This window comes from Rhinolophus ferrumequinum, chromosome 8 (assembly GCF_004115265.2).
Source record: "Rhinolophus ferrumequinum isolate MPI-CBG mRhiFer1 chromosome 8, mRhiFer1_v1.p, whole genome shotgun sequence".
Lineage (NCBI taxonomy): Eukaryota > Metazoa > Chordata > Mammalia > Chiroptera > Rhinolophidae > Rhinolophus > Rhinolophus ferrumequinum.
In genome coordinates this window covers 58,285,320-58,407,215 of record NC_046291.1, presented here as the reverse complement: position 1 = coordinate 58,407,215, position 121,896 = coordinate 58,285,320, and the positions used below count along the sequence as shown (strand labels likewise).

At 35.8% G+C, this 121,896-nt stretch overlaps 1 protein-coding gene across 1 annotated transcript; it reads right to left on the bottom strand.

The window, feature by feature from the left end:
* Nucleotides 1-18,095: 18,095 nt before the first annotated feature.
* Nucleotides 18,096-77,944, bottom strand: COBLL1 (cordon-bleu WH2 repeat protein like 1). Its single transcript, XM_033111468.1, has 16 exons — nucleotides 77,688-77,944; nucleotides 74,466-74,654; nucleotides 64,121-64,322; nucleotides 63,661-63,889; nucleotides 62,797-62,835; nucleotides 58,313-58,410; nucleotides 57,981-58,217; nucleotides 57,870-57,881; nucleotides 40,630-40,783; nucleotides 40,085-40,159; nucleotides 38,792-38,902; nucleotides 34,352-34,586; nucleotides 32,709-32,803; nucleotides 27,767-29,331; nucleotides 25,521-25,697; nucleotides 18,096-19,398 (listed from the first exon to the last, which is right to left on the bottom strand). Exons 1-16 carry the CDS (start codon nucleotides 77,942-77,944, stop codon nucleotides 19,312-19,314), a joined length of 3,762 nt encoding a protein of 1,253 aa, XP_032967359.1. The 3' UTR covers nucleotides 18,096-19,311.
* Between the last annotated feature and the right edge of the window lie 43,952 nt (nucleotides 77,945-121,896).

Genomic DNA, 121,896 nt, shown 5'->3' with positions numbered 1-121,896 from the left:
TTATAGAAGGAATAATAAAAGGCCTTAGTGAGAGGTGAGAAATTGGTGAGAAGCCATCATACTTTACAGAGTGGGCACTTAATGAACATTTTTAAAACTGCTAAATGAATCATTTATAGGACTTTCTAAATTTGTAAGCCACATTTACAAGTACTATGAAAGAGTTCTATGCTTTCTAATATACTCGTGTGCATTTATGGTAGACTATGTTTAAATGGAATTCAAGACAACTTTGAGCAAATTTAATGTAAATGACCAAAATTTCCTTGATGTCTCTTTAGAAAGTGAGAAAATTCTGCAATCGTCATGTCAAGATCGAAGCTTGGCCATTGTCATATTATTATGTTATCAATAATATTATACTATCGACTGCCACTATTATCTTACAATATCTGTAGGGAGTTGGATTGATATTTCTAATGAGAGAGTTGAAGAAAAATTTAAATGATCTATTTCTCTCTTAGCCAAGCTAAAAAAAAGTAATGTATTGAATTGCTCATTCATTCTTTCAACAAATAATTTATATTGCATGCCTAATATGACAGGCAATATGGAAAATGAAGACTCTGAAGTCAGAGTACCCAGCTTTATGTTCTGATTTTCTATTTATAATTTACTAGATATTTCTATTTACTAGAGATGTGTCTTGGGAAATTTGTTTCTCAGTTTCCTCATTTGTAAGATAGAGGTAATAATAATAATGCCTATTGTTATAGATCAAGTGATAAATACCAATGAAGCATTTAGAAGAGCATATGGTAAGGGCAAAATAAATGTTAGCTGCTGTTACTATTATGTGTTATGGACTACGGATGGAGGCTAAACAAGATAGCTACGTTTCTGTCCTCATAGAGAATAAAGGTTATTAGGAGGAAAATAGTCATTAAATAAACAACTGGATAAATAACTGTGAAACTACAATGATATTAAATGCTAAGGGAAGAATAAGTGAATAATATAACATGGATGTAACATCTCTTTGAATATTCATGTGTCATTTTCATGTGCTCTTGCAACCAAGTGAAACCACTCTTTACTTTGCTCTTCCACACACATCCTGCTGACTGAGTCTCAGAATCTTTGCTAAATCATACCTTTTCAAGTGAGTAGCAAGTGGAAGTTCACATTGTGTTAGGGAGACATTGTTGGAATAATTTATGTTTCCATTTTTCTTCTTATTTCTTTATGACCACTTGAAGTTTCAAGAAAGCAATCCTGATTTCCTCTTGCTACATTCCTTGAGGCAAAAATCTCTGTGATGCTCCAGAGACCTTTGTTCTGATAAAGACAAGTACACTGGGAAGAAATGAAAAGACCAACTGGCAGTGTTTGTTGAAGAGGAACTCAGTTGTTCCTCACATTATGCAACAGATGGCATCGACAGCCTGATGGCTAAGGAGGAGGAAACACACACCCCATTTACCCAGCCTCTGTTATCTTATCCCCCAATATCACGTCATAAATACATATTCATTTCTTTTTGTCTTCTGATCCTACTTCGCAGCCTTCTAGAAGTGAGCAGATTTGGATAATCTTCAAAAATATTAACTAGGTATCCATAATCACACTTGGCCTTTTGGCCCCCACTTGGATATCAAAGATGTTTGAGGCAGATTTTAAAGTCATTTAAATGAATGTCAGCTTGTTCCACAGCTCATCTAGACAAGGATTAAAAAAAAAAAAAAAGACTGTCAAAGAATCTTCAAGAAGTCAAATTTACTTCTCTGATTTTTTTTTTCTTACAAAATAAAACAAAAGGATTTTCACACCAGGATTCCTGAAATCAAGACTAGACAGAGTGAACTAAAAGTCCCTGGGTTACTAAAAATGATTTACTTTATCTTTGGCACTTGCATTAGCTGTCTTATCTTATTTTTAGACAAGGTTTTTGAGGTCTCTTCTAAAATCCAGAGGTAATCAAATATTGTATTGCTTTTCTTCTTCTTGCAATAACATGGATATTCTTTATGACAGGTGAATCATAGGAAACTTGGGACTCACTTTAAGTTGGAATACACAGACAACATAAGTCTGAGCTGCCCGCTGTGAGGAAGGTGCAGTGCAGGATTGCCATGGTAGTTATATGGTGAAGTGTTAAAGCATTTCCTCTGTGTGGTACTTTAGTGTGCTAAAAATAGGCAACCCTGAACTATACTGCAGTTGAAGGACAAGATAAAAATAGGAAATAAACTTGAAAAAATAATTGTATAAATAGAGTACTGGGACTAACAACTCAAGCCACAGGATTAAATGCACTAATAAGATTTGTTATTTTTATTAAATGCAGGAAATAGGGTACCATTTAACTATCTCATAGAAATGTTGGTTATAGAAGTATATATTCTAAATTTAAAAATGATTGACATGCAAGCCATGACAATTTACACTGCAATTTGGAATTGGGCTTCTTTAACCTTTTTAGCTGGGATGTCCCTTTATATCTTTTAATAGTACTCTTTCCACTGTAAAAACAAATAAAAATACAAAAAGAACCAACACCAAGCTTGGATAAATTTTGTCAGCTACATATATATAACTGATCTAGCAGATGTAGCTAAAACCCTAACCATCATTTGGAATGTCACAGCTTTGCTCTTGTATTTAATTCCCAGTAAACGGTAAGGACTTGGAAGAGCCCAAGAAATGGAGACATTTAGTATCATTTAGCATAAATTTAGCCACTGTACAGATAGCATCAAATAGTTCAAATTTCATATCTCCTTAAAAGACTATTTAAAAGGATAGTTTCAAAAATTTTGTTATGGAAAATCTGTCTCAGATTATAACTTTGGCTTCATATTTCAGTTCTCTCGTTTTGCCTTTTGTATTCTACCGAGAATACTATCAATGCTCATCCCTGCTTCCCTTTCTTTCCAGTTCTCTTCCAATGCTACTGCCTTCACTCTAGGATCAGAACTCCATCAGTTCACACTTGGAATTGAGATAGGATTTTCTGCCTTTGTCCACTTCTGGCAGATTAATTTAAATTTACAATTATGTATGTCACTTTTTTGCTTAGAAAGTTCAGATTACTTGGAGTTTAAATTCTTAGCCTGGAATTCCAGACCTTCTAAACCTACTTTTTATTTTAACAGTAATCAATTATACATTTGCTTTTATTTAATCGATTTATGAATAGATTTTAACCCCTGAATCCACCATCCATCTAATTCATAACAGATAATAATTAAATATTACCAAGAATTACCCCATGTGCTCCTTGCCTGCTTTAATCCTATGCTTCTTCCTTACTCTCAGAGGTAACCACTGCCTAAATCTGGTGTTTTATTATGCTTCATGTTTTAAAAGTTTTAGCACCTATATGCATATATAAATAATAGATCTCTAATTTTATAAAAAGTTTATTATGCTATATTTTGCCTTCTGTGGCTTGCATCAATTTCTCCCCCTTAATATTTGGTTACTAAGATTCATCTATATTGCTGCATGTAGTTATAATTAGTTTTCATTTTTGTTTAATATTATGTTGGATGAATATATCGCAATTGGCTTTTGGATTGTTTCTCTTTCCTTTTTTTTTTCTTCTGTTACTAAGTGTGCAAAGTATATTGCAAACATTCTTGAACATGTCTCTTGGAAAGCATTCCTGCTTTGGTTTCTCTTGGGTATGTGCCTAAGAGTGAAATTGTTGAGTTTTAGGTTGTACCAATAAGGGTCCTGGCAGGCACAAGATCAAATTGTGTAACTGAGGAAAGTTTAATAAAGGAACAATTATGGGATAATGAAGCATGCTAAGACTAGAAAGGGCAAGGAGCCATAACCATCCCTATCCCTGAAGAGAAGGGTGCGATTACTGAAACCTGAAGAAGGCAAGCTGCAGTTGTCGGAGAGGATTACCCAGTAGAGCTCTAGCTTTCACTAGAACTCAAACAATCAACAGCCTGACAGAGAGCTAGCTGATCTCACAAAAAACCCTGACCTCAATTTCCACCATTCTCTCCAGTGTTTTGCCAAGGTCCCTCATTGGCTGAGCCCAAAGAGAAGCCAGTATACAAGGGAGACCATTGATGAAGTCTATAAAGCTAAGATTCCAATAACACAGAGCAGGGTGGAAAAGGTTGGAGATGTAAAAAGATATATGCAAATGTTAAATAGTATATAAATCCATCCTATTTTCCAAAATGTTTGTACCAATTTACACTCCCATCAGCAGTGCATATTCTTTGATTCATATTCTTTCCAAAACTTAATTTTTGTCAGTAGGTTCAAATAGTATCTCCTTGTGGTCTTGATTTGCATTCCCTTGATTACTGATGAAGCTGAGCTATTTTTATTAGCTGAGCTTGTTTATTAGCCAAAAACAATAACTTGTATATAAAATTGTCATTCATGTGTTGTGGAACTTAACAAGTTTATTCTAAAATTTATGTAAAAGGGTATAGAGCCCAGAATAGCCAAGGCATTTCTGAAGGAGAACAAAAAAGGAATTACTTGGCTTCAATGTATAAAGGCTTATTATAAAGTCATAGTAATGAAGACAGTATGATATTGGTGCAGGACTACACATCTTAACTAATGGAACAGAAAAAAAGAAAAAGAAAAAAAAACCCAAACAGACATTAATTTAGGGAACCTCAAAAATGGTGGAGATGTGTCACGTCACTGGGGAAAGGCATGACTTATATTGTAAACTTCTTGAGTGCAGGGGCCATACTCTTCTACAGTATCTAGAACAGTTTTGTGAGATACTCAATTAATACTTACTGGGGATGTGTCACAACACCTAGTAGAAATTAACATCTATCCTTCATGTTTCACAATGGCAGAATAAATGGTGTCAGAGAAATATTGGTCACTACATTTTTTGTTCTTCCCAGGTTTGGGCAATTGAGATCAGGTTACAAAAACTAGAGATGTGCTCTATAAGAGTTACTCATTGCACACAAACAAACAACAAAACAACACAAAAACAAAAACAAAAAACTTTTTGAAGATTGATTGCTGAAGTACAAATTTAAGACTGGAAAATGGCCGCCGAATATAGTGGAAAAAATGAGAGCCATGGAATTTAGTATTTGTCTTCAATCTCAGCACCAACCTAGGTGAGTTTCTTAGTTGGTTTGAGCCTCATGTGTAAAATGGGATAATAAAACCTACCTCAAATGTTACCCTGCAGAGTAAATGGTGCATGAGTTGTATTTAACAAATTTTATTTTCCTTACTTCTCTCATCCCTCTTACAAATAAGGCTGTGTTCAATCAGATCTTGGAGTATATTATTTTTAGTTAAGACTGAACAATAAAACTCTTCTATAAACTTTTCCAACACAAGTTGTTTTTGCAAATTAATACTTGTATCATATCATCTACCCTGAACTGCCTAAAATACTTAATTGGTGGAAGGGAAAAAAATGACCACAAATTAAGTCTCTCCCTCTCCACGTGTGTACAGTACAGCTGGTTGCTATAACTGGAGTGTCTCAGTAATTTATTTCCCACTTTATTATGGATAATTTTAAAAATGCAGAAAAGTTAAAAACCATGTATAATTATAACTCACATACTTCTCATTAAATTTAACAATTGTTAAATAATTAACATAATAATTATGCTGAGGTTAATAAGGCCATTAGTAGAATTCCTTAAGTACATTATTTCCCAATAACTTGTATGTATCTAAAACCTACCAGCAGAAGTCACCCAAAGGGTTTTTTCACTGTACACTCTTCAATGAACCTTTCCCCATTCATTACATGAGTTTTTTGATGACGAAACTATCAAAGAGACCAAAGATCGAACTCTCTTTCAATAATTCCACTTCTTGGTTTCTTATCTGTCTCTGAAAAATTCCACTTCTTGGTTTCTTAGCTGAGCCTGAGTTGCTCTCTTTTTTTCCACACATGATGGAAGCTTCTTCTTGCTTCCATTTACTCCTTCCAGATTTTCAATGAAGTAGTACAGTTGTCACATTGAGCAAAGAAAAAATATAGGACATCCAATTAAAAATGACTAATATTTTTAGTGAAGTATGTCCAAATAGTGCATGGGACACACTTACACTAAAAAGTAATTTGTTGTTTACCTGAAATCCACATTTAAGTGGGTATCCTCTCTTTTATCTGGTGACTCTATAAAATAGACAAATCCAAAGAGCTTCTAAGGGGGCTGTGCAGCTTTTTAATATCTGAGCTCTCTTGCTCCCAGGACTGAAAATAATATGAGACAGAAGGATAGAGAAAAGGAAAAATACTATTTCTGCACCAAAAATAATAAAGGAATTATTAAGTTAGAATTGTTTTGAGCTGGGTTGGGAGCTAAACAGACTGTCTGAGGTGTATTTGTTTGAATTTAACAAATAGTCTGTGGGACTCTAGGGAACATAGGGTATACGAATCTGAATATATTGGATTAATTTGTGATTAGGGTGGAGTCACCTGTGAATAAGTTTAAGAGGGTGTATCACATCTATTGACACACTAACGGTGTATAAAAATCAACCATGAAGTCTCCGTGGCATAGCTGGGGGTAAGCATTTATTACTCACTCACATTTATTGCTCACACTTCAGATTCAGCTACGGGGTGGCTATGTGGGCCTGCTGATCTTGGCTGAATTTGCTCAAGTTTGAGGGTCTGACTGTTGAATGCTCTAGGCTGGCCTTAGTTGGGAGCTCTGCTCCATGCATCTCTCATCTTCTTCTAAGGACCATTCATTCAGCTAGCCTGGAAGTGTCTTCTCTCACATCAACATTTCGGGCACAGGGAGAACAAGCAAACATATGCAAACCTTTGAGGCCTAGTCTAAGAATTGGCATGGTGTCATTTTCACCTCATTCTATTAGTCACAATAGCTGCTTCTATGTGGGGGGAAATGGGTTCCGTCTCTTTAGTGAAAGAGTATAAAGTCATTTGTCACAAGGTGTGAATGCAGGTGAGGAAAAGAATCAGGACCATCACTATAATATAGCAATAAGGATGGGTAGAAATTAAACAATAAATTGGGAAGTAAAAAAGTTGCTTATTTTGAAAACTATAAATTTGTTTGGAATTGTAGTATGTTTTCTTCTCTTAGATGAGTAATTTGCAAGAGTTCCGAATGAATTTCTCCTGTTTGTGAAGCCGAAATGCCAACAGTTCTACACAAATTACCAGAATGTTTCACAATTCCTCTTGAAATACCTGTCAGAAAAGTTCTTTTGAGGGAGCACATGGTGGCATTTTTTCTTGCCATAAACAAAATATATCTACCCATATGAAGAGTTTGAGGTGTTAAGGATGAAAATTTGCAGGAAAGTGGTAACATTTAAAAGAAAAGGAAGACCAACTGAAGATCCAGAAAAAATAGGTTACTATTATGCTGTCCCTTGAAATCTAGCACCATTTTCTCATCATTTGCAAAGTTTGGCCATTGGAAGAGCATACTGAAAATCACATTGAGCTTCTGCCATTTATCTGGTTTTGTGACCTTTGAAAAGTAGCAATCTCTTTGTGTACTTTTTTGTTCTATATGTGGATCAAATAGCAAAAATTCTGTGTAAACTCTAAAGCACCAATATGAGCTATGTGTACATCAAAAATAATATCTGAAAAAATATCTCTTCGTCCATGGAAATCTTCAATGTGACCTCTAATTGCAAGTCACATTTTCTTTCAAGTCATTTATGAAAGGCAATAGAGTATAAAAATGATGAGTTTGATTCTTAGCTCTTTTTGTATTTGTACTGGTAGTGGGTAGAAAATGAACCAGCACTAGATAAATAACAATCAATTTGGACTCTCAGTTTCAAGTCCAGTTGACCCGTGAACAACATGGGTTTGAACTGCATAGTCTACTTATACGCAGATTTTTTTTCAATAAATATACAGTACTATAAATGTATTTTCCTTATGGTTTCCATAATAACATTTTCTCTAACTTACTTTTTGTGAGAATATAGTATCTAATACATACAACATGCAACCATCAACTGTTTATGTTATCAGTAACATAGATTTTCTGGTCAACAGTAGTCTATTAGTAGTTCAGTTTTGGAGAGTCAAAAGATATAGGAGATTTTTGACTATGATGGGCACCAGTGCCCCTGACACTGTGTTGTTCAAAGATTAATGGTACAAGCAACTTATGTTTCAGGAAAATTACTGGTCTCATTCAAGGACTTGGATCTGGTAGCAGAGTATGGACTCTGTTGTCATCCCTGGTGGCCAAGACCAGATCTGGCCTTAAAATGGAAGGAGAGTCACTTTTCAGAAGGATGGGGAGTATATTAGATAAATAATACCTCTTCAGTAATAGTAGTATAATAATAGATAGCATTTGATTTTCCAATCAAGATTGGCAGAGTAGATAAACACTGTGCTTGCATGCTTTCACAGCCACTATAACTAAAGAGCAACCATCAACTATAACTAAACAGCCATCATTGATAATTGAATGAACACTAGCTGACTGAACAGAAGTCCTATAACTAAGGATATACAGAAGAAGCCAACTAAGACTGGTAGGAGAGGTGGAGATTCAGAATGGGATAGCCCCACAGCCTCATGTGGCAGTTACAAATGGGAGAGATATGTTGGCTATGGTGGTCTCCCCTGAGGAAAAAGGGGTCCCAGATCTACACCAGGCTTCCCAGACCAGGGTTCCAGTGCTGGGAAGAGAAGTCCCCATATTTCTAGCTGTGAAAAACAGCAGAGGTTGTGGATGAATGAGCCAGAGTGTGGCTGGAGTCCCAAGTGTTCCTCTTTAAGGGTCCATGTGTGGATTTACTGCTGGACATGCTCTGAGCTCCAGCACTGGGGCAGCAGATTGAAAGATGCCAGGGACATACGGGGAGTAACTGAATTGTCTGGCTTCAGAGGAATGGCTGGAGGAGAGATTTTCCCAGACAGAAATGCTGGCAGAAGCCATTGTTTCTTCTTTGTTGAGACCTCCCCTACAACCCAGTGTGTAGAAATAGGTGAGCACCATATCTGAGTCTCCATCAACCTAACACTGTGGCCCTGCCCTTAGAGCCTGCCCCACCCAACTTGCAGGCATACCCAAGCCTCTTCCAGTGGCTTTTCTGTATGAGCGGCATGTCTTGGCTCAATCTTCAGACTTTCCTAAAATCTCCCAAAGGTTTACAAACCCCAAACAAGCAGCATCTGGCCTTAATATTCAACATATCTCTTGGTGAGCTCCTCCAAGTCCACCATTAGCAGCAGCTGGCCTTGGTTAGAGGCTTGGTTTCTCCCAGGCATCTCTAAACGCAGTGCAAGTGGAGGCCATCTGTGGCTCATTTCAGGTTGCCCCGGCAGAATACAGGCTGCCGCTGAATTGGGCCTGTGGCTGGGACCTTCCCAGGAGGCCCCAGCCCTAGCACATCCAGTGACCAGCTTCGGACCAAGCTGGTTGCCTCCACGGATGATACACAGGGCAGACTGAATATGGACCAGAACCCTGCTAAAGTAAATCCTTCTCCATAGAGGCAGCCCCTGTACACCAGCTCCTCCACTGTAGTAATGGCCAGTCTTCACAATAACCAATCAGACCAAGATTAATCCCTCCCACTAATGTGCAAACAGCAAGCAAGGCTCACCTGCAAAAGGAGGGTACACACAACCCACATAAGGGACACACCTGGAGCACCTGGCTCAGGTGAACTGGAAGACTGAGCCATTGGGCCCCATAAGACATCTATATAAGGCCACTATTAAGACCAGGAAACATAGCATCTCTACTTAATACATAGAAACAAACACAGGGAGGCAGCCGAAATGGGGACACAAAGAAACATGTGCCAAATAAAAGAACAGAAGAAAGCTCCAGAAAAAAGAACTAAACAAAATGGAGACCAGTAATCTACCAGCTACAGCGTTCAAAACACTGGTTATAATGATGCTCAATGATCTCAGTGAAAATTTCAACATAAAGTTAGAAAACATAAAAATGGACATAGAAAACTTAAAAAAAAACAGTTTGAAATGAAAAATATAATAACTGAAAGGAAGAATACATTAAATGGAATCAACGATTAGATGAAGCAGAGGATTGAACCAGTAATTTAGAAGATAAGGTAGAAAATACCCAATCAGAACAGCAAAACAAAAAATAAATCCAAAATAATGAGGACAGTTTAGGGAGCCTCTGGGACAACATCAAGCATACCAACATTTGCATTATAGGGTACCAGAAAGCGAACAGAATGAGCAAAGAATTGAAAACACATTTGAAGAAATAATGATGAAAACTTCCTTAAAATGGAGAAGGAAATGGATATTCAAGTTCAGGAAGCGCAGAGTCCCAAACAAGATGAACCCAAATAGGCCTATATGGAGACACATCATAATTAAAATGTCAAGGCTAAAGAAAAAGAGAGAATCTTAAAAGCAACAAGAGAAAAGCAGTTTGTTACCTACAAGGGAGCTCCCAGAAGACTAGCAGCTGATTTCTCAACAGAAACTTTGCAGGCCAGAAAGAATTGGCAGGAAATATTCAAAGTGATAAAAAGTAAGGATCTACAACTGAAATTACTCTACTCAGCAAAGCTATCATTTAGAATTGAAGGACAGATAAAGAGTTTCCCAGTCAAGAAAATGCTAAAGGATTTTCATCATCACCAAACCAGTATTGCAAGGAATTTTAGAGGGACTTCTTTAAGATGGAAAAAAAAAATAAGAGTGAGATAAAAAATATGAATTATAAAATGCTAATAACTACATATCTATCAATAATTACTTTCAAGGTAAATGCATTAAATGCTCCAATCAAAAGATAGGGTGGCCAAAAAAAAAAAAAAAAAAAAAGATAGGGTGGCTGAATGGATAAGAAAACAAGACACTACAAGAGACTCACTTCAGATTGAGACATACACACAGACTGAAAGTAAAGGAATGGAAAAAGATATTCATAAAAATGGAAATAAACAAACAAAACTGGGTAGTAATACTTATACCACACAAAATAGACTTTAAAACAAAGACTAGCAAGAAACATAGAAGGACCTAGTAATCCCACTTCTGAATATTTATCTGCAGAAATCCAAAACACTACCTCAAAGGGACATTTGCATCCGTATGTCATCACAGCATTATTTACAATAGCCAAGATATGGAGGCAACCTGAGTGTCCATCAATGGATGAATGGATAAAGAGGAGGTGGCGTATATACACAATGGAATATTACTCAGCCATAAAAAAAATAAAATCTTACCATCTGCAACAACATGAATGGACCTGGAGGGTATTTTGCTGAGTGGAGTAAGTCAGAGAAAGATAAATGCCATATGACTTCTCTTACATGTGGATTCTAAAGAACAAAATAAAGGAATAAACAAACAGAAACAAACATAGATACAGAGAACATTTTGATAGATGGCAGATGGGAGAGATGCTGGGGGATGAGTAAAAAAGGGGAAGTAATTAAGAAATACAAATTGGTAGTTGCAAAGTAGTCAAGGGGTCGTAGGGTATGGCATAAGGAATATAGTCAATAACTATGTATGGTGTCTGACGGATACTAGATTTATTGGGGTGATCACCTCATAAGTTATATACATGTCTAATTACTACGTTGTACACCTGAAACTAATATAATTTTGTATGCCAACTTCTAATTGAAAAAAAAGTAATTGAAAATAAACTGAAGACTCCAAATTAAATACTTGGAACACTAAATAGCTAAACAAATTAAAATTAATAATAAAAATAAAAAAGTAACTCTAAAATTAACTAAATAAAAATAATATTAATATATATAGAATATATATTATATGATGGCACTACAATTATTAAAATCCAACAATACAACTCTTGTTAGTATCCCTAACATGTTTGATTTAAAGAAACCTAAATTTTAATAAATTTATTCCTTTTCTAAAAAATAGCTAGCTTTTAAAAATGAATTGTTTGCCAAACTCTTTTAAAATTCATTTACTCCTTACAACCACCCCTATGAAAAGGTATATTATATATTAATTCAGTATTTCAGAAATGAACTGGGGCACAGAGAAAATAAGTAATTTGCCCAAGATTGCATGATTTGTAAGTGGCAGACCTAGGATTTGAACCCAAGTATCTTGACTCTGCCTAAAACTGTGTACCACATCCAGAAACAAATGGGAAACTGAAACATGACAGGGCAAATCTGCATGTGCAAAAGAAAGGCTTTTCTAGAACACCAATGTTGTGAAAGCAACTTGCAAAACAATATTAGAGTATGACTTTTTTAATGTTACAAACAACAGTTAACAACAACAAAAATCTACAAACAAAAAAGACCAAAACAAACCTATAGATGTGTATTGGCTATAAATACATCTATATAGGGATATATATCAAAACACTATCCGTGGTTACCTCTGAAGAGGGGGATGGCATGCTGGAGACGGAAAAGAGCATATTACATTTCATACGCTATAATTTATATAGAGTCTGGATAATTTTAAATTATTTATAAAAATAACCTGATGGAAGAAAAATGGAAAAGCAAACTGCCTAGATATCAAATATTAAGTATGAGGTGGGAGATCCAAGACGGCTGAGTAGATAAACACTGTGACTGCTTCCTTCCATGAACACATTAAAATTATAACTAAATTATAGAACAATCAACCTGTAGAACCATCTGAAGTGTAGCTGAACAGAAGTTTTATAACTAAGGATATAAAAAAGAAACCACATTGAGACTGTTAGTAGGGGCAAAGACGTGAAATGGGCTGGCTCCTAACTCTGTGTGGCAGTTGAGAATCAGGAAGGATATCTCGGCCACAGAGGTTCCCCTGAGAGGAGCAAAAGGCCCTAGCTCCGCACCAGGCTCCCCAGCCTGGAGGACTGGTGCCAGGAAGAGAAGCCCCCCACAACATCTGATGATGAAAAACAGTGAAAATTTCAACCATCCAGGTGAGACAGAAAGCTGAGGAAAACTCATACATCCACTTAAGGGGACTGCGCACAGACCCACTCATTCTCAGGTACTCACTCTGGGCTCCGGTGGAGGGACAGTGATTCAGGGGGTGTTGGAGGCCTACAGGCGGACTGATATGCGTTGCGTTGGAGAGACAGCTGGAGGATAGTCCCCATTTTCCCTGTGTGGCGCCCTCCTTCCATGTAGCTGGCAGGCGGGAGCCATCTTTCCTCTGTTGAGCCCGCCCCCAACACAGCCAAATCTGAATCTGATTGGTGGTGAGCTCCACCGCTCCACCCTGCTGACTCACTGGGACCCAATCCCACTCAACTTATCCAATGCCTAAGGCACTTTCCAGGTGAAAAGCCAGCAATGCCCACATTGCACTTTTTCTTGGAAAACTACAAGAGTATGCAGTCTCCAGGTGGGCAGATAGATATTGGCCTGGTGTGCTATAAGACTTGCTGATTAGCTTCAGGCTCAGCACTGGCACCAAACCACAACCCATATCAACTTGATGCCCACAATGCTTCCCACTCCAGTGACTCCGAGACCCTGCCTCACCCAACTTGCATACCACATGAGGTTTTATCAGGGGCTGAGCCTCACAGGAGCTGGAAGGTGTCTCAGGGTGTCCTGGCTTTTTTGTGGTGGCAGACATCCTTCGTGTGCAATGTGGCCTCTCCACGTGCCTTCAGTTTAGCACAGGCAATGAACAACTGCAGATCGCTTTGTAGCTGCTACCAGGTAGCTCCCAGCTGGTCACAGGCAGTGGTGATCTGGGCCTGCACCAGAGCCCTTCCCAAGAGGCCCCAGAACCAACATACATGGAGGTTGGCTTCAGACCACAGCAGAGCACCACACAATTAGCCTCACAAGTAGACACCCAAAGAGCGGTCTCAACCAGCTCTAGAGCCTGCTGGGGGGAGGAGGAATCCTACACAGTGGGGTAAGCTCCCCCCCCCACACACACACACAGCAATCATAAGCTGTGAGCTGGCCAAACCCAACAGTCAATCAGGCTGAGGGTCAATCCCACCCACTGACATGCCAATAGCAATCAAGGCCAAACTGTAACGGGAGGGCACAGCAACCCACACAAGGGACACTCCTGGAGCACCTGGTGCAGTTGATCAGGAACACTGTGCTACTGGACCCCACAGGGCACCTACTATATAAGGCCGCCCGGCCAAGACTGAAAGATATAGCAGATCTACCTAATATATAGAAACAAACAGAGAGGAAGCCCAAATGAGGAAGCAAAGAAATACGTTCCAAATAAAAGAACAGGAGAAAACTCCAGAAAAAAGAACTAAACAAAATGGAGGCAAGCAACCTACCAGGTACAGAGTTCAAAACAATGGCTATAAGTATGCTCAAGGAACATAGTTAGAGCTTCAACAAAGAGATAGCAAGCACAAAAAGGACAGAAAAACCATAAAAAAGAACCAGTCAGAAATGATGAATACAATAATGAAGAATGCACTAGAAGGAATCACCAGCAGACTAGGTGAAGCAGAGGATCAAATCAGTGATTTAGAAGTCAATGTAGCAGAAAATACCCAATCACAAAAACAAAAACAAATTAGGATAGATTAAGAGACCTCTGGGACAACATCAAGCATAACAACATTCACATCATAGAGGTACCAGAAGGAGAAGAAAGAAATCAAGGGATTGAGAACCTATTTGAAGAAACAGTGACTGAAAACTTTCCTAACCTGGTGAAGGAAATAGACAATCCCAGGAAGCACAAGAGTTTCAAACAAGATGAACACAAACAGGCCCACACCGAGACACATTATAGTTAAAATGGCAAAGGTTCAAGACAAAGAGAGAATCCTAAAGGCAGCAAGAGAAAGGCAACTAGTAACTTATAAGGGGGCTCTCATAAGATTGTCAGCTGATTTCTCAATCAAAACTTTGCAGGCCAGAAGGGATTGGCACAAAATATTAAACGTGATGAAAAGCTAGGATCTACAACCAACGGTAGTCTTACCAACAAGGCTATCATTTAAAATTGAAGGAGAGATAAAGAGCTTCCAAAACAAGAAAAAGCTAAAGCAGTTCATCACCACCAAACCAGTTTCAGAAGGAATATTAGAGGGACTTCTTTAAGTTGAAAAAAAAATCAAAATTATAAATAATAAAATGGCAATAGATACATATCTATCAACACTTACTTTCAATGTAAATGGATTAAATCTCCAATCAAAAGACATAGAGTGGCTGAACAGATAAGAAAACAAAACCCTTACATATGCTGCCTGCAAGAGACTCACTTCAGATTGAAAGATGCACACAGATGGAAAGTAACAGGATAGAAAAAGATATGTCAAAAAAAAAAAGATATGTCATGAAAATGGAAATGAGGAAATCAAAAAAAGCTGGAGTAACAATACTTATACTAAATAGACTTTTAAACAAAGGCTATAAAAGAGACAAAGAAGGACACAGTAATCCCACTTCTGAGTATTTATCTGAAGAAACCCAAAATGCTACTTTGAGCGGTCATGTGCATCCATACAACATCAAAGCATTGCTTACAATGGCCAAGATGTGGAGACAGCCTGGGTCTCTGTCGATGGAAGGATGGATAAAGAGGAGGTGGTACATATATACAACTGGACATTGCTCAGCCACGGAAGGAAGTGGGTTCTTGCCATCTGCAGCAGCATGGATGGACCTGGAGGGTATTGTGCTGAGTGGAGTGTCAGACAGAGTAAGACAGATGCAAAGTGAATTCACTTACATGTGGAATCTAAAGAACTAAATAATCAAAACAGAAACAAACTCATACAGAAAACATTTTGTTGGTTGCCAGATGGGAGGGGTTTGGGCTGTGTGTGAAAAAAGGGTAAAGAATTAAGAAATACAAATTGGTTGTTACAAAACAGTCATGAGTATGTAGGATATAGCATAAGCAATAGTCAATAATATTGTAATAATTATGTATGGTGTCAGATGGGTCCTAGATTTGTTGGGGTGATAAAGATAAACGGGAGGGGGTTGGAGAACAGGGTAAAATAAGTGAAGGGATTAAGAAGTACAAATTGGTAGTTACAAAATAATCATAGGAATGTAAATACAACATAGGGAATATAATCAATGATATGACAATAACTACGTGTAGTGCCAGGGGGGTGCTAGTCAGGGGGATCACTTCTTAAATTATATAAATATCTAATTACTATGCTGTATCCCTGAAATTAATATAAAATAATGTTGAATGTCAACTGTAATTGAAAAATTTAAAAAGGGAGGGAAATGTGAAGGGGAATGAGGTCCAAATTTCTAGGTATAAAACAAGTTAGTCATGGGGATGTAACGCACAGCAGGGGGAATATAGCTAATGATATTGTGATAGCATAGTACTCTGTCAGATGGTTGCTGGACTTATCATGGTGATCACTTCTTTAGGTATATAAATGTTGAATAACTTTGGTGCACCCCTGAAACATATAATATTGTATGTTAGCTGCATTTTAATAAATATCTTAAAATTAATTAGGAAAATGAAAAATTGGTTCTAGATCATTCCTGTATCTTAATTTTGCTGTTACTTGAGGATATGACTGGTGAAAACTACTGTCTCAAATTTCTTTCCCAGTTGAGAAGAGAGGGTAGCACATCTTTTTCTCTTGAAATGGTGTAGACAAGGCAACTTTTTCAGAATCTGTGTGTTTTAATGGTTCATGTATATATCTCCGTAAGTCCCATGAAATCTTTTAAAAATAATTGAATCACAACCTATTTCCAATATGCTAAAATCTGGAGTAAAACAATAGTACTTGTTTTCAAACAGCAGTTTATAAAATACTACAAACAGAATTGATGCTTCCTGTTTATCTCCCCAATCCAATCTTCATTTCTTGGGTCCCACCAGCAAACCTGTGTATTTTATTTTATATATGTGAAATGAAGCTATATAATGGTAGTGTATATATATATATACATATATATATGTATATATATACACTACCATTGTGTATATATATATATACACTACCATTATATAGCTTCATTTCACATATTTTATACTTTATATAACTGCTATCATAAAACATGCATTACTTTACAATTTCCTTTCTTATTATTTTTAAGATGTATTTATATTGACACTCATAACTCTAGTTGATTTTTAACTTGTCATTTTAACAGAATTTTATCACATGAAAATACTACCAATGTTGAGTGCCGCTGAGGACTTCTGCTATTATACACAAGGCTACTGTGAACATTTTTGTATGTCTCCTTATGTATATGCATAATACTTCTTTAATGTAACATGATAAGAGATCTTTAATTTCACTAGATACTCCAAGTTTGATGGTTGTGCCAGTGTATTTTCCCACCATCACTAAAAGAGTTCTCACTGCTTCGTTGTCTTTGACAACACTTGATATTTTGAAAGTTACATTTTCTGCTAATTTGATGGGTGTGATGTGTTTTTGATTTGTGTTTCCTTCACTATTAGCGAAGAATATTTTTTTCATAAGTGTGTTGGCCTTTAAGATTTTCTCTTTTAAGAAATACTTTTGTTTTTTCAGTGTGTGCATATTTCTATTGGGCAGTGTTTTCATGAGTTGTAGGAATCTCTACATTTTTATAAATTATCCCTTATACATTAAAAACATCTTCTTGTGGCTTATTTTTCGTTTATAGTACTTAATGTACATATAAGTTTTACATTTTCATATATTTTAATTCATTGCTTCTTTCATGACTGTGCCTTTGTATTTTATTTAAATGATTTTTCTCATGGTGAGGTCTAAAAATGTTGAATAAATTCATCTAAGTTTTAAAATATTACTTTTAAAAGTTGTCTTTACTCCAACTCAAATTTATTTGTTTATGGTTTGAGGTAGGGATCCAAATTTATTTTCTTCCAAGTGGAAAATCAATTATATAAACACAATTTTCAAAAAGCCACTCCTTTCCCTACTGGCTTATAATGACATAACAAGTTTCCATATACGAGGGTCTCTCCAAGTCTGATTTAAAGAAATACAGGCAACATTTAACACTTAGCATGCACTTGCCATGTGTCAGGAACTATGCTAAGCATTTTACATGCTTAGATCATGCATTTTGGAGTTATAATGTCTGGGCTTCCATTTACACTAGGGAACCCTGATAAATGGTAGGTATTACTATTACTTGTTTGTTTACTGGCTAATAGAGATGTATTCATCAGATGAAGTATACAATAGGCTGGTTGACATAAACTGCATTAAAAAAAACAGCATTCCAAATATATAACTTGCTTTTATTAAACAGGGAGAAAAAATCAACACATTTTCCAAAGAGGCAGATTTCTCAGTAGCTTTAGTGAAAACCAACTTAATATTAATATCAGCATGTTTGACAAAGCTTTTAGAATAAGTGAACAATTAAATTCTTAAAGGAGGAATAAAACATCAACAAACTCTAGACCCCAAAACAGTTATTAGCCAACAAATTAGGCATTGTTTTACTTAACAGTTTTAGCTTTAATGTAAATATATATTATTATTTAGAATATTAGCAACTGAACTACATAATGACTATTTTATCATTTTACTTTAATTAAAACCAGATTTCTGGAATCTCCAACTAATCTTTAAAGTTTTCCAATGTGGACATAAACTAACCCCTATTCCTCTCTACATGTCAAATATGAAATAATTGTCACAATATATCAACATTTTCACAGAGATTTTTTAAGGCTTCGGCACATAAAATGTGTATTATCTGTGTAACAATAATGTCATAATTACATACAGAAAATATTTAAAATTCTCCTTGTGCAATTTAAGTTCTAAAGATTTAAAAAAAAGTGTTCCATGTTAATAAAATATTAAAATACTATGTGCTTCCCATAAATTTCACACTGAGTTTCTAATTACACAAAGAATGCACAAGGTAAGACTTGCACTCTAAATGATTCATCATTGAAATTAACAGTTGAACTGAATACACTTATTTGATATCATTAGTTTTCTAGCCCATACTTTCAGCACAAAACAGACTTTAATATAACTTATAAACATTTTCAATTAAACTGTGATACTGAGGCAGCCAATGTCAAATCTAGGTTCGCCTAGTTATTCATGTATCATACAAATATAAGTCTATGATTATTAACTTATCCTTTTGTCTAAGTCACCATCGCAGAGAATGTGTCAATAAGTAAATAGAATCAGAAAAGGTGACTATTTCTCATCTGGAAAAAAACAAAAATCACGAACACCTTGTCTGAAAGTTCTAAAGCAGCATATTCAGCTCTTAAGGCAAAAAAAGTTCAAAAATATTATAAATTATAAATTCTGGTAATTCTTCTTTTAGCATTAAAAGCTTTAGCACAAATTCTTACACTTTAATAGATAATATATTAGTGTACATCTGAATATACATTTGCCAACATTCTCCATAAGTATAAAGTTGTTCTGTGAAGTGAAAGAGGTGAAGCGCAGTATGGTAGGGCAACGTTTAATGGCTGTCCTGGGCATCAAGGGACATGGAATGGCTGAGTCTTGACCTTCCATTCACAGATATTGTATTTGATGGAATAGTAACCTAAGAGAAAGAAACACACCCTGAATCTCTCAATTGAAAATGGGACAGCTGTCGAATTTTCAATTTTCACAATTAACACATTTTAACTTCTGCTTAATTGTAAATGCTAACATTTAGTATTTATTATGCAATAAATTACAAATAATCGAGAATAAATGTTCCCTCTACCATGAAATTAGAACAAGAGTTGGTATTTCCACAACAAACAAGTTAAATAATCCATTAACACATCTTAGTCTTTACAAAATTGCCAAATCAACTCAAAGGACAAGAGCACAAACAGACTGCAGGCCAAGCTGTTAAAGAGCATTTTTGACTAGACTAATTCTGGCTCCCCTAAAGTGCCTTGGAGAATGCAGACAAATAAAGTAAATTCCACAAAGCAATGAATTTTACAATTTTTGTACTGATGGTGCATGTTACCTTGAAGTTCCCCTCACAGGTACCCCTTATTTATAAGAAAAAAAAAACAGCTTTGGTTTTTAAAATGCTTTCATATACGAAGGGCTAAAAAATTCAAATGTATGACTGTTATGCCAAAACAATTACAGAATGAAAAGGAGGTTTTTTTGTTGTGTGTGTGTGTTTTTTTTTTAGTAAATAAACTCCTAAGTTCCAAAATTTTATGGCAAAAGTCTCCTATTTATAAAGTCTAAGTGAATGAAAAACACTGTAACAAAAATTTCCTAAATAGCTTGAAATTCTAACATTACTTAGAAAAATGTAAAAAAAAAATCACCTGGGTTTTAAATAGTGAATAAGTGTAATACTTTGAAATACATAAAATATGACAATATTTTCAGAAAAATAGTTTCTCTCTAGATTATAATTTGACTACTGTAGGTTAATAACCAAACATTATCATCTCCTCACTAGAACTCAAGTACAAAAGGTGACAGATTCTACCTAGCAACAGAGTAAGTTAGTGAAAAGGAAAACAAAATTTAAAAGCAAATTTAGTTTGGATTTGGTTTCCTTGTGCTTTGCTTCCTGCCTTTTACTAAACGAAGATTGGTCATCTAAACTAGTCAATTTTCTTGACTGTCTTATGAGTCCAGGATGGAGTAGAGTGGTTGACAGTATCCACCTGAAACAAAACAGCTAAGAAAAAAAGTTGCCACTAGAGGAGGAAAAACTCATCTGAACCCTGTTTAGTATTCATGTGGGATTTCTTTCCAAGTATAGTCAACAAACAACAGGTAATGACTTTCATTATGTAACCTTGGTCCAAAAAGCCTCTGTATGTAGGAGAACTGCCAAATTGCAGTTCTCACAATTCTGTGTAAAGAGGGAAAACTTGTTTTAAACATTTAAAAAATATACTGATGGCTCCAAATATCTACAAGTAAAAGATGTTCACTGTTGCCCCATTTATAGTGGGAAACTAGAATCCAGTTAAGTGTGCACCAATAAGGAGCAAATCAGCTATGGTATATTCGTATCATAAATACTATGTAGTCTTAAATGAACACACACACACACGTATATATACCAGGGGTGCAAAAAAATGTATACACATTTTGAGAGATGTTATCTACCTATCGTGTTTCCCCGAAAATAAGACCTACCCCGAAAATCAGCCCCAGTTAAGATCGGCAGCCAGACAGACGCATTTAGTACGTCATGACTATGTTCCAGAAGAAGATGACATGACTGTATTTGAAAATGTAGATTGTTGTACATGAAAAAATAAGACATCCCCCGAAAATACGCCCTGATGTGTCTTTTGCAGCAAAAATTAATATAAGACCTGGTCCTATTTTCGGGGAAACACGGGATGCCCAAGCAGTAGTTCACCATAATCAGAAGTGTCTGGACGCTGATGGTAATCACTTTGAGCACCTCCTGTAATTGCAGAAGTCAAACGTGACTTGTGTTCATCTTTTGTTATCTGTTTATATTGAGTATTACAATTAATACAGTTTTTTCCTTTCTTACAACGTGTATACAATTTTTTGGCACCCTCTCTATACATAAAAAGATGGAGAGCACCAGAAAGATACATGTTTTATGAATGTTTTATAGCGGATTCTATTTTTATAAAAAGGTAACATTAAGTATGTTTACATACTACACAAGTGGTCTGGAAGATTACACTGTAATCTATCAAGAGCAGTTACTTTGGGGGGAACGGTATTTTGTTCAGTAAACATTTGTTTGCTAAATTATCGAACATGAGAAAACACCATTAGAATACTACTCTATAAATTCTGTGAGATCAGAGACCTTGTCTGTTTTAATGCCAGTTTATACTCATGTTTGTTTTAGTGCCTGGCACAGTGTAGAACAAAGAACATTTTTTAAACAGAATATGGTTAATTTTCTACAAACATTTATAAAGTTAAAAAGTATTGCTTAATTTTTTGAGTAACAAACATATGACATTTATAATCAAGGTAGTTTTAAAATAGAACATTTAATAATTTCTGATGTAAGCATGTACTAATTGATTATCTACACTTGAAGTAAAGAATTTTCAGGAATATTCACATAGCTTTCTTATTTGTATAAGAAGCGATAACTATAAAACTATCATTATTTTACTTTAAAAATATACGGAAAGAGTTGCCAATCTGAAACCCCTGTATTGCTTAAATTCAAATCAAGGAAATATGAATAAAAAGCAGACCAATTAAACAAAACAAGACAGCACGATTCTCGGTGACTTATCCAGTTATTTTCTTCCTTCCAGATTTGTATCTAGCCAAAGATAAGTGTTACATTCTGAGGAAATACTTAATATCAAGTACTAAATATCATTTGTCAGTTTCTTTTCAGACTTTAGTTGTACACACCTATATTCTACTTCTAATAGTACAATAACCTTTAGTAATTCAAACACCATCCAAAACTGAAAGCAGCACAAGAAGTTCTCGGTGTCAACACATGTCAACAATAATGAATTACTTAATCTGTCTTATTCTCTGAAAACAATTTGCTGACTCATATAAATATGCTAACATCAAACACATTTTATAAAATACTGAGCTAAGTTTATTAATGCTTCATGTGCATACAAATTCCTGTGACTGCATGGGGGTCAAGTGGGAGTAAGGTATGAAAAAAACCTTAAGAGACCTGAAAAAACAATAGTATGTTCATGACTACATTTACACTAGAGCAATCAACTAGATAATTGTTCTAATGTGAACTAACTATTATAATGAAGGTTAATTGTTCGGGTATGAACTAGAGCCATAAGGCAGGTTGGTACCTGAAGTTAAATCGAACATTTGGGTGCCAAAATACAGGCAAACACTGAGCCAACTTTCTGATGAACAAACTAAAACTACTGTCAAAATCACTGGAGATTTTATTTGGCACTATAACTGTTGTTCTATTAAAAAAAATTTAGAATTTAAAACAACCAGGAGAAATGTTCAGTAAAGAACAGAAATATGGAATGTAAGCAAATATCACAAGAAATTAGAGCCTTCTTGTGTCCATTTTTACGACCTTTTGCAATTTTTTGATATACAATACTTTTACAAAAAAGTGCACTGATCTTAAATAAATAGCCCCATGAGAACAAATTCAAACATGTATATAAACTACCACCGAGATAAAGCTCCCTGATGACCTTGTCTTTACTTAACACTTTGACATTTTATTCATTATGGACTTTACATTAATTTGGACATTTAAAAAATAATTCATTAAGATATTTACCTTGATTACTTAATTGTTTGGTTCCCTCTTAAATTGTGTGCCTGTCCTACTCCAATAAGCCCCTAACAACCTCTCCCCTCTGGAAGTAACACTATCAGGATTTTTATAATTATTTCCTTGCTTTTAAAAATAATTGACACCTACGTATGTATCATCACTAAAGAATATAATTTAGTATATTTCACATGCTGTCAAACTTTACACATATATATTTTTATGTCTCTATCTACATACACTGTTGCATTTAGCTGTATTTTGTACAATTTATTGCCAGATGATAGTCCATTATTTCAATATACTACTATTTATTCTACTATATTTGGATATTAAGGTCATATTTCTTTGGAGCTTTTACAAACAATATTCTATGAATATTCTTATTTGTGAGTCCTGGTACACAAGCACACATATTTTTTAGGGTATATGACTAGAAGTGAGCATGGAGTGGAAGCTGATTGTGAAGTGTAGATACTGTGAATTTTACTAAACCCAGTGTCCATTTCTAGTAGGATAAAATGGATTATGTACCGAATTTTCATTTTAGGAGCTGGCACTATATAGTCTCAGAGCTATCAATAACCTCCTACTGAAAGAGATAAAATTTTAGACTCAATGAAACCTAAAGTAATGAGTTATAAACAGGATCATCATTTAGGGCCTGCTTTCTGTGTTGATTCACATCCAGCTCATTCTGGAAGCAATGAGAGTTTTATATGAAGAGACTGCCAAATCAGGGCCCATCAAACACCAAGCACACAGCTGCTTGCCTGTACAATTCTGTTGGTCTAAAAGGCATTTTCAACTTAATGCACTGTTTTCTACAGTTAGTGCATTGAAATTGATTAATATGTCTCCTGGCTTAGTACAAAGACACTGCAATTATTTTCTGATTAGGTACTTGGTTCTTCGGTGGGCTGTACGTATCACTGTTTGTTAGTCCCAGGCAGTGAACACCCTGAAGACAGAGGCTTCATTATACTCATTTTTGTCTTCCTGATATCTAGTAAAATGTTTGGTACTTATGTGTTTAAAAATGCTTGCCAAAATTTATTGCATGGAGAAAGCTTTACATTGGAAGTGACTTATTTGAAATTCACCCTTAATTTACACGATTAGAAATAAAAATATTTTCATAAAGGAGAATGTGCAACTTAATAGGGGCATATTTGCCGCACAAAAATAAAAATGTCATGACCAGTGAAGTACCGATTTTAATATTCAAAGCTACACTGAATCTTTTGCTGCCTGCTACCTAAATGTAGACTACAAAATTCAACCCTAATCCCCTGAATGATTCCTTCACTTTTCTCCACTCTTGACAGCATGCAACACTTCGCTGTGCCTCCATTTGTGACCAGATGGGAGTGCCAAGCCCTCCATGAGAACGGCTGCCACTCAGTTCCGCTGAGACACAGGGAGCAAAACAGGGCAGCACTGGTGAGGCCGGCCAAGTGATGTGCCTCAAATGCCTTCCGTTTTCTATCTTTGCAGCATTCCTGTTCCTTCACACATTTCATTTCTGTGGAGCTCAGCGTTTTGCTCAACAAGTCTTTTTACTCTTCTCTACGTAGCTTCTAAAATGATTAGAGAAGGAATTCACAAAATGAAATGCCTAGGGAGTCAGTAGAATAATGAATACTTTTCTTGTTTTGGGTGTTGAAGAACTTGCAACCAAGAGGACAAAAGGGAGAACAAGAAAGACATTTATGGAGATACAGCGTCTGGGAAGTCCAAGTGATAATGGCAGGCTTGGGGCTTGCCCACGTCCTCCTTCAGTGGATGAAGGTGACAGAGGGAGGACATGTACCTACACATAATTGCCTGTGACACCTAGTTAGTGTCTGCCAGGATAATCACACCCCCTGTCCTGAAGCTCTCCTACACCTCAGCAAGGAGAAGCTAAACAACTCTGGCAGGGCATTTTTTAAACTTGAATTTCTCCATTAGGTCTTATCTAAATTCTTCCGATTGTCTCTACATTTTTAGTTTAAGCTATAAAACTCCCTCTCTTCCCTACCCACCCCTGGCCAATCCCATGTATGACAGTAACTTAATCACCTTAGGAGCCATGACTAAAACCATGCAGATTCCTGTGTCTAGTGTAGGTTTTCTGCGATAGGGAGGGATTTTCTTTCCAAAAGAATCTTTCTTGCTGGGCTAACATAATTTCTTAAGAGCCCAGGCATTTGCTCGATATAGTTACATAACAGTGAGCAAAAGCCACGTTCTGTACCTGGCCCATGTTGTGGAAAACAGACCTGACGTGTTTTTAAGGATGTGTAAGACTCTGGACTCTCTCAGCTTATACTTCAACAATGACCCCTGACATAAAAGTGTAACTTCTGGCATCTGCCCTATTCAGGTTTAAATGCCAGAAAACAATTTCCCCTAAGTATTAGTTTGACAATGTTGAAAATAAACCCACTGTCACCCATCTGATAAAGAAAACTTACGCTTTTCAATTTGGCAGCAGCCTCTCCGGAACGGATTGCAGTCAGCAAACTCTGTCGGATCTCTTCTGGATCAGCGCTTTGGAATGTTAAAGAACTTTGTCTCTTAAGGGTGAATGATGGGCAGTCCGTTGAAGATGGTCTTTGGGAATGCTGTTCATTATGTGCAGAGTTGTTTTCCTAAAAAGATACAATAAATGCAAAATATTTATATGAACACCAAGTGAAGAATGGGCCATTTTTCAAGAAATTTTCTTTACCAACAGTTCTTTAAGAATTACCATTTGCCTCACTGGTGTTCCAGACACAGCTCTATTTCCTTACCACTGCATTATCTCTGCTGCCAGAGCTCAGCTGGAAAAGGAGGGCATTAATTTCCCTTCTCTTGTCCAGGGGGTGCTGAGGAAGAAAAGTTGTACCTGTCTCTGTTTCATGAACGCAGAGTAATTTTACAGTCTTTGAGTCAAATAATGCTGATTTCTCCAATGGAGTAGGCTAAAAGAGCCAAATGAATAATAAAAATATTCCACAGACAAAAAAATAACACATTTTCACAGTTCCAACATATTAGGTTGTGAAATTATTTTTGAAACAGTACAAAATGGACAAATATTGGCAATTTCATATTGGTTGAACCTAATGGATCTTCTAATAATGGAATATTAATGACAATACTACACGTAACCGTTTGTCTTGGGTGTCTGGAAATCACAGGGACTAAGTGATGGCCATGTTTTCTTTATTTTTCCCATGAGACTAAACGTAAATATTAGGAGTTTCCAAATTTAAAAATCAAAAATTTAATTAAACTTCTTAGGAAGGAAAATCTAGTAACTAATTTAACAGGCAACTATTATCAAATAATCTTAAAAATGTCTTTTTTAAACTGTCAAATAAATATCTACAAATGATGAGCTACACAGAGCTCAGGCAATGGCTCAAAAACTGTATTATCTGAATCAAGCTTCCGTTGTTCAGGAATGGTATTCCATTCTAAGGAAAAACACAGGTTTTGTTCCCAAGTAAAGAATTAATCTCTGTATCATACATCTCTTCCTGACATTATATCAAAGTAATAAACAAAAATGTGAAAATAAGGGGGGTGAGGGGTGGGAGATGAGGGTAAGGGGGATCAAACATATGGTGATGGAAGGAGAACTGACTCCGGGTGGTGAACACACAATGGGATTTATAGATGATGTAATACAGAATTGTACACCTGAAATCTATGTAATTTTACTAACAATTGTCACCCCAATAAATTTTTAAAAATGTGAACTATATGAAGAAATGTTCTGCAAGATAAATATTGCTTTAAAATTATGGAAAAATCTTGACTTGGCAATACGGTTCATGTTCTGTTACTCTAGGAATGTTTGAAAAGTCAGTAGAAAATACTTCTGAAACTGTCACACAAATGTGAAAACATTCTTTAAACACTAACAGAGTAGAAGTATACAAAGTATTTTTTTTAATTGCATGGGGATTATCATTAATTCATACTATGAATTTCATCCTCTCCTTTGACTATTTGGAGCTAGCAAATTATAACAGCTGAGCAAAATACTAAGTCAAAAAATCCACCCATTTTGGTAAATTATTAAGGTTTGCTAGTAGTTAAATGATTATTTTGGTCAACATACACATAACTGGAAAAGTTGACACGGAAATAAGAAAATAGGAAATTAAGACAATTACGTATTTAAACTGGTTTCAATTTAAATTATTTATATGTAAAAAAATGTTTGAGAAGCTGAGGTTGAGTGTATATGACAGAAAATACATTGCTGAGAGACATTTGGTTATTTTATCTAATCTTTGCTATTACTTATGTTTCCATATAATTAAAAGTATTTATTTTGCAATTATGTTAAATTGGAGAGAAAAATAAACCAGAACAGCTATAAACACATTGAGATAAGAAAAACACAGGAAAATATAGTCAGAACTATAAACTAGTACATTATACAAATGTCTGAGCAAAGAAACTAAGTTAAAATATTTGCTAATGACATAATTATTTAATGATGACGCTCCAGTAATACCTGACCAGGTTATATGAATTACAATAATTCTGAGAATAAATAATCAGATTCTATATACTTTTTTTCTACAGTAGGTAGCTTGACATTAATGAGATTAATACGAATCCAGAGTTAAATAACACACAAACCTGTCAACGTTCTAGTTATCCCCCATTTAAGCCTTGCGGTATAAGAACCCCTTGGTTTTAAAAAGGTGACATTTACCTTATCACTCACACTTTGTTGTGGGATGTCCACACATTTATTTACGGAAAGACTCTTCCCCTCCTCTGTGTCCGCTGGAGGCCCGGCACAGACATCGTCCCTACTTGACTCTGTACGCACTTTGCTGAAAGACTGTGACCTTTTCACTACGGCTAGGGCAAAGGGCGAAGGAGCCGAGCTCGAGTAAGGTCGTGGAGCACCAAAAGTTTTCAAAGTCTTCAGATTTAGTGCTGCGACGTGACTTGCGGGAAGAACAGGTTTCGGAGCTATGGGAGGAGGAGAGGTTTCAGTAGGCTTCGGACTGCTGAGGCCAGCATCAGTGCTTTTAATGTGGGGCTGTGGAGGCGAGTGAGTTGTTTCACTTAAGAGACAAGGAGTTTGCTCCGGAGGAGGGATTGGATCCCTTTCCACCTCTTTCTTTATTAGTTCCTTTGGAGTAGGGTTAGGGGCAGTGTGGACATTCTTGGCAGCTGCCGATGTCACATAGTGACCTGAAACTCTTTTTTGCATCTGTAAGAAAAAAGAACTTGGTTTCGCCTGGGGATTTGAAACCCGAGATTTAAGTTTGGACTCCAAAATATTGTTTATATCTTCCAAATTCGGCACAAAAGGAGCTATGCCAGTGTCTCTCATCATCCTGGGAGGAGGTTTCACAGGATTTGCCATGATGCTCCGGGGGGCGCTCTCCACATCGTGCACCGGATGCTCTGTGCTCGGGCTCCGCTTGGGTTTCAGATCTATCTGCGGCTCCTCGGGGCTTTCAGAAATAACACGATCTTCTGTTTGGATTGCCGTTTCTTTCACATTCTCTTGAAGGTGCTTTTTTCCTGAAGTATGTATCTCCTGATCTTCTTGATACCGTGTGGTTTCTGATTCCCAATCTTTCAATATTTCCAGGGACTTGGGAGGCACTATTTTATAAGTAGTCATTCCAATTTTGGGTATATAGTCTCTTGTAATTTCATTTGAAGGTTTTGGCTTGGGATTATAGTCTTGTCTGTAAAATGGATAATTCTTTACATAAGAAGTTGAAGTGTTGTTAATCCCGTCTACAGGAGGCAAAAGGTCATCCTTACCATGTGCACAAATTGGATCTTTTATGGTGAGCCGATCTTCTGAATGTACCATGATGGAGCCCTGACTCGTGGATTCTCCTGAGGTATCTACAGCATCTCGGGGACTTACAGGCGAATGGTGAGTTGGCTTGTTGTTATTTGCAGTTTGAACACTTTCATCAACTTTAAAGTCAGACAAATGATGATGTTGGTGATTCCCATCAAAACTGTTACAGGAAGGAGTTGTCTGAATTGCTGCATCTTGCATTTTTGTCTTTTCTGCACTGGGCTGATGCAGTTTTTCGTCTGGTACTGATGAAGCAGCTAGACGATTTTCCTTGTAACTTCTAGCAGGTTCAGTTTTATGTGCCTGATAGTTTGATAGTCTGTTAACTTTCATGTCCACATTGTCATTTCTGGCAACACCTCCTACACTGATTTCTGTTCTCCTCACTCCATTTTTCATATTATCTTCTGTGCTCATTGAAATGGCAATTATTTCACTTTGATCTACTGAGAGAAAAAAATAATTATCATCAAGATCAGTAGAGAAAAAAAAGTAGAAAAACCTCAGTTTGTAATGCTTTCCTGCCTCAAAGTGAGATAGGCTGGTTTGACTTCTGCAGAACTTTTTCAGCTCACTAATTATACAAAAGCAGGTAATGGCATTTAGAGAAAACAGCATGGGCTTTGACATCATAGAGATGTGAGTCTGGAACCCAGCTTGACTAATTACAATCTCTGTGGCTACAACGTGGTACTTCACCCTTTGAGCCTCCATTTGCTCAGATGTAAAAACGTGAAAGTACGTATTACAGTTGACCCTTGAAGGACATGGGGAGTAGGGGCGCCAACCCCTCTGCACGATTGAAAATTCATATATAACTTTTGACTCCGCCAAAACTTATCTACTAATAGCCTACTGTTGACTGGAAGCCTTACCGATACCATAAACACTCAATTAACACATATTTTGTATGTTACATGTATTGTACACTGTATTCTTACAATGAAGTAAGCTAGAGAAAACAAAAGTTAAGAAAATCATAAGGAAAATACTTTCACAGTATTTATTGGGAAAAAAACCTGTAAATAAGTGAACCCGTGGAGTTCAAACCCATGTTGTTCAAGGACCAACTATGTATTTTATATATTATTTACATAACATGATTATTAGGATAGGCTATTGCCCAGAAAAAGCACTCCATAGAAGATAGCTTTGTTTCTTCTTATAAGTAAAGATTTCATATTTCAGTCATTGTTAAGAATGACAAAAGAAATTGACAAATTCAAAAAAAATATTTATTCTTTTATTTTTTTTTCATTTCGATTCTCTTTGTCTTTTCTATAACTCTTAGTGCATTTATATTTTATACATAACATTAAAATGAAAGAAATCCCAGCAATGCTATCAGTTTTAATTAAGGCAGATAGTAGAAACATTACCTTTAAGAGTTGAAGTAAAAAACAGAATCTAAATTGATTGTCTTGTTCGTTGTCCTCAGTGAAGACTTTTAGAGGACTTTGTTTTTAGATGTGTCTAGTACTGAGCAAAGTGATTTACATTCTGTGCTCCACTAGTCATATGCCCAGAACAATAATTTCTACTGAAAGACCAACAAACCCTCATCTTCAAAATCCTAGTAGCCTCCTCTTTCAAATATGGTAATTTGCACAGCAAGTGAGATGTGGGTCTCGGGAGTCAAATTGTGAAAGGATGTCAAAGATTGCTCTATAGTTTTATCATCGCTCACTTTACCTATAAAACAAAGACCAATTTCACTGCCTAAAATGTCATGGGATATTTAAAATAGTTCCTCTGTTAAAAAAAGAAAAAAGACAAGAAAAAAGGAAGATATGCATGCATGCATGCATGCAAAAAAAAAATCATGTTGCCTGGTAAATTTGTATACAAACAATTTTTAAAAACATCTTATTTTTAAAGTATGCCTAATTGTACAATTATTTGGTCATGGTATATTTTGTATTATGTTACAAGGTTCTTATATTAAATATATAATTTTAAAATACAATTCATTCTTATTCTTCCCAAATAAAATGCAACTGATTATCAGGATATCTACTCTCTATATGAGTCACTTTTGTCAATGACAAATAATTACTAACTTTGTGATTTATAAAATTAAGGACAGGTGATTAGGTAGCATGGAAGAGGTACATTTATGCCTATGCTCATATTTACTTGTTTCATAAGTATTTTTAGTATCTGTATGAAAAGTACCAATTTCAACACTGCTGTGAGCACAAAACAATGTGAGAAATGGTCCCTGGCACTGGGAAACGAGACTAATGTATTTCCTTCTTTCTTATTTCTCATTTTCCACGGAATATAGATATATCCCAGTTATACAACAGAAACATTTTCCAAAAGAAAGTATATCAATGTAAAAATATATTTTAAATTAAATCCCCTATATCAAACTTTAATTTATTGGCTTAGTAATCCAAATTTCTATTTCTCACATTTTTGGTGGTTATACTTATTTTACCATTGTCTAACTCTGAATTTCTCATCAAAATTTCAAAATTATTACCAATGATTGTCAGGCCTGGACAGCTAGAAACACTAGTGAATTTATTAGTTAATCCACCCTTAAATATACCTGGTAACAATGCTACCCAAGTGTCAGTGAATGGTGAGGCCATTTTCCAAGAAGAGCCAGTAGACTGAGAAGGTATATTTTGTACTATCCTGTCCTTCTCTACTCAAAACTGACAAGAACATCTACACCCTGGAGAAACGATGATTTAGATACGTAGGCAGGGTAGGTAAATAGGGAAGACAACACAATCTGTCACAGTAGTACATGTCATGAAAAATTGAATCAAGAGGAAAAGAATGGGGGGAAATTGAATGTTTTTAGACCTTCTCAGTATTTCATCTCTGGGTGGTATAGACCATGGGGGAAATGAATTGGAGACATACATATTCAAATTAACCAACACATAGCACATCACATATGTAAAATGACACACATCTCTATCTATATCTGTTTGTCTATCTACCTGTTTGTGACAGTAGGATGAGCCAAGTTTTATTCAAACAGGAATATGTTTGTTTTCTAAGAATCTTAACCTAGTTCCATGTTAACATAATAGATAGGAAAATTCATAAGCCACTTCCTGCATATGCCTTTAAAATACCATTATGCATTCCTTGCATCTTCTATTTGTGTAGTATCATTTCTCCAAAATTCAATCTGAAGTATATATTTTATCAGAGTTCTGCTATGTGCTATGAGGAATTCAAACAAAGTATCAAATATAATTGCTATGCAATCCTGGCAATGAACAATTTTTAAAATAATAATTAGCTAGACTCTTTTAAATTCTGGTTCAAAAAGGATATATAATGAGAAAGAAAAGAAACTGTCTTGCTTTGGAGGAAATATTGGTAAATAACTTTACATAATTAGATGGTTTAGACCTTAAAAATCAGACGGACAAGTTTCACCCAAAGTATAGCAACTTGACTATGAAGTACAACAGGCTTGAACTACAGAGTCATTAAAAGGAAAAAAGATACAGATCACAAGTAGATGCATAGAGTATAAATCTTTAAAATCTGAGTTAGATAACCTCTAACATTTAACAACAAAAGTGATACACATAGTAGTTAAGAGCACACTTTGGAGTAATATCACCTGAGTTCAAATCTTGGGTCTACAACTTATTAATTGTGGTACTTCAGGTATCACATAGTATCTTTGTGGCTCAATCATCTGTAAAATGGGACTAAAGATAATACCCATAAATGAGTTAATATACAAGATTAAATAAGTTAATATACATAAAGGGTAAAGAATGGCCCCTGGCACATAGTAAGTGCTATGAAAGTGTTGCCTATTAGTGTTTATAGAACTCACCATTCTCTTGGTTTGGGCCCAGCGATTTCAAGTTTCTCAAACTGTCAACTACCCTCTCTTCATTGCTTGCATTATATACCAGCAAGTGTGGTCCTCTGCAAAATATATTGTATGTTATACATTAACACTGCTCAAACACTCAAACACACACACACACACACACACAGACACACACACACACACACACACACACACACGGCAAGAAAACAGGCAATAATCTCCAAAGACAGATGGACTGAAATAATCATCTTCTTATGCCAAATACTAAAAATTGAATAGCAAAGAAACCCACAACTGAGCGGATATGCTGCTATGAAACATTAGCTTTCATATGGTGGTCCTATTACGAAGAAAAATGTAAAAATCTTGGTAAAATGAACACGTTTCCAAAAAGAGTGTCTTATTGTTATTATTATTTGTCTTTTAAAGAAAAAGGAAATACATGAAACATTTTAGTTTTGCATCTGGCAAGGTCAACCTCTGCCAAGTCAGGATATTGATTGACCTCACTGGGTTTTATTGATGATAGAAGAGTTTAATTTAGAGACAATCCCATAAAAAATTATAGCAAAACTTTGGTGGTTTATTTTGCATAGTCAAGTTCATCGTTATTCATGGTGTGGCATTTCTAACAATATAAGTGTACTGTACTATAACTTTCAATTCTTAGGATCAAGTGGAAAGCTCATTCTCTGTGTCATAAAATTGACTGTAAAAATAATAGAATATCACACTCTAATATACAGAACTGTTTTATATACTAGTCAGTGAAAATCCTTAAGGAGAATTTGGTGATATTAAATGAAAATTAAATGTTTCATTGAAGTTAAATAGATAATAAGCAAAATATATACAATATAAATGAACAAAAACTTTTATATTTGAGTCATACAAATGAACTACATGTTAATGGTTTATTGGACACAGGAATACCAGAACTGTTGAATTTGATTTTATTTAAAAACAATTAGGGCCGGCCCAGTGGCTCAGGCGGTTGGAGCTCCGTGTTCCTATCTCCAAAGGGTGCCGGTTCAATTCCCACATGGGCCAGTGGGCTCTGAACCACAAAGTTACCAGTTCGATTCCTCGAGTCCCACAAGGAATGGTGGGCCGTGCCCCCTGCCACTAAGATTGAACATGGCACCTTGACCTGAGCTGCCACTGAGCTCCCAGATGGCTCAATTGGTTAGAGCGCGTCCTCTCAACCACAAGGTTGCCGGTTTGACTCCCTCCAAGGGATGGTGGGCTGCACCTCCTGCAACTAGCAACAGCAACTGGACCTGGAGCTGAGCTGTGCCCTCCACAGCTAAGACTGAAAGGACAACAACTTCACAACTAAGCTCCACAACTAAAATTGAAAGGATAACAACTTGACTTGGAAAAAAGTCCTGAAAGTACACACTGTTCCCCAATAAAGTCCTGTTTCCCTTCCCCAATTTAAAAAAAAAAAAAAAATCTTAAAAAAAAAATTACATGTAAATAGACACTTTATTAATAAACATTTTTATAATGATGGTAAAAGGGATGGAGTCTAAACTGAAGGGATGAGTATATTTGTGTTTAAAATATCAGATCTATATTGCAGAAGATTAGTATTAATTAAACAAACCACCACCAACACTTCTAGCACACAGACTACTTACTGTCCATCTGTGTTTCTAGTTTCTTGTTTTTCTTCTCTAGAATTTTGTGAGGACTCTCCAGTATCATTGCCAAGGACTGAGTCAGGATCATTTTTCAGTGTATTTATTATATCAGTAGATCTAACAGAAATATCTTGTGACTTCCCCGAAATATTTCCAGCTTCATCTTTAGGCACTTCACTCAGTTCTTCCTTTTCATCTATCTCTTCAAGACTATAATCAGAGCTTATTCCAGCTACAAAGAAATGAAGATATAATCCTAAATACTAATTTGCTTCATTCATGCTATGCAATCCTGGCAAAAGGAATTTTACAAATAATATTTAGTTGGATTATTAAATTCTGATTCAAAAAGTATAGTGAAATACTTTTCTAATGGTAAATAATCAGGGTAACTTATTATCAGATTACATCAGACACATACAATTCTAAAATTAATATGCTGTCACTCTAGGTTTTATTCATGGTAGAAAAAAGATGTTTAAACTCAAACTTCAAGTTATATATTTCATTTCATAATATGCCTTCAATTTAAATGATTTTTACATTTATGTAAGAGCTCTAAATGTAAATGAAAAGAATGATATATTTGTATTGTCTGTAAATGTAAAATGACTCAGCAGTTATCAGTACAATTGAGAATTATCTGAGCCCTTTTAAAAATACTTATGCTCACACCCTACCCTACACCTGTTAAATCAGAATTCCTGAAGGATGAGAGAATTTTTAAGGCTCCTCAGGTGATTCAAATATGCAACCAGGATTAAAAGCCACTGATTTAGATTCTTAGTGTAATTTTTAAAAATACAAATAGAATAAGTATTATACAATGAAAATTAGTTTTTATTCCCATCCAGTTTGTCTCAGAGACAACTTATTTCTCCAGTTTTTTAATATGTTATCAGAAAGTATAAGAATATATAAGCAGATATGCATACTCGCATTTCGTTCTCTATTTTGTTGGTTTATTTAACATAAATGGAAGCATACTGTACTTGATGTTTTTCACCTAACATTTTTTTGCTCCACTTACTATACCATAAAGATTGTCCCATATCAAATTTTGTGCGTGCGTGTGTAGGTGTGTTTTCAATAGCTGCGGTGAACATTTCATTGTGTAAAAAATGGGTGTATTATTCCTTAGCACCAACAACAAACGTCCAACATTGTAAAAGAGGAGCCATCCTAAGCAGTTAGTATCCATACTTGTGTAAAGTTTATTTAAACCAAAGAATGAAGTTCTGGACCGTTGGTTATTTAAATTCAACACTTCCACTTACACAATAGCAGCTGAACAGAGTTTAATTTTTACCATATTGAAGGGGGAAGAGGTGGTATAGCATTGGATTATAGTGATCAGCACATCTATAAAATTCAATAAAACTTTTAACATATTTGAAGAATATTTAAAGTACTTAAAATATATTTAATTTTATCTTTAGACACTCAGAAAATTGTGGTATTTGTACGTTTTAATAAGAAAATATGGAGAATGTTAATGGCATTTTTATGGTAAATAAAAATAGATTATCCAACAGAAAATATATTTCAAAAATTAAATTTAAATAATTTTAAATATATGTATTTAGGAAAATCTTTTTTTACTCTAACATGTAAAATAATCATTATGATGTCAGTGTACAATATTATGTGTCTATGAGAGTACATAATATGTGTCTATGTACTCTCATATGTGTCTATGTACTCACATAATAATATGTGTCTATGAGAGTTGCATCTAAGTAGTAAGAGTATATTTAAATAATTTGAAAACTGTGTATTGAGAAAATAAATGGCCATTTTGATTTAAATGTATGTTTTACAAATGGATCCTCAATATATATTAAGCTCTTTTGGAAATTACGATTAACTAGGTAACATTTAGCAAATGATTGACTGCTATCCCTATTTCTTTCTTGCCCATCGCAAGTGTTTCAGAAATACACAACCTTTCTTTAAGTATGGCACTATCACTGAGAAACTGGTCTCAATACAAGTATGAAGAATGATTTACGTGTTTCAAAATTCTTCTCAAATTATTTTTCTAGGATTTTATAACTTAGTGGTTGCAAGTATCATTTATATGCTTGCTTAAATACCGTGTTGCCCCGAAAATAAGACCTAGCCGGACGATCAGCTCTAATGCGTCTTTTGGAGCAAAAATTAATATAAGATCCATTATATTATATTATATTAATTATATTTATTATATTATATATGTTATATTCTATTATACTGGGTCTTATATTAAAATAAGACTGGGTCTCATATTAATTTTTGCTCCAAAAGACGCATTAGAGCTAATTATCTGGCTAGGTCCTATTTTTGGGGAAACATGGCATATATTTTTCACTAGCCTGAAAAGTACACCTATTATAAAATGTTTTAGAAAAGGCTGTATTTCTTTTAAAAAATTCGAATCATCCAAGAGAACTTTCACAGTTGGTTTTTAGAATAGTACAAATTTCCCTAAGCTCTTTTTTTTTTTTTTTAATGAACCCCAGGTATCAATTCCATCATGCAGCTTTAACGACTATATATTTGCAAATATTTTCTCCCATTTTGCAGGGTGTATCTTCACTTTCTGTATTCTTTGAAACACAATTTTTTAAAATTAAATTTATTGGGTTGACAATGGTTAATAAAATTACATAGGTTTCAAGTGTACAATTCTATAATATATCATCTATATATCACATTGTGTGCTCACTACCCAATGAGCTACTAAGCTTTGAAAAGTATTAAATAAAGTTTGTTTTGCATGGGTTAACAGACTTATATAATGGCAAAATTTTAGGACTACAATAAAAAAAAAAAACTGGGGTGAGGGCTATGAAAAATAATTTTTATAAATGTTATACCACAACTATCATAATTCAGCTTCTAAAGTTGTAAAGAAAGAATATTCACTTTGAAAGTACACAGTGCTCAAATTCTTAGTCAAGTTTTAAAATATAACAACTTTCAAAGTGTAAATGTTAAAAATAGTACAAAAAATCATTTATAAGTATAATTATTGAAATTTCTTTTACACTAACTTAGCTTTATATAATTTGAATATGTTTATCTTAAGTTTTTCAGTCTCTCTAAGGATAGCAAAATTGAAACAAAAAATAAAATTAAAAAATTCTTCAAAATTCACAAAATGTAATACCTATTAAGTAAAATTTAAATATTAAACTTTTAGAAGATATTCTTGTAAGTATGTAGCATTTTACTTGTATGTTTTTAAAGTTTAAAATTTCACTGAGACTTTTAGCTATCTTGTTTATTTTTCATGGAGATGATCAAATTGGCAAATTGACAAATACCTCTCTTTGATAAAATATAATTATATTAAATAAAATCTAGTCTGGTGAGCTACTGTTTTTATTCATTCATTCAAAAAATGTTCACTGTGTCAGACACTATTGTAGTTGCTGCTAGACAGTTACTTTTTTCATTTTAAAAAATTGAAGTATCATTCACACTCAGTAAAATTCATCATTTTTGGAATAGATTTTGGAATGTAGTTTTGAGAGAGACATATAGTTGTGTGACCATCAAGATATAAAAGAATTCCATCAATCTCCAAAATCCCCCATGCCCCTTGGTGATTAACCCCACCGCACCCGTAGCCCCAGCTTCTGGTAACCATTATACTTATAGTTTTGCCTTTGCACGAATGTATATCAATGAAAACATACAGCATCTAGCCATTTACGTCTGGCTTCCTTCATTTAACATAATGCATTTGAGATTCAGACATGTTGTTGCATGTATTAGTTATTCATTCTTTTTTATGGGTAGGCACTGGTATTCCAATCAGTTTGTTTACCCATTCATCAGTTTCGGCCATTGGGCTGTTTCCCATTTTTGGCAATAATGAATAAAAATTCCATAATAGTTCACATGGAAGTTTGTGTATACACATAGGTTATCATTTCTCTTGAAAAAATATCTAGGAGTGGAATTGCTGGGTCATATAGGAAATAAATGCTGAAATTTTATTTTTAAAAAATTGCCAAACTATTTTTTAAATTGGCCACACAATTCTGTATTCCTATAAGCAGTGCGTGATAGTATACTAGTTCTAAATAACTGGTTTGAGGTGATAAGGACATTTCCTGAGACACTGAATAATTGAGTAAAGTTTTGATAAAATTCAAGTAATACCTAACTATAAAGTTTCACCATCTGATAACAAAATAATTCCAATAATTTCAAAATAAAAAATCAAGAGCAATACTACAGAAAGTTAGCCACACCTAGGTAACAAAGGAGTAGTTCAAGAAAGAAAAAATATATCTATTCTTTTATATGTATATAGTTACACATTGGAAATAATAAATTTCAAACAGTTTGCCAAAAAAGCAGAAAGCCCAATAGGAGAGAATCTGAAACCCTTCAGAGCCACTGATTTTATTCATCTTACACCTGAAGAAAGGCCCGGTCACCTACATGTCAGAGATGCTACAGGCGTTCCAACGCACTCGGAGAGAGAGGCTTCATCCACCTGTTTGGGCACAGTGCACTGTTCGTGACTGGGGAGCCCAGGGCCAAGGGAGCCTTCTGCCAAAGAAGTAAAATCTGTGGAAATGGCACTCGGACAACAGAGTTAAGGCAAGCAGAGACCAAGAAGCATTCCGGAAGAAATCAGATTTGTTAGCTCACAATTATCCATGCATTAAACAAGAAGTAAAAGGGGGGAAAAAGGAAAAGAAATAGATATCAAGCAGAGTTTGAAAAGTAGTCACATCTTTTTCTAATCCTTCAGAATCTTAGTATTTCACTTATATAGTTTGATACAATTTAGTAAATTTCCTTTTTGGAACAAACGGTATCTTGATATCATTTTGGGTAGGAGTTAAGAAAAAATCATTACTAATTATCTAATGGTATCATTTTTAATTACAGAGGAAATGAGAATTCTTATATAAGATGTGTTAAAATCCCAAATTCCTAAGTATCACTTAAAGATTAAAGATTCAGGAGCATTTTAGTTTTTCCTGTATTTGTGAATACGAATTGTAAAAATTAGGTACGATTATATGAAGCAATTTTCATACTTATCAAATTATCCCCACGCTAAAGTACTGGCATAGTAATATTCTAGTTTTGATTAGACATTATTAGCCTGTCATATTAATTTATAGTTAACTTCAAATTAAGTCTAAGGATTAAGAAATTTTATCATACTTATAATAGCTACTAAATAGCTATTATTAAAAATAATAGAAATCAGTATTAGATTGAATTATCTTATTTTTACTGGACTTTCATTTATTGGGAGAGAATCCAAAGTGAGACAATAGAAAATATTTCATGATAACAAATTGTTAACTTTAGAACACTATGTATATTAAATTCACACCTAGCACAGTTGGGTAAAGAACAGTGCTTTACAACTTCATGTAAGCTTTCTTCTGAACACACCAAAATGTGTCATTACGCTTAGGACAGAGATTAATAACTAACTGGTAACCTGACATTGCATTACAACAACAACAAAAAACACAGGAGACCTAGTAAGGAAAGTACTCAAGGTACCAGAGCTAGAATTTTGAGTTCTGCCACAGTTTCATACCCTAAACCCAGGGGGAAATTTTTTCATTTCATCATATACAATTTGGGAAATGGAGTCAAAACATCTGTATCTCTTTCATATACAGGGCATTTTAACTAGATTAATTCCTCAACTGTCACGAATGGTCTTTTTCAGTAACTACATGCTGTGGAGTAAAGGCGTCATACCTGGACTGGATAGCCCCTCGGGAAAGCTTGCTTCTGAAACACTGTCTGCCTGAACCGCATGTCCTGACTGCCCGGCTAGAAGACAGAAGCAACACAACTTATTACAAAGTCACATTCAAAATTAAACAATCCCTTAGTAACTTAACTTAGTTATCTTTTATGCAATTCACAAAGAGATAGCCCTAACCTTGTTAGAAGCCCTTTTCGTGTCCAGCTGTGATACAACTAAAATCTACTTAGATTCCCATTTCTACATGTAGTCAATCCTGGAATGGCAGGATCTTTCTGAAAAGATTCACAAATTATCACATGCTCATATTAGGATAACGAAGCTGTATGATTTTTTTCATTTTATTTCGTCATGTTGCAGATTCTAAAATGGTGGTTAAGTGAGAATAATAAGGAATTAAGTATTATTAAAATTAATTAAAAGCCTACGTTTGTCTTATTATTAATAAAAAGACATGATTTAGATCCTATATCACTTTTACTATCTATATTAAAAAACAATGCAAACGTGAGGCTAATGAGAAAAGGAACATTACCAGTCATATGACTATTTTCATCACTTTGAGGCAGGGATGTCTTGGAGGGTGGGGAAGGTGCCTTTCGCTTTGTCCTTTTCAAAGACGAATTCCCAACGGATGAGGTACTGAGCTTCAAAGAGCCTGTCCTCACTATGCCTGCTCCACAGGGACTCTATGGAGAACAAAATGACCAAACAAAATCTCTATTTGGAAATTAAAAGCAACTTTGAGACAGACACTGACCTTTACGCAAACACATCATATGGCAATATGGAACGTAAGAGTCACGCATTCAAAAACCCTTTATGGTGCATTTACCGTGTGCCAAGAGCTGGGTTATGAGATGGATATGTAAAGAAATATAAAACACAGTCCTTCTCAAGAAACTTAGGCCAGGATGGGAGGCTGACATGCAAACCAATAATTATAATGTAGAGGGGTTCTAAGCAATACAGTTAAAAAACCAACTTTCAAAGAAAAATCTGGAGAAAATATTGGACAGAAAAGAGATTAAAAAAAGGGAATATTTGTACATTAAGAGCTGGCTTGATTAGTCTTTCTCTTTTTAGTACTAATGTATTTCAAAAATGCATGTCTATTCTAATGGTCATTTGAGGCCCCGAATCTACACAGATATTGCTCACATCCCCATGGCCTATGGCTGTCAGCAGACTCCCACAATAATCCTGCCTCGTCGGGCTGGCCAGTGCCTCCTGGCCCACGGCCGTGTCACCTTGCTCTTTCCCTTTTCACCAAAGCTGCTTAAAACAGTTACTCATAGTTTTTGTCTCCAATTTCTCATGTCCCACTTGAAGCCTTCCAATCAGACTTAACCCAAACTTTGGTCCATGAGAACTATTTGTGTCAAAGTCATCAATGACCTCCACAACTAAATCAGGGGTTATTTCTTAGAACTCATTTATTTGACCTATTTGCAGCACTGAACAGAGTTGACCACTCTTAGAATGAATGCTCTTTTATTTACTTCCAGGATACAGCTTTCCTCACTCTGTATAGATCCGAAATGTTTTCTTTGTTGGTTGCTTTTCATCTCAGTCCTTGGACATGGATATTCTCTTTAGTATCTATGCCCACTCTCTTGGTAATCTCCTCTATTCACTTAGTTTTATATATTAGTTATATGCTGATGAATTCCAAACTTATGCCTCCATCCTGGGCCTCTATCTGATCCCGTTAACGTCTAAGGCTATTTCAGAGTTGGCAGGTCTAGAACTAATATCCTGATAACCTCTCCTTTCCCCTCTCCCATCAGAAATAATCCTGTTCTCACAGTCTTCCCAGTTTCAATGAGGAGCACGTCATTCTTCCACTTGTTCAGGCCAGTAACTCTGTAGTCGCCCTCATCTCCTCTCTCTCACACTCTGCATTAAGCCCATCCTGTTGGCTCATGCAGCTCGACTGCTACCACAGAGTATGAATTCATCAGGAACTTTCTAACTGGACTCTGCTGCCACATCACTTCCCTACAGTCCTTTCTCAACATAGCAGCAAATGGATCCTGTTAAAATGTAACTCAGATTAGGTCCCTGTGTTCAAAACCTGCTAATGGTTTCCCAATTGGCAGAGGACAAAGTCCTTGCATGACTTCTAAGGCCATTGACGACTTGGCCCCTAGATCTTGCACCAGCTCCTTCTCCTAGTATGGAGCGGCTCACCCCACTCCAGCCACGCTAGCCTTCATGGAGCTCTTCAAATGTGCCAGGAGCGTTCCCATCTCAGGATGGCTGCACGCACTGTTGTCTATGTCTGGAATGCTCTTCTAATAATATCAGGTCATTTCTCAAATGCCACCTTTTCAATAAGTTCTTCCTTGACCCCAACACTCCCAGTCCTTCTTCCCAGCTCGATCTTTACGATCAGCATTCAACAGCTAACACCCCATATAGCTGGCTTCTTTACTTTGCTTATTGTCTGCTTCCACCAGCATTGACTATAAAAGCAGGACTTTTTCTCCTATTTTGCTCACTGCTGTTATCTCCGGAATAATGTGTGGCTCATTGAAGTTTCTCAAAAAATATTTATTGAATGAATGAAAGAATGAATGAAATACCGCCCTCTCCATTTGTAAATAAAAGGACTTGATAAACCTGGACTAGGAGAGTACCTAAAGTCTGGGTCATTGTCCAATATTTACCAGACAATGCAAATACAACTAAGTGAACTAGTTCATCTTTCCATCTGTCTGCCTTGCTACACACTTAAAAAAAATATAGCAAAGCAAATTTGACTATTTTGTAATTTTGTAATATTTCTTCCAGAGAAGAAAGGAAGCCTGCCCCCAAAGAGAAAAATGTGAGTTAGTTGTCATCATCACCACTGTGTTACGTATAAAGAAGAAAGCAGGTCATCGCACAGGAAAGCAGCACAGTGAGGTCCAAGGTGGCAGGCACTTGATGCACACAGCTCTCAATAAGGATAACTCCTCTTAACAAGGGTGGGACAGGGTGGCTCCAGGCTGCCCTTATTGTAGTCCCACCTTTAAACTTCTGCCACACCAACTGGTAAATAACTGCAGCCACCAACCTCCTCCATCCTCATTACTCTCGTCCGTCCTCCAGAACACTTCAGATCTCTCCATAATCCAGCAAGAAAAGAATTAAGCTGCCACCCAAACCCAGATTTTGATTCAGAATCACTAAAGCCAATTCTGATGAAATGTAAGGGTCACTCCTACCTCTCCATGGGCAATCGGGTGGATCCTTAGTTGTTATCTGGACTTTTGAAATAATTAGGAGAAGGGCCCTTGGTTATAAATTACCTAAGAAATGGAGTGATAGATGGACCCTATATAAATGTCATCTTGAGTAGAATATGAAGTTTAAAGAAAAACCTTCTTCCTGAGATATCTCTGCGTTCCAAAACTTTCACTTGCTATTTTTAAAAGTAACAAATTCAGCAATATTAGAGAGATGACCAAATATTCTCCTAAAACAATGTGGCACTTTGCTCTTTAAAATATTAATCTAAACATTGAAGACAGTAGGTGTCATTTTCTTTCTTGATGAATTTACTTCTGTAAAACCCTACTGAAGCATGCCTCATTCCTGTCACAGAATTAGTTCTTCAGTAAGAACACAGTAGGTGATCAATAATTGCTCAATGTATGAAGTAATGGCAGCATTTTTCTCCTAGTTCCATGATGAAAACTTGTTTGCCATGGTTTAACGGATTGCTTTCATGAGGTCTATGATTAAAACCTGTTTTCCCCTTTAAGTCAGATTCCCAATCACTGTAATTTATTGGTCTTTGCTATTATCCGATAAAAGCAGTCACACATGAATTTTTCAGACAATACTATCTGTTTAAGAATTAGAGCTCTTAAATTTTGGTTATAATATAATAAAGCAGACAGCATAGAAATAAAAAAGGGAGACATTTATATACAAAGACTCACAAATTTATATGAACCTATCCATAACTCAAATACAGAATAAAAATAGCCTCATATTTCATTTATCACCCTAGAGGTCTTAAACTAAACTAGCTTTTTGCAGGACACTTATATTTCTATGGATAAAGAATTTAAAATTTGTCAAAAAACAGATTTCTGTTTTACTACACTAAAAAATAATTCAATAACATTTATGAAGACAGTTGATGAAATAACATGTTAGAAGGGAAAAGCCATGAATATTTTGGTGTAGCACATGTTCTGTTAACTTTATTCTGTAAGACTTACCCTCCACCCCGTACCATGTTGTATGGGTGTATCATGAAAGTAAATGGACATATATTTCTACAGCAGCAAATGGATCAAGACTAAGAACAAAAACATTAGGGGAAGAGAGCGTAACTGTCACCGAGTGATACCAGGTAGACTATGTGACCTGTCAAAGTAGATTCCATGCTGTAATTAATGGCTAAAACTTACTAAGCTTATGACAAACATGTAAATTTAATAACTGATGTAAGATGGGCCAAAAGCAGGAGTTTTCAAGGAGTAAGAAAGGTGACTTTAGATAATTACCAACAGGTTAATTATTGACAGGAGTGTCAGTTTTGTCCTCATGAGTGGTATTAGTGTTAGTATTCAAGGAAAGAGCTTACTGTATATTTCTTATTGTCCCTTAAGGCAGACAGGCAAGCGCTGTTTTGTGTTTGTTTAAAAACACTGTTGGAAAAGAATTTCAGCTAAGCAGCAGCCAAGGAAAGTTAAGGTAATAAAAATCAAACTTAGAGTCATTTAGTGTTAACTAAAAACATCACTATTAAGACCAAAGATGTTAAGAACCTCTTGGCCCTGACAAACGGATGTTCTATATCTACTGAAAACATCCCTGTCTTGGGTAAAAGCCTGCAGAAAAACAAATGGTGTTTAAGTCAGAAGACCTAGATGTTTCCAAATTGATTATAGCCAAGAAAACTTGGGTGTACTGAGGGATATGAGTAGAATATACTCACCTAACATACAATATTGAACAGGCTCCTAAACCAAGAATAACTGCTAGTAAGCAGACTTACTAAACTACCACAGTTATTATATTTCAGTAAACACCTCACGAGTTCCCCTATCAAAGTTAAAGAAGAGAAAAGGCAAGAGAAGACCACCAATGCCTAACCAGAACCATTCTTACACCCTCGTTTTTCCTGTGTACTTCAGGAGCATGCTCCTAATAGTCTCCCAAGAGTTCTACTCTTGCATTAGTCGGGGTTGAGCTACCCAGTATTTTGGAGCGTGAGTTTGTCAAACTGAAGAGAGGCTTCCAGAGGGTTTGCAAGTTGGAAGGCAGCCCAGTGTAATGGTTACCAAACAAAAGAGCTTTGGAGACAATGCCAGGGCTTGAACCAGGGAGCACAACATTTATGATCTCTGCAACCTTCAGCCTCCTCCTCTATGAAGTGGGAAAAGAAAGAGTACCTACCCCCAAAGGGGTCAATGCTTAGGTGAAACGATGTGTGAAAACTTAGCACAGTGCCTGGCACACGGAACATGCTCTAACTATCAGCTAATATTATTGCACATAATTTGCCTAAAGTATGTAAAAGAGATCTGTCAATAAAATAAGCAAGTGTAGTGATAATGTAGAGTTCAGAGTAAAAAGTATGGATGAAAGGAGGTGCTTGTTCCAAAACTGTGCGTTTTCTTTAGGGATGGTAGTGGTGGGAGCCCTATGAGAGCCCGTCTCAGTTACCATCACTCTTAAAACCCCAACAGGGCCCACCATCCAGGGACCCGCACGAGCACCGTGTGTAACCCAGTGTGGGGAAGAACTCAACCCGTCAGTCACCTCAGGCAGCTTCATCACACCTTACAGAGATTTAATCAAACCTAAAGATTTAACATCAGCTTCTTAAATCTTATGATGGACACATGGATGTGTATTATGGTATATACATTTGAAATGTTTCTAAATTTAATGTGAACTCAAATGAAAGAAATGCTTGGAAATGTCTGTAGCAACAAGAAATACACAGTAAGCTCTTTCCTTGAACACGAATACTAATATCACTCCTGAGAACAAAACAGATACTCCTGTCATTAATCAATCTGTTTGCTAATTATCTACAGTGCCCTTTTTTATTCCTTGAAAACCCCTGCCTTTGGGATACATTTCCTTTGGTCGAATTACAACTGAAATTTTTAAAAAGGAGTTGAGATTATTTTTAAGTCCAAAGAGTTTACAAAACAAGAAAACAGAGAGTTTACTACTTACTAGGGGAAAAACACTTTGGTTAATAATTAGAGATAGTCAATTATTTACTTTAGTTAGAGTCACTAAGTGTATTTGCCATTAGCAAAAACTGCACCTCTAACAGGAATGCATATCACTGAATTTTATGGTCTGTGAAAAGGAAAATACTGCACAGAGAAAAAAAAATACACTAATGAAAGTGGCAAGGTCAAGTTAAAAACCATGCCAGAAAGCTAATCCCTGAGAATTCACACCCAGATCAGAATTCACTGGCTCAAAATGAAACTAAATTTAGCTGAAGAAAATAGAATTGTATAGCATTCAATAGATTTACTGAGTACTAGCTCTGTACTAGTTATTAGATCATTTATTAATCATAAATTATAAGCTGTAGACCATTGAAATAATTATATTCTAGATATATGAGTTAAATGAAAGAATACAAACAGAAAAAATAAGAAACAAATTGAATAAAGAGATGGAAATGCAGTGGTTCAACTTCAATGACATTGTTAAATGTTTCTATTACAAGATTTTAGGTTTTTATTTCCGTTTATAATGTGATTTTCACATGTGGGAAGGGTTAAGGTTAAAGGAAAGAAACTAGGCAGTCCCTTAAAATTGTCTTACAACTCAAATATTTTTCTTCTTCTTAAGGAACAAACTTGTATTATCCTTCAACTTGGACGTTCTCAATAAATGCTATGAGATATTATAAAGTATCTTATAATTGACATTAGCTTTACGCTAATTTACTCTGAATCATATCTCAATGACTAAACATTCATAGAACTGAAGGTCACAAGTTAACTCTTTTAACTCTTGATGGAAGAATTCTTTCTAAAATAATTGTACAACTTAAGACAACAAAATCAATCTTCTTAAACTTCAAAACATATAATTGTAATATAACAAATGAAATATAGAAGTGTGAGGTATTGTTTTAAATTTGCAAAATAGGCATAGCTGTGAAGGAAAAGTTTTTTTATCACAATAAAATCAGTTTTATTAATTTGATCATAAAATTAGCACAATGTCGTATGAGATGTAAACAATGCATACCTTGATGAGGAAAAATAAATCACTGTAAACCCCAACAAATATGGGTTACCTCATAGACATTTTGGTTCCAACCTTTTACAATATCTTTTATATTTGTTTATACATACACCTGCATGCATGCATATTTTGGCTTACATGAGATGAAAACATATGTGCCAGTTTCTTTCTTTGTTTATGATGGTTTTTTAAATAAAATGTTATATTTTTGTGGGGCCCTGAATCGCCTTAATTTTGCTGCCCTGAGTCTCCTTGTTCTATACCCATTTCCCCTTTGGTTAGTACTTCCTTCCAGCTCCCCCAAAATAGAATTTATGTATTCTATTTTCTTGTCCTCTATATAAACATGTTTTAAAATCCTTCTTTGATAGCACTGAAAATCTTAGCCTGTGTAGGTCAACTTAGACTAAGAAAAACCACATCACATTAAAGTGAAGGGATGTAAGAAATAGGGGTGACATTTTAGGTACCAGATGACTATAATTACGGAAAGGAGAAATGGGCCTAGAGCTCTTAAATCCACACTACTAAGCAGTCACCTAGTATGCCAATTTTAAGGGTATTCCTATCAATCTGCCAAAATAAATTCTATGAGAGGCAGCAATGCGATTAGAGCTGGATTCACTTACAGGTGTCTTATGATGACACCTTGTGTCATCATGATGTCTTATGGTGACCACTTATGTCTTATGGTGTCTTATGATGACCACTTGTAACTTGTACCTTATGGGGTTACTAACTAAAATTAAATTCCTGCAGAATATTCTGAGTGACCGAGCTTACCACTAGATTTCTCTCAAAATCACCTAGTTTTAATGTCATCATTAGTCAATAATAACATCTGTATCCTCTGGTTAACAAACTCTTCCACCTGAGCAGATCTTTCTCAAACTTTGTATCTTCTACCTATTTTCAGTGATGCTCAAAGCACTTGTGTTGATTTTTGTGTTACATTCAAGAGTTGAGAGAGAAGACTGCCAAAGTTTTATTTTGCTACCGTACTTTCGGGTTTAAAAATTCTCAGGAAAGTAATACCAGGAATATCTGGTCAATACTGACCAAACCAAAGGTCTACACAACAAAGTACTTTCATTTGTTAAAGGTCAATTATAAATGACAACAAAAGAATAAAATAATTTTATAATACTAGAGTTGAAAGAGACTTTTGAAAATTTAGTTACAAAACCTTATTCTACAGAGGAGCAACCCAAGCTATAAAGAAATTCAATGGCTTGTTCCAGGTAGAAGGTGAAGAAGACAATGAGAAAAATGACAATAACGAAGAAGAATTTAATGGACCTATTAGTAGACTCCTCTAACACTATCTCTGAAGCCAGTTTAGGGCTTCTTCTGCTACAATGTAACTCCTTTCCATCCTTCTCCATTCATATCAGAAAAAACAATATACAAACTTTAGAACCTGTGTTATACCCTTGCGAAGTTTCTACATTTCTCTTCCCGAGACCATCTGTGCTTTCATTTCATCGACCCTACAATACTTTGAGATAGTATATAACCAAGTCTTATTAGTGGTAGCCCCTTACTTATAACATTTTTTAAATGCCCAAAGATGAGGGCCTACCTCCGTAGTACATCTTGGATAAAGAAAGACAAGATGAACCAGGGAAATCAGAGCTCAGGATCAAGTTCAAAGGACAGAAGATGGTGGCAACCGTGGCTCTCTCTGGTCCTAGTGATCAAGACAAAAAGGTGGCTGGCTCACGGCAGGGGAGAAACAACTACACATCCGCAGGTTAACTGAGCTTAGCACCTCTACCAGAGTAAAGTAGCAATTAAGGGAACAAACTGGGACCAACTCAGTTCACCCCAGAAAGCGAGTCAAGGCTGTATGGCAGGCATTATCCTAGTGACCCCACAGTTTTCATCACTGTGACTCCAGAAACAGGCCTGCTTCTCTCTGCCCTGACCTCTGTTAATACACACTAGTTACCGGAGAAAATGCATGTCTCCCCCAAGAGATTCCAAATATCAGTCGTAGAAAGAATAAATAAACTTTATACTATGAAAACTTGTAAAGAAAAACTAACACTGATTATTTTCAATGATATTATGTTAACTCAGTATGCACTTGAGAGGCACAACTTTTGTATACTAGTAAAAGGAAGAGAAACCCACACTAATTCCATAAATAACCTACTGTTCTTTGAATAGTACTGTTCTTTAAAGTTTAACAACTTTATAATGAACATAGTTCTTTACATCCTGGTCAGAGGTAAAGGTGGGAGAAACTGAAAAAATAATGGCTCAAGCAAATTTTTGAGTAATGCGCTTAGAACCTTGTCTGGAACATTAGTGAGTGACACATAAGCATAAGTCATTACTTTTGCTATTGTGATTATGACCCTTCGAAAATATGATGAAATCTACAATGACAAAGTATATCTGATATCTGGGAAAACCTTAAAAGAGGAAACAGATTAAATATTATACTGTGCTGGTGCATTTCTCTACTGAATGAAACAAGTCATATTTTTGGAAGTATAGACAGCTGTATCTTGTATATCAAACTGAAAATGCTATGGCAACCACTGTTCCTAGGCAATTGTAGAATTATATGTGTGGTCCACTTTCTATATAATAAATATAAGTGGGAAGTGGAGGGGAAAATCAAATGTTGTGTGATAACCTGCAGAAAAAACTAAAAGGTATATTTCTTAAAGATTACAAATACATGCTCTATTACAACCACCTTAATGACGCTGCCTAAAACTAGATTAAAATTCATTAAGGGAAACTAAGACCAAATATATACCTGCACATTTCAAAAACATATGACAATTATCATCTCATTTGCTGTGACCTATGAGAAATATTAAAAGATATAATTGGGTAAAAGATGAACCATGTCAAATATTTTTTAAAACAAATCAGTGTTCAAAAAAGTAATACTCTAAGTATTAAATTTCACTTGCATAATACTGGATGGCAAAGTATTTCAATTTCTCAATATTTGAGTGTTTGTCTAGAACAAAATGCAAAATGAGATCAAATAAAAAGCCAAATCAAAAGAATCCCTTACTGTGTTTTCAGCCAAAAGCCAAGTACCCTGAAAAAAAATGAGGCAGCATGCTAGTAGCCCGGGAAAGGCTGCTTGCTGTTATTTATACACATAACTCCAAGCAGCAAAGCTACACCAAGTGTGCAGAAATGAAGAATTCGCCCAAAGGTTCTGTGAATTCTGTTTGTTTTTTTTTTAATTGGGGAATATTGGGGTACAGTGTGTTTTTTCAGGACCCAACAGCTCCATGTCAAGTCGTTTTCAATCTAGCTGTGGGGAGCTCAGCTCACTGGCCCATGTGGGGATGGAACCCGTGACCTTGGTGTTATGAGCACTGCGCTCTAACCACTGAGCAAACTGGCCGCCCCAAATTCTATGTTTAAGATTACCCACAACTTTTGTCCAACTCCCTTCCTCTTCTTCAAATGTAAATAGGCTTAAAAGGCTAATGTGTCAATAATACCAGGACATCCTTTGGCCACTAACTGTATTTATTAAGTGTGCTTGTCATAGACACTTGGTTTGCAGATATGGTATGGAAACTGGATTTCTGCACTTAGTTTGAATCCTAGAATTCTAAGTCATTTTGAATTTAAGTCAACGTCACATGTGAAATTAATGACAATCTTATGTAAATAACTATATACACTGCATACAATAATACATGTGATATGATTCCTGTAAATAACAGCATGAGCCAGCTTTGACATATGTTGTGACACAAATGGCATTTCAAATCTTTAGGCAGAATCATATTCACAAAATGCTCAAAAAGTACCAAGAAAACTGCCAGAAAATTTCTAATTAGGTAGTTTTCTTTTCCAAATGAACATTTCTATAGAAGACAGTATATAACCACCTTTATAAGGAAAATGACACAGGCTTGAAATCATTTCACAGAGAAATTTAGAGACACGAAAAGAACATTGTAGCAGTGCCAGTAAACTATGCAGTCTTTAAAATATATTTTTCAGGTGGATAAAATAATTTTACATGCAGAAATGTTTCAAAAAAAGGTGAGCATAAATTATTTTACTAACTTGAATCTTCACTGAATCCTCTTTGAAAACTGCAAAACTGGTTGCCAAATTTAGTTCAGAAAATCAACAGCCTTTCATGTGAACACTTTCAGTTTATTTATTTTCAGTTTAAGCTCCAAAATCACTATCCAGATACACTAATTCGCCAGTATTGAGAAATGCCTTAAAAGAATGAAGCAAATTTTTATAGACAGCCAAAAAGTACAAAATAGATATGGTGGACAGAAATTTTTCCAAACCACAGATAGACTCACTTATCTGTAAGCCTGTCTAAAACAAACATAAAGCCAACGACTACTTAAAAGAACACTAAAATGAAATAAAAGCTCAAAATGAATAAAACTGTGCTAATTACAGATCACTTTGTCATGTATCACTGTTATTTATCTCTCTAGCTCCATTATTTTTGGCACATCACCCACAAGAGATAAGCATTTTCTATTTCTAATATAACGTAACTATTTCCAATATTTTTTTCTGCTTTTTTTAAAGGATGCTTTGGGGAAAAAAATTAGAAAAATCATAACTCTGTAGTTCTGTTAAACAGCGCACCCTTGTGGTTTACTTTATCTCCTAAACAAAAGTGACAGGATAAGAACGTATCCATTATTCTTCATGGACTTGGAAATGATTTTGTCTTTTTTCCCCCACTTATTTATTTCCCAGACTGCTATTACTTTCAATCACTTAAAATAGTGCCTTTTAAAATTTATAAATTAAAAACTAAATTGTTCGAATAGACATAAAAATGTCTACAGTGATAATGACTACCTTTGATTTTTTTTTTTAATTTTTAGCTTATTAATAAGGTTGACTATTGTAATTATTTGTTGGCTGATTATATAACTTCTTTTTTTTATTAGTTTAAGGTGGACAAAACAATGTAACAGTTAGATATTTACACCCCTCACAAAGTGATCACCCCCCTTCCCCAATCTACTCCCCCTCTGACATCGTACATAGCTGTCACAATTCCACTGACTCTATCCCCTATGCTGCACTCCTTTCATTTTAAATTTAAAACAAGCAAACAGTAAAATAAGTAAAATTCACCCATAAACTTACAGTTCTGCCAAATGTCCTGAATATTTGCATCTGGCTATATAAACAATTCCAATTCAGGGGACAATTTATATACATTAGGTAATGTACAATACATTTTAGTTGTCGGTCCTTAAGCTTTTAATATAACCTGCCAAAATTCTGGCTTTTCTGTAAAAGCTCAAAAAAATATTGCCGAGAATTACCTGAACTGATTACTATAAAGTACATGTAAACAATTTTTAAGTTATCCATGTACTTCTGAAAACATCACATATACACATGAAATACTAAAATTTAGTGATATTCTGTGTGACAGACATTCTCATTGTATATACTATACCCGGCTGTGTGAAAGCTATAATTAAAGTTTATTTAGCAATTCAGTTGAACACATACATATAATATATTACAGAATTTTGCTGGGGAACACAGTTCCTGACCTCTGGTTGGGGAAAGGGAAAGGGGAAAAAATTAGCAAAGTTAGAAGCTTTAAACAATAATATAACCCTGACGTTTATCTTTACAAGGTGGGGTACTTACCCCATGTCATGTTATATACATCAGTAAAATATTATGCAGCCTTTAACAAGGCTTTATATACTGATAAGGATATCCAAAATACATCATTCATGTACCAAAAAGTGTGTTATAATATAGTGCATGTAGCATATGACCACCTGACGAAAAAAAACTATGTTGCATGAATATTGGCTTGAATATATGCATAGATTATATCTGGAAGGATACTCAAGACACTGTTAGTAGTGGTTGCCTCTAGACAAAAGAATTTGGCTAGGGGCAGGGTAGGGAAAGAGAATTTTCACTGTATTCTCCCTTTTATCTTTAGAAATATGTATCATATAACACCTCTATGTATCCCTAAATTAAAATTTTAAAAAGGACAAGAGAGACAAAGTCAAAGAAAGTAAGAACACTCTATACTGAATCTTTAACAAATTCTCCATGAAGCAGGTAAAAAAAAAAAGAAGAGGTGTGATTTAAATGGCTTAGTAGGAATGAAGATGGAGCTGAGGGGCACTCTGTTCGGAAAGGATAGGAAAGAGGATTTTGCATGAGTAACAAGTCAAATCTTGTTAAAGTTAACAGCATATTGAACATGATGAGATATTAAAGTTTAAAAATAAAATTGTGCTTCTGCACAGCAACAGAAACCATCACCAACAACAAAAAAGGCAACCTACAGAAAGGGAGAACATATTTACTAACCATATATCTGAAAAGGGGTTAATATCCAAAATACATAAAGAACTCATACAACACAATAGCAAAAAAAAAAAAAAAATGCAATTAAAAAATAAGACGAAGAACAGAATTTACATTTTCCCAAAGATACACAAATGGCCAACAGGTACATTAAAAAGGTGTTCAATATCATTAATCATCAGGGAAATGCAAATCAAAACCACAATGAGATATCTATCACACAACACCTGTTAGAGTGGTTATCATCAAGAACGTCAGCGGGTAAGTGCTGGCAAGGATGTGGAGAAAAGGCAACCCTGGTAAACTGTTGGCAGAATGTAAACTGGTGCAGCCACTATGGAAAACAATGCGGAGGTTCCTCGAAAAATTAGGACTAGAATTACCAAATAACCCAGCAATCCCATTTCTGGGTATTTATCCAAAGGAAACAAAAAACAAGATATTGAAGAGATACCTGCACTCCCATGTTTAATGCATCATGTTCGCAATAGCTAATACATGGAAACAACCTAAGTGTTTACGTATGGATGAATGGATAAAGATGATGTCACAGACACATACACATACACATTATTCAGCCATAAGAAGGAAATCTTGTCATCTGTGACATGGATGGAGCCTGAGGACATTACACTAAGTGAATAAAGCCAGACAGAGAAAGACAAATACTGCATAGGTGGAATCTAAAAAAGTCAAACTTGTAGAAACAGAGTAGAAAAGGTTGTCAGGGGCAAAAGGGCGGGGGAGACAGGGAGAGGATGGTAAAGGAGACAAACTTTCAGCTGTACGATGAATAAGGGCTGAGGATCGAGTGTAAAACATGGTAACTACAGTTGACAATACTGTATTACATAATTGAAATTTTCTGAGAGTAGAATTTAAATGTTCTTACCAAAAAAAAAAAAATCCAAAAAGGATAAACACATGAGGTGATGGATGTGTTAATTAACTAGATGGTGGGAATTCTTGCACAGTGTACACGTATTTCAAATCACCACAATGTACACTTTAAATATTTTACAATTTTATTTATCAATTATACGTCAATCAAGCTGGGAAGGAAGGAAAGGAGGGAGGGAGGGAAATAAAAGAAACAAAGGGTAGAGCCCTCCCTTAAAAATTGTGATTAGGTTGTAGAGGACCCTGAGTGCTCAGAGAGTAACAGCCAGCTATCCAAAGCCTCTGAATTGGGAAGTGATAATTATAAAGTACAAATATAGTAACTTGCCACATTCTTTCTATTATGAGGACAAGAAGTGGAGAGACAAGCTGAGTACTGATCTTCTCACTCTCTGCCCTGGACTTCTCTAAAATATGACTTCAGCAGAGGGAATGGAAGTAAGTGACAAAGAGACATTAAAAAAGGAGACTGAATGAAGGATTGCTCACTAATTGGATGTGAAAAGAAAAAGGAAAAAAAAAGCATCAAAGTTGATCTCGAAGTTTTCAATATGGGAGGAGAAAAAAAAAAGGTGAGTGTGACTTTAAATATGATGATTTCCAAGCAGTGATGAGTCCAATAAGCAACTGTGAGCTCAAATGCAACTGGAAAAATATTGGGATTGGAATTATAAAATCGATGTAGTTTCCTAGAACTGTCGTAACAAATTACTATGACTAGGTGGCTTTAAACAACAAAAATTTATTCTTTCACAGTTCTGGAAGCCAGAAGTCTGAAACGAAGGTGTTGGCAGTGCATAGCCCTCTGAAGGCTCTGGGGGAGAAGCATTGCTTGCCTCTTCCAGCTTATGGTGGCTCCTGGAATTCTTGGTTTGTGGCAGCATAACTCCAATCTCTGCCTCCATTCCCACAGGGCCTCCTCCGATGGGTATCTGCACCCCTGTCTTCTCTTCTTATCAGGACACCAGTCATTGGATTTGGGCCCAATGTAAATCCAGGATGACCTCATCTCTAGATCCTTAACTTGATTACATCTGCAAAAAACTCTATTTCTAAATAAGGTCACACTCACAGAGTACTGAGAGTTAGGATTGAGACACATCTTTTGGGGGGATACTTACGCAAACCATGACAGTAGATAGCAAAGAATAGACGTTTTCTCTGAAAGAGTACAATAAATATAGGCTAAGACCATGGATTTAGGTGCCTCCAAATTTATAAAATGTGTAAAGGATAGTTGTGCCAAGGGGGAGGGAGGAACAATAAAAGAGAGCTGAGATATCAGAAGATAATAAAAACCAAAGAAAAGAGAAAAATCAAGACTGAGGGGCAGTCTATTACTTCTTTAACTTTTGGGTCATACTTGATGTAAGCAAGCCTGAGAGGTCCAGGAAGGCATGCATTCACAGGAACACATGGTGCTCTGTGCGTGGACACACACACTCACAAACAGAACCACAGCCTAATAGTGAATAATTTTTATAATGAATAAATTTAGAAAATGGTTCTTCAGCTTCTCTAGGGAAAAACAAATAATCCTGGGCCCTACTGAACAATACATCAAAGAACTATCCAGATGTTCAGATCAAAAGAAAAGAATAATTAGGAAACTCTATAAAGATGTCTAGTTTGCCAAAGGCAACATACTAAGCAAAAGATTACTTAACATGGGGGCATCAACTGGTCACAGAGCCGAGGGTGAGAATCAAAAGAAACAGGTTTTGGTGAGGTCACTGGGAGCGCAGTCTAGAATTTTAAGGAACAGGCTCTGAGAATGACAACATAGACCTCTGGGAACCAAGCACAAAGGAAGACTGCTGCAATAGATTGGATTAGGACAGCTGGAATAAAAATTTGTGAGTACCGGCTAAGATTTATCCATATAAAGAAAAAGATAGACTTCGACAGCTACTCAAGAGCATAATATTTTTTACTGTTATAATGTAGTTTTATGGTAATTTAAAATAGAAAACAATCCTGAAAAATCTCTTTTATGACTTACTATGAAGAAATGTAATAGGGTTACAACCACAAAATGAGTCTTTGGGGACCCTCACTTGGCCTCTGCTTACCTCATTCAGTTTCAATCTCTGTTTCTTACTCAGGCTCAAGCATGCCAGAATCTTCACATTCTGCATCTTTGAATAAGATTCATCTTGCCTGACTAATGCACCACCACACATATTTTAAGACAACCCAAGAATCAGCTGTTCTGTGACAGTTCACCTGACAACTAAGCAGTTAACCCTAGAAAACTTTGTTAGTAAATGATTCTATCATTTGAAAAAATAATTAGCCTCCTGATCTATAAGATGAGATTTCATATCACCACCATTAGACACCAGAATCTTAATAGAAATAAAAAGACAGCTTAATAGATGGTTTTCCAAGTAGCTACTAAGTTTAAGCATTTTTTTGTTCATTTTTATCTATTTGAGCTGCTATTTACTTTCTAAAGACACATATGACCGTGTATAAATTACAACTACAACAACAGTTACCTTTTTATTCGTTAAGGAAGCACAGAAATGTTTATTAGTTTGTTGGGAAGAATGAAATTACTTCAGCATTGAATTTAATAAGCTTCCCAGGGGGAAACGAAACCCTTCAACTGGATACAAGAAAACTTCTCAGTATCTCAAATATCTCAAAGTTACTTCAGTTGTTTATCTGATTACAAGCAACAAAATATGTGGCCTCATGTTCAATCACATTTACTTCAAACTTCATTTATAATCTACGTGAAAAAAGCAATGAAACAACAGATTTTATGGGCATGAAAAGTAGTTTGCAAATGGATTTCTACAAAACAGCATACTCCAGGGAAATTTGGGATTGAAGAGGAGCAATAATAAGAAAGTTTGGGGGAAAAGTACACCTAGAATAGTGCTTTGAACATAAAAGTATATAAAAGTAACAGCAATATATTCTACATAAAAAGATTTCTTTAAAAAAAAAAAAAACTATAGAGTAATGTACTCGTATGTACCAGGCACACACCAGAATATCTCCCGTGAGAATCTCAGTCAGGTCCAAAAAGATAAATCTAGTCAGAAAACCATGAAAGTGACAAAAAATCATGTTGCTGTTAAAAAAAAAAAAAAGTGCTGTTCAAAAAAGTTGGCCTATTACTAGTAGACCAGGACTTTATGGTATATGGATGATTTATTTGCTTGAATGTGAAAGCTACTTAAAATTGACCTATTTATTCTTAACTACATTGCAGAACTGTACGTATAATAGAGAATCTCTTCCAACTACCAATCCTAGTAGTAACTACTATGTATTCACTTTATTACACTAGTAACTGTTACTAACCTTATTTGTAGCCTATAGGGGAAAAAAAAAAAAAAAACAACAAGTTAGATAAGAGGAAAAAGAGATGGTCCCCTGCCATAGCCTAAAAAGAAACAAAACAAAATTCCGCACCTTATCTGTTTCATCCACACTCATGGATTTTACCACGCAAGAAGCCGGCCTCTCCTGGATGTGAGCAAGATCCTGGGGTACGCTCTGAGAGGCAGCCATTGGAGGCAGTGGAGCCCGTCTCTTCTTGGGTATATCCGATGGCAGGGTGTTTGAAACGTAGGTCTTGGAAATGGTGTTGGATCTCGTAAAAGTTGGGCGATTACTACTTACGAGAGGGGTTGCAGGGGCACTTGCAGTCTAAGCAAGAAAAGAAAGGCAAAAATCTATATGCAAATTCAAGATAAAAAGCACATGCAATTAAAAACAGATTAGATACAGAAGAAAATACTTACTTGATCCCGCTTTTTCTTACTGCGTTGAAAAAAGCTGAAAAAACCTTTGTTTTCTTTCTCCTTCATAATGTCTAAGTTTTGTGATATTTGGCAGGACTCTAAAATAGAAGAAAAGCATCTTCTTTTTTGTACACAGGGTTGTTATGTTCACCTCCAAGGTTTCTCTCAATTACTTTCCTTTGAAAAATGTATCTAATTATAAAAACTACTATGAACCATGCAGTCTGCTAGGCACTTTATATCTTATTTAATTCTCAAAGCAACAGGTAAATTTAGTATTACTATTCCTGTTTCACAGTGGAGAAAACTGAAGCTTAGAGAAACTAAGAGACTTATTCAGGGCCGATAATCAGGAAATGACAGAGATACAACATAAACTCAATTCTTTGTGACTCAGAGTCTGAGTTCCATAAACAGTTACCAGCATTTCGAAGTAAAAAGGGGTCTTTGAATTAAATGAGATATGCAGTTGCTATATATAGTTTGTCCCTTTGTTTATTTTGAATAACTTTGTCTTAGAGCTAAAATATCATGAAATATTTTATCCAAAACCTGATTCATTATAGTTACTTAGTACTTTGTTAATTATTACATAAACGTTATTTCTTTAATCCAGTGATTCTGAACTAGAGGTGATTTTGTCAACCCCCCACCCCCATCCCCAGAGGACATTTGACACTGTTGGGGACAATTCCGGTCGCCACAAATAGGGGCAGGGTGAGGAGAATTCATTACTGGTTATCTACTGGGTAGAGGCCAGTGATGTCACTAAACATATTAAAATACCCAAGGCAGCCCCTCAACAACAAAGCATTACCTGACCCCAAATGTCAATAGGGCCGAAAGTGAGAAATCACATTTTAATCAGAATGGTAAATGCCAAACTTCAAAGTTGCATATGTATATACATTTTCCAAAAAGCATTTCTTAATGTCAACTGAAATGGCCTACAAACAATGACAAATCCATGAGTGCTGAGTCACCCTGACCCAGACTGTCTTTAAATACCATTTCAAACTATATTTGCTTAAGAATGTTTGAGTCTTTGTTGATATCAAGGGACGTGCAGGATGAGCCTGGAATATCTAATCCTACCAGAGAGAAAGTAATCAATATCTACTGGGGTCATTTTAAAAAGGCTACAGAACCAATCTCATATGGCTTCTACTGGCAGAAATCCAGACAATTTGGGTACCATAAAAATAATGCGACAAACTGAAACATATGTCATACGTTTAATTCCATGCATTCACAGTGACACTAAAAAAACCCTGATCCTCATTGTTTACCTTTGTGTAATGCTAGGGAACCAGTATTTAAAAAACTGATGAATGGAAAAAAAACATTACACATTTATCCTGCCTTTTCTGAATGAATTCTACCTAAATAGATAAATAACTGACATGGAGAAATTTGCTTTTTTAGAAGTATCTCAACTCATAATTAAAGGAATGTTTGCAATAGATTATGACCATTTTTCAACTCCTAATTAACTAAGACATAGGCAATAATTATTGATGGCTAACATCAAAAAAGATAACTTGTCATTACATGTTTGCTAATGAAAGTACCCAATACCACCTATGAAGGAGTCTTGCAAAAATATCTTATTCAAATCTGATCAAGATTCTAGATTTAACAATTTATAGGAAATAGGATAGAGAAACATGTTATGTGGCATCACAAGATGCAATTAGCAACATTCTGAATGTGGGAAACTATAAGACCAATGACCTGGTTTATTCAACAAATAAATTGAAAATTTAAAAAGAGAGAAAGAGAGGTAAGGAGGGGGATCTGTACATTTTAGAAACATCTCTACTAAGAAATATGTGGGTTTTATGGTAAATCACAATATAATGTAAGTGATCTAGGAAACAAAGTACTGTATATTGAAACCAATAGGATATAGCTGAAGTAACACTTAGGGGTAAATGTATAGTATTTTTACTTAAATGTTCAAAAAATTAAATTATAACAAGTAGGGGCTAGTCCAGGAAAGCAAAGATAGTTAATGCCAATAACAATATTTATGGAATATGCCTTAATAACATATTAGAGAACTGTATTTCACAAAATAAAACTTTATGAATCTGATGCTTCAAATCTTAAATAAGCAGTATGCATTTGGTACAATGAGTTTACTGGCAAAGCTAACAACTAATAATGAACATGTGGATAGCATATTATGGTTAAATTTTTTTTTACATATCTAATTTATTTTTTGGAACAATTCTATGAGGTAGATACCGTGTTTCCTCGAAAATAAGACCTAGCTGGACAATCAGCTCTAATGCGTCTTTTGGAGCAAAAATTAATATAAGACCCGGTATTATATTATATTATATTATATATTATTAAGACTGGGTGTTATAGTAAAATAAGACCAGGTCTTATATTAATTTTTGCTCCAAAAGACGCATTAGAGCTGATTGTCTGGCTAGGTCTTATTTTTGGGGAAACATGGTATTATAAGTTATCATTCTGAGCTCCTTTTCTAAATTTGGGGATGTAAAGAAATGGAAGTGGGTAGTATCACCCCATCACATATATGAGGACCCACATGACCAGAGAATTTGAATAACTCATAGGCATTAAATGGTAGAACTGGAAATGGTAACCATTTAAAGATTATTTATAATACCTCTATTTTTTTTAAATATGCAGTAGCACTTTAAGATAGAATTTTATTTCACTTTAAGATAGAAGCCTCCACTAATTGAATACAGATATACAATTAAATTTAGTTGGAACAGTGGATGGAAAATTCACATGATGATACAGTGCAATAAATATAACCAGAGTATTCCATATAGCTATTTTTGGTAAAGTAATTTTCAGGCACCAGTCATCCTTCACAGCAGCTAACCCCTAATTCCTCACTTAATGCTCTGTGTCAGGGATCACTGCATGTCAAAGTTAAACACTAAGACAAACAAGGGCTGGAACTTACTTAGAAAGCAACTCAACTACTGCAGTTTCCTTTTTCCAGAACAGCGGCTATCAGGAATGGCATGCAAAGTTCTAAGCCTTCTGATAGTATCTGACAAAATTAGGAGGCAGAGGCACTTATAGCTATTAGATTGACCTTGTAGATTCTGACATTAAAAGGAGCTTTCTTAATTTCCTATTCCACTGTCATAATGTTATGTTCATAACATTTAATGCTCTAAAGAAGCCACATACATTTTTGGTTGGAAGGGTTGTTAGCAATCAATGCATTCAACATCTTCAAAATAAGGCCAACAAGATTATGGAATTTGCTTTGGGTCATGTATGTAGAAAATGGCAAAGTTCGGAGCAAAAGCCAAGTACAAGTAATGGAATGTTGCCAGAAAGAACCACAAAGACAACTTTTTCCAACCTTTTTATTATCATAGAAGTGGACGGTGAGATCCAGACAGATAAAGATATTTCCCTCATCTGCTTGTCAAATGAGCTTGACAATCAATGTGGTGTCAATTAAAATACCTGCCTTCTGATTATCAACCGGTACACACTTTAAGATCATACGAAATTTCAACTCCTTTGATTAGGCTAGTATTCATGATAGGCACAAATAATAAATAATTATACTGTTACTTATGTGGGCTTAGTTCTTGGAATTGAGAGGCTCATTGTGCTATGGGAAAATTGGAAGTGGGGAAAGAAAGAAGATTCCAATAACACAAAATGTGTACAGTTTATTGTGTTTTTATTATATTTTTTTTAGTAGGGTGGTAATTATTACAGTAATCAATTATCTGAGCCTATCCTTTTTTAATGGGGGAAAGAAGACTTCTACACTTTATTATTATTGGCTATGTTTAATAAAGTTTTCACTATAAAAGTAATACATTCCCATTATAAAATTCTGTAATATAAAGAAAAGAAAGATGAAAAAAGTCACCCATAGCCATAACATGCAAAGGTAACCACTATAAAAATTTTTTATATATTTCTTTTCAGAAATTTCATGTTAAAGTTTTTTTTACAACTGTATTAAATACATTAAAATGCTTTAAAAGCTAATTTTAGTATAAGCCATTTCCCAAGTTATTACAAAATATTCACAAACAATTTAATGGCTGTAAAAATTTGCTATATGAAAATACCCTGATTATTATGAATAATTGTTTAATGGAAATAATCTAATATCCTTTCATGGTATCACCAAACTATCAGCATTTGTACCCAATAAAGATCCTAGCAAAATCATTTTTTCTTGTCTGAGAGTCAAGAATATATTCCTCTCATTCTTAGGGTAATATTAATTTAAAACAATTATTGAAATGTAATTGTATTAAATTCAGAAATCAAGGAGGGCCTTATAAATTATTTTTCAGGAAATAAAACACATAGATTTTCTAAGTTAAAATCTCTTATACAATGTGCACATTAGTAATGTTAAGAAAACAGGCAAAATTAGAAGTTTATTCTCAATTTACCCAATAGGAATAGAGATTTCATTTTATTATTTGTTTCTACTGATTCCTATGTCTTACCTTGTAAAGATGACTTATTGAAGGCAGTAACAGAAGTGGCTACAGAGGAGGGGGTAAAAGAGGGTAAATTGACTTAAAGATGATGTTTGTCCAAATATACAACATCACGGAGTTGACATAGTTGTCAATGTATTTACATAAAGCCACAATCTCAGGATAAAGTTTGACGTTCTCTATGCATAGAGAATGTAAGTACGTGTCTCCTTCACTAAACTTTTGCTTCCCCTAATAAAACAGATCCATGTTGAATAAATAAGCTTGCGTTTATGTATTTATTAGACATCATACAAACCAACATTATCTAAGATCTCCAAATTTTAATACATTAAATTATTTCTATAGATAAATATGGCAAGCTATTCCTATTTAGAACATTTCTGGAATTAAACTGATTCATTTTATAAACCAGTTGATTTTGGGTGCTGAACTTAGAAAAAATTTGACAAGAAACTTCCAAACTTGAATGATAATTAAGACCCAGACAAAACCATGCTGAGGCTATAGTAATTGACGGTTGATTAGAGCAACAATGAATTTAGATGTAATTTTTTATTCTCTATTTAAATCTCAAAGCCACAAAGAATTAAGTTAAATTCCACCAAAAAAGTATTCATGGGTAGATGGAAAAGTGTAAAATGTGATGACAGCTAAGAAAGACAAGTTCTCATTCCAATTTCAATAACTGAAATCAAGTTAAATTTTATCACATTTAGTTTTTTCTTACTTCCAATGACATGTATTGACTTCTATCCATAGGATCCATTAAAGTCTCATTATGAACTTGAGAATAACCATACATAAACACAATACATGCACATATACATATATGCACATCAAGTGAATAAAACAAAAAGTCTTACTTACCTCTGCTGACATCCATGGCATATAATTCTCTTAGTCCCAGGTCATTAAGAGATTTCATCAAGTCAAGGGGCTCCTGAGACTGATAGTCCTTCAACAACAGTGTATGTAATGGATCAAACTCACATTTGCTGCATATAATGGGTGCAAGTTCTTGAAGTGATGCATGTGGGTTAACTCTCACTATTGTCTTCTGCGTTTTCTTAAAATTGATCACCACTCGCACAGTTTTCTGAAACACATATTAAAACCACAGAAATACCATAATTTACTGAAATAAACTTTCTCAATGTCTAGAATAATGAGAAATCTACAAGTATATATTCATACCATAAACAGAATTTTTCTATTTTCGTGTAAAATTCTCTTTTTGATTAATGTTACTTCCTAAATCTCAAGAAGATTCGTAGAAAATATATCAACTGTTTCTATAACATATCAAAACCTACAGTGAAATTCTTACCTCTGGTATTATAGGTGTAGGTTTTTTCTTTTCCAAAATTTTTGGCTTTAAAATTACTTTCTCCACCTCCAACATGCCTATTGGTGTGTTTGGCTTAAATTTAATGGAGTTCTTTTCAGCTGACAGCAGATCAATTGTGTAACTTGATGGATTTAAGTGATACTGTGCGCAGAGGAATATCAACAAGTCCATCATAGGTTTACTGTAAAACAAGAGTAATACTGATCGTAAAACAACTTCATAAAACAACTGTTAAAGTTACTGTTTCAAGAATTTTCTTAGGGTCTCTTGTTTTAGTAGATAAAACCCTACAAAATAGTATTTGTGAAAGCAGCTTTAAAATCTAACTACACGATATTTAAGCAGACAAAATTGTTGTACTTAAAAAGTCCTGAGTAGTATTCAGAAGAGCTTGCTTGGACCATAGTGGTGGTTTAAAAATTACCTATGTTTTATCTGCCAAAATGTCTTCACATTATATATTTCAGGAGAAGGAAAATTCCTTTCCTTACCCAAGAGGAGTCACTTAGTTTAGCAGATGCTCCTTCACAATATTATTTAGAATATTAGCAGTTTTTAGCTTACAAATTGGTTATATTCCAAAGTTCTCATAATAATAAAGCATTAAGAACTATCACCCTTTGGGCTTTAGAAAGTATAGTTAAGCATCTACCAAATCCTATAGAAGAGTGTAGTACAGATTTCTTAATTCATTCAAACAGTATTTAATATTTTCTAGGAATTGAAGACAGTACAAGTGTTATGGCATAGCTGCACTCATAGGTCTAATACTCTACTAGATAGAGTAGTAGAGTATTAGAGTAATGGCTCCTAACTTTGCCATTAGTATACTCTAATACTCTAATACTACACTAGACCAATTGTCCGCAAACTATAATCTGCAGGTCAAAGTGGGCCCACAGCCTGTTTTTGTAAATAAAGTTTTATTGGAACACAGTCATGCTCATTTGTTCACATAATATTAGGGCTGCTTTAGTGTTACAATGGCAGATTTGAGCAGGATGTGACTGAGACTCTATGGCCCACAAAGCCTAATTATATTTACTATCTGGTCCTTGACCAAAAAAAAAAAAAAAGTTCATGGGCAATAAAAAAAGCAAACATGTAAATGCATGAGACAATTTCAAACTGTAATTCAATTTTAAAAAGTAATGATAATACAGAATTTATTTCTATAGGAAACTGCACACTGAACTTGAGATCCAGAGACACATCTCAATTTTTTGCTTCCCTTTTCACAGATTCCAATTGTTGGCACAGACTTGTGTTTTCATTCACACCATCAACAGAACAATGTGGTCTCTGAGTCTTTTTTAATTGAGCCCTTAAAGAAAGCCACTAAAAAATATTTTGTATTATATGCTTTTCTGAAATTTCTAGTGATATTTAGCTGTTAGTTCGTATTTAAGACTGAAACACTGTGTAAATTTAAGTCCTATTTTCATGGATTGAGGTACAGGTTGATGCACTTTACTTGAGGGTAATCAGGTGGTCAGCTATTTTTTTTTCCCACTGGGAAAAACAAATGTCAATAAATAACTTTCCAGTCTCTTGACTAGAGATATAAAACTGGCTACTGGCTTTCAGGAACTTGACAGGGAAATGAGGCTAGGAATCTCACCATTTAGGGTGCAATCTTCAATTTAGTACATCTGTTTTCATATGCACCTCATCCCCACTCTCCTAAGTGGAGTTTCTATGTCTGAAGCAAAGCCCTGTCCATTGTTGTTATGCATCTAGGTTAACACACCTTTGAAATAATAGTAACCAACCTCAAGAGAGCACATAATCCTGTTAACTATCCTGTAATCCAATCCCTGCTTTGCTTTCTCCCACCTTTATGTAATCTTCCGTATGTTCCCTCCTTGATCCAAATGCATAAAAGAAATTGCAAAATTTTCAATTCTGAGAAGCATTTGAGATATTGCTTCCTAGCAATTGTCACCATTTCGGGCTCAAATAAGCTCTTATAAAAATTCTCCACAGGTTTGGATGTTTCTTACATTGACAAATCTTTGCATTCTCTCCCAGATTTCATGACAAAAAGGTTTCACATGGACTAGAGCTATAAATCATGACTTGTGAACTCCACACTGCCTAAATGTTTTCTAATAAAATTGCCTCTTCGAAAGGCAACTAAAAACCATAGAACTTCTTGATGACTTTGTTCTTTCATTCTATAATTCTGGGTTCAATCCTTTATTCAATAATTACAGAAGTCAATTTTGTCTTGAACATATTCCTATTCCCAGATAAATGCAACAGACTAGAAAGTTCTGTAATGGACATAAATACAGATGGGAATTTAATACTGCATATGATAATGGTATTTCAAATTTCTGGGAAAAGAAATTTTCAGAACTGATATTGGAAAAATTGACTAGCTATCTAATGAAAAATGTTACGTATCTACCTTATTCCTTACACTAAAGCAAGCTTCAAGTGGACTAGATATATAAAAATGAGGAAATGACTCTGGGGGGTAAAAAACAGAAAGGAAATCCATCTTCATGTACTTTATGTTCTAGAGCACTGCTGTACAATAGAATGAAGTAAATCTGGCAAGCTCAGTGATTGCAAGCAACCTCACAGGCTGATCTGACCATAAATTTCTAACTGGGCAGGTCAAGATGGGTAGTCTCACCCCAGGGATACCACAAAGTGGCAAGGTTGCTAAAAGGACCCAATAGGAGCCCTAAAATGTTCATCTAAATTATTTTCTATGTGATATGCTTGCTAACCTCTCCCTGGTAACCCACAAACTATCACCAAAGTCCTGGTAGATTTGGAAAGGATTAAAGAAAGAAAATTTCAAAAGTTAGAGACTGAAAAATCATCCAAAAAATAAGATAAAGTTGGAGCCATAGGTGGCTCCAAGAATATAAACCCTGGGGAATTTACAATATTATTATAAAGGGGATTGGATCTTCCACAAGAAGTAAGATAGCGGTTCAGGCTAATTATTTCTAGAACTTAAAGACAATGACCTCAAGATGTTATCTGGGTCCCATTTATACCTAGATGTGAACTTCTCTCTAGGAGGACCACCTTTTAGCAATCTTTATTTCCAGGACCTAATACACAGTGAGGTCAATGTCATTGAGTGAGGAATTTATAGGAATCAGTGATTATTTATGTCAGGTAATTTTGCTTAAACATTCATGAACTCAAACACACAGCAAACAATGTATAACTGAGATCTCTACACTATCTGACACATAAAAAGACTAAGTTGTTGAAAGGAGGTTCATATGATTTAAAAAAAAAGAAAGAAAACATAGGCGTGAAGGCTGTTGTTTATTTGTTTGTTTAATTAACAAATTTGACTAGCAGCCTTGTTGTGTGTAAAGCCATGAATGACATCTTCACACAGAGGTGAGATATAAGCATTAAGTTGAGCTAAGATCTTTGCCAAAACAGCCTCAGATCAGTTCAAATGCTTGAAGTATTTAATTGAAACCTCAGCCTTTGGCACTAAAAGCACAGAAGAGATGACCCTGACCTAGATGATTCTGAGGGTGAGAATTACTGACTGCCTAGCTCTGCCATAAAGGAGCTGTAACACTATAAAAGTAGGACATTAACATTTGAACTGACCCTGCCTCCAGTGGGGGCTGCTGCGGGGAGTAACTAGTCACAAAGTGCACCCACAGAAAATAAAATTATCTCTTGAGTGTAGTTATTTAGAATTATACAGCCAGATGCCAAATTGTTTCTACCAAAAACAGTTTTGGTTTGAGGATAATTATCCAGAGCTGATGCACCTAACAGCAGTTGGCTAACCAGTTCGACCACGGGATCACCACAGGAAGGATGCTTGCTTTCCTGTTTGCTAGAGGAGCACATGCCAGCAAGCCACCTGAAACCCGAGCCAAAGCATTAAAAGTTGAAAGAGATTGACTAAACTTGATCATCACTTCCTCATTCAGATAAGAAACAGTTTCTTCCTCCTCTATACCACCACATAACTTTGAATTTTGGTTCATTATATTACTTAACAGAGTCTTCTTTGCGTTAATATTATTTACATATTTTTTCTCTTGTAAAATAATGATTTCCTAGTGGGCAGTCTCTCTCAAAACTTTTTTTAAGACTGTCTAAAAACTCTTCTTGGAAAAAAACAAAACAAACTCTTCTTGAAAATGGAGATATCTCTCTGAGATTTCCTACTTCTTTTTACAAATAAATAACAAGGCTTTATATTAATTTCATATGTATTACTTCCTTTGAGCCCACAAACACCACAAAAGCTATTCCCACTTAATGAATGTGAAAACTGAGGTTAGAGAAGTTAGATGACCAGATGACGAAGAGCATATGTAGAATTAGGGAGCCGTTAGGATTAGAATGTCCTGACTCTTAAAACTGTACTCCTTTAGCTACCATTTAGTTGAATAGAACCACAAGTCAGGATGCAGGATGGGGCGGATGGTTGGCAACGGGCTGTCTGCTATCTGCTACAATTGTACTTCATAGATTGATGACATCACTAAACCACCCCAAAATACACTGGTGACCCTTCATGCATTTGTGACACACATGCATTAGTGTCCTAGTTGTACCTGCTAGATAATATAAGACTGCCACTTCTGTGTTGTAAAGATCCCATTGGGTATCAAAAATGTGGGTCACGGTTCGTCAAAGAGCTTTCAGATCAGCAAGATGTATAACATCTGCCTCGGTGAATTTCCAAACCCTGGAGGTATTTAAGCAAAGTCACTTACCAATAGGGTGGCTATTAATTTATCATCCAATCTGGGACACCTGAGAGTGAAAGGGGGCACTATTAGTAATTACTCTGGGAAAACAGGTACAAACAGGGACTGTCATAGGAAAATGAGAATGCATGTTGGATGTATTTATCATGAATAGATGGATTTCAAGCACTTGATAAGGAGCTGATCTTTATGCATAAGATTATTCCTTATTATGATTCTTTAAATCTGCCCCAGTACCTAACAAAAACGTTTTACACATTTTCAACAAATCTTTAAAACAGTTGAGTTGAAATGGTTCTAGCTGTCCCATGAAAATGCACACCAATAACCCAATTAGATTTACCAATAATAGTATGGGGATTTTGAGAACATTCCCTATTGTTACTGATGATTATCCATCTTACATTAGTTAACCCACCTAATTCAGTAATGAGTTCAGGAGGGTGTTTAACAGAAATGACTCACATTCACCTCGTAGTATCTTGCCATTTTTCACAGTCTACTATATTCCAACAGATGGCACTGTACTCCATGTAAAAAGTTCTTGAGCTCATTACCTCACCTACCCAGTGCCAGTCAAAACCTTGGGAGAGTTAGTCTTAACTGTGCTATAAATTGGTGATACTGGACAGGCAAATCAGACCACAGATCATGTGCAACATGTGTCTGGGTTATTTTATAGCCAAAGGTCAGACCGTTAAGGTGACTTGCTTGAGGTCACAGAGCAAGCTATGGAGTCAACGATAGGGCCTAACATTTCTAACTTCAAGTTCTATGCTTTCTTTATTTGTGTTTTCTTTCGTGTCATTCGCAGATTTGCTCAAACCAAAATAAATTCCTATTTATGGTAGGGGCAGAAAAGAGCGAAATGTCCTGTTAGACAAGATGTTGACTCCACTCTTCCCTTTTATAAGAGAGAGTGTACTAGGATGGCTATATTAACATACAGGGTGCTCCCCTGATAGGCTAACAAACAGGATCACTGGCAGTGTTTTACCAAGTTTTCCAATTTGAAACTTATTTAAAATTGTCCCAGAGAAAGAGAAAAGAGGAAAAAGGAACAAATACTTCTTCAGCAAGGAATAACCATATACTGGGCAGATATGTGACTATAAGGTAAGGACCCAGAGTGATGTACAAATGTACCCACACATTTCCTTATTCTCTATAGGGTCTGTCTGTAACAGTTTAGCCTATAAGCTCATTTTCATTAAAAATTAACTTTTCCCAATACTGGTGGATACCACCCCTTATGGTGTTGTATGGTGTAACATTTCCTGAGGGGGACAGCCCCTAGGCAGCTTGTCTCTAACAGCAGTCCCCTTTAATGTTCACCGTTAGTAAGGAACAGAACTGCTCTATCTGGTGAAAAAGGTCCTTCACTCTACCAGCACCACACACACACATATACAGATATATGTGTGTATGCATATATGCATACACACATATATACAGACACATATATACCTATACTACAGTGCCTTGTATGAGTATGTATACATAAAATATTCTAATGCCTCCTTCCTTCAATCCAATCATACATGATGTCAGGATACATAGAAATGCCCAAGTTTTCAGGCTGGCACTGCAGCTACCCTCAATGTAAGCAAAGGAATGCGAAGGCAAGATGGAAGACTTGGGGTGACTTTTGGTCACCAAAAAGGCAGTATCACTAAGCTCTGGTACCAAAAGATTGTTAAGCCAGCACAAGGCAATCAACCTAATTTAGGATAACAAGATTTTAGTTTTCCCCTGAGCATGAAGTCTAGTACCACCTCCAACCTTATTGTGTTTCCTAATCTGAATAAGCTCTTTGGTGAAAAAATCTATGTACAAGTAAGAGCATTCTTCTGAAGATAATGCTGTGCATACACATTCTCTCAAATGGAACATTCTAGCGTACCTCTCCATGAGTTACATAAGATGACAGAGGGGAGGGAACATTCTAAAAATTTCCCCCAAGAATATATTTTGGAAAAAAAGAAATCTAAAAACTTAAATGAATCATGCAAGTTTTCTAACCATTTATTTTAGTATAATATTAATATTATTCTTCAAAGGAAATGCATAAAAATAATACTATCAAAACAAACATAACATATAGGGAATATTTTGATGAATTAAGAAAAAATTGTCTCAAAAATTACATTAGAGACCCTTCACAGTGACATATGGAACTCTGATTTATTTAAGAAAACCCTAAGTACTAAAACTTATTTAAAATTACTCTTCCCTAGTCCCCTACCAAACTCCTGTATAATTTTGTTGAAACTTTTCCTATTCTAGTAACAAATCCATGAAGAAATTTAAGTTATAATCTATGTCACAGGTCTTCACATTAGATAGCTAACATTTTTCAGAAATAGAATATATTTTTCTATTTGAACATTTTTGTTGTCATCATTAAACAGTTATTTTTTTAAAAATAGGCTAACAATAGTTAACAACATTCAAGCTACCCCAAATCACATTAAGTTATCCTAAATTGTACTCTAAAATATCTAGAATCACCCCAAAGATATCCAGAATCAAACTCTTAACGATATTTAGAATCACACAACCACTTTTAATCATAAACAATATAAAAATATTAGTCATAGCATCTGCAAATTGAGTCATTCCTGAGTGATAAAAGTATTAGGAACAAAGTCCCTAAATCAAACCCCCTAGTAAAAATAATGATATGAAATGAATTCTACTCTCAGAAAAAATGTCCAGCCCTATACAAAATTTAAAGAGCAATCAGAATTTGGGGCATGCCCAGCCTGGGTATTCTTGCTTTGCTATCTACCTGGAGAAAATATCTTCATTTAAAAGATCCTGGGAAAGCAACCAGGGCCCATCCAAATGTCTCTCAAAGCACATCAGTTAAGTTGCTGTCTCCATCTACATATAAGGGTTTAGGGAGACAATATGCATTGTAATGAATTTATTAAATGCCTATTGCATTGCACCAAACTGTGCTAAGCACTAGGAAGAAAAGTAATGATGCCCACATGGATCTTATGGTTTATTTAAAAAGATAAGGCATACATATAAATTATAGCATAGGACAACAGATGATAACCATCAACAGTATAAAGTGTCAGAAAAGTTTGGAAGTCATAGGTAATAATTAATTCTGGGGAGATCAAGGAGCCTTTATATGAAAAATGTCACTTCAGTTAAGGAAACTAACTGGAGAAAATGTGGGTGGCAGGGTACTCCACATGGAAAATCTTTCATAAAGGTGTGGCGCTGGGAAAAGTAGAGTATCTGCAGAACAAAAGAGTCATGGGGTTGAAGCTAAAGGTATTTAAAGGGGAGTGGAGAAGGAAAAGCCTACTTAATATTGGAGGAGAAGAAAATAAGGTGTGCCAATCTCCAGGCTTGGTAGCTTGGACTTCCTCAATTTGGTATTGAATTGTTGTCCCTGAAGTTTTTTGTTTGTTTGTTTTAATCAAAGTGGTGCCACAAACAGAGGGGTGTTATAGATTAATCTGAGGGTAGAGAGTAAATGGAGAGAGCTCAGCGTTAAGGAAAGAAGTTCTGAATAGGAAATGGAAGAAGTCAATATGTGCCAGGCACTGATAGTATTTCATTTAATCCTAACAACAGTTGGTTATAAAACATTTTTATCGATAAGAAAACTGGGGCAATTCAACAAGAGTTGGCAGCCCAGAAACAAAAAGCCGATTAATAGAAAATTACTCAGGTTTAAGGACCTGGGAGGCAAACATGCTGGAAGGTCAAAAGGGTGAGGAAAACCTAGGGTCCTGTAAGTACAAACATAGCAGAAATGACTGGTGCAGAATCCAAGTTGAAGAAAATCCAAGTTGAATCCAATATGAAGAAAAATGCAACAAACAGAAGAGCGGTCATAAATCAGACGTCAAAAAGTTTGTGTGCAAAGAGGGCACCCTAAGATCTCAATAATGGGGCAGCTTTCAGTGATGAGATACCACCATCCCGGTGGACAGTGGAAGCACTACGGATACAGGTTCCCAGAGTTAAGGAAACAGAAGACAAGTTAGCTTAGGGTAGCATGTGGAAAAGTCTAAAATAATTGGGATGGCAGACAGGGTTGAGAGGAAATCCATAATTCTAATACTGAAGTCACTGAGGTTAAAAAAAAATCTGAAGACCCCAGAAGACTGATAGCAGAGAAGACGGCAATATAAACAGATGACTGGGACATCTGAGAAGAACTTTGAGAGTACTGATAATGAAACCATTGTTACCTGTCAGCCTCAGTGAAGAACTGAAAAAAATGCTGACTTTTTCTTTTAACTTGCTTTGAATGGAGGGAAAATAAAAGGAATTGCCTTTATTGTGCCAAGCCACATCCATCATCATTATTATTTTTAAACCAGGGTAATAGTATTATTTCAAAGACTGAATATGATGGCCATTGTCTCTGACTTACAAGATGCCTTCCTCACCCTGAAGAGACATGACTCAGGTGACGACCTGCACCCGAGGCAGAAGCCCACCCAGGACTGTCACAGGGGTCTCAGCCTCATCAATACGATACAACGTGTGATCGCCAAAACTATTTCAACACAAAATAAATGGCAAAATCCAACTTACTTAAATTTCGTGAGAATTTAATAATACTATCAATTGTTACCTACTGTTGAACTTTTTTATTTTCATGGACTTGCAATAATTTGTAAAGCTACACATAATCTTAATGATAAATTGTAAGATTAAGGTTGAGTTTCTTCTAGATAAAACCACATTGTAAGAATATAATACCCAACATGTTGCTTACTTATTCTGTTGATCTACACACACACACACACACACACACACACACACACACACACACACACTATACTAAGGTCAAAACGGATTAAATATCTAAAACAGGGCTCCTGATAACAAACAGGTGGCTGGAGGTGAAAGGTGGAATAAAACCAAGTATACAACTCATATAATTTTCCACTTCAAAATGAAGTGGAAAATTACACTTGGCTTTATTAAAGTTTTCCAATTTTCATACAAGTATTAAAAATATCAGTCTCCTAAATCACATCTTCACTTTTTCTTGCTGGGTTAACATTTAAGTTTGCATTTCTATTAACTTATCCACATTGTTAGCAAATTAATTAAATCATTCAATGATGTGAAAAATCCAGCAAGTTAAACAGACATTTATCTGTTTTGATACATAAAGAAGCATAACATTTTAAGAGTAGTTAGTAACTTCTGGAAAATCAAATTTCAGGAAACAGCTTAAGAGAAAATGAGTAATTTGGAGAGAAAGGGGAGGGTTTTCTTATGGGTCACTGGCTTGCTTTTGTAATTTTGACTTACAAAATTAATATAACTGATGACTGTTCCTCTGGGAAAGTCTATTTTTTTAAAAAATATTAAACAATGAACAAAATATAAAATAGTTCTAAATTTCAAGAGTCACTTCACTGGGGTTATGGAATTCATTGCATTGATATTAAAATATTGTTAGAAACCTTCCAATACTTTTTAGCATTTTTTTAATAGTTAACTAAACTGAGTGATGAATGAAGTATTTTGTCAAAGAAAAAATCAAGAAGTATACAACAGAGAGTTTCAATGACAGGAGAAGAAAGGGTAGTTCTGGTATTTCATTCGCTCCGTCATACCTTCCATGAACAGTAGTAGATTTGATAACATCCCCTGGTAGAACAACTGAGAGTTCAATGTCTTTATCTACCATGCTTTCTTTCTGTTCCATGATGAAAGCAGAGGATTCTACAGAATCATTAACTGAAGCGGCATCAAGGTATTTGGTTTCAGTGGGAGGAAGTGGTGCCTTGGCTTTTGGTTTTTTCCTAAAATAAAAACAAAAGACAGAAAATAAAATATATGTATTTTAAAAGTAACTTTCTAATATGATCTAATTTAATAAAAACAAAAAATCTGTGTGTATATGTTTTTGACATACAGAAAAAAAATGCATCAAAATGTCAACTGTTTTATCAGCATTCTTTTGTTTGTTTTCAACAATATGTCTACATTATTTGGTAATATGAAGAAACATAATAACAAAGAAATTTGATATCTGCCTCCATTAAGTTCAGTTCAAGTGTGTTCACTATAGCAAAGTGAATGTATAACATTTTCTTTGATGGGATAAATTATAAAATCCTTACCGGTTCAGGATGGAGATCAGTATCTCATTCTCACACCTCATAGTAGCTCTTACCTTTGTGCCTTTCATTCTATTTGTTTCCAATCTAATGCCTTCTGCCTCTCTATCCAGATAAACCCTGCTATCTATCCTTCAAAGTCGAGCTGAAACTACCCTCGCCCCTCCCCCGCACTCCTACCACTTACAGTCTCCCCCTACATAGCACATACAACAGATTCCATAAATGTAACTTTTTTTTTCTGAGTACGAGTTTCAGCTCTCCGCCTACATTTATAACTCCCTGCAAGAAAGAAGCATGTTGTATTTCCTACTGCACTTAGCAATGAACAATGATCTGTGATTGGTTATTTGATAATTATATTTTTGTTTCAATGAAAAATGTTACAAATAATTATAGTAAATATATTTCAATGTCATTTATTAGAACAATCCCTTAACTGATTTATAACAGACACAGGTGGTAGGCATCCTGAAAAGGTTCACATGAACCTATTCAATGATTTGATTTGAAAAAAATTAAACATGAAAATAAATATAAAGTAACTACATGCAATTATGCATAGATTTTTTTTAAAAAAATGCTACAAATTAGAGGTTTTGAAAATGTTACCTTTATGAAAGGCTGATTGCCTTTGGAAAAACAAATATACTGCTTTCCGTTGAGAAAAATATAAAATCTAATCCCTCCCTCTCCTCATTTCCCAGGCAAAAATCAAATCCAAATAAGTAAAAGGGCTTCTTTGTAAATAAATATGTAACATCTGGCCATTTAGTATTTTTAAAATTTAAGTTCTCACAAATCCAAGCACCTTTATGCACTCAAGCATCATGGAAAAAACAGAAGCAAAGTTCCTACATTGTATATTAATTTTCTAAAATAATAGTCTTTTAATTTTTAGGAGTATAATTTCACTGTATTATATACTGCACATTAGAAAAGATTGCTTTTACAATAGTTACAAAAATAAATATTTAAAATGTTAAAATAAATATAACAAGTTTATAAAATCCATATAAAAAAACCTTCTCCAATTTCAAAACATTTTTAGTATGCAGAAATTGACCACCTCAGGTGTTCAATAAACATTTATCCTATAACAATCATTCGGCAGATTCAGCTAAACACTGGGGATGTAAAGCCATGACTCAGATCCTACCCATTTGGGTTTGTACTCCAAAAGGACTGATATATACAAACTTACAATGAAGTTTAATGATTGCTCTAATATAGGGATGCAGGTGGTAGACCTGAAGCTTATAGGAAGGGAAGCTTTCCTAGGAATCCAGAAATGTTTTACAGATGGGAGGAAATGTAAGTTGGGTTTGGGAGAATGAATAGAAACTCACAGGAAAAGACAAGAATAACTGATACTTCAGACAAAGGAAAGCAAATGGAGCCATGAAAGAAAGTGGTACTTCTCAGAATTGAACAGTTTGGTAAAATTCCACAGAGAAGTCAGAGAGGAGAAATCAATGAATCAACTGAAAAACTTTTACAAATAAGACAATTCAGGAAGGTGCCTTGGTACAAAGTTAACGTGCTAAAGCCAATAACCTATGTAAACATAAACAAAAACGAGTCAGAAACCATAATGGAAGAAAAACACCTTCTTTTGTAATAGCAACAAAAACAAATTTTTAAAAATTCGTACAATAAATATTTAACAAGAATTTTACAAAATCTACAGGATGAAAATCTTAAATGCCAAATATTCAGCTTGAATCTCTCCCTTTGACTCCAGATTTGCAAACCCAACGCCTGACATCTGGACTCCAATGACTAACTGGAATCTCCAACTTAACTGAACTTACAATTCCTCTACCCAGCTTATCCAAACCAAATCTTTTCCTCTCCAAGTATCCCCATCGCAATTCTTTCAGTGGCTAGGGCCAAAAATCTCCTCTCACACACATACAATGTAATCCATTGACAAATTCTGCCAGCTCTATACTGTATTATAAATAAACCTAGAATCTACCAACAGCCTTGTTCACCAAATGCCTCTGTTCAAGCTGCTAACTGGTCTTCCTAGTCCCAATATTGTCACTTTGCCTTCTATTCTCAATGTCCCAGCCTAGTAGCTGGAGCGATCCTTTTAAAACGTTAAGTCAGATCACGGCACATCCTCTCACACCCTCCAATGGCTTCTGATCTCACCTAGAGTAACATCTAGAGTCCTAGAATCTGTCCCCCCTTACCTCTAGCCTCACCAATCAATTCTCTCCCATTTTCCCCCGAGGCTCACTGCACTCCAATCCTAGGACTATTGCCTCGTCCTGAACACACCTAGAACATTCCTGACTCAGGACCCTCTACAGGGTCTCCTCCTGACCTTCCAATCACACCCATTTCTCTGCTTTACTCTTTGCCTTAGGCCTTAGCAGCAACTCACATCCTTGTTTACTGTATCTCCTCCCATTGAAGTCATTAATTTCATGAGAATAAGGACTTGTCTCCACTGCCCTGTATCATACGTTTGCAAATATACAGAACCTCTGGAACAATGCCTGCCACATAGTAGGCACTCATATTTATTGAATGGAAGAATTCAATGAATACTTCCCACAAAACATGACGTATCTATGCACATCATTGAGAAGGAAAAAAGTTCTTACCACCAAAAAAGAAAGTGAATTTTTTAGATCAGGATTACCTGTATTGGATTTTCTAAAAATTGATTATATTTTATTTTTTCAAAGTATTGAAAAATACATGCTAGATTTATTAGCAAGGGATAACTGGGAAATTGAGGGCTTTATAAGAGTTTTATCAGGAAGGCCAATAGAGAAGCCCAACTGCCACAGGCAAGGAGACAAAGCAGCAGGAACAACTTTGTCCACAGTGGACTTGGCTTTCAAGGGGAATCGCCGAAAATGAAGGTCTGACAGGTACGTCCTGCTGCCACCATGATCTTCCCATCCCCTGTTTTCATCATTTCGGACACTTCCCCATATCCAGGTGTTGCTCATCTGGTCTCCATTTGAATGTCCTCTCCATCCTCTCTGCCTTGACACCTATTATCTACCCTTCAAGGTCTAGACTGACTCGCAACTTCTTGGGATGTCTTACTGGTCTACTGCACACTGCAATAACTCCTCCGACTCACAGTTTTATGTTCTGTGTATGTGGGACTGTCTTATTTCCTAAGGGTCTTTGAGTCTGTGATGGAAACCCATCTCTAATTATGAGAGCTAAGCTTACCTTAAAAAAAAAGAAGAAAGAAAAGCAGAGCACTAGTTTAATATTATTTATACAGAACTTCAATGAAAAGCATCTCAGTGTTCTCTAGTATTACTTCAAATAAAGCATTTGTCACCTGTGGGCCTGGAAATTGGAAAGCATCTCTAAATCAGACCCAGAACTTTCCACACTAAACTAGAAATCCCATAGGGAAGATACAATGTGTAAGGAATTAAGTAACAAAAACAAAGCGAAGAAGTACTGTCATAAATCAGATGGGTAATCTTGAAAATTCAGAGCAATGAGAGCAAGTTGAAACAAGCTCTGTGGGGGTGTGGCGGCAGACAGGTATCAAGGTATACTTCAAAGAGAAGACATGCGTGACTCAGTTCTTAAAAAAAAAAAAAAAGTAGAATTTAGACAGGTAGAGCCTGTAAGATCAATTATATGGTACTTCCCAATTGTGATCCATTTACATTAAACTTAAGAATATGTCTCTTTATTTAAAGTTTGTTGACTACATAATGTAGTCTAGTGAAAAGAATACCAGCTAGAGGCCGGCATTTGGCCTGAATTCTAAGTAGCTTTAAAACTTCGTTAACTTATTTGACCTTTTATTCACCAGCAAAATTTTTAACATACCTTTGACCTACTCACATCTCTGCCAATGTTCATAATCTTTTGGTTGAGATGCTTTGAAGCAATAACAAAATTAAACTAAATGTCACCCAAAGATGCAGTGAAAATAACCAAAGCTTATAACCTAATCTAAGTGTAAGAAATTCAGGTAATGCCAAAAAAAAGTAACACATCAACATGCATTAACAACTATAATTTACTGCTTGACAACACTAGTTTTCATTAATATTTTTAAATCGCAGTAACTGCCATTTAACTTCTCCCTCCCCTTTTAAACAGGAATGCTTGAGCCTGTTTTCTTACCCAAGCGATTTTCACATAAACTCTTCTTTACCAGTGGCCTAGTTTGACTATCAGTTGCTACTCCTCAGGGGCTCTTACCCTTAACATTAAACAATAGCAAATTGCACACAAGGATGGGTGGAGAAGAGGTTACACTGAAAAGACGTTTGAGACAGAAAACTTCTCTAGGTCAGGGCAAAAATTCATTAATCAAGACTTAAAAATAACAAGCCACAGTAAATTACTGCTTAAGTAAATACTGCTTTATTCATTAAATGATCTCAATATTACACTCAATTTTCATAATGAAATTAGTGTATAATTTCACATTATGCAATAATATATTTAGAAAACATCAAAACTTATTTTAACGCAGAATTCAGCTGGTATCCTGCTGTTACCACTGGTCTTTCTATCATTTGATTTACAAAGCACTTCAAAAATCATTTGTCCATGGTAATCATTACTTCAGCCTTGTCAATATTAATATCTTAAAATAAATGAAAAGAGGGAATAAAAACAGCAAATCTATTCCAATACCTCTTCTTGGTTTTGGGGAAAAGAAAACAGCTTTAAATTGTATGTAAGATATACTTACATCCTTAATAAGCTACTGAAGTCCAGTGGGATCTCACGTGTTTGCTGTGTTTATGTAGTATTCTTAGAGATTCACTCAGAAAAGTACTATACAAAAATACAGCTTCAATATTAAAGATACAATATAAGAATGGAATTACAAATCTTAAAATAGGCCTGTTATATGTTACATTTTAATGACCAAAAGGAAATTTAACAGCCGCCTTTGATAGAGGACTATCAAACAGAAGATGCTTTTTGATAAGTATTGATGAGGCAGTCCTTCAAAATAATTGACAATGTCTTGCTGGCCCCTAACTTATGCATTTCGACTGTAAAGTGTAGGCCAATTCCTCAAAACAATTTCTCAGTGTCTCTCTTTGGGTTTCAATGAAACAAGAGAATATTTTATTAAACATTCGCTCCAATGGTAGGCATAACATTGTGCTATGTGCTTCAGCGAATGCAATTAGTAGGAACAACAAAAGGTCCCTTTTCTTGATGATCCTAATATCAAATCAGAGTGAATATATCAGAGCCACTTTAAAAGATAAACAATAATGAAAGGCAACAAGGAGAGACCCAAGGCATCATATAACTCTTGACAGACATTTCTCTTGCCCAGGTCACCAACCACCTATGTGTGTGTCCAAATCTAACAGACAAATATCTATCTAATCTTGGTCATGTTCAAGTAAGTTCCTAAATTCCAACAAGAACGTATTTCACAGCTGCCAAATCCTGCTTGGGATTTTCTTCCCTTGGCTTCTTTGTGTGACAACATAGTTTCCTTTTTCTTCACTGCCATTCTTCAGTCTCCAATGCGCTCATCTCTTTGCCTCAATCCTAAATGTCGGCGCACCCCAGGGCTCCTTTTCTCTTTCTACAGTCTTCACCGCCATGTGGTTACATCAAACTCCATGACATTCACTACCATCTACAAGTTGATGACTCTTAAATTCACACCTCAAACCCTGACCTATTTATTGAGCTCTGACTTATATCCCATTAATCTCATGGTCATCTCCATCTTGATGTCCCCTAAGTATCTCATAACCACAGCTCTCGATTCTCCTCTTCAACCCCAATTCCTGTTCCACCCAAACCTCCCCTAGTAATTTCCCCATCTCTGCAAATGACACCACACGAACCACCCTATTAACTCAAAATCTTCAGCCTATTTTGATTCCTTTTTGCCCCTATCTCCTAGTTCCAATACATTATCAAGTCCTGTGGGATCTTAACTCTAAAACATATCCGCAATCAGTGTCCTTTTCAGCAGCTCCTCTACCACCCTGGCAATTAAGACATCAGGGGCTTGGACTCCTCCAATAACCTCCTGACTGCTCTCTCCTCTTTCTCACCTCCTCCCTTAAAATCTAGTCTTCTCTATAGTCCTCAGCGTGATCTTTTAAAGATGTTAATCAGATCACATAACATCTCGGATTCTTCACTGGCCGCCCAGTACACTGAGAATAAAAGCCAAATACCTCTCCTTGGCTTATAAGGCCCCAGATGAGGTAGCTTAGTGAGTCTCACAGTATGATTTCAGAGCAGTAGCAGCACCACCTTAGAACTTGTTAGAAATGCACATTCTCAGGCCCTAAACCCAGACCTGTATCATCAAAAATACCGGGGGTGGAGCTCTGTGATCCCCATTGCCAACCCTCCAATTAACTGCCGTCATGCTAAGGTCTACGAAACCACTGAGCTAGCCTCTGCCACCTCGCAGCCTCCCCTCCCATTACTATTGCAATTCCCTGTGTAATTCACACTGGCATTCTTTTCCTTCTTCAAACACACCCAGGCCCTTTACATCTGAGAGACTTGCGCATCTGTTCCCTCTGCCCAAATTGAGTTTAACCTCAGAACTTCAAATCGCCTGCTCCTTGAGCTCATTCAAATTTCAGATCAAATATGTCTTCCTCATAGAGATATTCTCTAACCATTCAAAAGAGGTGCCACGCATCTCAGCACACCCTTCACATAACCCTATTTTTTCTTCATCACATCTATCACTATCTAATACCATCCTGCTCACTGCTTTATTTATTATTTGGTCTGAGCCACTAGAATGAAAATTCCGTAAAGGTTGGGACCTATCCTATCTCATTCTCTGCTAGCACGTAGAATTTCAACTGGCACAAGATAGGGTGCTCTATACGTGTTTGTTGGTTGAATTGAGACAGGAGGACAGGGAGGGTTATGTCAGTTCCACGCATTCACAGGACAGTAAGAGCTTGGTATTTTGCTGCGTGTCAAACTGTTTTGTAACACAAACTACATTTTGTGACCAGTCAGAGATATAGTAAGTCCGAAAAGACCCACCTGGGTAAAAACAGTCAATCCTCCGGAAGATTCTAAATCCTCTCCGCATTTGTGTGGGGGGAAGAGGATGAGGGATTAAACTGGGATAGACTGAATTCCGGCGTGGAAAGAAACCTTCATTTTGCCCAGATGTTCAGTAACTTTCCTTAGGCCACGTGACCAATCTGTGGGTCAGAACTCAGATGTCCTGGCTGTCGCTTCCCTCGACCAATGAGGATTATGATAACTATGAGGAAAGAATAACCTAATTCTGTGTGACCTTTTCACTTTTAAGAATGGAAATCATCTTTCAGGTACATTTGGTATAATTTACCATATGAAGAGGCAGTGGGTATTCTTCACATAAAACTAAGTATTTATTCAATATGATGCCTTTATGTCCCCTTGGGGACACACACACAAAATAGCTTGTATCCTATTATATGTTACTATCACATTATCAGCAACAGCCAACCCTTGAGTGCTGCCTGTGTGCTGAAAATTGTCCTATTTGGCAAGTACGAACGACCTCATCCTCACAGCCCTGTATGAGGGAAGTGCTACCGTCCGTGTTCCATGAGAACACTGAAGCACAGCTTAAGGAATTTAGCTCTAAGTGATGGAGTGCAAATTTAAACCCAAGGGGTCAGTTCTAGAGCCTCTTAACTACTGATAAGTACCATATCAGTGCCTTTAGGAGCTGAAACAGTCATACAAAATAAGTTAACAACAACAAAAATGAATGAGCAAAAGCCAAGTAGTAGAAGAGAAAAACTTGAGCAGTTACTGTACATCAACTTCTAAGCACTGTGCAGGTGCTTTTGTTCTGCATTTAAGTTCATGAAGCAGTTAACATTGCCATTTAACTGGGCTTTAAAAAGGTTAAGAAATTTGCCCCAGAGCACACAGAACACAGTGCCAAACCCTCCAGATAACCGTAACTCGAGCCATATATATAATCTCTGATAGTATTTAAATAGAAATGCAGGTGCCAGGTGTGCAAATGCCCCAATCACACCAACACAGGCTGCTATTTCCCCAGGTAGAGTTGTGGAGACAATGCATTTTTTATTAAAAGGCATGGCAGTGCCCTAAATGGCCACTTGCATTACCTTAAATTAATCACTTAATTTCTCTGGTCCTCCATTCCCTAATTTGCAAAATACAGATATGGGACTAGATGATCCCAGGTCCCTTTCACCTCTAACATAACAAAGACTTTGCATAATAATTTTGTTTAGAAATTGAAAATGGGGGCCTCATATATGATACATATTTTAGGACTGGGGACAGGGCAAGGGGGTTGAGCTAATTGACAAATAACATTTGGTTGGAAGAAAGACATTTATAGGACTTCTATTCTCAGGGGGCGCGTCCTCTGCTGAGAACACTTCTGGTCAGGAAAGGGTCTCCTCTGAGCCTCACAGGAAATGGTTCCATTTCCAAGTGACTTTCTCTCTCTTGGCATACATACTCGGAAAAAATGATGAATAGAGTGACAACTCAAAAGAAAATTTTAAAGAGCTTCTGGTTTCATTCTCCCACACTCTATTTGTTTGCATTTGAACACCTGGAACAGAAGGTCTCTATCACAAGTCATCCATTCAGCTTTTTTGCCCCAATTACACCCCCACTCAAATCTGACCAATAATCCAAAACTGCCTTAATTATACCCTATGTTTCTGTCATCTTTGATTTCTTTCCTTTTCCCCAGGACACACACACAAAATCACAGATTTCTATTATCTGTATTTCCACCTCCCTGATCCTTCCAAGTACTGTTTTATTTCACTCCTTCCTTTTGCAGCCAAACTTCTAGAATTCTTCTGTCCAATATGGTAGCCATGTAGTTACTGAGCACTTGTAATGTGAGTAGTGTGACTGAGGGACTATAGTCTTAGTTTGCTTAATGTTACTGTGTATTTTTTAACTGATACTTGATTCATTTATTAGAAAACATTTATGTATATTTGGAACGTACCTTCCATAAAGGAAGCCATAGGCATGCATCTACAGGAGCTGAGCAGGGCTGCTGAGGACAGGACACTGTGGACATCACTCATTCACAGGGTCACCAGTAGTCGGAGCAGACTCAATGCCATGTCACACACACATACTTGACACAAACAAACACACATACTTGAAACAGCTTGGGTATGTGGCTCTAATTTCAACTGCATTTTATGGCATCTAAATACAAATCAAGTATTTCTAATGAAAATATAGCATCTGAACTGAGATGACCAAAATGTTAAATATCTATTAGTAATTTTGATATACTGATTACATAGTAAATTATAATCATGTTTATATACTGGGTTAAATGAAATCTATTACTGTGGTAGGCAGCCTCTAAAATGGTCCTCAGTGACCCTGCCTCCTTGTGTAATCCCATCCCTTTGTGTACGCTACATTGACTGACTTAAACTAGATTTAGTAAACAGAATACAGCAAAGGTAATGGGAAATCACTTCTGAGATTAGGTTACCAAAAGACGGTGGCATCACTTTTGCGCTCTCTTTCGCTCACTGTAACGGAAGCCAGCTGCCATGTTACGAGCTGCACTATGTCTCTGGCCAACAGCCATCCAGGATGTGACGCATGCCGACAGCCCTAAGAGTTGGCTTGGAAGCAGATCCCACCCCAGCTGAGACTTGAGCCCCAGCTGACATCTTGATCGCAGCCTCCCTTCCTGGACCAGAAAGCGAGGAGTAGGATTCTACATGGACCCTACGCGTCAGTTTCCGTTTCCGGTAACTTCACATACTTTGCTGGAAAGCACCCTCTGCCCATGCCATTCCTGCACATAGAGAACACCCTCTTTGGAATCGACCGGTGAAGATCCTCTCTTTGGACATCTCCTCTTTCAAGAACTTTTCTTGCTTTACGCATAGAAGTCCTTCTACTTTAAAATCTTGCAGTATCTCGTTTGCATTTACAGTGGGACACCTGTCTAGATCCTTTTGTTTAATAAGGGGCCATGAAGATTGATCGCACTCAGCACACTGTGTAGATGATGTGGGGCAAATCGAAAGACAAGACGCAGGCCTTGCCCTGCAGCACTTCCGTGTATGGTTTAAAAAAAAAAAAAAAAACAGCAACGAACTGCCAAACAGCAAATGCAGTGCTGGAAATCAAGTACCCCAGGTTCCCTTGTACCTTATAGCATGGTTTTCAATGTACGTCACTTTATCTGCCATAAAGTTTGAATATAATTTTTTGAATTCCTGATGAATACATCACCTTTTTCAGAGTATGCTCAATTTTTTTCTTAACAAAGCTATTTAACAATAGTTTTCATTAGGGTTATTCATTTTTTGTTATATCCCTCTATTTTTTACTATTTTTAGGAGCTTAGCAATTATGTAGAGTGAGGTCCAGGGACACAACCGAATCTCTTTGAAACACTAGGGCCCCCAGGAGAAGTCTGTATGAGTAGATGGTTTTTCCTGTGATTTAGCTGCCATACACCCAGAAAGACATAAGATGCTCCCTCCTCCTATTTTAACCAGTTATCTACTCTAACAGAAGAAATAATTACAAAATATATCATATAATATGAAAGTTGTTTACATATAATATGAAAGTTGTTTACAGTTTACACCTGAGCATTTCCAAGCCAAACTCTTCAACACACACACACACACACACACACACAGTGCTTTAGAAAATAAACGCATAATTTGACTTTCACCTTTTTCTTGTGGGTGGGCAGGTATCAGAGAAAACACAGTATTATCTTCCAGTGACAACATTAAGACATTCCAGAAAGGCACAAGGTGATAGAAAAAATCTGTATACGTGCAATTGAAGGGGAAAAAAAAATCTACATACTAATCACCAAGAGTTGCTGACAAAGTTCAAGATTTGGAAATGAGTCAAGAGATCTTGGTTTTGGCTTGGGTCTGCATTTCGTTATTAGGTCATTTAATCTCTCTGGAAAGATTTCTTCAGTTGCAGAATTGGATAACATAGCCTGCCTCACAGCGTTCCTGAGAAGGTAAAATGAGTAATATATATTCACCGTCTAACCCCAGTTCTTCAAACTTGGTTACATAGCAACTCATCTGAGGAGTTTTAGGAAATGCAGAGGCCTAGATCCCACTCCCAGAAATCTGATTTAATTGGCTGGTGGGGATTTTTTAAAAATCTCCCCAAGCAATCCTAAAGGACAGACAAGTTTGAAAACCATTGGTCTATAATAATGCCAGACACATAGTAGGTATTCAATTAGAGTTAATGATATACCTTCATAGGAACTTTGTAAACTCAGAAACACTACCTGGAGGATGCTACTTAGGTCAATTTAGTTCATGTAAATTCAGGGGATCTCAGAACCACCAAATAAAACAAATCTTAAAAGTAGTCCAAAAGTTTAGCAATAATTTTTCCAAATCCAAATTCCCATTGTATTTTGGCTTCCTTTTATCAAAGAAAGAAATTCTTATGAAAGAAAGGAAAACATAAATTTCCCTGATATTTTTCATTGAGGTATATTTTATATACAGATCAATGTATAAATATAAATAAATATAAATAAATATATATATAATATATATATTAATAAATATATATATAATATATGTATTATATATATATACTCAAGGAACTATTACAGAGACTAAGAGATAGAGTAGGAAAATGTATCTATGAATCTGAAATAAAATATTAATTTTTTCAATATATGTCCCATAAATGTCACTGCAATGTCAGTTTGTCTCGGGGTTTTCCTAAATATCTTATTATATGGGATATTTATTTTATGCATAGTTAAGAAAGTCAAACATCAGCAAGAGAAAAGATAAAGAAAGCTTCCAGTAGAAATGGGTATATCAAAGGACGAGATAAAAAAATTATTCAAAACAAATGGTAAAGTTGAAAAAACAGGCTTGAAAACAATATAAACAATGAGTCACGAGACAGTCAACAACATTTATTGGGCACCCAGTGTGTGCTCAGTTGTACAGGAAGAAACTGGGTGGATTACAGAAATACCTACCATATGAGGTCCACAGATACCCAGTAACTTAAAAATGAGATGAATCCAACCAAACAATTTCAAAGATAGTCTAAATGGACCCTACACAAAAATCAAAATTAACTGAATGCTTACCTAGTTATCAATAAGTGTGCAAGTGTTTCACGTAGGCAATCACCCATAAACACTATTCTTTTTTGGAATACTTTCTATGAAATCATACATTTATAGAAATTACCAAATAATTTATCTCAAAAACAAATTGAAACTCCAAAACCATGCCCAGGACTCACTCGCTGCTCCATTCATTCTGTGCACAGACCTCTTCCCAGTAAATAATAAATGTCATTAGCCTTTGGGCTCAGAATCAGCTACTGAAAACTTCTTTTTCACTTTGTATTTGTTGCCTTGCAGGTAATGTGTATGGGAGTCAGAGGAGTTTATGAAAATTAGTCCAAAAGGGCGATAAAAATTTGACTGACACTACAATTTAAAAATTCAAAAATGATTAACAAAAACATGGGGAGAGAGAACAAAACTTCTTAGGGCTCTGTCTCCTTTGTCACATAAAAATTAAATAAGTATAAACCTAATTGTAAAGAAATTATAGTTCTGCTTTTTCAAGAGGTCAAATACTTACAAACATTCAAATAAAAAGTTACTGCTTAATTTTTTTAAATATATATTTTTAAACTGTTTAGATTTTATTTTATTTTATTTTATTTATTTATTTTTTAAGGAGGACGCAGCTCACCGTGGCCCATGCGGGGATCGAACCAGCAACCTTGCTGTTATTAGCACCATGCTCTTACCAACTGAGCTAACCGGCCACCCCTACTAACTAAATTTAAGACAAAAGTTATCCATAGATTATTTTATATTATGTTCTCTGAAACACTAAAATAACAAATATAAAAAAAAATTTTTTTTCACCACAAGGGAAGTTTAAAAGTTAGTATTTTCAACCAAAATTTTCTTCAGTAGGTAAATGAACAAATAAACTACGGTACATTCCGAAAATGGCGTACTTTTCAGTGCTAAAAAGAAATTAGCTACCAACCCATGAAAAACCATGGAGGAAACTCAAATGCATATTACTAAATGCAAGAAGCCAATCTGAAAATGCTACATATTATATTATACTATATTATTCCAACTATATTCTGGAAAAGGCAAAAGTTGGGCGACAATAAAAAGATCAGTGGTTGCCAAGAGTTGAGGTAGTGGGGAGAGGGATGAATCAATGCAGCACAGAGGATTTTTAGAGCAGTGAAAATACTCACCATGATACTATAATGATTAACATGTGACCTGATGCATTTGTCCAAACCCATAGAATGTACAACATCAAGTGTGATTCCTACTGCAATCTATGAACTTTGGGTGATTATGACGTGTCAGTGTAGGTTCATCAGTTGTGACAAACGCACCATTCTGGTGGGGGACGAGATAATGGTAGAGGCTTATGCATGCGAGGGGCCCAGGGTGCATATGGAAAATCTCGACGCCTTCTACTTAATTTTGCTGTGAATCTAAAACTGCTCTTTAAAAAATTGTCTTTAAAAAATTGTTCTTCAGTTGAATCGTTTTCCAATTTTCTAAAGCATACTTGATTAGAAACTAAAAATCATTAAATGTGGATATTAAAATATATGTACATATTCATATTAAATAGTGGGTATGTATATGTCAGCCAAGCAAGCCCACTGGTTGATTAACCAACCATAAAAAGAAAGCAAAAGTTGCTTTCAAGTCACGATCTCAATAATCTACTCTCAAATATGTACTTTGGTAAATATTAAACAGCATTTAATCATTAGTCTCTGTTAAAGTCTTAAATCTATGTTGGAAAGTGGTGTTATGTTGGAGTAAACCATATTCAAGCATAACATTCAGTCTATACTGATAAAGAAAAGCCCTTGAAATTAATTTTCCAAACTAACTTTCCTAACAACAGATTTTGTCACATATTGGGCTAGAATAACTACTTGGAAATAGTGTCTCCAAGTTTAGAAATACTGAAACCTAAAATTGATCTAAATGTTAAACATAAACTTATATTAATAAAATGTTCAGATCAAAACAGGAGAAAATCTTTAGGACAAGGCTTAGGCCAAAGGTTCTTACACATGACATCAAAGACACAATCCAGAAAAGATTTTTAAAATACTGAAAAATTGGACTTCATCAAAAATTAAATATTTTTGCTCTGTGGAAGATCCTGCTAAGAGAATGAAAAGACAAACCACAGACTAGGAAAAAAAAATATTTGCAGGTCACATATCCAACAAAGACTTATATCCAGAATATACAAAGTCCTCTAAACAGTAAGAAAATAAAGCATCCAATTATAAAATAGGCAAAAGGCTTGAAACTTTACCAAAGAGGATATAAGAATGGCAAACAGGCACATGAAAAGATGTTCCACATCATTATTCATTAGGAAAATGTAAACTAGAGCTATGATAAGATACCACTACACAGCTCAATCACAAACTACTGATAATATCAAGTGCTGACGAGAATGTGGAAGAACTGGATCTACCATATGTGGCTTTATGTATGAGAATGCAGAATGGTACAGCCACTTTGGGAAATAGTTTGGCAGTGTAATGTAACGCTCAACATTTACATACCATATGACCCAGCAGTCTACTTCTGGGTATTTACGTGACAAAAATGAAAACTTATGTTCACATAAAACTTGTACGTGAATATATTCTTCATAATGACCACAAACTGGAAACAACCCCACTGTGCTTCAATGGAAGAATGAATAAACAAACTGTGGTGCATTCATTCAGTGGAGTATTACTCAGCCATAAAAAGCAATGGAATGTTGACATACTTCACATCTTGGATGATCTCAAGGGAATGATGTTGTGTGAAGAAAAAAGCCCATCTCAAAGGGTTACATACTGTATGGCTCTATTTGTATAAGAGTCCCAAAGTGACAAATTTATAGTCAGAAAACAGACCACTGGCTGCAGGGTTGGAGGCAGGGCGTGACGCGTAAGGGAGTTCCTTTGTGGTGATACAATAGTTTTGTAGTATGATTATGGTGCTGTCACCCAAATCTGCACATGTAACAAACTTTCACAGAATTGTAACTCTACATAAACAAGTAACTACAATAGTAAAGAATGCGTGCAAAACCTGACAAAATCTGGAAAGGTCTGTACGTGACTTTATATAGTATTGTACCAATGTCAAGTCACTGGTTTTAATAATGCTACGGTTATGTAAGACAGTACTATTGGGGAAAGCTTGGGGGAACGGCACAGGGAAACTGTACTATTTTTGCAACTTCTTCCAAATCAATCTATTTCAAAATTTCCAAATTACAATAAAAACATATCTAAGGTAGCAATTCTCAAAATTCGATGGGTATTAGAATCTCCTATGGGACTTGTTTCTAATACAGATTTACCTGGGTTGGCTCCATGTTGTACCTATTTAAATAGAATCAGCGTATGGGGTCTAGGTGATATATACTGGTGATCCAGTACATTACAGTTTGAGAACCACTGGAGTAAAATAAAGGCAAAGGTATTAGAAGGAAAAATGATTATCCCCGTTAGTATGTATTGTTCTATTTAATGGCTAGTTACTAAAGAAGTCCTACCTACATAAAACCTCATTTACAGACTATATAACTGAGCCAAGAGGTGCTCATTTATATACACAGTGAAAGGCATGCAAATAAATCCTTGATCTATTTAAAAAATGCAAATGCCTTTATTCGTAATATATCAGTACATAGTGAAAATGCTGATATAAGAAAAACACCTATGTTATTAAAACAAAGGCTCGTAGGGAAAACATATCCTTAATGAGAATCAAGGGTCACATTTTTTAAATGTCTATTAAAGGTCCTCACCTGTGCTTCTATGTAAAAGAATTATTGTTGACAAATCAATCTCTCTCTCTCTCTCTCTCTCTCTCTCTCTCTCTCTCTCTCTCTCTCTTTCTCTCTCTCTCTCTCTCTCTCTCACACACACACACACACACACACACACACACACACACACACACACACACACACACATATATACCATCAAGGCATTTGACTTAAAGCTTCTTTTGTTAGAAAAAGGTAATTAAAAGGTCAACCTAGATAGTATTCCATACACGACATTGTAAGAGTTAAAACCCAAGAAGTCCACAAAGACCTCCCTCAATTATTCCCAACTAAGAAACCATTCACAGAAATAGCTAAGAATGGCCCATTTTAAACCCCAGGCCCATGGTTTCACATTTATGTTGGGTGTCTCTATGCCAAGCACCTACTAGGTCTTGTTCACCTTTCCTCAGAGAGGAATGAATCAGTTTCCCACTGTCTCCGATCCATTTTATTACTAAAAAAAAATGTAGCAATGTAACTGAAAATAATTCAAGTCTTAGAACACTATTTCTGAAAGACTGCTAATCTCTATCTTAAACAGTTGCTACAAGCTCTTAAATGCTAGCTCAATTTCTCTCTGCTCTGTGGAAAAATAAATTCTTTTGGATGAAAAATTAGTCATTTTCTCATTAGGCTAAATAGTTAAGCTGTTCAATATATATATAATAGCTTCAAGGGAATCCATGATCATAGGCTTAATCCTTCTCTACAGGGCTTTCTAACCTGACCATCCACGCTCCTTGGCTGCAGGTGACAATGCAAACCACCCAACTGGCAAAAACGAGCATCACTGGGCAAAATAAAAGCCAAAAGAGTATGCATGTTTCAACAACGACAAGTCAACAAGTGTGAACAATGACAACTTAAAAAGTACTTTCAATGTAAGTTTGGCCAGTATTGCCATATTCTCTACCATGGATGAAACCCAATCCAATATACAGTATCCTGAGCAAAGCAGGAGGGGAAGTGGGGAGCCAGGGAAAGAGGATTATATCATGAGACAGTAGACTTGCGTTGCAGTATCAACACAGCACACACTGAGTCTCAGCTGTCTCACTTAATTAATATGCTAAATGCACAGTCTATTACATAAGAACAAAACAGCTAGCTTGGTAAAAGTATCTGGTTGTTTTAAACTGTCTACATTTATGAAGATGGCATGAAGCAGGGGTCAGCTATCTATGGCCTGCAGGCTAAATTCAGCCCATCACTCATTTTTAAAAAAAGTTTTACTGGAATACTGACTCACTCCTTTGTTTATATATTATCTACAGATGCTTTCATGCAGCAACAGCAGAGTTTGAACAGTTGTGACAGAGATTATAGGGCCCACAAAGTCTAAAATATGTATTATCTGACTCTTTACAGGAAAAGCTAGCTGATCGCTGGCATAAAGGGTCAGAGCTCTGATGACAAAGTAATTCCGCAATTTAAAAATCCTTGATAATATAAAGAGATACATTACTCACCTATCCTATTTGAAAAAAACATCAAAGTTTGACAACATACTCTATTGGTGAGAAAGGGAAAATAAGCATTCTCATACATTTTAGGTGGGAGGGCAAAAAGGAGGAATTTTCCCGATGGGGGAAAAATTTGCCAGTATCTAACAAAATCAAATATTTCATTACCCTGTAACCTAGTAATACTACTGGGTACTATCCCAAAGACACAGCAGCTAAAACTATTAGAGCTATACGTAACATTATTCCTTGTAACATTACTTTTAATAGCAGAAGACAAGAAATAAAGCAAATATCAGTGAATTATGAACTATGTCAAATTATAGTATAATATATCTACTGCATAAATGGAATATTACAGGCAAGAAAAAGAATGAGAAGTGAGATTTTTGTGCACTATGTAATATAGTTTTGTCTTTAAACCACGTGAATGTTTTTCAAAGAGGTTTTCTGTTTTGTACATCCCTAGTGGGATAAGACGAATAGAAATACAAAGAATTCTGTATGTCGATTTTGAAAACTGTATCCAGTGGTCTTGCCATTAGTAACTAATGGTAAGAAACCATTCACAACTAAGAAACCATTCACAGAAATAGCTAAGAATGGCCCATTTTAAACCCCAGGCCCATGGTTTCTGAACTGAAAATAATTCTGAAAAATATTAACAGTTATTTTGAAACTATTATGGGTTCATGGTAAGATAAAGCAAATAAGTATATTTATACCATTAGAAACAGACTTTTTTTTTACAGGAAAAGAGATACATGTATAAGATCAAAGGAGTTAAATAAAAACCCTGTGATCTTAAATTTGATTGACAATATTAGTATAACATGATTTTCTTTCAAAAATGTACATTATCCAGTTGTCCTCTGAAAAGTAATCATCAATTAGCAATGAGCATGTATTTATGGTCTGCAAATACATTTTCCACCAAAGAAACCAGGGTGCTTTGCGAAAATGCCTGACTCCGGGTGTGGGCCAGGGAGCATAAAAGATCTTTCTAGCAAACGGGATGTTCTAGGATCAGAGGCGCTACCACAGACTAATGAAGTCAAGTCAAAAGGACTCAGGAGGCAGTTGGAAGGGGTTCTCACCAGCCTGACATGAAACAATTTGAACATCAAAAGAATAACTACATTGAAATACGTAAAATTTGTAAAACATCCATGAGGTCTTAATGATAATAATAAACTAAACAGCCACCATTGAATGTTGTCAGGACACCACTTAGTACTCTGAAAATTTAGGGAAAGAATAAAGCATTTATGCTGCCTGAAACAGAGTTCCTACAGAAATAAAATATTTGATGAGCAAAATGTTTAAGAATTCCAGCTAATAAACTACAGGAGGAATAAAAGAATTAGATAATTATTGATTTCAACTCATAATCAAAAATGGCTTTAAGCAACTATTCATTAATGGTCTCTAAACTAAGAGGTAAAAAGCTGTTGGAGAATGTAATTTTAGAAGGATCAGATGGACACCACCTGAACGTACCTTTCAAATTTAGCATCACTAAATATTGGACAGGTATCCGGTGCTTTGTGATGTGCTGCGACAAAAAGTACACAGTACCACTTATGAAGGATTCTTGTCTAAAACATTTAATCTGATTCTAATCAAGGAACTATGGGGAATTGAAAAACAATATAAATACCATCACAAGAAAGTAATTAGCAAAATCCAGAATGTAGATAGTCTACAAGACTAATAACCTAGTTAATTCAACAAATTGACAATGTGGTTTTGGAAAACGGGGTGGGAGGTGGGAGTGGGTCAAGAACTAATATAGAATGAGCAACATAAGTGGCATAATCCAAAGTAATGCATAAAACGGAATCCAATGTGTATAGTGACTGAGAAACTGAAACAAAAACTGGGTACTAGATGATATTTAGAAGGAACTGTTAAGTTTGTTAGATATAACACCACAGAAGGTACATTTCAAAACAAAAGTCCTTATCAGTTACAGACATATGACAAAATTTTTATGAGTAAAATGGCTATAAGTGAGATTTTTCTTAAAAAGAAAAAAGGGTAAGAAAGTGGAGGAAGGGAAGCAGATATGTAACGCAAGACTGGCAAAAGGTTAGTAGTGCGTTTTGAAGCTGGTGATGAGTAATAAATACTGAGAAATACTGAGATTACTAATGTAAAAAAAAATCTCATGTTCTATGCTACATATCAACAGAACAATGATACAAAAGAAATTACTAAGGGTAATCAAAATATATATTTAGAATAAATATATTTAAGATCAAATATATATTGATCTCCTAAATGAAGGTCACTTCTGCCTTTCATATGTAAAACGAGGGGTTATGCTGAAATATTTGTGAAGTTTCTTCCACTCTAATATTACTAGTAAGTGCTTCACATAAGAAAAGATCATCATTTTTCTTTCTAATATCTTTGCCCTAACCTTAGCAGATCTCCAGTCCTAGACAATCATTAATTTACTTTCTGTCTCTATAGATGTGCCTATTTGGACATTTCATATAAATGGAGTCATACAACATATGTCCTTTTGTGCCTGGATTCTCTGACTATAATGCTTCTGAGTTTCATCTATGTTGTAGCATGTATCTGTACTTTGTTACTTTTTATTATGCAACAGTATTCCATTGTATGTGACTAAATCACCTTTCATTTATCCATTCAGCAGTTGATGGACACTGGCGTTATTTCCACTTTTTGGCTACTGTGAATAATGCTACTACAAATATTCACATGAAAGTCCCTGCACACACCCATTTTTGGTATGTCATTCTTATTAAGACTTCACAACAAAACTAATACAACGTGTTCCCAGTATTCAGGGTAATTCTTCCCACTTCCATCCAAACACATGGAAATAGTTTAAAGCCATAATTCCCCAAACTTTTTTTGAAGCCACTGACATTAAAAATTACAACATACTCATGAAAGACCAATAGATATTCAAGAATTATAAGTCACACAAATTATACAAAATCAACCTCAGACACAAATTATCCAAGAAACATACGATTATGATTAAAACAGCTTAAGAACCATTAAGACTGCTTTTCCATTAAGCCATTCTTCTTTCAAATACAGCCCAATGGATTAGTATATACATTAAATATACAAGAAATATAATCAAACATATTTAAGACAATATACAAAATAGCACTTATTGAATAAACAACATATATAACAAAGAAAGAGGTAGTGTGTGTAATGAAAACACAACACAACTGCATTTAACTTATGTGCTATTTTCACTACCAAAACACAAAAAAGATGGGATTCCACCAAAAGTGGTACTTACGCAACAATGCAAAGTTCAAAAGTGTACTTTTAAACTCACACTTAAAACTGCATCAACGTTTTCAGTATTTTTCTTACATATTTAATAAATTCATTTGAGATAGAGTTCTTAATAGGATATAAATAGAATGGACATTAACATTATCTTACAGAAAACTTTGAGAAAAATGATTTAAGAAAATTATCAAAAAAGGAAGGCAACTTTACAAAAACCCGCTAATATTTCTGATCAGAAGGTTATTTAAAAAGTCATTTAAAGTAAGAAATCAAAAGTTCACGTAAACCTTAAACATTTTATTAAAACACACAAATGTAAATTCATTCATTCATTCATCATTGATGTTAAGAGAAAGCTTCATATTTGCAAATGTACCCAATGATTGGTTTACTTCCAATTTTTTTAAGTAAATCGAGGATTTCAAGACACCTGCAAGTAATTTGATTTTTATGATTTCATTTCATTTCATTGTTTAAGGTATCTCATTCAGAGTTCAACAGTACTGTTTTTGGGGGGATGGAGGGCGTGTTGCTCACCAAATATTCTTTCTGATGAAGTATCTAACTTTGCTTTCATAGAAACAACTCTCTTATTGAATTCAAATCATATGTTTATAATATTTAGTTAAATTATTACAATAAATAATTTAAAAACAGGCCTTAACAGGTTAGGAAATAGTCAAAACAAATTTTTGATAAACTATAATAAAAGGCGGGAGCAGGCAATCTAGAAAATGACTTTGGAGCTTCACTGTGCCAAGGACAACCAGCCATTGTGCATGTTTTACTAAGAAACTGGAAATACTATTTCACCTAGTAAGTTAGTTGACAGAACTTTTAGAGCTTCTACAGTATTAGTAGACATCGGATTGCTGGAGAACTTTGATCCATACATTGACAAATCTTTTAAGAAATTGTGGTCCCAAACTTGATTTTTTTTTTATTTCATCCAAATACCTGAAGACCAAGCAAAAAACACACCAGCTACCTCTTAATTCTGTAAGAAAGGTAGCAAAAAAATGAGAATACTATGGATCAGATCACACATTTAGAAATGCTATTAATAATTCTTTCAGTAGAGTCATCATCTAAGCAGTATTAAGATACAAATACATATGTATAGCTCTTCAGAAACCATCATTTGTATCTTTCTATAGAAATAATCCCTTTTATCTGGGGGAGAAATGATCTGGAATTGTCCCATTTCTATTAATTAAATGCTTTCAATCCCATAATATATAAATTAATTTAATAAAAAATTTTTAAAAATCTGTTAAAAAATTTTACTTGTGCCATCAGAACTGAAGTCACAATGAAATTGAAAACCAAATAATATTTATTGACAAAGAATATTGAGAAAGAGATAAAACATCTCTGAAAGAGATGGCATTCCCGTTTCCTTAAATATTTATACATATTTCTTATTTATTGCAAGCACATGACATATAGCAAGCAAAGAAATCTCTGTTTACACACAATATACTTTTCATACAGTGACAACAATGTTCAAACGGTTTATTGTAAATATTCACAATTCTGACTATTGATTAGTTCTGATTAGTTCTAATCAAGGAATGGAAGCTTGCTGAGTCCAGGAATTTTAACTCTCTGATTTAGTACTATACTCTGAAGGATCTAGAATACTTTTTGGTACAAAGAAGATACTTAACAAAATATTGTTGAATAAGTAAATTTTTTCTCTCAGACATACACACACATCAGGTGCTCAGGTGTTTTCCCAATTAAAAAACAAACAAACAAAAACAAAACCTTAATTTCTTAAAAGCACTCTGGAATAGGGCATTTGATGTATTTGGCATGAAATAACAGTTTCTTTTTAGCACTTCACCCTGATTCACAGAAAACAAGAACTTGCATAAGTAATAAATTATTTTCAGTTGTACAAAAATCTGGTTGTCATTAAGCAATGTATAAAAATAACCAACCCACCATTACCGTTCCTAACACCTATATCTCTTTAATAGTTTTCTCTTCTTCCTCAATCTTTCAGTCATTTATCTTTTACTAATATTTTCTCACATAGTTAGACAACTCTCCCAAAGAAATTATATATATATATATATATATATGCGTGTATATATATATATATATACACACACACACACACATACACACACGCACAGACACATACTCTCAATCATCAGCAAATATTTTATATTCCTGTTTGTGAAAACGGTCAAATTATAGATTACTTAAAATGAGTTCACTTAATAGAGTAATTGTGCAGAGTTAAAGGTAATGATAAAGAACTCCGAACCAGGAGGTGAAGAAAGATGAGTTTTCCCACACACACTCCCACACAACAAACACTTACTAAGCACCTACACTGGCTTTGGGTAGAGTGATAAATACAACAGTTCCTGCACTCAAAAAATTAATAGTTAATTATTATACAATTTTACTCAACTACACATAAAAAGCCCCAAATGTTACCTTGTTCTCCCTTTCTGTTCAGTCTGACTGATCAATGAGCACTGGTGAAGCACCCATAATAATATCAATAGTGCCTTTTGCTAAAAGCTACAATGGGCTTGAAGTTATGCATACCTTACAGTTAATTCTTACAACCCTGTGAGATACTGTTATCTGTATTTCACAGCATAAGGAACGAACTCTTGAGAAGATAATTAACTTGTCCTCAGTCACAGTTAGTAAACTGCAGATCTAGGCTTTAAACCCAGGGTAGTTCATTTCCAAGCTCACATTTCCTTTCCCGCATGCCATTCTATTACTGAATTTCCAGCACAGATGAAGCAACAATCCCAGAGGTTAAAATTCTATTTGGAGTGACAAATTAAAAACAAACAAACAACAAAAAAAAAACCATTGCGTGAACTATCCAATAAACACAATAGTATTATTTTCTCTGAAACAACACCTAAAAAAAGAGCACTGACTCACCAGAAGAAAGCCATGAGACATATGTACACTAAAGACTAATTCATCAGAATTATGCTTTAAGATCTATAAAACTATAGTCTTTTTAAACAAAGAAAATCACCCATGCTCTAAAAAAGCAAATTATGTGTCATCTGCCTGGTTTAAGCAACCTAAAATATTATTCCTGGCCCTCCCAACTACCATTTATTTCAGTTCCACAGAAAGGTAACTACTTAGTGCAGAAATACCGTAAAATCCATTGAATTCTTCCCCCTAAGAAACAACAGAAGGAAATGACAAAGAAATATACAGTAGTCTCATTTATGTAAACTTTTCCTGAGGAAATAGGTGGGCCTAGAAACAAAGGCATTTGTAACACGCCAACTACCGGTGGCAACACAGCACAAAATCTTAGCAAAGATTTTGTTCAAAAATAGCTCTTAGAATAGCAAAGCCATTAGAACAACTTTTTTAGCACAAGAATTCTGCTGTAATAGGTGCGGTCCTGCTATTATGAATGCCAAGAAAAAGGAGCTCAAATAAAATAATAACTTGACACACGTGCTTTTAGGGTAACTAAAATAAAAACCAATAGGATATATTTATTGCAATGATATCACAAAAAGATCATTACATTCTACTGTTTGTCCTGACCATTTCACAAACATTATTCATATGTCTTTTGTTTTTTGGGTTTTTTTAAATGTTTTCTTAATCTCCTTCTACTGCTTTTCTTAAGGAAAACTAAAAGAGAAAAAATAAAAACTAGAAAAGATAAAGAATGCTATTTGTATTGTATCTCAAAAGCAAAAATAATCCTTTATTCTAAACATTTTCTCTTTGATGGACTATTGCTTTTTTTCATGAATTTGATGAAATATAATACATGTACACTTCAAGAAATGACAGCTAACTTTGACCAACAACTTAACCTTTTCCCAATTCATGAAAATCGAAAAATCATCTCTATGTGATTCCATAATAACAACTTTCAAAAACAAACAAAACCAAAATGTAACCAGTCATCGATTTAATACTGCATCCAATTTTTTGTTGTTGTTGTTTAAACAAGTTTTAACTGCTTTCAGGAGTTTCTCTTTTGAAAAAAAAAATTAACTTAGGTACATTTTTACAAAAAGTGAAAACTTTTAACAAGTTATCCCAACAGTCACTGATTAGAATCATCAGCCGGCTATCCATATGATTTAAGGAGTTCTATGACATAATTGACGATAGGCTAACGTTTAAAAAAAAAAAAAGGAATGTGTTTCTAGTTATAAATCTGTATATATATGGTTTATGAACAAACCACTTGTCTTTGTATGAATAGTTACCCGTTTTCCTTTGATAAGGTTAGAGTGACAGAAAGGCTTCCAAACACTCCATTTAAACTGATAGCTATATAATTCCAAAACTGTGTATTAAACACTCGAATTTAATTATAAAGATTAATATATAATCATTTCAAATGTGAAAATGGAATATAATTATAATCAATGTTGAATGTATAATGAGTTTGTGTTAAATAATTCTATTACACACCTTAGTTTTTCCCTTATTCCATCTGGTTCAGTAATTTGCTTTCCAAAGAATATATGCTCAGTGGGAATAAACAAGACTCAGAGGTACATCCTCCTCTTCCTTATTAATGACATCATTAAACCTGCCTATTTATAGTCTCAACTATCTGATCTCATAGCCTACATGGATAACTGGATTTATGTAGTTTTTAATCCTCAGTGTGTGCTTAGCAGCAATTAACCAGAGACAGATAATAACGTGATACATCTTTTTGATCATTAAAATAAAATATGGTGAAACTGCATTTTCTGTTGTTATAATTTATGTGAACCTTAAATGTCATAAGGTTTCTTTGTGAGGGAAATTTGAAAAATAGCTCATGTATTTATTTCTGTGGGAAAACTATATTTGAATTATGCAAGTCACATTTCTACAAGGTATTCAGAAACACTACCATTGTTTAAAAATGTAAATACTCTGATTCTACTGAACTAATTATTTCCCAGGCTTTAGATATATTTTATAACAATAGCAAGTTTACATATGAGGTCTGACAATTAAGTTCGCAAAATCATTCCAGAAAAAGGATTCATATTTCATTGCTGAATATCACTGTGGTCATCTCCAAAGTACTCCCCTTGGGAAGCTATGCAGCGACGTCAGTGCCCAGTCCACCCTTCAAAGCAATTTTGGAACTCTTGCTGCAATGGCCATCAGAGCTGTCGTCATATTACCCTTGATGTCCTGAATGTCATCAAAATGTCTTCCTTTCAATAGTTCCTTTTTCAGGTAAAGAAGGAAGTCATTGGAGGCCAGATCAGGTGAGTAGGGAGGGTGTTGCAATACAGTTATTTGTTTACTGGCTAAAAACTTCCTCATAGACAGTGCCGTGTGAGCTGGTGCATTGTCGTGATGCAAGAGCCATGAATTGTTGGTGAAAAGTTCAGGTCGTCTAACTTTTACATGCAGCCTTTTCAGCACTTCCAAATAGTAAACTTGTTTTGTCCAGTTGGTACAAATTCATAATGAATAATCCCGCTCTCGGATATTAAAAAAGGTCAGCAACATCGTTGGAACAAGTTCATGAACTTAATTGTCCGACCTCGTATATTCTGTATACATTCCAGTCTTATATGTACTAACACTAATTTGAATACTACTACAGTATGAATAAGATATATGTATATGTATATATAAATAGATATATATAGATAGACAGATATCCCATCTTTGTTATTCATTCATTCATTTTTCATTGTTTGATACTTAGGTTGTTTCCATATCTTGGCTATTGTGAATAATGCTGTAATGAACGTGGTAATGCAGAGATCTCTTTGATATCCTCTTTTCATTTCCTTTGCATATATACCCAGAATTGGGACTGCTGGATCATATAGTAGTTCTATTTTTAATTTTTTTAGGAACCTCCATATTATTTTCCATAGTATCTGTATCAATTTACCTTCCTGCCAACAATGTATGACAGTAGCTTGTAATATAGCTGTTTAATATTTAAAGAAGTCTACTTAGAAGTGATAAGATTATAAAAACTTTAGAGAATAGAAGAGACGCAACAACTGATTATAGGTAGCAAAAATTCTAAGTGTTAAAATTATAGTATATACTTGTATATGGAACACACAAACTATTCAGTCATAACAGGGAAATCCTGCCATTTGTGACAATGACAATATGGATGGACTTTGAGGGCATTATATTAAGTGAAATAAGTCAGAGAAATACAAATACTATATGATATCACTTACTGTGTTTCCCCGAAAATAAGACCTAGCCGGACAATCAGCTCTAATGCATCTTTTGGAGCAAAAATTAATATAAGACCCAGTCTTATTTTACTATAATATACAATATAAGACCCGGTCTTATTTTACTTATAGTAGTAATAAGTATAATAATTTTAAGTAGTAATAATTAATAATAAGTAGTAATAAGTAGTAATAATTTTACTTAAAGTAAAATAAGACCGGGTCTTATATTTATTTTTGCTCCAAAAGATGCATTAGAGCTGATTGTCCGATTAGGTCTTATTTTCAGGAAAACACAGTATAGACGAAATCTGAACGAGCCAAACTCATAGAAACAGAGAGTAGAATGGGGCTACCAGGGGCTAAGGGGTAGGAGAAATGGGGAGATACTGGTCAAAGAGTACAGACTTCCAGTTATAAGATGCACAAATTCTGGGAATTTAATGTACAGCACGGTGATTATAGTTAATAATACTGTACTTTATACTTGAAAAGTGCTAAGAGAATAGATTTTAAATGTTCTCACCATAAAAAAAAAAGGTAATATGTGATGTGATGCAGGTGTTAGCTAAAGCTATGGTGGTAATTATTTTGCAAAATATTAGGGTATCAAATCAACAGGTTGTGTACCCTAAACTTACCCAATGTTACATATCAATTACATCTCAATAAAACTGGGAAAAAAAAGTTCCTTCTACACTAAGGACAACATTAGCTGACATTTTTCTTTATCTCATTACTTCTTTCAAGTCACCAAACATCCAATGGAAACCAACTGAATTTCAAGTAAAGGGAGAATTTTGATTATCCAGACACCCCAAATTTTGGCATGTACAAAAAGACTCATTTTCACATTTCATCTAAGATTACATAATGCCAGGCATTTATTTAAGGGATTAAGTTTTGTGGTCTTTAAAAAGGTAATGAAGTTCTTGCACACACAGTTTTACAAAAGAAGTACAGCACTATAAGCACAGTGATGAGTCAGGCTATGTTCTTTGGTTAGTTAATCGAGCAAAGCCATATGTAATCAAGTACCAGCCAAGCCAGAATTTCCAGTACAACCTTCTATTCACGATTCACGCTGACAGAGTTAATACTACACTCAGGGTCTGCCCTAGTAGTAAGGTGTTAAGGGTTGAGGTTGGGTTTTTTGTTTTGTTTAATTCAGGTAAATTTGACTAAATGTTGTTTTTTTTTACTCACTACCTTAAGGGGTGTTAACACAGAGAGGCCCTATGCCGGGATGTTTTAGGGGAAAAGAGCACCAACCTAGGGATAAAAATGCTTAAATCTAGTTTCACTTTCTCTATGAAGTAACTTAACCTCTGGATCTCAGTTTACTTATTTCTGATATTGAGTGAAGAAAATATCCAGTCTGCTTTAACAGGGTTCTTGTGAGTATTGAAAAAAGATAATGATCAGTACTTAGTAAAAGCGAATGCCCTAAATTAGTGTAATTATCATATTGTTTTTGAAATGTTCATGGTAATCTGAAAGCAACTTCACCACATCTTAAAGCTTGAAAATGTATTAAAAGCAATAAACAGCAGTAATTAATTTTATATATGTATAGAGTTTAAAATTTTTTCTTCTCTAACAAGCAAAAATTACATTATTACACATACATTTAATATGTCAAGGAAAATAAATTATGTAATTTACTCTCCAAAACATCAATTCACAAAGTCATACATCCTTCAGCTTTGTCTGTAAAAATTCTGACTGAAACAGTCCTCAAACATATTAAAATGTTTAAGAGTAATAACAGTTCCAAAGAAAATTTTAGACCATTTAAAAAAGTAGATAATTAGAAAATGTTAAATGATTTTAAGTTTACATGTCATATATACTTACAATTCTTTCAGAGTCTCTCTAAAGTGGTAATGTTCCATTAGCTATTTACTCTTAATGGAAAGCTAAACCACTGTCCTCTTGTTACTAACTATACTGCTTATCGTATGTTAGCACCAGGCACTTCTTACCACTGGTAAATACATGAAAGAAGGAATTCACCAGTCTTACAAAATCATTCCAGGAATGATCATGTAACATTTTCACAGGTCCTTTCTCTGAAGAGGATGAGTTTTAGATAGCTTTTTAAAAAGCCGCTCCTTATCAAAAATTTTAAAAATTAGAGAATTTAATATTTTTGTCTCCTTTATAAAGTTATGTTTGCAGATTCTTAACACACACAAAAGTTTAAAGAAATTTTTAAGCAATCATTATATAATTTAATCATTAAATGTTAGTATTAAGAAACACATCTATATAACACTCAAGAAAAATCAAAATTATTTGTAAGATGACATTTGAAAAAAACTGGATCTATGAAAATAAAATTCAGAGAAAAGATCAGGCATTTATTTTTGTAACAAGGAAAAGCAAACAGGTAAATTCCCTGCAGATGCCCTAAGACTTTTTCCAGTTGATTCAAGGCAAACACCATTTTCCACCATCGAAACCCCAATACAGCCAGTGGAAGCTGATATTGGAGTTACATGGCTTCATCCCTCCTAGCTCAGAAGGATATGACCCTGAAGTGAATGGAGTGGAATCTGAAAGCCTAGATGTTATAGTCAGTCTTTTTAATAAATCAAAGATCATCTCTGCAAGAATTCAGATTTTTTTTAAGTATGTTCAAAATGAAACACAGATTCAAATAACAGCAATAGAAACTTTGATCCAAAATTACACAATACATTATTTTCAATAATGGCAAAAATTTCAAAAATGGCAAAATAAAGCAAAAAAAGAAGCTTTATTTCTTCTTTCACGTGGGTAGCATTGACTCTGATACAGTTATAGCCTAAAAGAAAACAACAGCTTCCACTGGAATTTCCCTTCCAGTCGTGACAAGACTCACTGGACTTTTATAGAGATGTAACTGTTTTTCACTTACACCCCTCTCTACAGCAAAACCTCTTTAAAAGGGTGTCTGCAGTTTCCATCTCTACGTCTTACCTCATATCCCTTACCTCATATCTGCTCAAAAGTCCATTACGATCTGGCTGCCACCTGCTAACATCGTGTAGACTGTATTTTATTTTTGTATTTTTATTATCACCAATGACCCTCATGTTGCTCTGGATATTGAAAAACAGACCTCATCTCTGTTATTATCTCACTTGACTTCTTATCAGTACGCTAAACATCTGATATTATTATACCAATTCCGAAAGCTTTGCCTGGAACGAGACTCTTACATGTAATCATTCCATTTTGCCAAGAGAGTCCCCATTAACCTCTGTTATCCCTGCTTCAGTATTTAAAAACCAAATCTCGCCAAACCCCCCTTTTGCTCTCAAAAGTGTCCTAGGTGGTGAAATCAATTACACAGTCACCCTACCTGGGGTATTACTCTCCATTTTCTTGAGAGTTCCTCTTGGCTGTCCATTAGGCATCTCAAACTTAACAATACCAAAAATGACTTCTCCTCCCTTAGTCTCCCCAGTCACAAAAAACAGCCCACACAAACCTCAATCCCTCTTTCCCTCACTGCCCACGTTCAGTCCATAGCAAATGCTGACTCCATGCACTTAATCTCTACTACAACCCACCATTCCCTGCCACCTATCCCATCACAGTCATCCTGCCTCGCTCTCTTACTCCACTCCAATCTCTTCCCAAACTTTCAATGGTGACCATTTTAAAATACGAATTCTATCAATTCAAAGGCTTCCTACAGCACTAAGAATGAACTTGGAACACCTCCTCCTGGTGAATAAAGCCCCACCAGCCTGGACCTACCTGTCTCTCACACCCCTTTCAGTAGCCCACTGTATTTGTAGCATCACTGACTTTCTCGTAGGTCTGTTACCCATAAGCCCTCCCAGTCGTAAAGCCTTCGCCTTTCGTTGTCCCTAGCCCTGGAATTCTTTGATTTCAGTTTAAATGTGACCTTCCCATAAAGACTTCCAGGGATCTTGTCAGAAACAACAGACCAGTTGCTATCACATCATCCTATTTTCATTGTCTTCAGAGCACTTAGCGTGATTCTGTTTCTTTCATGGCTTGATAGACTGACTGTTGTCTGGCTATCCTCCCCAAACCCCGCCCCTCCTCAGAATCTAAATTCTGAGAAGAGATAGCTCGTCAGTCTTTTCATTGCAGGATCCCTCTCAGCCTCCCACAGACACTCAGGGCCAGGCAGGGCTGTGTCTTCAGTGCAGGAGGGTCCACTGCGAGCCCCTCTGCTAGCAAGGATATTCTGCTCCTGCAGCAGAAACCACGGAGACCAGGGTCCCTTCACCAGCGACTGCCCCAATAATTCATTGTAGGAGGAAAGGAGAGGAGTTAGGGTGATAGAGCTCCACTAGTGTAGCTGCAAAACTAATGGGAGAGTAAGAGATATGCAAGTAGGACATAGAGGTTAGGACTCCATGGGTGGAACATTCTCATGTTGCACGTAGGCCCGAAATGAGACCTCCGGAGAACAAATTTACCCCATGCACTTCTGCTGTTTTAAAACATAAAACATGACATGATTACTCTGATTCCTTTTGTAGTTTGACAGATGATTACAGCATCACTCCTCTATCCTACAATCCAAGCAAAGCACTAATTTTGCTAAATGTGAGGCAATCTAGCAAGACGGGACCAACTATCTGCATTGATTCCCAGCTTCGCTTATTAACTGGCTGTGTGATGTAAGGTAAGGATCTTACCCTCACTCTCAGATCCTGATCTGTAAAATGGGGTAGCAAGAATGCGTACTCAGGGGCTTACTGTAAAAATTAGAAAGTTAATATAGAAAAAGTCATCAGCGCAGTTCCTGCAGCCTAGAAATAGCTAACAATTGTTAAATGTTCCAATGCCCCCAAAGCGATCCCAAGCAGGCCTTTGTAGTAAACATTTTTGACAGTCATATTAATGATTCTATGCAATCTCCCCTTAAAAAAAAAGATAAATCAATTAAAAATGTCAAGTTATCAGTCCATTTAAACTTAAAGATACACACACATATTTTTTAAGGCTCTGAGTGAGTCAAATGGAAAAGTTCTGAGATTTTTCATGAGCGCTTTGTGTAGACCAAACTTCTTTTAGTGTGGCTTCCTCTTGGACAATAATGAATAATCAAACATTAACTGAAGAGCAAAGGATTATTTTCCTTGGCTCCCATGATATTGGGTTATGAGCCCTTTAAAGGCACAGACATTTCACTACAGAGTATGGGCAGGAGCCACAATACTCCTGTGTCTTTAGCAGCCACTCCACTTCCGAGCATTTGCAGCTTTGCGCCTTATTTAGAAACCAAATGATGTTTGCTCTGGGCGGTGCTGCCAGGGTCTCTGACCCACGAGATGGAAATCCAAAAGGCAGAGTAAGCAGCACACACAGTGGAGATGCTGTGTTTTCATGAAGACTTGCTGTCGCCTTGTGAGGTCTCTGGGCAAGGAGTAAATATAATTCTCAGTCAATAATTTGCTCTTCCATTTAGTCAAACTCTAGAACAGACAGACACCCTTTAAGAATAGCTTGCCTGTGACCTGCATATTTTCCCTTGGGCGTTCCCTTCTCCCTGGGAGAATTTAAAATACACACACACCCCTCTAGAATTGCACCAGAAGTGAGTAATGTGTTTCCCTCTGAATGTCATAATGTTGCCTTTTAATTATTTAATTTTCACCCTTTAAAAATCAAAAGCTCAAAAATAAGATTCAACACCATTATATGTAGATCACAATGAATACCACGTAGAGAAAAACAGATATTTAGCTTCTTTGCATTGATTTATTAGACAATTTTTATCAAAAATGCTTATATTTTTCAGGTGCCTCAGACGCATATGACAAAAACAGCACAATAATGGCCAACATTCCCCCCGAAAAGTACACGGATACTTATGGAGAGAGGATGGATTTCGTGAAGATCACTAAAAATAAAATTGCTACTAACAAGTTGGAGTAATGTTGGACTAACATTTTAATTTTTAGATAAAAGGCGGCTTTGGCATCACCGTGCTCCTAAGCTGCAGCTTAAGTTCACTGTGTACTACTGACTGCAGACGAGGATCACTGCGCAGGCTCAGTGCAAAGTGCTTTTCAGGCTGTTTCCTTCTTTCTCACGACAACACATGAACAGGTACTCTGCTCGGGTGAAAGACACTTAAGGATAAGAACTATTCAGAGGGTTAGTCAATGACATAGTATACCTGGGGGGCAGGATTTGAACCCAGGTAGTCTGACTCCAGACCTGCACTCTTATCCATTAAAGTCAAATTTAATTCCAAATGTGCTCCAAATTAAATCTTCCAACCTGATTTTGTTTCAAAGGTCTTATCTGTGAAAGGGCTTATCTATATGCACTCTGTACTCAAACCAAAAAAAAAGCAAAGAGAACTACATGCAAAGAGAAAACCAATAAATAAAATAGACCTATTTTTTAACAGATAACAAAAGCATAACAAGGTAGTCAAACTACTGCTTTTTAGAGAAAACGTAAAAATGCTTTCCTAAATAACTGATAACATTATTATCAATATATATAACTTTTAAAACTGAACAAAGCCATGCAATTATTTTTAATGGTGTCGTTTCTTTAACCTCAAAGAAGACTATCCAGTTGATAAAAAGGGAATTTTTTTATCCTTGTAATTTAGGACATTTTTCATCTAGAAATGCTTTTAATCCCCGTTACTTTGCATTGCCTTTTACTTTTAGGGTTTATATATTGAGATTTCCACAGATAACAAAGGTACGAATAATCCTGATGGCTAGAGTGATTATAGCAGTTAATTCTCAGTATTATGAAAGCTTATGAAAATGCCTGACCGATATTATACTCTTGCTACTCGTTTTTAATTTTGTAAGTTTTGTTTACTTCCTCAATAAAATTACTAATGTTTTAATATTAAATAAAAATGTCTAAAGTAGAGGTGCTCATCCCTAAATAAACACTCTCTGTTGTTTAATGTATTTTTTTAAAAAAAATATTCAACTGGCCAGAAAATGAGTCTAACAAATAGTAGAGAAAAATTATTACACCACTACATAAACCGAGCAATAAAAATCAAACCAGCATATTTCCATTATTTTGCAAACTATGACATCAAAGTATTTGCATCAAAAAGCAGATTAGTGGTTGCCAGGGGCTAGGAGAGATGAGATACAGAATAACTGCTTAGTGAGTGTGGGTTTCTTTTTGGGATGACGAAAAAGTTCTGTAACTGAAGTGTTGATGGTTGCACAACACTGTACATGTATTAAATGCCACTGTATTATACACATTAAAATGGGTAAAACTGTAAATTTTACTTTGTTTATTTTGCTACAATTTAAAAAAAATATTTTAAGACTGCTGTTAGTTTAACAACTAGATTTCTGATGAAATATTTATATTTCATAATAACAATTACAATATAAAAGTAACATGTCTATTAACATACCAATTGTTAAATAAAGTTTAACAAAAGTTTAAATTATTAGCTGTTTGAAATATTTAAAAAAAGTCACTGCAAGTACAGTTCTACCACCTAAAAAATTATAACTTCCCCAAGGAAGGATACTACATGTAAAATAAAATGGTTTATGTTTAAAATATATCAACAGTCCAGTAGATTGTCTAGCTTTCCAACATTCTTTTTTCTTATATTATGTACAGGAAAGATTAAGCCTTTACTATATATGATTATGATAACTATGCTTTTTTTGGTCTTCCACAGCAATCTAATGATAAATCTAATGATAAATGCCGAAATCCCAACGGACTTTCAGAAAGGCCGGATGCATGCCTCTCGGGTTGTGGGCTGCGGCCCTGACAAAGGCCATTCAGTCAATGAGTTGTATCAGAAACACATGCCCTGGGTGGGCCGGAACCAAACACCAAAATCTCCTCCTCCATCCCAGACATTCCAAACACATCCATTATAAGCAAAAGGTAAGAATGAAGTTAAAACCATCAAACACTCCTGATGGGCGTGGATATTGTCACACTCTCTGTGCAGGTGCCAAGCCAGGCCATGAGGAAGAGATGCCAAGACCAGGGTCCAGACAGAAGCAGCAGCAGGTCCAAGCGGACCACTGTTACCTTCTCACACTTCCTTTCTCTCCTCAACTCATGGAGATGTCTCTCGTTTCATAGTGTTTACAGCACTTACCTCTTAACTTCATTCATATTCATTTTATGGACTGACTAAAATACTAAGCTTTCATTTATGCATGTTTTATATTCTCCAATAGACTCTAAGATCCTCGAAGAAGGGAGTTGCCATCACCACAGGCGAAGCATGCAGAAGTCACTTGATAAACACTCGCTATGCTCATAATCCAGGATTGCCTTATTGTTCTTTTTGGTGGCTGCAGTTTGTATCTCTAATTAAAGTTCCTTCCTTTAAAGAATAATTCGTAGATATTTCTTTTGTCCCCCAAGCTCCTTACACACTGCTGATGCATAGAGAAAGTGCTCAATCCACAAACATCATTATTTCACATAGCTACTTCCGTGAATTCCTTGGTGATGTGTGCTTATCCACCGTCCAAAGTACTGGTTGTCTCTAACAGACCAGCCTGTTAATTCCTCTAAGAACATATCACTAAGTCTCTCCCCCTTCCTCCCACTGGAACACTCTAGTCCCCTGTCCTGTGTGCAGGAAGCTGTTAGAGGAGGCCACTCACGGGTAGTCAGACTATAAAAGCTCTATGATATTTATGCATCTTTCGATTTCCCTTCCTACACTGTGGATTCCTTTAGGGCAGGAAATTTGTCATTTCCATTTTTCAATTCCATTGACAGTAAGAGTCAATAAATAATTTTAAAATCGTGACTATAACAGTAAATGGATACAAAAGGAAGGGTATATGGACACTCACGCTAATACTCTAGAGAATCCCACAAATGAATTGCAGTAGTCTAAGATTTAAAGAGTTGGGGATTTTTGTTTGTTTTGCTTTTTGTTTGTTTTGGTATTTTTAAAGCAAAAAATAATAATCGGCAAAACTCTTCATGACAAAAGAGGGAGAGAGCCACAACTTCCAACATGGGTTAATACGGAAAGTTACACCAAACATTTTCATGTGAACTAGAACCTCCAAAGTGGGAGAAAATGTAACTACTAGTAGTTGCTATGGTAGCAAATATAAACTTTATGCAGATATTCCAGTCATCATTTAACTGTGCTTTTTATTTGCAGGGTAGTTTTAATGGTGTTTGAACCCAAGAAAGAAAAAGTAGTACCTGAAGCTTATTCTCCAGGAAGAAAATAGGAAGCTGATACATGAGCTATAGCTGAGCTCTACTTTGATTAAAACAATAGCTAAAGGAAATCCTCACTCCTTCCCAAAAGGGGTGGAGGGGAGGGAGTTTTATGCCAGACAGGTATAAAATAGGCAGCTAAAGTTGATAAAGAGACTGAAATCAAGCAGTGACATTTTAAAAAGGATAACAAAGCTAACTTTTCAGATGAATATGTCTTAAGTTCAATTTGTAGTTTTACTGAGTATAAAAATAATTCTGGTTAACAAAGTTGAACCTGCTGCATGAAGAAGTGAATCAGGAATATTTCAACATGTGGGTTAAAACTCCAGGTATCTGGAGGTCTCTTCCTACATTACATTTGGAGTCCCTCTGACTGCCATACTCAACAAAGTATTTTACACACGCAAAGAAAAGGCATCAAGTTAGATAGTACAGGAAATATGCACTCCTACCATAAAAACACACAAACTAACACAGGTACAAAGCACATTAAAAGTCACGCCAAATAAAACAAAGAGTATATATCTGGGCAGATGTATGAAGAAAAACATCCTGGAGAAGGTGAGGGTTGACATGTCTTACGGAATGTGAATATTAGACATTGAAATGGACTAAAAGAGACATTTCTGGAAAACTGCATTATGTACTAGATGTAAGTATGAGCAGAGGCAGGCATAACTGGGTCTTTGAGAATAGAAAGCAGCTTAGTTTATGGGATGGTCTAGGAGAAATAGCTCCAGCAATAACCAGTGATAACTCTAAATAATAATCATCATCATCATCATCATCATCATCATCATCATCATCATCTCAAATCACACCAGAGAGTGCCTAAATGAAGAGTCTATTTCGCAACTCCATCTCTCTCAGGTCCACAATCCATCATCACTGCCCAGAGCACTTAAGTGTCACTCTCTCAGGTTCTTTCTCACCAACCCCTCCCCGTCCCCCTTCCTTATCACACTTCTGAAACCGCTAACTTATTCCCAAAAAGCTTATGTATACTGCCTTTTCCTCGATTATGCCATCTCTATCATAAATTTCTCAAATGGAGCCTGTTCATTCTCCTCTTGCCTCTGCATTTCAGGGAAATGGAGCAGAGTCCGCATTTTCCTGAATCCCTCTTTACCTTCCACATTAACGTATTACTCTAGTTCATTAGCAACCACTCCTCTTCCTCCAAGGGTCTCACCAGCTAGGTATATTGCCACTTTATCCACGTTAATCACTGAACTCCAAGTTGCTTTCTATGTTGACGAATTTGACACCTGGCTCACAGTAGTAAACTTACCCTTCCTCGGCATTGTTAAGTGTCCGTGTTGATGGTCCATTCAACACCCTACCTAGTTCATGGCCTCTTCACACCTGTACTCAGCCACTGCAGGACGTTGTCACTGCTTGAAACATCACCAGATCAGAAAGACCAAACTTTAATATCCCATCCTCTGATTATAACTTCTTGTACCTGTTCACTCCCACATCCTCAGCTCTGTGAACTTGACCCCTCAAATAAATATCTCAGCCTTGTACCCTCGCCATCCACCACAGCCTACTTGGTGAATCACCTGAGCTACGTTTTCACCTACAGACTCAATTACTTTGCATCGTTGATCTCCCAGCTTACATGGCTCATAAAACCCCAACTTGGAACTACTATAATAATACCTTCCCTACTACGATATGGGGCTTCTAAAGAAAGTAAACCCTGCAAAATGTTCCATTACTGATTTCAGACTGCCTTCTCTTATGATTTAGTTTTCTAAATTTCTGTAACCAAACCTGACATAAACTATTAGAATTTGAAAATGTGAGACGGTCTTTATATTGAATAAAAATATTTATATTGAAAAAAAAATCTTTTTTTATATTGAATAAAAAAAGACTCTATTACAAGACTGTAATAGAGTCTTGTCAGTTGCTTCCCCAGCATCCATTTCATACTTCTTGCAGTTCAGCAGACCTGGTGACTACATAGGATAGATTTCCATAAGCTAGCTATATATGTGGGCCCTAACTGGCTAAAACAAGTAGCAACATCTCACAACCTTACACTGTGACTGGCAATACCTCAAGCCCAAACCAATTAGAGGCTGGCAATACTCGGGCCATATGAATTGCTATGAAGACTGGCTTAAAGCTGGTCCAGAGTGAAGCCCAGGAGTCTCTTTGAACAACCAGGGAGAGAAACTTTCTTTTCCAAGAAAGATGGACATGCAGATGTGACGTTTGAAACTGCTGTGCTATCATACATCAAAAACCCAACTTTGTACCTTATTTTTTTATTTTTAAATCTAGAAAAAGGTGATAGCAATAGCTTCCATGAAAGTTATGAAAATTTACATGAGATACATGCAAAGAATCTCTCACCAGGTGATCCAGGCCCTCTTTCTCCCTCCAATGGAACCCATCAGCTGGAGAACTGACATTGGAGAAACTATAATTTAGGCTTCTTCGGTTGTATGGTTGGTAGCATGTTGAGCAAAAGCTTGTCTAGGAAGAAGAGAAAGCTTGAAATTGAGCCAGCTATTAAAGGGAGTTAAAATGACTGACCCTGGGTTTACATAGCACAGAGAAATAAGAGCATGAGAAGCCAGATAACTAGAAAACTTTTTAAAAATGTTCAAGAGATGTAAAGAGCAGTAGAATAGGTTTACAAGGAAGGGAGGAAGATAAGAAGTTGTAGAGTAAGTGGAATGTATAATTTCAGAGGTATATTAATTCTGTTTAGTAACAAGGGAGACGGTTTGCAGGAGTACAATAGAAGTTGTGTGTGTGTGTGTGTGTGTGTGTGTGTGTGTGTGTGTGTTTTAATAAACAAAACAAACATTAAGATAGGATGATACTGGATGAGTCAAATACCCCATCCTAATGGAGATCTTGATGACAGGTCAGCGGGGACTGAGAAAACCTGGTCGGGCATGGGGCGGCTATAAAGGTGGTGGAGTTTGGCCAGATGGTATCAATGTCCAAGGTACTGTGAATCCTTGATTGTTTGCATCTCCCTTGCAAGAGCAAAGAATAACATGAAGCAAAAACAGGGCATAGAGAAAAGCCAATACTAATATCACCTCTGTGCTCAGGAGCATGAGCATCTTCCAAAGGAAATGCAGTGTTCTTGCAGAACAAGTGGGGAAGCAGAGGGAGGTGTGAAGCTGGAGTTGTGTTTGTCACGGAGGTTGAGAGGGTACTGCTGAGTGTGTAGCTAGTCCATTAATTCCCCAATGTCTATATTTTTAGCATTGCATAATGTCTGTTCAGATTTCAGAACAAGTGAGAATATAAGATTAATTGAATTACTACTTAAATATCTATCTGAAAACCTACGATCAACAAGCCTCTCTCATATCAAAATCTAGATTGTAGTTGCAGATATTCTCTCTGCAATTACCCCTTTTATAGCACATTTTCAAAAATAAGTCATAACTGAGTACAACTGGATAATTCTCAACTAAGATTACTACTTACTTTCCTGCTTTTAAGTTGATGGATGTTTTACACATATTGGGCCGATTATATAACTCTGAATACTTCCAAAACAGCAAGCTGTTTGGTTGTGGGTTCTTTTTTCAGCTTACCAGTTGTCTTTTTTTCTCCTTACACATAAATTCATTGAGAGGAAACAGATGAAGGAGATAAAAATATAAATATCAAGGTAAAAACATGAAATATAAATACTGTTTGTAACTAAACATGAACAAAGAGACTTCTTATTAAATTTTTTCCCTTAACTTGTAAACTAGTATCTTGTATTTGCTCAGTAAATATAAAAGCTTTTAAGAAGATAAATAAAGAACTGAAATAGAAAGACTACACAAGGAACTCCAAAAAAGAAAACACAGTTTATATAATACAGTATCACTCAATCAATGAGTAATACTACTTTGGAGGATACTCTACTTCTTTCTAGAAACTAATTACATTTTTGACAATTTTACACACCTGACCTAAAAACAATGCCAAAAGACACAACTCTAGCTTAAAAATAACTACCTTTTTTCCACACTTTTGTATAACTTGACCTATCACCTACAAAGGATAGCGCCCATCAGAACTATCCAGGAAAATCCATATCTTAATTACTTTCCATTTGGAAAATATATATATATATATATATATATACACACACACACGTGTAAGGTTATATTGTATACACGCACCTGATTCTCTGCAGCTTATCTTTGAAAAATTACACGGCAGAATACTCTCCCAGACATATCACAGATTAAGGACACTTTCCTAGAGTTATCTGTGCTAACTACTTTTTTCTGATATTTTGGGATTAAAAGATAGAGCTTAGCTCTAGCATCCTTGCCCCACCTGTTACAGTATCTAATTTCTCAAAATTAAAAAAAAAAGGGTATAACTGCATAGATTACTCAAATATTTATTTTTAAAGTATTTCTTCACTGAGAAAGCCTCTAATAGGTTTTGTTTTGTTTTGTTTTGTCACCTATATATCTACCCACTCAAAACATTGGGAAGGAAACGTCAAAAAAAATCTTAACACAGGACACATGACCAGAAAGGCCAAAGGTGACATTTTAATGAAGGCTGGGGGTGAGGAAGGTCAGGAAACGTGGCCATGGAAACAAAGTCAAGTCTCACCCATGGATGTGATTCTTTTTAATGGCATGGTGGACACGCTGGGCCGGTGCTCAGTCTCCATACCCATTTGCTTCTTGTGTGTCTTCTGGTAGGACAGCGGCCCAAACCCTAAACACTTCTTTTTCCAGACTCCCTTTCAACCAGAGGTCTGCTAATTAGATAAACAGGCATAAAGTTAGGAAGGAAAAAGTGAGCTAAGCAGGGTCATGAAGACATTGGGTTTTGTTGCAGCAGCACTCCATTGACCAGTCACTAATTTCATGAATGTAAAAAAAAAAAAAGAAAGCAAAGGAAGTGATGTCATAGGAATGGCGGCAACGGGGCGCACTTTTTGAGTTCTCCTCCGGATCTTATCACAAACGGGACATCTATAACCCATCAAAGGACTCTCTGCTCATGCATCACACAGAATAGCTAAGAGACTCAAGGATTACTTGAAGGTGGGCAAATTGGGCGAGCAGGGGAAGAGGGAAGGGAGCGGAGTGGAGGTGGCCCGCATCTGCGGCGGTGGAAACGCCACGGCATCCGCAGCTGCAGAGATGCAGGGGATCCCAGGACGGAACAGAGAACACAAAAGCCAGGAGATGGGATCTTTCCCTGTGTCCCACAGCTGATCTCTCCCGCGGAGGGGGTAGCCACTTGGGCCCTAGGTCGGACAAAGGACACAGACTCCATACCTGGGCCCCTCCCCCCCCTTCCAATCCTACCCCCTGCCCTTCCAGAGATTTAAACTGGCCCCTGAACTGAGGAGTAGTGTCAGATTACAGAGGAGCCTTAGTGTTCAGGCTCTGGGAAGATGGGCATGCAGCTCTGACCCAGGGAAGAGTGTGATTTTTGCTGGGCTAGGACAGAAGAGACTCCTCCACTCCCAGCCCCCACCCTTTCTGGCCTGCCTATGGCAGGGCAATTACAACTGCAGAGGCACACCCAGGGATCAGCAGTAGGCACCGACACAGCTCTGGGCTTTCAGCAGCTCAGAATCCCCCAACACACACACACACACACACACACACACACACACACACACGAAGTGTCCTAAGACTCAGGAGAACTGGACACAGGGCTGGTGGTGATACACTCAGTGTGCATAGGTGCAGGTAAAGGCAGAAACTGCACTGACTTTGTAGAAACTATCACCCAGACCCCTCAGCCCCACGCATCTAAATCTGCAGTCCCAACATCACTCTGGGCACCAGGTGACCGGCTCTGCCTGCACAATACGCAGAGGACTCTTTGGTACAGCAAGGACAACCTGGAGATTACTTGGTGGGCTTAAGCCAAGACTGGCACTGCTTTTTGTTTTGTTTTGTTTTTTGTTTTGTCTTTATATCTTTGATACCTTTGCCTGTGTTGAATGTGGATTGTCGGTTGTTTTTACATGTGAATGTATTTGATTTTTTCTTTGTTGTTGTTGCTGTTGTTGTTGTGCTTGGTGATTTGCTTTGTTCTGAAATTGCCCTACCAGGTCCCAGCTTAAGAGGCAGAAGATTCAACACACCCAGAGGCCAACTCCAGACCAAACCAGAGTACTACCGGGTTTGACCTACAAGTGACACACCCAGAGGGAATTCTCTACAGGCACAAGAGCCCATAGAGGCCAAACCACATTTAAGTGGTCAACCCTCACGCAACAGAACACCCTGCAGTGGGCAGAGCCAAGTCTCACAACTAGTCAGCCTAGGAGTTAACCCCACCTACTCACAAGCGAAAAGCAATTAAAGGTCTTCTTTAACAGGACAATATACATAACACAAGAGTCACCTTTGGAACACACGCAGAGGAGAAGAACGAAGTAGTGCAAGTCAAATATAAAGGACACATACTACATAAGATAACCCAGCAAGAACTAAGAACCCTAGGGGATCTACCTAATACATCGAAGCAAACACAGAGAGTCAGCCAGAATGGGGAAACAAAGAAACATGTCCCAAATAAAAGAACAGAAGAAACCTCCAGAAATGGAACCAAATGAAACAGAGGTAACCAACGTATCAGAGAAAGAGTTCAGAACACTGATGATAAGAATGTTTAAAGAGCTTAGAGACGACATAAAGAAGGATGTAGAAATCATAATGAACAACCAGTTAGAACTAAAGAACACAATTACTGAAATAAAGAACTCACTTGAAGGAATTAACAGCAGGTTAGATGAAGCCGAGGATCGAATCAGTGACTTAGAAGACAAGTTTGCAGAGATCACCCAAACAGAACAACAGAAAGAAAAAAGAATAAAAAACAACAATGATGGTTTAAGAGACCTCTGGCATAACATCAAGCGCCACAACATGTGCAACATAGGAATACCAGAAGATGAAGAGAGGAAGCAAGGAATTGAGAACATATTTGTAGTAATAATGCCCTAAAACTTCCCTAACCTGATGAAGGAAACCAACATACAAGCTCAGCCACAAGAAAGGAATGAAATCTTACCATTTGCAACAACATAAATGGACATAGAGGGTATTATGCTAAGTGAAATAAGTCAGACAGAGAAAGACAAATACCATATGATCTCACTTATATGTGGAATCTAAAGAAAAGAATAAGTGAATGAACTAATCAGAAACTGTTTTGGAGACATAGAGGAAAAACTGAGGGTTGGGAGGGGGGTGGGGATAAAGGGGAAGGTGAGGGGATTAGAAAACAGTCAGTAACCACAAGATGGCCACAGGGTTCTGAAAATTAATTTGGGGAATGTAATCAATAATGTAAAGATTTTGTAGGGTATCCGATGGACACGTGTCTCATTAGGGAGACCACCTCAGGGATGATGTAGATGCCTGATCACTGCACTGCACACCTGAAGCTGAAGCTGAACAATAATGAATGTCAACTACAAGTTTGTATGTATATGTGTGTGTGTGTGTGTGTGTGTGTGTGTGTGTGTGTGTATGTATGTACTTACAAGAAGCGGAGTACAGCATTAGGAATAGAAACGGTGGAAATGTCATGGCTCTGTGCGACGTCAGAGGGGTAGTAGATGGGGGGAGGGGCTTCACACAGTGTGAGGGATATAAAAGATAAACGTCTAAGTATTACTTTGTCTTGTGCACCTGAAACTAATAAAAATAAATAAATAAATAAAAAATAAGCAAAGCACGGACACTCCCTTTTTGGCTGGGATGAATCCAACATACACCAGGTGGCATCTGAGCCACTGTTTGCTGTGGTGTCTTCTGATTCCTGGATCATGGCTCCGCTCTAAGGACAGCTTCCGCACCTTCCTGAGGGAAGCAGAGGCAGCAGCGCCCCTGGTCAGCCAGAGAAATGACACTAAGGCGCCTGAAAGCCTAGCACAGCCCTGCTGTGGCAAACTGCCACGTTTTTTAAAATATCGTTCCCTGTATTAAATTCTTTTCTGTTCAAAATAGCTAATTTTCCTTTTACATTCTGAAACTACAAACTGATAATACACGTTTGTATTAAGATATCAAAAAGGATCAGAGACAAGTGCTCAATTATTTCATTGTTTTTAATCCAAATACTCCTTTGATAAACACAGAAGAGATGCTATTCTAAGTAAGAAGTACATTTCCCAAACCAATTTCCATTGGCTCCCAAAGAACAGGTAGGGACTCACTTATCTCCTAGCTGGAAATGGCTACCTTGTCACAATAGAATCATGATTAAAAAACATCTAATCGAAGTTCAAAAGACCTGGGGCCAAATTCAGACTCCATTACTCACTCTGTGACCTTGAGCAAATTATTTAACATCTGTAAGCCTCGATTTTGTTGTCAACTTTTCAAATTGAGTAGTACCAATCGCATAGTGTTTTTATTAAAATTACATATATAAAGTGCCTTAATAAGCATTAGATATCATGGGGGGGAATCCCTTTTCAAGTCACTTGGAAGTTTTTGGCTCAGTAAGACTTCTAGAAGCATTTAAAATTTTGAAACATCAATTCTTACTAACACATTGTATAGAGAGAGAACACTTGGAGCATATACACTTTCGCTGTGGAAATCTTGCCCCTCAAACAATACTGCCCTAAAATCAATATTTAGGCAAATTACGTGACCTCTGCTGTTCTACCCCAGGGTTAATTCCCTTTTAGTCCTACCATATCCTGGAATCTCCCCTTGGAGTAGACATTCCATTGGAGGACACACCCTCCAGTTCCCACCCATAAACATTCTTACCATGAAATTTCACTAAATTTCCAATTGGGGATCACTACTCAACCTGGGGAAAAAAAGGACTGGTAAGCTCAATTTCTGCTTCTTACTTCCAAAATGCAGTCCTGAGATCATAAGCCCCATAAGCCCCCCACTAAAAGGCACAAACTCTTAAATTTACCCTTATGGGCCAGACTCACCCCTAGTAGAATATGATTCAGACTTCTAAAACACCTAATTTATTCCTTCTAGGGCAACTTCCACACTATTTAAATTGTAGAAAAGAAAAAAAACAAAACATTTTTTTTCCAGCTGGACCAAACTCTGCTATATGACAGTGATTTATAAAACCTTTAAACAAAGGTTTCAGCCTTCCTTTAAAAAATAAATAAATAAATAAGAGGGGACTTCATACCATCTTAGATTTCCAACAATACCACAACTAAACTTTTTACAAATGTGATATTTTTTTAGTTAAGAAAACTTAATTTGAAGTATTTTTGCGTGTAATTTTGACATACATTTTATTTTGCTGGAAAATACTAGAAGAAAAACAAATAAGATATTATTAGGATATTATTTTGCCCTAAGGTATTTATTTTTGCATAGATTCTTATGATTGAAATCATTAGTGACCTGGAAACATACACTTTGAGAGACTTTTGTTTTAATAGTTTCCATATTAAGTTCTATGTAAAATTCCCTTCCAGTATTGACGAGTCTACACGTGACAAGAAATAGGACACACACACACCCCCCCAAAAAAAAGAAAAAGAAAAAAAAGAAAAAATCATCCTACTACTATGTCATAGAATAAGAAAGATATTTGTATGAGAAACCATTCAACAATTCAAAACAAAGCACAACTGCCTATTTTATAGTAGGCTGAGATTAGTATTATTTTGCTTATTCGGAAAACTAAAGAGAGAAATATTTTCCTTTGTTATGAGTATGGAAATCATTACAAAAGCAATTTTCAATTAGAGATTGAGATGTGTGTGTGTGTGTGTGTGTGTGTCTTAAAATTAACATTGCAAAAATTTTGCCAGATGATTAAAAAACTTTTACGTAAGTTATTTAATTATTTAACCATAATTAGCATCCCCCACCCGAAATGATATGGTTTTCTATTTATAAGTACAAAGTCATACATAGAAGAGGAAGAATGAATTTGAGGGCAGTAACAGCAGAGCTCTCTGTGTTAAGCAAATGAATAGTCTGCCTTTTTAATGGGCCAGTCTCTTTCAAAGGAAAAATCCGAACCTCAAAACTGAAGGGGTGGAAGCCAAGCCACAGCCTTCTCATCTGTATCCTGGTGATAGCAGTGCCTATTCTTGCAGGGCTATTGTTGGGGCTTAAATTATGCATACCGTAAATCATTCCATAGATATAAGATCAAAGAAAACTGAACTTATCTTAATGCTACCTACGAAGGGTAAAAAGAATGTCCTTGAGTTTGAGAGGTATTTTATACCTGGGAGAGGTCCTGGTAAGAATTTTCAGAAGTATACAAATGAAAGTTCATTTCAGGTGATTTGGGGGAGGGGCTGGGGTGAGGCAGGTAGGGAAGACAAAAATCAGATGAGGGAAACTGCCAACACACCCTGAAGGATTACTCAATGCCATATTTAAAATTCTGACATTTCAGACTCTTTACTAGGCACAGTGATGGCTCAGCAAATGTCATACCATCTGGCAAATTCCACTGTCCAGTCAGGTGCACACGTCTGAAAACAATGCTGTGAGAGCAGAAGGGAGGAGAAAGAACAGGACTAATTGGGGCTCAGTACATAATGGCACAAGTACTTGAACTTCCCAGGTATCACAAGGCAATTCCAATCCCCTACCCAAAGGCTGATGGTTCAAAGACACAGATACCCCACGCCCACCTCTACCCCTGCCTTTGATTGCGCTAGTGTTTTTTTTGTTGAGTCAATACCATTTACATATAAGAGCAAAAGACATTGTTAAACTCACAAATCTTTTCCCCACCAAACAACCACTAGCATTTAAGACATAGTATTGTTAAGAAAAGCAAAGAATATGAATTGTTAAGCCTTCTAAACCAATGCCAACAGCAAGCGCCAATTCAAACAAAAGTGAATTGTAAGAAATACTTATCACAGTTACCAGTCTTCACTAACCCCACTTCCTTCTAGGACTCTTCTCATCTTCATCTCTAGGGAAAAGTT

Excerpts from the sequence above, each read along its gene's own strand:
- COBLL1 (XM_033111468.1), bottom strand. The coding sequence starts at position 77,944 with ATGAGCAACACCTGGATATGGGGAAGTGTCCGAAATGATGAAAACAGG. Across the intron at positions 58,411-62,796 it reads CAATAAGTCATCTTTACAAG|AGTCCTGCCAAATATCACAA; the intron begins GTAAGACATAGG and ends CTTCTATTTTAG. Across the intron at positions 38,903-40,084 it reads CGAGGGGCTATCCAGTCCAG|AAGGCTCCCTTGGCCCTGGG; the intron begins GTATGACGCCTT and ends CTTCTTTGGCAG.